Here is a 142,681-nt window from a genome sequence, read left to right as displayed (position 1 = left end):
CCTTCTTGCTTTCTCTCCCCTTCTTCCCCACCTGCCCCTCTTCCCTCCCCTCCAGCGGTGGCCCCAGCCCCAACCTCTTCTTGCACACAAACGTTTTTTCTGGATGCCCTGCCTAGGCGCACCGATAGCCTGACCGGCCGCGGCTACCTCTGCCAGCCCCTCAAAGTGCTGCCGTCACCGTCACCTCAGCTTCAACATGGTGGACTGGATTTTCCTGAGAGCGTGCGTGCTCCCACAGTGCCCTGATTGGTTTAGGGCGTGGCTCCCACAGTGCCCTGATTGGTTTAGGGCGTGGCTCCCACAGTGCCCTGATTGGTTTAGGGCGTGGCTCCCACAGTGCCCTGATTGGTTTAGGGCGTGGCTCCCACAGTGCCCTGATTGGTTTAGGGCATGTTGAGGGCGGGGCTTGCCACATACGACCTAATCCTTATATAAATAGATGAATTCTATCTATCTATCTTATCTAGCTAGCTATCCAACCACTTTGAGCACTTTTGAAAAGTGGTGTATAAAATATTCCTGGTAGCAGTCAGTCATGGAGGCTTTTGCATCATTCCCAAAACCTGCACCACCTCTTTTACCCGAGGAGACAGCGGGACAAAAAGAAACCTATGAGCGCCTTGAGAAGTGAAGCATCTATCTGACACCTTTCCCCGGCTTTTGCTGTTCCCGTCCAAATGGACAGCACCCCCCCCCCTGCAATTTGTGAGTGTGGGGAGAGGGTTGGAGCAGCAAAGGAAATGGCAAAACAGGTGAAAAAGCCCCCCCACACACACACACATTGACTGTATCTGGGTCAGGGAAACAGAGGGCAAGGCAAGGGGGGATACAAAGGAAGAACATTGTCAGAATTATAATGTTAGCTCAGGATTTCCGTCTTGGCTTATTCCAGAGATGAATAATGAACAATAGTTTCTTCAGAGAGCTGAAGCCAGGATCATAGGAAGCTGCCTTCTACCGAGTCTGACCATTGGTCCATCTAGCTCAGTCCTGTCTACACTGTGGGTGTGCACAAAACCGGTTGGCCCAGTTCGGTACGAGCCTGAACTTGACTCGGACCGGACCGTGCCAGCTCGGCTTTGCACCCCCTCGAACCCCTTTGGTTCGGTTCGGGGGGTTTTGTAAAAAAAAATTAATACAGATTTAAAGCAACTTATTCCCTCTGGTGGGTGCAGCCACAGGGGTGTGTATCATCTCCGGATGTTCTGCCTCGCCTGCCAGCCTCCGTTATTGCCAGAAATCGTCCGGTTCAGGCAGTCTTTGGCCCGTTTCAGGCCTGCGCTTCGTCGTGGCTGACACAGACTTGCTCTCTGATCAGCAAAGAGTTTGAGCAGAGACTCAATCTCGACTGGGGCAGAAGCCTTGCCCCTTCCCCCAGAGCTGCCAGCTAGCGAGTCTTGTTACCAGAGCTATAATTTAAATAATTTTTTTAAAGTTTGAAGACTAGTCTTAGCACGTATGGCCAGTGAAACATTTGTGGATCACCAAGCTTTGCTTCCTGTTTTTATGCTGGAAAGCAGCAGTCTGCCACTTGCACATCTCCTAAAATAGCAGATGCATTCCGATCATGTGCGTATTATGCTACACAGATGGCGAATCATGTCTCCGGGATGAAATTACAGCATTTCCCCAGATTGCACAGTGCGATGACACAGCGTCCTCTGGAACGGCAAGGCTGTGTTCACTAATCTCTGGCCCAAGGTCATCCTATTGTCTTAATGGCTGCATGAGGACTTGAACTCGGGACCACCCGGCCAAAGGCTAGCTGCTTAGCCACTGCTACACCACATGGACTGGCTGATTTCAGTTGGGTCTTCAAGACCTGACCATACTGAGGTGTATAAAATTATGCATAGAGTAGAGAGAATGGACAGAGAGAACCCCCCCCCCCACAAGCATTAGAACCAAGGGTCAGCCCTTGAAACGTGACCGGGAAATTTTATGTAGGACCAACAAAAGGAAGAACTTTTTCACACAGTGCATAATTAATCTGTGGAACTCCCTACTACTGGATGTGGTGATGGCCACCAACTTGGATGGCTTTAAAAGGGGCTTTGACAAATTCATGGAGGATAGGTCTATCAATGGCTACTAGTCTGGTGGCTATAGGCCATCGCCAGCCTCAGAGATGAGATCCTTCCGAATACCAGTTGCAGGGGAGCAAAAACAGGAGAGGGGGAATGCCCTTAGCTCTTGCCTGTGGGCTTCCCAGAGGCACCTGGTGGGCCACTGTGGGAAACAGGATGCTGGACTAGAGAGGCCTTCGGCCTGATCCAGCAGGGCTGTTCTTACGGTTTTTATTCCCATATTGGTTGCGCTAGGGTACTGAGTTTTTAAAAATGAATTTTAAGACACGTATCCCCCATGTCTTGCCAAGGTGGCTTAAAACCAAAATCAAACAATAAAATATAAAGTAAATACAGTACACCAGAAAAATGTCTTTATTGCATTTATATCCCACTCTTCTTCCAAGGAGCCCAGAGCGTTATTGTTATGTTTTTCCTCACAACCACCCTGTGAGGTAGGTTAGGCTGAGAGATACATGACTGGCCCGGAGTCACCCAGTGAGTTTCATGGCTGAATGGGGATTTGAACTCGGGTCTCCCTAGTTCAACACTCTAACCACTACACCACACTGACTCAAATGGCCCACAGAATCCAGGAAAAACCACTGCCCAAAGCAGCCGCCTTACCTTCTGAGAAAGGGCATTCTGGAAATATCTGGGAGATTCGAGAATCTTTGTGCCACTGCCCAAAAGACTCTGCTTCTGCTGGATGCCTACTGAGGTTTAGACAACAAAGTCAGATGCCGCAGATCCTCAGAAGATGGTTGGATTTGGAGGGAATATATTAGAGAAGGGATGGGAGGAGTGCCGGTCTTGCAGTAGCAAGCATGAATTGCCTTCTTTGCTGAGCAGGGTCTGCCCTAGTTTGCACTTGAATGGGAGGCCACATGTGAGCACTGTAAGATATTCCCCTTTGGAGATGCAAAGTTGCATGCAGAAGGTTCCACATTTCCTCCCTGGCATCTCCAGATAGGGCTGTGAGAGACTCCTGCCTGAAACCTGGGAGAAGCCGCTGCCAGTCTGTGTAGCAGGGGCGTAACTATCATAGGGCAAGGGGAGACAGTTGTCTGGGGGCCCACTGCCTTGGGGGGCTCCCCAGAGGCAAGTCACATGACTGACTCTCCCAGCCACGCACTCGCCTGGGCTTCCTTCAGTTGTATTCATCTCCCGAAACTGATGTGAGTGTTAAGACCTGGAGCATGTCTTTCTCTAGTACCATTGAATGACTTGCATCGTCCACAGTTTACAAAACCTTTAAAAAAATAATTTAGGATGATGTTCTGTTGTGGCATTGTGTGTGTGTGTGTGTGTGTGTATACGCTTTTTGTTACCACTATTCAGCCTCATTTAAGATTTCTTTGCTTCATGAGCTGACCTTCAGTGGGGGTGGGGGGGCAGCATTTTAAAATCTCGTCTCTGGGCCCACTCCAATCTTGCTAAACCCCTGCTGTGTAGACAGTACTAAGCTAGATGGGCCAATGATCTGACTCGGTATAAGACAGCTTCCTCTGTTCCACTGTTTGGGTGTGTTTTTCCTCCCCTCACACCCGCCGTTAATTCTTCCGCCCTCCCTATGCAAGACCCAGTGAATCTCTTTTTGCTCCTTTGCTGCTTGACGTTTCTCGTAATCGGCACCCTGGAATGTCTTCCCGGTGTTACGTGCAAATTTGGAACGTATCAGATGGTCCAGTTTGAGCCAGCTGTGGCCAAAACACGAGTTAATTTCATTAAATTAGATGCAGAATGTTCTTACGGAGACCACTTCCAGATCTTCGGTCCTCTTGGCTGTATGCGTTTCCTGGATTACGTCTGCAGCTGGGTTTTGTGTGGTTAGAAGCTGGGGCGTGAGTGTGTGAAGAGTGGATGGAGAGGGTTGTGTCATGGCTTTGGTATGGTGAAACAATAAACTAGATTCATTTGTTCGGAAGGGACGGATAAGACAACCAGACGTAGACAACTCTGTCTGGCACACAGAGAGGTTTGTGGACACCTCCGATGACTATGCAATGTGCTGATTCTCAGTGTATACCAGTCAGTCTTGCTCTCAGGTGGAGCTCTTCCTCACCTGTTAGGAGCTGGGTTCAATCAGACCTCTGTCTAGCCATGGTCCAATATGAGAGAAGCCTTGGTGGATCAGGCCCAAGGCCCATCTAGTCCAGCATCCTGTTTCACACAGTGCCCCACTAGATGATGATGATGATGATGATTTACATTTTAAATCCCGCTCTTCCTCCAAGGAGCCCAGAGCAGTGTACTACATATTTTAGTTTCTCCTCACAACAATCCTGTGAAGTAGGCTAAGCTGAGAGAGAAGGGACTGGCCCAGAGTCACCCAGCTACTATCATGGCTGAATGGGGATTTGAACTCAGGTCTCCCCGGTCCTAGTCCAGCACTCTAACCACTACACCACGCTCGCTCTAACCACTACACCATGCAGTTGCATCTGAGAAGCCCCCTGGCAGGAGCTGAGGGCCTGCTGTTGCTCCCCTGCAATTGGTATTGAGAGGCATCCTGCCTCTGAGACTGGAGGTGGCCTATAGCCCTCAGACTAGTAGCCTTTGATAGACTGTCCTCCATGAATTTATCTAAACCCTTCTTAAAGTCATGCAGGCTGTTGGCTGTCACCATATCTTGTGGCAGAGAATTCCATAGCTGCACCTCTGTTTAGTTGCTGGGCTCTCCAGTGCTTCACCCCTCTTGGTTGGCAACCAGATTCTTCTGTCCCATCAGCAACCTTGACCCAAGGTTTTCTTTATCTTTTCTTGAACGGATCTGGTGCAGGATCAGGGCCTTTCAAAACAGGGGGTTACATCCTTGCAGAACGAGAGTCAAGCTGAGGCCGTTTGCCACAGGAAGCAGATCCTAGAACAAATCAATCCAGTATTTTCACTCGAGGCACAAATGACCAGGCTCAAACTATCCTACTTTGGACACATTATACGAAGACCCAGCTCCCTTGAGAAGTCCATCATGCTGGAAAAAGTTGAAGGAAAGAGAAGAAGAGGACGACCAGCAGCAAGGTGGATGGACTCGATGACAACAGCAATGAATGCCCCACCGAGAGACCTGAAAGGCCAAGTTGAAGACAGATCATCCTGGAGAGAATCTATCTAGGTGGTCACTAAGAGTCGACACCGACTTGATGGCACTTAATCAATCAAAGGGTAGATAACTGTCAAAGTACTATTACATGGGTGTCGGAAGCTCACCGGTAGATAAAAGTTCAACCACCCACACCACCATAGGGTCAATCCACCCACACCACTGGAAATTGGCGAGCTCACTGCCAGTATCGATTCTCCCCAGTCAGTGCTTCATTGCAGCCTGGCTGGGAGCTCCTTCCTGCCTCGTGAGGAAGCGCTGACTGGGGAGAATCGATACTGGCAGAATCGATGCTGACAGAATCGATGCTGGAACGAAGCGCTGACTGGGAGAAGTGATACCGGCAGAATCGGTTTTGGAACCAAGTGCTGACTAGGGAGAATCGAGAGCGAGGCTGAGCGGCCCCATTCCCGATACTGGCCATGTCTGACGTTGCCACAAGGGCATGGCCACTGAGAGGGGATTCTCAGCCTTTTTCTTGATGCTTCCCAGGCAGTGCTTCCGGCACTGACTGGCTGGGGATTTCTTTCTCTGACTTACAGGGAGCGAGGCAGTGAAGGAAGCCCCCAGCTAGCCAGCACCAGAACGGAGCATCAAATGGACAGGAAAGGGGCACACCTCATGCTCCCAGCTGACTGTTTTGTTTGCCAGCTTGATGCAGAAGGGGGCAAGGGATGCCCCAGGGGAGGAACAAGGGAGTGCCTTGGCAGCATCCCCGACCTTGGCAGCCTAGGGACACTTGTCCTCCCTTGCTCCATTGTCGCTATGCCCAGGATAGAAAACTCCAGCCCAGTTCTCAGAAGTTCTCCGGTCCAGGGTTTCCTACAGCTGGCGGCCTTAATATCACGAAGCAGGAAGTGAGGTCATGGGCCACACTCTCACGGCCTTGCAGTGGGTTCCGCCATTTTGTTTTGGCCCATCCCTTGTGCAGTTTGCACGCACCTCACCCACCACCCCCCAGGCTCGGAGGCTGCTCTCCCAGCTATTTTGGGACGGCTTGCCTCTCAAGGATGCTGAAAGGTGCTTCCTGTTCTAGGAGGTCAGCTTTTCAAACAGCTGTTCCCAAGTCTTGGTGGTTGCGGGTGTGTGTGTGTTTGCTTTTCCCGTCTCAGTTAGTCTTACCGCTCAAGTTATCCGGTGGGAGTTGGTAGTTATAATTGGAATATCACAATATCCTTTCCTCCCTTCCCCATTGGGGTCTAAGCTCCATCAGGTGCACACCTTCCATCTTTTTACTCTTTGCTTTCCCCCCTGTATGTTGGTGTCCTAGCCGCAGTGGATTGCATAGGAGAAGCTGTTTCTGCGCTCCTTAAATCACGCCACAACACGGTTGCTGGGCACTGCCTGTGCTCTTAAGTACTGTTTTCATTGTGCCTTTCATTATGGTTGTACACGGCTCTTCTGAGCCTCAAAGCAGCATATAAATTTTAATATAGATAAAATTCTTATACTAAAGACAGTAAATTTACTTTGGACAGAAATATTGCCTGCCACCGTTCAATGTTTCCAAGGCAGCCCTCTGAATTTTTTACTCCTCCATAAATTTCACTGCTTGGTGTTAATCTGAAATCTCTGGAGCTCAGGGTGTTACTGTTGGAATGAGATCTTGCTTTGGGTATCAGAGGGGTCTTTCAAAGGTTCCAGGGGGTGCAAAGCCGGCTTTGGGTCACAGAAAAGCAGGGTAGGGTAGAGGCAAAGGCTGCTTTAATTTATTAATAGGGACTGCAGCCGACACATCTGCTGCTTAATCTGGATTCTTTGGGGCATTGTGCTCACAGTGATGAAAAATAGCAAGTTTCTAGCCGTCATTGATTTGATCTCCCCCCACCCACCACCACCACACAGACCTGGATTATGTACTGTTGTAACAGCTAATTGACACATGGGAGATCCCAGAGCAAATGCTGTGCTTGCTGCATTCGTCCACCTTGTAAACCCATTTCCGTAAGGGCTTACAGACTGTGCACACTGAAAATAGGTGCTGGAAGGATGCAAGGAGAGGGGAGCTGGTCTTGTGGTAGCAAGCATGAATTGTCCTCTTTGCTAAGCAGGGCCCACCCTGGCTTGCATTTGAATGGGTGACTACATGTGAGCACTGTAAGATATTCCCCTTAGGGGACAGGGCTGTAGCTCAGTGGAAGAGCATCAAAATGCTTACATGCAGATGGTTCCAGGGTCAGTCCCTGGCAGAATCTTTGGGTAGGGCTGGGAGAGACCCCGCCTGAAACTTTGAAGAGCTGCTACCAGTCAGTGTAGACAATGCTTAGATAGATGGACCAATAGTTTGGCTTGGCATAAGGCAGCTTCCTGTGTTCCTAAGGCAAGGAAGCAGATAACCATCAGCAGGAGCTTTAGTGTCTTATGCAAATTTGGCCACTTTGCTGCTTACCCCAACTTCTAGATCATTTATGAACAAGTTAAAGAGCACTGGTCCCAGTACAGATCCCTGGGGAACCCCCTCCTCACTTCCCTGTGTTGTGAAAACTGTCCATTTATTCCTACCCTCTCTTTCCTGTCCTTCAACCAGTTACCAATCCACACATGAACCTGTCCCCTTATCTCATGACTGCTACATTTTCTCAAGAGCCTTTGGTGGGGAACTTTGTCAAAAGCTTTTTGGAAGTCCAAGTATACTGTGTCAACCAGATCACCTTTATCGACATGCCTGTGGACACTCCAAAAGGTTTCAACTCCAAAAGGCTAGTGAGGCAAGACTTGCCTTTGCAGAAGCCATGCTGGTTCTCCTTCAGCAAGGCATGTTCTTCTATATGTTTCACAATGTTGTCCTTAAGTATGCTTTCCATCAATTTACCAGGCACAGAAATTAAGCTAACCGACCTGTTGTTCCCCAGATCCCCGCTGGATCCCTTTTTAAAAATGTGAGTTCCTTCCTAGTGCTTTGGCACAGAGCCTGACTGTAGGGGCAAGTTACATAATTTTGCTAGGAGATCAGCAATTTCACATTTGAGTTCCTTCATCTTGGGTAGATGCCATCTGGCCCTGGCAATTGGTTAAGTCTTAGCTTTTCAAGACAGTCTAGAGCAGGGATTCTCAGTGTTGGGTCCCCAGATGTTATTGGACTTCAACTCCCATAATCTCCAGCCCCAGTGACCTTTGGTTGGGGATTACGGGAGTTGAAGTCCAATAACATCTGGGGACCCAACGTTGAGAATCCCTGGTTTAGAGCATCCTCTCTCATCACCGCACATTGGCCCGGTTCTTCAGCCTCCAAGCCCGAGAAGCTCAGTTCTGGAGTAGGTATATGGTCAGCACAGGCAACATGCTTTGACACGGGAGACTGCAAATCTCTCTTGGCACTAACAACTGTTACAGGTAGAGGCAGATCCAGCCACGGATCAGGTCAGTAGCCTCTTCTGTCCTGGGGGTGGGGGGCTCCAAATGATCAGAGCCCTGCCCCTTTCCTGCTGCTGCCCTGCCGATATTGGTCATCCTCACTGTTGGGGGTGAATGGAGTGTGAGCCGCCGAGCAGAACAGGTCTCCTCCCCCGCCCCCGGTGGCAGCAGTGGCAGCTGGTCGGCCTGTTGGCGGGCGTGCCTGCATAGTGAATATCGAGCTTCACATGCCTGTGACATCATGGGCATGTGACGCTCCTCACATCGCAAGAAGCACCAGGAGAGAAGAACCATGCAGAAGGTTCCGAGTTCCCTCCCTGGCAGCATCTCCCAGATAGGGCTGAGAAAGGCTCCTGCCTGCAACCTTGGAGAAGCCGCTGCCAGTCTGTGTGGACAGTACTGCGCTAGATGGACCAATGGCCTGACTCAGTATATGGCAGCTTCCTATGTTCCTAAGGAAATTTCTATATCAGGCGGCATAGAAATACAATAAATAAGGTCCAATGCTTCTTGAATGCTAAAAGTGCACAAATGAGTCTCCCTTTAAGACACTCCAAGCTCCCCACGTCCCTTATTATAGAAGTTTTGATCTGGCAACCCTCCTGGGGGCGAATAAGCACAGCTGGTCAGGTCTCAGCCAGGCCCAGGTGCTGTGTAGAAGATCATAATAATGAGGAGGATAAAAAACCCCGTGTGTTTGGTTTCCAGATAGGAACTCCCTGACTATACATAATGAAATGCAGTTTTTCCTCCCAGAGGAGAAGATTGACTTCAGCTTTCCTGGTTGCGTTTCCTTCCATAACTTGACATCTCCGTTCGCAGGTCCCTGGCCTTGCAAGCTGTATTGTTCCTTCTCTCAGAGGGTTAGGATTGCGAGAGAAACCTGTCCAGCTCTTGTTGAAGGCTTAGGCAAAGTTAATGGCTGTGATGCTGGGACCATGCTGTGCAAAAATGAGGGGGTAGAATCCTGAGGTGGTGGAAGTGCTTGCAGATGGTGAATTGCATTTTTAAATACTGGTCATTTTTGGCACGTGCGGTGCCAGGGTTGGAGTGTTGGGCTAGGACTGGGGAGACCCGAGTTCAAATCCTCATTCAGCCATGAAACTCCCTGAGTGACTCTGGGCCAGTCACGTATCTCTCTGTCTAACCTACCTCACAGGGTTGTTGTGAGGATAAACATAACCATATACACTGCTCTGAGCTCCTTGGAGGAAGAGCAGGATTTAAATGTAAACATAAATAAAATGTGTTTTTAAAAAATATAGCTCCTTGCAAGAAGAAAATGAGCATGTTGGGGAGACAGGGACAACTCCAGCGTGGTATAGGGGCTAGAGTGCAGGACTAGGACCCGGGAGACCCGAGTTCAAATCCCCATTCAGCCATGAGACTAGCTGGGTGACTCTGGGCCAGTCACTTCTCTCTCAGCCTAACCTACTTCACAGAGTTGTTGTGAGAAGAAACCTAAGTATGTAGTACACTCTCTGGGCTCCTTGGAGGAAGAGCGGGATATAAAATGTAAAAAAACACCAAAAAACGCTAGAACAACTAATTTCGGGGAGCAAAGGGCTGGCAAAAAACGTTATGGGTGGGGCAAGGATTTTCCTATTCATTGAATATTTGTAGAGGTAAGGTAATGAATGGTGCTAGTTTTTTTTAGCTTGTTACTGGAGCTTGCTTGACATTTTCAAATGTATTCAGAAGATACGCCAGATTCTTAGAAAATACTGCCTTCTCAGATTAGGCGAAATCTCCTAGCCTGCTTTCCAGGCTAGTTTTTTCTTCCTAACTACCACATGGCAGGAAAGACTGGGGTGGGGAGATAGGTGAGTACCAAGTCAGCTGAAATCTGGGAGATGACCCTGCACCCATGGTCTCAGACAGCCCAGTTCCTGGCCTGGAAGGAAGTGAAAGGGTTAGCCTGGCTCCTGGGAGGCTGGCGGCGTCTCCTGGCTCCTGGGAGGCTGGCGGCGTCTCCTGGCTCCTGGGAGGCTGGCGGCGTCTCCTGGCTCCTGGGAGGCTGGCGGCGTCTCCTGGCTACCTGGCTGCACTGGCTTCTGCTGCTTGTTCTGGCGTAGAGGAGTGAGTGAATGAGGCTTCTTCAAACAGGGGTATTTAAAACAATTGATTCAAGCTATAGGACCATAATATAACTGTTATTATCTGACACTTTGGCGGATGGGGGAGTGAAAGGGGAAGCAGGAAATATTTTTGAGGGAGGGTCTGCGACCCTTTGCCACCCCTTGGAGTCATCGCAGGGAGGAGGGAGCACATTTCTCCCTGGTGTGCTAGATTTTTGTGTGTGTGTGTGCGCGCGCGCAACGTAGAGAAGCATTCCAAAATTGCAGCTGCCACCTGCAATCTGGAATGGTCCTAAGGCATACTGAAGGTACATCAGTTCAGCAACGCTGCTGAAGCCAAACAGGTTTGGACTGGTTCCTGCTTGGATGAGAGGTTTCCTGGAACCCAGGGTGTGCTGTCATAGAAGAAGGGTAACCAGATATAAATAAATAAGTTGACCACTTCATGCTGCTGTTTATGTAGACGTCTTCGTTCCAGTTGGATTTTGGCCAGTACCACGTTATGATTATTTACATCAAGAGTCCTCAACATTGGATCCCCAGATGGTGTTGGACTACAACACCCATCATCTGGGGATGATGGGAGTTGTAGTCCAGCACCATTTGGGGACTCAAGGCTGGGAACCCTGCAGTGTATATAACGCCACTTGATAGGCCTGATGTTGTACAAAGAATTAGGAAACCATGCTGCTGTCTGATCCCAGAATGTTTACATCTGGCTACTTTTATCTTTGATCATTGCAGCCTCTGCATTTCTTACTTGCATCTTTGCGGATAAGGACCTGCAGAATGAGTCCTTTTAATCTCCCGCAACCAGGAGTCTAGCCCGAGACAAATGGTAACCCCCGGATCCCCTCCATCTGTGGAACTTCAGGACACCTTATTTATTTATCTGTTGTGCATATTTATGACTTTATTTTATTTTATTTTATTTTATTTTATTTATTTAGATAGATGGATGGATAGATAGATAGATAGATAGATATCCCATGGTTCTTCCAAGGCGCCTAGAGAGGCTCCTTGGTTTTATTTTTATTTATTATATTTATTCGATTTATATACTGCCCTTCCAAAAATGGCTCAGGGTGGTTTACAACAGAATAAAAACAATTAAAACCAGTTGACAATTAAAAACTATAAAAACAGAATAAAACCAGTTAAACATCCAAACAGTTGCAAACCCTGGAAAACCAGGGCAAACATTTAAAACAATTTAAAACAGTGTACAACAATGTAAAAACCCTGGAAGGCCAGGCCAAACAGATTGGTTTTAAGGGCTCTCCTGAAAGACAATAATGAACTCAGATTACGGATTTCTGCCAGGAGTTTATTCCACAGCCCAGGTGCAGCTACAGAGAAGGCCTGCCTCTGAGTCGCCACCAGATGTGCTGGTGGTAACTGGAGACGGACCTCCTCAGTTGACCTTAATGTGTGGTGGGGATCATACAGAAGAAGGTAAGATAAGAGAGCTTTGTTGAAAAGTTATGTTTACAACAACAAAAAATATTTATATACCGCTTTTCAACAAAGGTTTCCAACGTGGTTTGCACAGAGAAATAATACATACATCAATAAATGTTTATCCTAATAAACATTATCTTTATGTTTATCACATGGTTCTGTTTATCCTCACAACAACCCTGTGGGGGAGGTTAGGCTGAGAGATATGTGACTAGACCAGAGTCACTCAGTTTCATGGCTGAATGGGGATTTGAACTCGGGTCTCCGCAGTCCTAGTCCAACGCCTGTGTGGTGTAGTGGTTAGAGTGCTGGACTAGGACCAGGGAGACCCGAGTTCAAATCCCCATTCAGCCATGAGACTTGCTGGGTGACTCTGGGCCAGTCACTTCCCTCTCAGCCTAACCTACTTCACAGGGTTGTTGTGAAAAGAAACTCAAGTATGTAGTACACCGCTCTGGGTTTCTTGGAGGAAGAGGAGGATATACAATGTAAATAATAATAATAATAATAATAATAATAATAATAATAATAAATAAATCACACTGGCTTTCTTTTTGTGCCCTCGGTATGCATGATTTATCCCTGTCCCACAAGACAACAAAACTGTGCTATGTGCAGATCTGTACAAATCTGTTTTATCTTATAGAAGCGCTTTAACTTGAAGAATAACTGAATTGCCCGGTGCCCCAGATGGTTGTAGGGCTACGTGCCCTTCCATTCAGTCCTGACCTCGCCATCTTTGAAATGCCTAGCTTAATAATAATAAATAATAATAAGCTTTATTTGTTCGCCACCCCATAACAAGTTGTTCTCTGGGCTGCACGCAGCACATTAAAACACAAAATAAAAACAAACTCATTAAATCATAACAGACCAGAACCGGTCGGCAGAGGGTCTCTTACCCCTGGGCTTCCGGGCCAATGTCCAGGGCCCACACAGCTCCGGGGGCCCCCCAAATCCTCTTTAATATGTCCCGGGTGGTGTGGTCCCCCAGCTGAGCATGATGATGCTTAATTTCCAGGGGGCTGAGGGAGATCCAACGGCCGCTAGGTCCAGGCTCCAAAATTACCTAGATGCACCTCTGCCCGTCTGGATGGGTGGAGAATACAAAATACCATACAAAGCCATTTAAAAACTCTCTTTTCAAATCGGGTTTTTTAAAAAAATAAAATTTTAAAAGCTTCCGGAGAATTCTTCTGCACGGGCCCGTGTTCTTGTGCAAATCCCCATTTGTGTCTGTTGGACCTGCTTCCATGGAAACTTCCTGGCAAAGATGTTCTCCTTCGTTCTAAGGTTGCCATCAGAGACATTTTGCGTTGCAAGGCACTTTGCCAAACCCCTCAGTATGCTGCTTCAGTGTTCATCATTGTAAGACCCAGGGGTAACCCCACATCCACCCTAAGTATGGCTGCCTGGGAGGAGAGCTGGTCTTGGGGTAGCAAGCATGACTTCTCCCCTTAGCTAAGCAGGGTCTGCCCTGGTTGCATATGAATGGGAGACTAGAAGTGTGAGCACTGTCAGAGATTCCCCTCAGCCGATGGAGCCACTCTGGGAAGAGCATCAGAAGGTTCCAAGTTCCCTCCCTGGCAGCATCTCCAAAATAGGGCTGAGTGAGATTCTTGCCTGCAACCTTGGAGAAGCCGCTGCCAGTCTGGGTAGACAATACTGAGCGAGATGGACCAATGGTCTGACTCAGTATATGGCAGCTTCCTATGTTCCTGTTCTCACCATACAGGGCTGCATTTTGCCCATCACAGTTCAGGGGCTGCTTTCAAGGAAACTGAGCCCTCTTGAGCCCCAATGCCATCTTGGAAGGCATGCATAGGGTGCTGAGAAACATGACCCTTCCTAGCAATTTCCCCACAGAGCTCTTGCGAGAGGGCTCCGTCTCTCTTGGGGAGGAGAGCTGGTCTTGTAGCAGCAAGCATGACTTGTCCTCTTAGCTAAGCAGGGTCTGCCCTGGTTGCATATGAATGGGAGACTTGATGTGTGAGCACTGGACGATATTCCTCTCAAGGGATGGAGCCGCTCTGGGAAGAGTCTCTAGGTTCAAAGTTCTCTCCCTGGCTTCTCCAAGATAGGGCTGAGAGAGATTCCTGCCTGCAGCCTTGGAGAAGCCGCTGCCAGTCTGTGTAGACAGTAGTGAGCTATATGGACCAATGGTCTGACTCAGGATATGGCAGTTTCCTATGTGCCTCTTCATGGGCCCTCCCAGCACTGAGAAATGTGTGGAGGTCAGCACACTGGGAAATGGCTCTCACACTTAAGCTCAACCCCCCCACCCCCCCGCTTGAAAAATAGTGGAGAATATTGCTGCTTGATAAACGAGAAGTGCAAAATGAATTTTCATACGAGGGGAGGGTCCGTTTCTGAAGCAGCCTGGGCTCTCTTGCAACTGTTGCAGGATCCTGTCTCATTGCCATCTCTCCCGCTCCTCACACATTAACATACATAAATGAGCGTTTTGCGAATGTCAGTCTTTTATGCTGCTGGAGTCCGGGGAGAGAGTTTAAAAGGGAGGAGACGGAATGTAAACAGAATGGAATTCTGAAGCAAAACCATTGCTATGACAGGATTGAACCGCTTGGGCTTCTCCTCTGAAAAGTGTTTCTTTTCATCCCCCTAATAAGTCTATTACTTGCAGCGGTGCCTGTTGGAGGCCCTTTTCACGCAGAGCCGAAGGCCCGAGCATGCTTTGCATTTCGGGGCTTTGTCTGGGCATCGGGAGAAACCAAAGTTATTTCTGCTTTAAAATAACAGGCGCAAAGGAACAGCTAAGCTCTTTTTGATTCAGAGTCCCATACATTATTTTACGGGACAAAGTTTGTGTTGGCTACATCACAAGGGCATTCACAGGCCCCGGAGAGAAGGAATTTAGGTAAGAATGAAGGCCGAGATTGTACCGTAGCATAAAGCCTTCTTTTCCGAAGGCCATTAAGGAATGCCAAAGTGTGAGCCCTTCTGAATAGTGACCTTAAAAAATTAGCAAGGCTAATTTCGGTAACTCAAGCTGACGAGTTTACAAATCTAACTCGGGACAACGTTCCCATAATTACAATCTCAATGTCTGCTTCGGTTAAGGTGAGCCTTCTTTTTAAAAAAGAAGATATTAAAGGAGTTGGATGTACTCTAATGCAACAGCTCAACTACCTACCTAAAAAAAAAAAGATTAGTGCACTTAAGGTCAGCTGTATAAAAAATCTAGCCGGTAACTCCTGTTCTGTTGCATGGTGCGTAGGTGTTGGAAACGCCAGACACAAAGACCTTTGCCGCGTTAAAACATTCTGATTGCTGACTGATTTATTTAAATTCAGGCACACGCACAGGTCTTGAATGCCCTCCAAATTCTTAGGTTGCAGTGTTTGGATGTGTTCGAAATGGTGTTTCTTTGCAAACACCTTGTGCTGATGTATTTCCCGGGGAGTTTGAACTGTTAAAAATTGAAGTTCCATTCCGGTTCAAGTAGATTTGTCTTTTTTAGGTTCAGGCAAACAACAAACAAGTACTTCGTTTTGTCGATTTCAAAGTAGTTTTAAACAAGTAGACCGAACTGGTTTAGATGCATTTCTTGCGGAATAAAATCACACTTTTTTCTTTCCTTACAATGGCTCTCTATCAAGTGAATGTAGCAATAGCTGTTAAGCTTGGGAATAGACATTTATATATATTATTTTTAATGGTTTGTTTTTGAATCTTTTGCAGAGCTTTATGGGTCTTCCAATGACCACTGGCTAGAATGCCAGAACATAAGAACAGCCCTGCTGGATCAGGCCCAAGAAGGCCCATCCAGTCCAGCATCCTGTTTCCCACAGTGGCCCACCAGATGCCTCTGGGAAGCCCACAGGCAAGAAATGAAGGCATGACTTCTCTCCTGCTGTTGCTCCCCTGCAACTGATATTTGCAGGTATCCCGCCTCTGCAGCTGGAGATGGCCCTATAGCCACCAGACTAGTAGCCACTGATAGACCTGTCCTCCATGAATTTGTCGAAGCCCCTTTTAAAGCCATCCGAGCTGGTGGCCATCACCACACCCCATGGCAGAGAATTCCATTGATTAGACCCAGTCCTTTGAGGAGGCTGGAATGGGCATCCACAGTGGGGGCTTCAGGGTTAAGCACAGGGGCAGGCCGGTCCGTTCACGAAGCAAGGTTGGGCAGTTGCTTCTGGAGACAAGAGGACTGGAGCTTCATTAGGACAGCAAGATGACCCTTTCCCACCCCACTGGAGCAGGAAAAGCAGAAAGTTCCAAGTTCCCTCCCTGGCAGCATCTCCAAGGTAGGGTTGAGAGAGATTCCTGCCTGCAACCTTGGAGAAGCCGCTGCCAGTCTGGGATGACAATGCTGAGCTAGATGGATCAAAGGTCTGACTCAGTATATGGCAGCTGCCTATGTCGCCCTGCCACCTTCCCTCCTCCCTGCCCCACAGAGCCGCATCCACAGCTTGCAAGGGTGGGTTTTAAAAGGGGTCTGACCCCCACCAGGGTGGTAAGGCAGCATTGGGTGGCTTGCCTCAGGCACCACAGGATCTCCCCCCCCACACACACACCCCTGCCTGGTGCTGGGTTCTGAGCAGCAGCCTTAGGGTGCCTTGCACAGATTTTGCCCTGCTTTAAAGCATTTGGCTAGCTTCAGATTCTTCTCCGTTTTCCAGATAATTGCTGGTGGTGGGCTGCATTACCTGCGGAACGGAAATAGGAACACAGGAAGCTGCCTTATACTGAGTCCAGCCATTGGTCCACCTAGCTCAGTATTGTCGACACAGGCTGGCAGCAGCTCTCCAAGGTTTCAGCCAGGAGTCTCTCTCAGCCCTACCTGGAGATGCTGCCAGGGATTGAAGCGGAGACCTTTAAAGTTGTGCTGTCTTGCCCTCAGGGGAACATCTTACATCAAACAGTGCTCACAAGTTGTCTCCCATCCAAATGCAAACCAGGGTGGACCTTGCTTAGCAAAGGGGACAATTCATGCTTGCTTCTACAAGACCAGCATTCCCCGGGCTACGCGTGGACAGTGGCACTTGTCTGTAGAGTTGTTCACGCTTGCAAAGACAGGAGTGCTGTCTGCAGAGTCGGCAGAAGGTAGGCCGTGAAGGGGGAGGGGGTGCTGTTGAGCTTGCTTCTGTGCAATTCAGACAGACTAAGACGGCTTGTTTTCAAAGTCGAAAGCGAGGAGGCTGGTTTCGAACTCTTCTGAAACTCTGTGGAGATTGACCGGACTTGTTCCCCGCGTTGGTATGCATGGGGTTGGAGCCTGACCAGGTGTGTTTACTGAGAAGGGAGCCCTCCTATGTCCAGTGTGACATTTATTCCTGGGTGAACTTGCATGTGATTGCAGCCCAAATCTACCAATTGCTGTCACTGGACAAGGTGAAATAAAGGTAAAGTGTGCTGTCGTGTTGGTGTCGACTCCTGGCGACCACAGAGCCCTGTGGTTGTGTTTCCCGTAGTCTGGGAAACATACCAGTGGGGATTCGAACTGGCAACCTCAGCCTGGCTAATCAAGTCATTTCCCTGCTGCACCATTAGGTGACTCACGGTGATATAAGACCGGGGAGACATGAGTTCAAATCCCCATTCGGCCATGAAACTCAAACATGATAAAACAATTGAAATTAAAAAACCATTAACACCAGATTACAATATTAGAACGAAAACTAGACATCATTAAAACCCAGACTAAAAAGATGGGTCTTTAAGGCTCTCCTGAAACCTTCCATGGAAGATAATCCTCTTATATACACGGGGATATATCCCCTAAGGCAGGGCTTCTTAACCTTGGGCCCCCAGATGTTGTTGGACAACAACTCCCATCATCCCCAGACATGGCCTTTGTGGCTGAGGATGATGGGAGTTGTAGTCTAACAACATCTGGGGGCCCAAGGTTAAGAAGCCCTGCCTTAGGGGATATATCCCCGTGGATATAAGAGGATTATCTTCTATGGAAGGTTTCATCCCCTAAGGTATTCCCCTTAGGGGATGGGGCTACTCTGGGAAGAGCATCTTCCTGCTTGCATGCAGAAGGTTCCAAGTTCTCTCCCTGGCAGCATCTCCAAGACAGGGCTAAGAGAGATTCCTGCCTGCAACCTTGGAGAAGCCGCTGCCAGTTTGTGTAGACAATACTGAGCTAGATGGACCAATCATCTGACTCAGTATAAAGCAGCTTCCTATGTTCCTAAGACCTGAGAGTAAAAGGAGGGCACCTCATATTTGGAATTTCTGCCTCCACGTAACAGAGGTGTAGAGCAAGGTCTTGTTGGAAATCCCGAAGCAGGAGGGTAAAATATAGTGAGTTGGTGCATCTCTGCTCAATGCTCTGTACAGCTCTTTGCTTTCCGACTCCAGGACTGAAGGGAATCGGAGCAGATGTGAGACCTCTCCTGAGTTGGGCGAGTGGTTGGCTGTCTTTCAATGGAAGCTTGCCCGTCTTTTGTGGTGTGTGCCAGGATCTAGCAGAAAATACCCTTGTTTGGTTGGATTTGCATCATTAGCAAACACTGTACATCACATGCAGCTTGGGATGGCCTGATAAACAGACAGACACACTGAAATGTGATTGACACAAGAGCCTGCCAATCAGTGCACCTTCAAGCACAGTATGAAATTTAAAGGGGAGGGTACATAGCTCAATGTAGCCACCTAATGGCACAGCGCAGAAATGACTTGATTAGTAAGACAGGTTGCTGGTTCGAATCCCCGCTGGTGTGTTCCCCAGACTATGGGAAACACCTATATCGGGCAGCAGCGATCTAGGAAGATGCTGAAAGGCATCATCTCATACTGTGTGGGAGGAGGCAATGGTAAACCCCTCCTGTATTCTACCAAAGACAAACCACAGGGCTCTGTGGGCACCAGGAGTCAAAATCGACTTGACAGCACACTTTACCTTTACTTGGGACCTTGTGGTGCTGCTGCCAATTAGAGTAGACAGTACTAGGGTAGAGGAACATAGGAAGCTGCCATATACTGAGTCAGACCCTTGGTCCATCTAGCTCAGTATTGTCTACACAGACTGGCAGCGGCTTCTCCAAAGTTGCATGCAAGCAAGATTCTCTTTCAGCCCTATCTTGGCGATGCCAGGGAGGGAACTTGGAACCTTCTGCATGCAAGTAGGCAGGTGCTCTTCCGAGATTGGCCCCATTCCCTAAGGGGGAATATCTTCCAGTGCTCACACATGGAGTCTCCCATTCAAATCCAAACCAGGGTGGACCCTGCTTAGCAAAGGGGACAATTCATGTGTGCTGCCACAAGACCAGCTCTCCACCCAACACACCATACGCTAGGGAACACCCCTTTTGGTTCTGGATTCTGAAGGTTTTCGGCTAGAGCTTGGGAGGGCTGGCTGTCCGGGAGGTTGGAGCCGTGGGCTGGACTAGATGACCTCGAGTTCCCCTTTCTGAGTCTTCAGTTCTGCCGCTGCCTTTAATTTGCTCCGCCTGAGAGCAGCTCTGGTTTCTTGACCAAAGCCTCTCCAAGAGAGGTGGACCCATGGCTGAAGATGCCACATCAGCCAAAGCTCGCTCTTTGGAGCGTGCATGGCAAGAGAACGGGCCCACGAATGCAAGAAAGGCCAGGTACAGAGAGGGCGCTTTTTTTTTTTTTTGGACCAGCACGGCCTTCTTCCTCGTGGCTGTTTCTTCTCGGCTGTGCTCAGCAGCGAGGAGCGAGTCAGCAAAGCAGGGAGCACAGCCAGTTCCTGCAGAAGGGAATGAAAGCATCTGTTGTGCAGTTTGCCTTCCAAAATGTTTTCTGAAGGCTGGCCCAGCGAGGTGCTCCTTTTGCCACAATGTTCCAGCGCCGCGGAGGGTGGGAAGTGGAGGGTCTTCGACGGGGCATGATGTAATTGGAGGAGAACATCTTGTCCCCCAGGGGCGGGGGGGGGATTGGAGAGGGGGAGAAAGGCAGCCAGGAGCTGAATAGCATTGCCTCTGAGAAATCAATAGTGGAGAACCTGGTTCTAGTTTTTTGCGGGGAGAGGCGTTGGAGGGTGTGTGAAGAAGCCTTATGAAATGATGCCTGGTGCGGAATTAGTAGAAAGAGAGATGCTCTTCGTTCCAGGATGCTAGGATTTGGGGGTCACCTGATGAAACAGGAGATTCAGGACAGATGGAAAAAGAAATGGACCTCTTCCTGCAATGCAGAATTAATTAGGAATTCACTGCCTGGATGGCTGTTAGCTGGCTTTAGAATGGAGATCGGACAAATGCATCGAAGAGGAGGGAGCTGTCAGCCAGGAGAGTTTAATTGGAGCCTCCATATTCAAGGGCAGTGTATCTTTGAATACCAGTTGCAGAGGAGCAACAGCAGGGGGGAATTGTTGCCTTTGTGCTTTAAATTGTGAGCCGTTTGGGGACAGGGATCATTCATTAATTCATTCTCTTTTTCTTTCTTTCCTCTCTGTAAACCGCTTTGGAAACATTGGTTGAAAAGCGGTATATAAATATTTGTTGTTGTTCGTGCCACCTTTGTCAGCTTAGCAGAGGCGTCTGGTTGGTCTCTGTAGGAAGCAGGATGCTGGACTAGATGGAACCCCTTTCATCTGACCCAGAAGGGCACTGTTTACGGTTTTTCTACAGCCCAAAGGGTTCGTGGTGAATGGCTGGGCTTTGCAGATCAAGCCAATGTTGTAGGTTGTGGTGTCGTTGTTTTTAAATTGCATGATTTGTTTTCTTCCATCATCACCTGACTCCAGGAGGGGATGCTTTTATTTTATTCATTTGCTTGCTTATTCGGTTTTTAGACCGCCGTTCATAAGACTTCTCAAGGTGGTGTGCAAAAGTTAAAATGCAGTATAATTCCACAAGAATCACATTTGAAACCTATCAGTTACACCATAACTTTGCAGTTATGTAAAGTTGAGTAAGCGACGCAGTTTGGCATCATTGTCAAATGATGCTGGTGTTTGGCAGGCAGGCAGGTATAGATGAAGCCGCTTGGCCTGTTATAGGGTCTGATGGAACTTGATTGGCCCTTGGTTCCCACCTGATCGCTGCTGAGTTGGTGGTTGCAATGCCGTTCTCTGAACATCCACAGCGGTGGCGCTGAAGAGCACAGCCATCTTACGATTGCTGGTTCTGCCAGTTCGAAGGTGGGAAGATGACTATAAGGGGCTGGGGAGGGTCCACTTATCCCTCCCACTGCTTCCCCCCCGCCAGCATTTCATTGTAAACCGGTCCAGCGTACCCCACTGCTTCCCCGTCCCCTCATTGGACCGTAGGTAAGCAGACGTAGCCGGCGTGCATGTGCACGTGCCCAACATGCGCACATGTTCCAGGTACTTCTGCTGGTCTGGTGGTAGCAAGCATGACTTGTCCCCATAGCTAAGCAGGGTCTGCCCTGGTTGCATATGAATGGGAGACTTGATGTGTGAGCACCGCAAGATATTCCCCTCAGGGGGTGGAGCTGCTCTGGGAAGAGCAAAATGTCCCAAGTTCCCTCCCTGGCAGCATCTCCAGATAGGGCTGAGAGAGATTCCTGCCTGCAGCCTTGGAGAAGCCACTGCCAGTCAGTGAAGACAATACTGAGCGAGACGGACCGATGGTCTGACTCAGTATATGGCAGTTTCCTATGTTCCTATGCTTACTTCCGGTCCGATGGGGGGGACGGGACGTGGCAGGGAGGTACGCTGCCGCCCTGCCGGACTGGTTCACAATGGAGCGCCGGTAGGGGGGAAGCAGCAGGCGGGGTAAGTGTCCCCCCCCGCCTCTGAACTTCCCTGCGCCTGTTCTGTGCACATCCCTACTACAGACTTCCTTCAGGCTCCGAGGGGGCGTCCCCCTGAACGCCAGGTGCTGTGAATCACCAAGGGGAGGGCCACAGCCCGCCTCCCCCCACTTGTGGATTTCCCAGGTCTACTTGGTTGGCCACTGCAGGAGGCTGGACTGGGTGGCCCCTTGGCCTGATCCCGCACCTTCTTAACCCTCGAAAAGGCTGCCACCTTTTTACTGGTCGAACCGGCCCTGCTCTTGTGCCTTTTAATGTTCCGGAAGTCTCGGCGACCCCCTTTTTGGGGGGTGGAAACCCTCTCCCCCACTGCGGGTGAGAAGAGGACTGTGTCGCTTTCTCACCCTCAGCAGCTTTTCCAGAGAGCAACGCCCCTTAAATGGGAGTGGGGAGAGGCACGACCGCAGAATCCTGCCGATGCTCTCCCCAGTGCCTAGGTGCTCGGTTCTAATGTGACTTGACATGCAGGATAATTGCAGCTGGCACATGGCGGCTTTGCTGAGCCTTGGGCTGCGCCCTTCGCCAGCCCATTAGGCGGGGAAGGCGGAGGCTCTGGGGCTCCTCCGGTGCCAAAAGCTCGGGATGACAAACGAGCTCCCCGTAAGAATAAAGGCCACCTTGTTGACAAGGGGTGGCCACGTGACGGATGAAGTGTGCAGAAGGAGCCTTGTATATAGACAGCCAACTTTAGGAGGGCCATACCTCTATTAGAAGCAAACGAAATGTCACAAAACAGTGAGCAAGTTTTCGAATCCAACAGGACTCTTGAGTGGCAAAGGGTACCCCCATGGTGGATGAATTGTGCAGGAGGAGGCTCTTAATAAGATATAGACAGCTGACCTCAGGAGGGGAATACTGTATCTTTATTAGAACCAACTGAAACAGGGAGTAGGTTTTTGAGTACAGCAGAACTCTTCGTCAAGCTGGGTAGCAATCGAAACAACAAGGGCAGGGGGAGGAAGCCCCCAAATCTGCCATTTTGGAGGGCATGTTTTCTGCAAGTGGAGAGCAGGAAATGTTGTGTCGACTTGGAGTGCAATCTGTGCACATAGGGAGCTGCCATATACTGAGTCAGACTATCGGTCCATCTAGCTCAGTATTGTCTACACAGGCTGGCAACTGCTTCTCCAAGGCTGCAGGCAGGAATCTCTCTCAGTCCTATCTTGGAGATGCTGCCAGGGAGGGAACTTGGAAACTCGATGCTCTTCCCAGAGGGGCTCCATCCCCTGAGGGGAATATCCTACAGTGCTCACACATGTAGTCTCCCATTCAGATGCAAACCAGGGTGGACCCTGCTTAGCTAAGGGGACATGTCACGCTTGCTACCACAAGCCCAGCTCTCCTCTCAATTTTCATTGCCTTTCTCCTTGCCCCTAATTCCATTCTCTCTCACCCCACTCCATTGTGAACATAGGAACCCGTTTGGATCAGATCAAAGGCCCATCTAGGCCAGCATCCTCCTCCTCCTCCTCCTCACAATTGCCAGCCAGATGCCTCCGGCCCACTGAGGTGTGATGGCAAGGGCTCTTCCCTCTCTGTTATTTCTCAGCCATTTGTTTTCAGGGTATAGTTCCTCTGAACATGGAGGCTCCATCTAACCTTCATGACTAGTTGCAATTTGCCAGACCTGCTTCACCTCCGTGAACTGGTCCAATCACTTCTTGAGAATGGTGCTGGCCACCGTGCCCATTAACTGGCGGGCATACTCGCCTTGCTCTTCCACCTACCCCTGTTGAGGAACACTCAACCACTGGTCTCATGACCGTCCCCACCACCAAAGAAGAGAAGCTGCTTCTAGTAATCTTGGTCTTACTCCGTGCCCATGGCACAGTTTCAGGGCAGCAAGGTGGTCTCGGAAGAGGATCATAGGCAGCTGCCATACCGAGCTGGACCATTTCACTCAGTATTGTCTACACTGACCGGCAGCGACTTCTTCAAGGTTTCAGATGGCCGTCTCTCCCAGCCCTTCCAGGAGATGCTGCCAGGTTGTGAACCTGGGATCTTCTGCTTGCACAGCTGATGCTCGACCACTGAGCGACAGCCCCATTGCCTAAACATAGGATGCCACCTTTTACTGAGTCAGACCATTGCTCCATCGCGCTCTGACTGGTAGCGTCACTCATCATCGACACTGACTGGCCGCGTCACTCCAAGGTTTCAGGCGGGAGTCTCTCCCAGCCCTTCTGTGTGCAAAGCAAGTGCTCCCCCACTGAGCCCCATTCTCCATCCTGCAGGCGGCGCTCAGTGGAACCTTGTGGCCGACTGCTGGACTCCGCTTGGCAGCTCAGACGCCTGGCAACGCGAGGACCTTTTTTGGTTCTGGAACCTTCGACGAGACTTCCAGAAGTGAAGGCGGGCCAGTTGGGCGACGGCTCGTACCTGTGACATTTGCGCCGAGATGAGAGGCATCATTTGCATTGCGCTTCCACAGCGGAATGTCGCCTGCCCGCCCGCCGGTTGACAGGGAAAGCATATTTGAGGCTTTACAGCTGTTGGGCTGGCGACATTCCTCCGGCAAGTTGAAGCAAGACCAGAAGATCTTTCCTGTTTGAAGTGCTACCAGCAACAGCGGCAAAAATCAAGGCGGGAGCTTAGCACTGGAAGGGAACCTTTACAATCAGATACTCACAGGGGGAGTGGTTTGGGATCTCTCTTCTCACCCCCCCACCCCCAGTGTTTTCACAAGGAAAATGCGGCAATATCCTAAATCTTGGTCCATTGGGTAGAGCGGGTCTGTGTGTGGAATCCTAAAAGCCGCATTGCAGGTGGGGAAGACGGGACCGTGTGTTAAAGGTCAAGTGTGCCGTCGAGTCGGTGTAGACTCCCGGCGACCACAGTCGGTTCCCGACTGGCGGGGAGGGGGAGGGGCTCCTGATGTTGCAGAACTACAACTCCCATCAGCCCCAGCGACATCCAGAGGCCCTATGCTGGGAACCACTGGCCTGTGTTTTTAAAGACTCTAATACAGGCCTGCTCAACTTAGCCCCCCCCCCAGCTGCTTTTGGACTACAACTTCCATCATCCCCAGCCACAGCGGCCAATAGCCAGGGATTATGGGAATTGTAGGCCAACGTCGACAGGAGGGCTGAAGTTGAGCAGCCCTGCTCTAATATGATGATCCGGCACCTATGAAGGTAGAAGCAGCAGAGAGCCCGGGAAGGCTTGGAGCTCCCTCCACGGCTGTGCTTCCTTGCTGGAAGAGCTCATGGAGAAGGGGCTTGTGGTAGAAGCATGGATTGTCCCCTTTGCTCAGCAGGGTCCACCCTGGTTTGTATTTGAATGGGAGACTCCATGCGTGAGCACTGTAAGATAGTCTCCATAGAGGATGGGGCTGCTCTGGGAAGAGCATCTGCCTGCTTGAATGCAAAAGGTTGCAAGTTCCCTCCCTGCTGTCTCCCAAGATAGGGCTGAGAGAGACTCCTGCCTGCAATATTGGAGAAGCCGCTGCCAGTCTGTGCAGACAATACTGAGCTAGACGGACCGATGGTCTGACTCCGAATATGGCAGCTTCCTATGTTCCTAGGCTGATGAGATTCGGGGCTCTGAGCAATTCATTGGGGGCCCCATGGGCCATCCCCTAATGACACCCCTGCCCTAATGCCTGGTTCCTAGTTATTATAATCCTCCTCCAACTCCAGGTTTCCCAATTGTGGATTTGAGTATGAACGACCCCGATCCCCCTAACCACGTTTCCAGTGCTTTCCAATGGCTTCCCAACCGTGAATTCGCCAACTGCAAGATTTTCCAGGAACGTAACCCTTGCGGTTGGCGAGGGACGACTGTCCTGTTGTTGTTGTTGTGTGCCGTTTCTTTAAATGTAAAAGGAAGCCGTTCTTCAGGTCTGCCTCCCAAGCGAACATGCAAACCATGCAAACCGGAGACTCTTAACTCCCCTCCCTCTCTGGAATGCCTCTTGTTTGCAACGCAAGGGGGGATCCCGGACGTCTCAGTGCCAGCAGAACTAATCATTGACTATTATTGTCAACGGGTTATCTAATCTGCAGCACAAAGGACAAGGCTGAGTGTAAGGGAAGTGGGGATGGAGGACGTCATGAGCACAGATTGCGGAAAATCCCCCCTGGATGTGACTGGCCTGATTCAACACTGAAGCAGATTTTGGGATGTTGCCTGGAAGGGGGGAAAGGGCGGCGGGGGGGGGAAGCGTTTGGCGAGACCAAAAACGTCTAATTGGAAACTGGCTTTGCAGGAGGGAAGGAAGTCTTCATTTTGCTCAGGACGCTGCGACCCCCGTGACGCTAGTGGTGGTCCGTGGGTCCCGTTGCGAATTCTGCCTCTTCCATGCACGCTCGTGAATTTTTGCGCGTGTCCATGTAAATGTGGCCCTCCTCGAAGGCGGCCTGTTTTGTGGTTCTTTTATTGGGACGGATGGAGAAAAGAGAGTTTTTCAGTGTTAGTAAAGTATTCAGATTCTTCTCTCTCTTTCCACCCGGCCTTTGGCTTCCCCGCATCCCAGATTTTTCCTTGAAGGAGTGCTGAGGAGGACCTCTGAAGCATAACGCTTTTAAAACCTGCCTTGGAGGCTGCCGCTCTCATCCGCCACTAACAAGAATTTGGTTGACGAGATAACAGAGTCAGGGCCTTCTTTGTGGTGGCCCTTGATCGCATGGCTTCCCTTCCAGTGTTCCCTGTAGCAGGGATTCCCACATGTTGTTAACAACTCCCATCATCCCCAGCCCAAAGGCCGTTGCAACTGGGGATGATGGGGACTAGAGTAAATGAAATCTGGGAATCCCTGTTAACAGAGAAGACGGTTGTGTGTCACTAAAAGTGGGTATAAATAAATGCATACATAGAAAAAATCACACCCATCAGATGGCGTGGTGTGTCTCCTGGAGCTGTGGGCCACTGTACAGAGAGCAGCAAGTGAGCGCCGGGGGGGGGGGGGGACGGTGGGGAGAGGGCGGGTGAGCGAGCGGCGGGGGGGGGCAAGGAGGGGGTGGCTGACACTGAAGGTCGTCACCATTTGTGATGTGCTTTCTCTAGGAAAACTTACCTGGTGCCAGCCTTGCTGTTGTTATTATTTTTGCTTACACAGTCAGACAGGTGTTATTGACTGGTTTGTTTTATCCAGACATCGAGTCCTTCCCCAGGACCTGGGATGCCCGGATTTTATTGTCAATGTTGTTGCTGTTATTATTATAGATATTGTCGCAGAATATAGGCTGTTCCCAGTAAAGCTGCTTTTTGTAATTGGCTGACAGTGATTTCTGTGGCCCCCTATGGTGTTGAGGTGCTCTTCAAGGTCTTTTGGAACTGCACCCAGGGCGCCAATTACCACTGGGATTATTTTGGTCTTTTTCTACCACGGCCTTTCAATTTCAATTTGTAGATCTTTGTATTTTGTTGTTTTTTCTATTTCTTTTTTTTCTATTCTGCTATCCCCGGTATTGCTATGTCGATTATTTTGACTTGTTTTTCTTCTCGACTACAGTTATATCTGGTGTATTGTGTGGCAGATGTTTGTCTGTTTGTATTCAGAAGTCCCATAATATTTTTGCATCTTCATTTTCGACAACTTTTTCAATGTTATGGCTACAGGTAGCTTGTATGTTTTTGCAGATGTTCCAGTGTATCATCCCTGCTACCTTGTCATGCCTTTGTATGTAGTCAGTCTGTGCAATCTTTTTACAACAGGTGATTAGGTGGTCCACGGTTTCATCTGCTTCTTTACAAAGGCGGCACTTGCTGTTTGTTGTTGACTTTTCTACTTTTGCTCTTATTGCATTTGTTCTTAGTGCCTGTTCTTGTGCAGCCAGTTTTAAACCCTTTGTTTCTTTCTTCAAGTTGCCATTCTTAAGCCATTGCCAGGTCTTGGTGATGTTTGATGATGATGATGATTCATTCGATTTCTATACCGCCCTTCCAAAAATGGCTCAGGGCGGTTTACACAGAGAAATAATAAATAAATAAGATGGTTCCCTGTCCCCAAAGGGCTCACAATCTAAAAAGAAACATAAGATAGACACCAGCAACAGTCACTGGAAGTACTGTGCTGGGGGTGGATAGGGCCAGTTACTCTCCCCCTGCTAAATAAAGAGAATCACCACGGTAAAAGGTGCCTCTTTGCCAAGTTAGCAGGGGTGCCAAGGGTGCAAAGCAGTGTTCCTAGTGACAGGGATTCCCAGATGTTGTTGACTACAACTCCCATCACCCGCAGCTGCAGTTGCCTTTGGATGGAGATTTTTTTTTTATTTGTCTGAATCTTTTAGGGGTTTTTAAAAGGCCTCTGCCTTTTATGCGGCGGTATTTGACTGCTGGGCCAGTTTTCAGAATAAACAGTGGGGTTGCTGTTGAACGTATTTATGTATGAAAAGGCGGATTACCAAAGGGAAGACCAGAAGACACGATCCAAACAATATAAAATGAGATGTGAATTTTATATATTTTACCAAAAAAAGGAACACAAATTTTACCATGACGTTGTTGCTGATTTTGACCATCATAAGCCTCTCTGAAAGTCCTCAAATAATTATCATTAATAAAATAAATGGTCTGTTAAGGATGTTCAAATTGTATGTTTGGCTAGCTCGGAGCTGGAATGCAAGAGAAAATCATAAAATGCAGCAGCAGCACTTCCAGGGGGGTGTCAAATGAGACACAATTGCTTGTGGTTCCCAAGAGCTCCGGTCCCCCCCACCCATCTCTCATCCCGCCCAAGAACTACGCTGCCTGCAGATTGGACATTCATCAGGTAGAACTCCATGGGTAGCTGGGCAGATCTACCTGATGAATGACCAGCCTGCAGGCAGCGTGGAGGAGAGAGAGAGGAACCAGAGGGAGCTGAACCTCGCTTGACGCCCGCTCTGGCTAGTTAGGACAAGCCACTGCTGATAAAATGACTGTTTAAAGCAAAACTGCAAAGACTCTCTGTTGTCTTGGAAGGAATCTTACGATCTAAACATGTTGCCTGCAGGAGCGTGGAATTCCTTGCAGTGCGTCTAGTTCATTAGTGGGAAGGAAGAATTTGCAGTGGGATGATGGCTGATATAGGAAAAACTGCCCCATGAGACCAGTGCCAGGGAAAAGGTGATATGCTTTCCATGTGTACAGTGCTTTTGAGTGCTTCAGTTTATTTACTGAAATATTTATATTTTGCCTTTGCGTCCCAAAAGGGGCCTGAGGGTGGCTTGCAGTTGCTTTGCTTGAGAAGCCCACAAGCAAAGCACCAGTGTGAGTGTTGTCCACCCCCCACCCCACCCCCAGTTGCTTATCCTAAGCACCTGGCATTTAAAGGTATACTTCCTCTGTAGATGGGGGTTCTATTTAGCGACTGATAGACCTCTGTGAATGTGTTGAATTCCCTTTTAACCCCATCGGAGCTAGTGGCCATCAACTACATCATGTGGCAGTGAGTTCCACTCCCTAATCAAGTCACTTCTTTTTAACAAATTTCTTCCAGAGCTAGCGTATGATCTGGACACAGACGACATTCCTTCGAACAATCAACTTTTGAACCAGCAGAGCGAAGAGGCTTCAGCAATTCACAACCTTGGGTCGGACAATATGACGCCAAGCCGTGTTCTCCTGGCTGCTGTCCTAATAGCATCGTTTCTTCTGTCGGTTGAGTGACTTTTTACAAAACTGGACCCTCATCCATAGAAAAACTTGAATCTGTGACCTTTTTGTTGTGTGAGGATTCCTCCACAAGCTCTCTTCTTCTTCTTCTTCCTGAGGCATGTGGAATGAGTGAAGTTCAAATAAGTTCTTTAACAAACAAAACAATGAAACAATAAAAATCCAAAAGAGAGGCACTCGTTTTAGATCTAGCAAAATACGATACAGCTCTTTTTATCTGGAATATATTTTTTAAATTATCCAAGGGTATAATGTCCAATTTGCATCCCTAAGATGGAGACAGAAATTTTTCCACGGCTGTTGAAAACAACAAAACTTCATTTCATCTCGAGTTAATTGGCATGGGCAAAAAGTCATTTAAAGCTGATGAAACTTCACCAACTCCCTTTTCTTTTTATATACAGTCAGTCACCAAACTGATTTTGGGACTATTTACCACTCATCTGGGAAGTCTGCAGTGGGAATTTGAAACAGCCGTTCCAAATTTTTAAAGGACGGGATGGAGCTCAGTACATGCAGAATGTCCCCGTTTCATCCCTGGCAGCATCTCCAGGTAGGGCTGGGAAAGGCCCCTGTCTGAAACCCTGGAGATCCACTGCCGGTCAGAGCTGACAATTTTGAGTGAGATGAACTCAGCATAAGGCAGCTTCCTAGGGGGGTGGGTCTGTGTCTCAGTGGAATTTGCTTTGCATGTAGAAGGTCCCAAATTCAATCCCTACATGCAGGGCTGGGGAAGACCCCTGTCTGAAACCCTGGGGTATCGCTGCCAGTCAGTGTAGGAATTACTGAGTGAGCTGGACCAATGGTCTGACTCAGCATGAGGCAGCTTCCTGTGTAAAGTGGGCAGTGGTGATCCTGGTGAATAAATACACCATTCTGGGGACCGGAATGGCACTGTGTCACCAATATGTAGCAAAACCCACGTCGTCGTAAGCACCTGGCATGAACAACTGTCAACTAAAGACTGGCTCATGGTTGGTGATTGAGGTGCGTATGTAAAACTTGGGGGAACAATACAGCCCGTTAAAACAGTCTTGGAATTTCACAAGACCTACATTCTCTGGAACAGGGCAGTCGGGAAGTGAGGAGACCAGTGGTGTGTCTAACCTTGCACAGGTGACATGCGGAACGGCAGGAAGATGGGTGGACCTTTCTGGACGTTTGAATCAGCATCAAGAAGATACACCAGATCCTTTCCAGATCATAAGAAGAGCAAGCATGTTGCTTTTAATAAAATTTGTAATAAGCTATTAAATTGTGTAATGGTAGTAATTTTTCTTTCGGTCGCTGACCAACAAATACAGAAAAGAAAAATACATAACATTCCTAAAACATTAAACATATTAGGGGGGAACCGGCTCATTATTTAACTATCCTCAATAGATAGTGACACTTAATTGTTCTTAATTAAGAACATACTTAATGGGAGCCAGTGTGGTGTCGTGGTTAGAGTGCTGGACTAGGACCGGGGAGACCCGAGTTCAAATCCCCATTCAGCCATGAGACTTGCTGGGTGACTCTGGGCCAGTCACTTCTCTCTCAGCCTAGCCTACTTCACAGGGTTGTTGTGAAAGAGAAACTCAAGTATGTAGTACACCGCTCTGGGCTCCTTGGAGGAAAAGCGGGATCTAAATGTAAATAAATAGATAGATAAATAGATAGATAGTTCGGGTACATAACATGGTCTTGCGGATTCTGCTAGCAATTAGGCAAAACTTGGCAACTGCCTAAGAGACCTTATCATCATGATCCGATAAAATATAACATATGTCGCAATCATCAGAGCAGCCCGGAAAGTTTAATAAATTTTTTGTAGTTTTCTGTTGACTTCGTATTGGGAGTCTGTGGCCACAACGATCCCAGTGGTTGTTAAGAGGGTGTTTGTTGGTAGAGCTTTCTTTTCCCCCTCACTCTCTTGTTTGTGTTCAAAGAGAAGAAATGAGCAACTTGCATTCACAGTGTAATACAAGCCACAGTTTCCCTTCATGTCCTGGTACAGGAAACTGTGGTTTGCATGACCCAGTTTAACAAGCCAGGCAGTGACGGCCTTTTCATGAGGCAAGGTGAGGTGGTTACCTCAAGTGGCAGATTATTAGGGCACCAGCTTTTTGTAACACAAACGGCCTGTGCAAACAACCATATTGTGATATGGTATGTGCTGGGAAAGGGAATTAAAAATCTCTCGAATCCTATGATAATCCACATCTGCTTACTTTTAAAATATACTTATTTTTGGTTAGAGTTTACTGTAGAATGTGGTAGAGGGAGGGAGTGTTGTGGGGGAGTGTTGTGTTGTGGGTAGCCAGGACCCTGCTAACTGAGCAAAGAGGCACCTTTTCAAAGTGGTGATTCTCTTCTATTTAGCACGGGGAGAGCAACTGGTCCTCTCCAACCCCAGCACAGCATCCCTCCAGTGGCTGCTGGTGGTGTTTACTTTATGTTTCTTTTTTTTAAGGTTTTGAGCCCTTTGCGGACAGGGAACCAACTAAGGTTTTTTTATAAGTTATTTCTTTGGGGACTTTTATGTTGAAAAGTGCTGAATAAGTAATTAATAAATAGTACTACTAAAATAAATAAAATGGTCCAGTATCCCCTGAGGCGTGTGGGTTTCCCGAACTGCTAAGGCAGTTTTTTAACTTTCATTTTTGTTTAATTGTGGGTTATTTTCAAATTTTAGATTAAGGCGTGGGTGCTGCCATGTTGTTTTGCAGAGAGCTGGTCTTGTGAGAGCTAGCATGAATTGTCTCTTTTGCTAAGCAGGGTCTGTCCTGGTTCACTTTTGAATGGGAGACTACATGTGTGATCGCTGTGAGATATTCCCCTTAGGGGATGGGGCCGCTCTGGGAAGAGCTCCTGTTTGCTTGCCTGCAGAAGATTCCAAGTTCTCTCCCTGGCAGCAGCTCCAAGATAGGGCTGAGAGAGATTCCAAATAGATTCCAAATCTATTTCTCCATGTTGGCATCATCGGGAGAGGGCATAATCTCCCTAAATGCCTGTCTGGAGGCGGTAATGGGCTGGATGAGGGATAACAAACTGAAACTGAATCCAGATAAGACGGAGGTACTCATTGTGCGGTGTTGGAACTTGAGAGACGATTTTGATCTGCCTGTTCTGGATGGGGTCACACTTCCCTAGAAGGAACAGGTATGCAGTCTAGGGGTGCTTCTGGATCCAAGTCTCTCTCTGGCGTCCCAGGTTGAGGCAGTGGCCAGAAGTGTCTTCTATCAGCTTCGGCTGATATGCCAGCTGTGCCCGTTTCTTGAGATAGACGACCTCAAAACAGTGGTACATCTGCTGGCAACCTCCAGACTGGATTACTGCAATGCGCTCTATATGGGGCTGCCCTTGTACGTCGTCCGGAAACTACAGTTGGTCCAGAATGCAGCAGCCAGGCTGGTCTCTGGGTCATCTAGGAGAGACCATATCACTCCCGTATTGAAGGAGTTACACTGGCTGCTGATATGTTTCCGGGCAAAATACAAGGTGCTGGTCATAACCTATACAGCCCTAAACAGCTTGGGTGTCTTCTTCGTCATGAACCCCACCGCCCATTGAGATCATCAGGAGAGGTCAGTCTGCATTTGTAGCTTGTCTTGTGGCTACTCAGGGACGGGGCCTTCTCTGTTGCTGCCCCAAGGCTTTGGAACGCGCTCTCTAGTGAAATAAGAGCCTCCCCATCTCTGACATTTTTTAAAAAGTCCTTAAAGACACATCTGTTCAACCAGGCTTTTAACTGATATTGTTTTAATTGTTTTAATGTTGTTTTTAGAACATCGTTTTTTAAAATTGTTTTTAAATTGCTGTGTTTTAAGTTTTGTTTTGTTTTGAACTAACGTTTTAGCTTTGTTTTTATCTGGTTGGAAACCGCCCAGAGACGGAAGTTTTGGGTGGTATAAAAATAATAAATAAATAAATTCCTGCCTGCAGCCTTAGAGAAACCACTGCCAGTCTGGGTAGACAATACTGAGCTAGATGGACCAATGGTCTGACTCTGTAGAAAGCAGCTTCTCCCCTTAAAAACAGAGGTTAAATGCAGGTTATACCTGTATTTACCCCCAAGCGACAGCACTCTGAATTTAAGACACCCCACCCACCCCCAAATACTAACATCAAAGAACCTGGTAAAATAAGAACAGGTAAACACAGTATGGCATCGGCCACATAAACCCACCCTACTATCTGATCTATAGTTTCTCAACCCCGGGCCCCAGAAGATGCTGGACTACAACTCCCATCATCCCCTGGCACAGTGACCCCTGGTCCTAGTGGCAAGGGGTGATGGGAGCTGTAGTCCAACAGCATCTGGCGCCCACGACTTAAGCTGTGAATGTTGAAAAGGATGTCTGGAAACCCTGGTAACTGAATTCCCATTTGTGAGTGAGACACCTCTCTGTCGGCTGAGCTCATCATCCCACAGGGCCTGGCACAGGCTGAGCACCCTGCAATTTATAACACAAAGATGTATTTAGTTCTGAGCAGCTCCACCCACGGCCGCGATAAGGAGCTGGAGGGTGAGAGCGTGGAAGATTATGCTACTTTGGGGGCTTGTTGTCTTTAACTAGCAATAACAGGGTGTGGACAGTTTTCTCCCTGGAGAGAGATTGCTGGAATGTTGCAGAAACAAAACTTCTCTGTCTGACTCTGTGTGTGTGTGTGTGTGTGTGTGTGTGTGTGTGTGTGTGTGTTGTGTGTGTGTGTGTGTGTGTGTGGCTGGGATGTGTCCCTGAAAGAGAGAAATAAAACACTCCAGGAGAGATTTAAAGAGGATGCGTTTTAAAACAAGCTGCCCAAGAAACTTGCATCAATGCTGCTGGAATTGTCGGGATTTGTGTGTGTGTGTGTGTGTATACACACACACACACACACACACACACACACACACACATTTGGTCTTCACAAAACTGCGACATTCTACTTGTATAAATCGAGTTTTGACGTACAGAACTGCAGCTGTTTCTCGGCTGAATCCCCCTGCGTCTTTTTGCTCCTTCCTATTGGATGGTAGTTTTGTCCTCTGCAAGCCAAGCCAAGATCCACCAACACACTGGGGCTGATGTTTTTACAGCCCCGGAATGCATGGCTGAATGTGCTACTAAGCATGTGCAGTGCGTATTGCGCTCACTATTGTGTAACCACGGCTCATGCAAATAAGATCTGAAATAAGGGGGTTGGGCTTTGGGGCAGTGGATACGGCTTGCAGGTGCGCTTGGACCAAAATGTAGCAATAGGACTACCCTTCTTCAGAGAGAAGCGGGGCCCTGTCTTGAATTTTCACCTTATTAAAACAATTCAAGCCACTAGACCTCTTTACTTACAGAGAGATGGAAAATATCCAGACCAGGAAAACTCCCACTTTCAATTTTTCGGCCAATGAGTGCAAACACTCTGAACCTATTACTGAGCACTTGGGCATTCACATATATTATTTAGGTGGGGATGATGGGAGTTGTAGTCCAACAGCATCTGGGGACGCAGTTTGAGAACCCCTGCGCCTTGTGACTTCAGATATATGAGGCCATACATCTGAAGCAGTGTTCCCTCTACTAGGGATTTCCAGACATTGTGGACTACAACTTCCATAATTCCCAGGCAAAAGTCATTGCAGGTGGGGATTCTGGGAATTGTAGTCAACAACATCTGGGAATCCTTGTTAGAGCGAACGCTGATCAGAAGTATTTAGAGCAGGACTACATGATGCTGGCCCTCATGCAGATGTTGGACTACAGCTCCCATCATGCCTGAATACTGGCCATTGTGGCTGGGGATGATGGGGATTGTAGTCCAACAACAGCTGGTGGGCCATGGTTGTGCAGCCTTGATTTAGAGTGTTGTTGTGTTACACTTGGTTTTTCCCATGTGTCAATTCCTGCTGTGGGTTTCCTTCGGTTTCTCACGTCACAAGATTTCTAGCTGCACACCAGGCTTGACTCCAGGGGAGCCAGAGAGTGGTCCATATTTATTACGTCTGCATCCCACTCATTCTCCAAGGGGACGGTAGCCAAGGTTTCCTCTTCTTTGTCCTCACAACAACCCTGCAGGGTAGGTTAGACTGAGAGAGGCTCAGGATTTGAACCCAGGACTCCCTAGACCAATGGTTCCCAACCAGTGTTCCTCCAGATGTTGAGGGACTACAATTCCCATCATTCCCAGCTACATTTTATTGTGGCAGGGGGTGATGGGAGTTGTGGTTCAACAACATCTGGAGGAACCCTGGTTAGGAACCACTGCCCTAGACCCACTGGCATCTCTCTTGCCACCTGACGGCTCATGACTACCCATGCAGCTGTGCTCCCCAGGCACTTTGGTTTACTTCCGAGGAAGCTTGCTTCCGATTGCCGTTGAAAAGCATCCCGGCCAAATGAGAGGACAGTGGGTGTTGCTGAGCCGTGAAGGACAGTTGGCCTCAGAGCAGCTCCGTTGTCCGACGAACGTGCTCCAGCCAGGGCTGGAAATAAGCATGTTGTCCTCCTGGTCCCAGCAGAGAAACATCTGTCAGCCTCCAAGCGGCAAACCTTCTTGTCTGTTGTTGCCTCTGACGCAAACCCCTGAAGGTTGGTTTCTTGACGTGACCCCCCCTTCTGCCTTCTGTCTTTTCCACTGCTCTGGCAGCGCAGACTGGGCTGTGTTGTTGCACTGGATGTAATGCCGACCAATGACAAGGGGATCTTTATGTAAGGCCATAAATACGGCATTACATAAATTTGTGGATTGCCACAAAAAGCCATGGCACACTTTCAGAGTGACTTGCAGAGGCAATAAAGACAGGTCCCTGCCCCACGCAGTTTACAATTTACCTTTCAGCGGCAGGGAAGGCTGAACTCATCGCTCCGTGTCGGCTGGGCTTCAGAATGTCTGCCTGCATAGGCCACTTTCTCTGCTTTTGGAAGTTAAATTGCATCCTCTGGATCCCTCTGCTCTATGACAGGGGGTGGGCAAACATAGCCCTCCAGCTGTTGTTGAACTACAACTCCCATCATCCCCAGCCAGAGTGGCCAGTATTCAAGAATGATGGGAGTTGTAGTCCAACATCTGCAGGAGGGCTGGCATTGTCCTGCTCTTCAGAGCACCTGATGTGTGTGTGTGCATGCATGCATCTACGCCCGCCCTTTAAGCGATCCCCCCCACCGTCGAACCTTTCAGACGGCAGGGGTTCGAACTGGTTCGGAGGTCCGTAAAAGGGCCTCCAAACCAGTTTGTACACATCCCTAACCTTCAGGCCTGCAGCGGCCATGTTACAGGAGGATTTCGTACTCACGGGTCCAGCACTCGCGGTTTCGTATGTATATGGTCAGGTAATTAGTACCCGACCTCGGTATAAGTGAAGAAAACTAAAAGTGTGTGTGTTTGGAGGGGGTTAACCTGCATTTCTGCGGGTCGGGGGTGGTTGGAAATGACCTCCAAGGTCATTTTGCCATTTTGGTTTTGGAAGCCATTTTATGGCTTGTTTACCCCCAAAAATGAGGCAAAACCAGCTATTCTTGGCCTATTTTTGGTACAGTGGAATGCTCAGCAGCATAGTAGGGCACTTTGGGGGGGGTCCTTTGGGGCTGATTGGAGGGGAGCTATTTTTGGCCAATTTTCTGCAATTTGGGGCAGTCCAGATCCCTAATCCCCACGATCACCACAGCCCTAATGTTCCACCATCTATGGATTTGCTATCCATGCCCGCCCCCTCCGGTGCCACTTTAGCAAGGGTGGTATCTAAATTGAATGAATAAACAAACAAATTATTATTATTTTAAAATGTTATTGACATTGTCAGAGGAATGGAAAGGAAAATGGGCAGGAATGTCCTCCAAATTTTATTCTCAGGGAGAGAGGACAAGAATTTGTTCATTGTTCCCCTGACCCTTTTCTCTGTGTAAAAATGACTGCAATTTCACCCCAATTGTTTGCGGGGTAGAGATAAAGAAGGAGTGATAATGCACAGAAAGCTGTAAGTGGTTTGTTTCCCAACTCTAGGTGTAGGGTCAACTTTGCCAAAAATAACTCAGCCCCCGAGATGGTCCCGCTGGCCAAAATTTGTGGGCCTCGCTGGGCTACAAGATCAATCCAGGCTTTTTTCTTCTTCCTGGGCAGTATCTAGCCCAAGTGTGCCCAGCCTTGGGACTCCAGATGTTGTTGGCTACAACTCTTATCACTCCCTGGCACGTCCAGCCATTGTGACATGGGATCATGGGTATCATAGTCCAACATCAGCTGGGAAACCAAGATCAGGCATTCCTGCTCTAGCCTACAGTGGCCACCCATGAGATCATCCTTTCAAGATAAGTAACTGCAGGATCTGTATGGCCTCCAGGAATCTGAGGGTGCTCTTTGCTTCTCTCCCAGCCTTAACTGGACACATATTTGGGGGGAGAGAGGGAGGTGGGGAGAATCCATGGCATGGGTTTTGTTGACATTTTCCCACCATTATCTGGATAATTACCACCGACACTCTTCAAGGAGAAGCCAAACGTTTAGACAGTATAGATTTTGGAACTCATCATTTTGGATTAAAGATTCTTCCCCAGAAATGCCAAAGTTTTGGCAACCACACAGGGGGAAAAATTTTGCAATGTGTGCATGAAGATCTGTATACTTTCAGTGTCCGACTAGATTAAATGTCCACTATGTTGCCAAGCGGGGGAAATAAACACGTAAGGAACACAAGCCAGAGGGGCTGTTTAATTACACATGTTAAGGAGAGTGAATTGTGTACATTCCATCCGAAAAGGGGGATTAACTGCCATGACCTTTCCCTTGGTGCAAAATGAGGTTATTGTGTATATTTGCAAGCAACTCAGCACTCCGCAACCCCAGCCAGAGATATCTGCGGCCCTGAATGTTTAGGGTCGGAGAAGGCCTGCTTGGCCCCAAACCTTCTGAGTGACACCATAAAATATCTTCATCTGGATTGCATCTTTAAACAAATTCCAGACGTTCCTGTATTAATTTGGGCTTTTGGGTGCAGGCATTCCAGTGGGAAACATATAGAGGGGAAAGTCTGAGTCGCAGATGAAGAAACACAGAACTGAAGAATCGGCCACTGCAGAGAAAAAGAGAGACGACTGGCTTTTAAGTGGCTTGCATCCCCAGCTTCATATTTTAGGGAAATGGGTGTTTTGATGTTGAGTTTGCCGAGCACATCACGGTGGCTTGGTGCTGATAGTTCCCTGTCCCACTAACTGTCCAACTCTATGACCCATGCACTCACTTGTGCAAAATTGGACAATAACATGCATTTAGTTTATTAATTTATACCATGCCATCCTGGAGGTGCACTCAAGATAGAGTTCAGATAAAGAGACAGTGCATTAATATCAACAGACAGCATTAATGAACATGCATGCCCATTAGGAGAAGAGCAGGTCTTGTGGTAACACGCATGAATTTTCCCCTTTGCTAAGCAGAGTCCACCCTGGTTGCATTTGAATGGGAGACTACATGTGTGAACACTGTAATCCCTTAGGGCAGAGTTTCTCAACGTTGTGGCCCCAGATGTTATTGGACTTCAACTCCCATCATCCCCAATCAAAAGCCATTGGGGCTGGAGATTATGGGAGTTGAAGTCCAATAGCATCTGGGGACACAACATTGAGAATCCCTGCCTTAGGAATGGGGCTGCTCTGGGGAGAGTCCTCTTCCGCTCTGGAAGATTTCTGGAAGATTCCTGGAAGATTTCTTCTTTCTGGAAGATTTCTGCATGGTGTATCCGGCAAGATTTCTGGGAGATTTCTTTCTTCCAGAAAGAAATTCTGGAAGTTTTCTGGAAGATTCCTCTTCTGCTTCCGGAAGAGAGATTCCTGCCTGCAACCTTGGAGAAGCCGCTGCCAGTCTGTAGACAATACTGATCTAGATGGACCAGTGGTCTCACTCAGTAGAAGTCAGCTTCCTATGTTCCTAGGGTAGAACAAAACAAATTTCAGCAAGTCTCCTCTTTAGGAACGTAGAAACATAGGAAGCTGCCATATACTGAGTCAGACCCTTGGTCCATCTAGCTCAGTATCGTCTTCACAGAATAGCAGCGGCTTCTCCAAGGTTGCAGGCAGGAATCTCTCTCAGCCCTGTCTTGGAGATGCTGCCAGGGAGGGAACTTGGAACCTTCTGCTCTTCCCAGTGCGGCTTCATCCCGAGGGGAATATCTTGCAGTGCTCACACATCAAGTCTCCCATTCATATGCAACCAGGATAGACCCTGCTTAGCTATGGGGACAAGTCATGCTTGCTACCACAAGACCAGCTCTCCTCATCCTGATCTAAAAGGCCAGAAAGATGTTCTTGCCCTTCTTGAGATAAGCCCTGCCAGATTAGACCAAAGGACCGTCTAGGCCAACATCTTGCTTCCTATAGTGGCCAACCCCATGCCTCTGGGAAGGCCACACAAAAAAACTCAAGACAATAGCTTCCGCCTGAGGTTGCTCTCTTAACAGCTGGTAGTTACAGGTGGACCGCATCTGTATATGAAAGCGCCATGTAGGCATCATGACTCATTGCTGCTGCTATTAGACCTCTCCTCTTCCGTGAATTTGCCAAATCCCCTTTTAAGCCTCTAGGTTGCTGCACTGTCTTTGTGTGGAACTTTCAGGTTCAGAAGCAGTATAGCTTTAAATACCAGTTGCAGTGAAAAGGGCTGTTGCCGCTTCTGGGCTTCTTAGGTGAATCTGATTGGTCTCGGTAGAAGCAGGATGCTGGACTAAAAAGACGTTTGGTCGATCCAGCAAGGGACTTCTCATATCCTTAAGTGGACTGAGCTGTGACTTCAACTTTCTGCCCAGTTAGCCCATAAACCAGCCCCACAGATTTTGGAGATTGGTGCCATCAGGGGACAAATGATCATAGTGATTTTTGGCAAAGTGTAACCCCCTAGAAATGGCAAATAGGTGCATTGTTTCACTAACAGCTCTCTCTGTAACTTTGCTAACTGAGCAAAGAGACACCTTTTAAAGTGGTGATTCTCTTATCTTTAGCAGGGGGAGAGCGACAGGCCCTCTCCAACCCCAGCACAACATCCCTCCAGTGGCTGCTGGTGGTATCTGCCTTATGTTTCTTTTTAGATTGTGAGCCCTTTGAGGACAGGGGGCCATCTTATTTCTGTATTATTTATTTTCTCTATGTAAACTGCTTTGTGAACATTGGCTGAAGAGCAGTATATCCATATCCATAGTAGTAGTAACAGTAACTCCTTCTTTATTGCTATCCTCAAATGATGAGGGTACAATTGCAGTCATTTTTGCACCGAGGAAAGGGTCAGGGTAACAATGAACAAATGGTTGCACTCGCTCCCCTAGAGTAAAATTTGGAGGACATTCCTGCTCATTTTCATTCCCATTCCTCTGATGACATTAAAAAACGTTATCGTCATTCTTGTGTTTTTAAAAAGCCACAGCAAATTTGCCCACTATAGGCCTGATGGTCAGGACAATAAACACATGATAAGTGCTTTCAGCACTGAAAATCTCAGTGCTTTTCAGCACTGAAAGCTGGAAATCTCACAGTGCTATCACCTGTTTCCCATCTGTAGCAGGACAGGTAAATGTAAAGTGTGCCGTCAAGTCGATTTCGACTCCTCGTGCCCACAGAGCCCTGTGGTTTTCTTTGGTAGAATACAGGAAGGGTTGACCATTGCCTCCTCCTGTGCAGTATGAGATGATGATGCCTTTTAGCATCTTCCTATATAGCTGTTGCCCGATAGAGGTATTTCTGGGAAACGTACCAGTGGGGATTCGAACTGGCAACCTTCTGCTTGTTAGTCAAGCATTTCCCCGCTGTGCCACTGCAGGATAGACCTTGTCAAAAATCACAATGAGCAGCCCTCTGCCCAGATGGTACCGACAACCCAGCATGGTGTAGTGGCTAGAGTGCCGGACTAGGACCGGGGAGACCCAAGTTCAAATCTCCATTCAGCCACGAGACTTGCTGGGTGACTCTGGGCCAGTCACTTCTCTCTCAGCCTAGCCTACTTCACAGGGTTGTTGTGAAAGAGAAACTCAAGTATGTCGTACACCGCTCTGGGCTCCTTGGAGGAAGAGCGGGATATAAAATGTAAAAATGATAATAATAATAACCCCAGGGGCTCATGGACTCTGTAGGCATCACGCAGGACGTTCTGCAGAGGAAGCCCTAATCCTTTGTGATGGACGTTAGGCTACGTAGGAGCCAGACCCGGCAGAACCTGTGACTGGGCGCTCTGCCCACCTCTGGGCTGGATAGCAGTCCATTGTCTCTCTCTCACAGGTGGACGTGCTCCGGCAGCATGACAAAGAGGACTGGGAAAAGAAGCTCTGCGGGGCAGGAGCCTCACCTGCCCGCTTTGTACTCCCAGCTTTGTTTCCAACCTGGTTTCTTCAGAGCCGCTCTCCTGGAAGGTCGGTGCACGAGTCGATCCCTTCTCTTGCTGCAGCTCAGATTGCTGCCCTGAGCCCATTTATGAATGGAGCGGGTTAGGGTGACCGAGGCAGCAGGCTTTTCAGAATCCGGGCCTTGCCAGGCCGCAGACGGTCTGCCCCCGGCTTGCCTTGTGGGGCTCTTTTAACTCGTTTAGATGACGTATTCCAGACCTGAAGCAACGGCTCTCCATCTCATTCCTTGGGGGTTGGGGTTAGGGTGACCCTGGGGGCAGACAAGGGCTATGCCCATCCTCGGGTGACTTGCTCCTTCCCTTCAGTTGCTTGATTTAGGACCCAGTTGAAGAAGCCACCTAATGGCGCAGCGGAGGATTGACTTGACTAGCAAGCCAGAGGTTGCTGGTTCGAATCCCCGCTGGTATGTTTCCCAGACTATGGGAAACACTTGTATCAGGCAGCGGCGATCTAGGAAGATGCTGAAAGGCATCATCTCATACTGCGTGGGAGGAGGCAATGGTAAACTTCTCCTGTATGCTCCCAAAGACAACCACAGGGCTCTGTGGTCGCCGGGAGTCAACACCGACTTGACGGCACACTTTACTTTAGGCAGGCTTAGGGAGGAGAGCTGGTCTGAGAGAGGAGAGTTGGTCTGGCGGTAGCAAGCATGAATTGTCCCCTTTGCTAAGCAAGGTCCACCCTGGTTTGCTTTTGAATGGGAGACTACTTGTGTGAGCATTGTAAGCTATTCCCCTCAGGGCGTGGGGCCTCTCTGCGGAGAGCATCTGCCTGCTTACCACATCCTGTGGCTGAGAATTCCATAGGTTAATTATGCGCTCTGTGAAAAAGTACTTCCTCTTGTCTGTCCTAAATTTATTTCTTTCTTTCTTTCTTTCTTTCTTTCTTTCTTTCTTTCTTTCTTTCTTTCTTTCTTTCTTTCTTTCTCTCTCTCTCCCCCTCCCTCCCTCCCTTCCTTCTTAGGCTTATGTACCGCATTTCATTAAAACACGGTTAAGGCAGTTTAAAAAACATTTTTAAAAATACAAAACAATTAAAACTGTTAAAACAGTAAACTAAATTAAATACAAATCTAATTAACAGGTTTAAAAAAAAAAAACCCCACCCACCCACACACAATAAAACCATGGAACACAACACCGAGCAGTTTAAGTTTATTGTCAATAGTGTGTTCCATTGGTTTTAGATTACTTTCAGCTCAACTAGAACATAATTAAAACATAAAGCCAATTATCATTCAATGATCAGTTGGTTTCGTTCTCAACCTTGGGTGCCCAGATGAAGTTGGTCTACAACTCCAAAGGCCACTGTGGCAGGGGGTGATGGGAGTTGTAGTCCAACAATATCCCGTGGTTGGGGACCTTGCCCTAAACAACCCCCTCCCTTTAAGGGCTGGAGACCTTCCCGAATTATAGTTTCTGTTCACGCCCTGAGCAACACACTTTGCTGTATCCTTCAGCCATTTCCCTCTTTGGCGTTCCTCAAATCACAACTGCACCGATCCGCTTGAAACGGTGTCACTGTGCCATGGCCCCTTGTTGCTTTTGCCTTTTCAGGGGATGGCCAAGCGTGCACGGTCTCCCCACCCCTCTTGTCTTCTCTGAACATCGTCCCTTTGATCTGTGCCTGGGTGAGGTGGATGGAAATTGATCTTACCCTTCGTGGAAAAATAGATCAAAGCGTCAGCCTGGCGTCCACATGCTTGAAAACTGGCACTTCCTAGCAAGGATGGCGGGTGCGGGGGGGAGGGGAGGGCCTGTTGGAGTGTGCCAACATGATTCTGGCATCCGTGTGCGTAAGTGATGATTGCCTGGAAGGGCTCCAGAGGCCACTGGTCTTCCCAGCCGGGTTCCTAAGATTACCATCCCAGCAGCTGCAGGCAGAGTGAGAAAAGACCACCCTACATCTCCTCCTGCAACCGGGGCCCTCTGATCACCCCCCCCCTTGTGAGGGCACCCACAGCCTGGAAAAGGATTTCCCCTTATGCACGGCACATTTCAGGGCCACACGGGACGGGCGTGCGGACGTGTCGGGAGCCCAAGGCCCCGGCGTGGAGGCTGAATCACACCGATTTGCAGGAGGACGCTTTTCTGGTTCCCACAGACCCGCAACCGCCGTGGGACCTTGCAGGCGGTTTAGGATGGTAAGGTGATACCAGCCACTGGACCGACTTCTGTTGGCGGAAAAGAATGCCGGCCGCAGCGGCTTTCTGTGTGGCTCCAAAGCTTCCGTAATCTTCCGACGACAAAAGTTGGCCCTGTAAATGATATCGCCTTACCGACACCGCACCGCCTGGCATTCGTGAACCCACCCGCCCCCCCTTAGCTCCCGTCCTCTCTACCGGCCTTCGGATCCTAAAAGATACCCTGTGTACATTAGATTTGCCTTCTGATCTGTAAGCTTTCTGTTCTTAAGTCAACCGTTTGCCCGCTCTTGAAAGCCAGATCTAGGAGGACAGCAAAGAAAGAGAGAATTGGAGTTCTTATTCAGATTCCCCCCCCCTGCATTTCTAAAACAATGGCCCAGTTCTGTGCGGTATGGTCAGCACAGGGGAGCAGGGCAAGCCAGTTTACTAGGCATACCTAGGTGGTTGCCTAGGGCACCAGTTCTTGGGGTGGTGGTGTGCATAAACAGTGCTAGAAGATAGCATTGCCAGTTCTTCTCATTCTCCCCTTTTTGTGTCACACCCTTGGAGTACTGCACAGTGGTGTAAGAAAGTAAGATGTCATCCTGCCCCCCTCTCCCCAAAGGGCCTCTACATTCTACATCCCAAGATCTCAGCGGAGGAAATGCCAACAATCAAACTTTGCCTAGGGCACCAACAATCTAAGGCACCAAACCAGAGGCGTAACTAAGGAAAACGGTGCCCGGGGCAAGCACTGAAATGGCGCCCCCCGCCGCCCCCCTAACATACTACATTATACTTAGGTTTTTCATCACAAGCGCCCGCCGCCGCCAAGCCAGGCCACTGACTGGCCGCCAGGCGCCAGCAAAGCAATGGGGGGGGGGCGCAGGCAGCACGGAAGGGACCGCTCGTGGGGAAGGGGGCACCGACATGCTCCCTTGACTGCTGCAGCGCTGCTGCACTGAGCAGGAAACATTTGTATTAACAAATTTTTTTTTTTAAAAAATTAAAAATTGGTCATGGCGGCGCCCCCCACGTGACCAGAAAAGATGGCGCCCGGGGCACGTGCCCCCCCTGCCCCCCTATAGTTACGCCTCTGCACCAAACCTTGCCTAGGGCACCAAAAATCCTAGGGCTGGCCCTGCAGGGGAGGAGAGCTGATCTTGCAGTAGTGGGCATGAATGGTCCCCTTTGCTAAGCAGGCTCTGCCCTGGTTTCCATTTGGATGGGTGGCTACATGTGAGTGCTGTCTGCTGAAAGACATTCCCCTTCGTGGATGGGGCTGCAGCTCAGTGGAAGAGCATTGGCATGCTTGCATGCAGAAGGTCCCAGGTTCAATCCCTGGCAGCATCTCCAGGTAGGGCTGGGAAAGATCCCTGCTGGAATCCTTGGAGAGCCATTGCCAGTCAAGGTAAACAATACTGAGCTAGATGGACCAGTGGTCTGACTCAGTAGAAGGCAGCTTCATATGTTCCTAGCAGTAACACAGCAACATAACATTCAATGCAAAGGTTTCCGTAGACTTGACCTGTCTTTTCCAGACAGGGCCACATCTTGAGAAGCTGGTAAAAGTATTCTTGGCCATCAGTGCCCCTTGGGCATCTATGGATAAGTGCCAGATCCAGGAGTGCTTCTGGACTGTGGACCACTGAGGACTCCTAGTTCAAGCTACAGCCCTATCCCCGAAGGGGAATATTTTATGGTAGAGATGGTACTCACATGTAGTCACTCATCCAAATGCAAACCAGAATGGACCCTGCTTAGCAAAGGTGGGAATTCATGCTCGCTAACGCAAGACCAGCTCTCCTCCTCAAACTAATGTCTAACTATTTCAAAAAACAACACACACACCCCAGCTGCCACGTGAGTTATCGTTACCAAGATTCTTGCTGCATTTTTCGAACTGCAACCACCATCATTGGTACCATCACAACAATCTTGGAATCTGGAGGAGGAGGAGGAGAGAGAAGGAATTCCTGGTGATCAAAAAGCTCCCTGGGTGGCAGGAGAAAATGCCAACCTCATGATATCCCTATAACAACACTGGTGGCCTGCCCAGAATCAACTTGATGTATTGGGCAGATTGCACACCAGGAGATGTGGCCACCCAGAAGCAGGGTGAGCCTGGAAGCAGCTGCTCTGTGTAGCATATTCCTCGAACAGGATGGGAGCCTGGAAGCAGAGGGAGCCTGGAAGCAGCTGCTCTGTGTGGCATAATCCTCGAACAAGATGGGAGCCCGGAAGCAGGAGGAGCCCGGAAGCAGCTGCTCTGTGTGGCATAATCCTCGAACAAGATGAGAGCCCAGAAGCAGGGGGAGCCCAGAAGCAGCTGCTATGTGTGGCATAACCCTCGAACAAAATGGCCCAAACTGTGTCGGAAATGGCCACAGGGAGGGGAGCCATACATTTCTGGTCATGGGGTGGCAGAAGTGGGTGCTCCTGGGATCCCATCTTGTCCAGAACAGCCTAACCAGATCAGAATGAAGGCTCATCTAGTCCTTTCTTGCAAGGGTGAACTTGTCTGGATTCATCTAGCTCAGAGGTTCTCAACCTTGGGTTCTCAGATGTTGGTCTATGACTCCCATCATAACCGACACCTTTCTGGCTGGGGATGCTGGGAGTTATAGGCCAACACCAACTGGCGACCAAGGGTGAGAATGTCTAGTCTAGAGCAGGGTTGAAGGAAAGGAAAGATTGTGCCATCGAGTTGGTGGTGACCACAGAGCCATGTGGTTTTCTTGGTAGAATATAGGAGGGGTTTACCATTGCCTCCTCCCGCACAGTATGAGATGATGCCTTTCAGCACCTTCCTAGATCGCTGCTGCCCGATATAGGAGTTTCCCATATTCTTGGTTGGATTCGAACCAACAGCCTCCTGCTCTCTAGGCAGGTTGCTTCCCCGCTTCGCCATTAGGTGGCTAGAGCAGGCTTGAATAGCAGGTCAGTCCAGACTCTACTGATAGATTTGGGGGGTATTTTCCTATAGTTCAGCCGTAAGGAAGCTTTATGCAGAGCTGCTGGCTAGTTTGAGAGTCCCAATCCCTGAGCTAGTGACACAAATGTACTTAGGAACAGAGGAAGCTGCCATAGACTGAGTCAGACCCTTGGTCCATCTAGCGCAGTATTGTCTTCACAGACTGGCAGCGGTTTGCCAAGGTTTCAGGCAGGGGTCTTTCCCAGCCCTACCTGGAGATGCTGCCAGGGATGGAACCTCAGACTGTCTGCACGCCAAGTTCTACGACTGAGCTACGACCCCCATCCCCTAAGGGGAATATCTTTCAGCAGACAGTGCCCTGCTCACATATACCTACTTTCTGATTCCTGTCCTTCAGCCAGCACCTCAGGTGGAGGGGGACAGGGTGCCACACAGCCCCCACACTAGAGCTTCCTCAAAGGCCCCATAACCTCCTTGGGCTTGAGAGTCAGAGCTCTTCTCAAGTTCTTATACTTGGCTTCCCAAGGGATATAAAGTTCCCAGAGGACAGGCCTCCCCGCGACTGTTAGTCCTGATGGCGAAAGAGAACCTCCATGTTCTGAGGCAGCATACCCGGGAAAGCCAGGTGATGGGAACAAAGCATGGAAGGAGGGCGGTCGCCTTCCTGCCCCGCTTGGGGGCTTCCTGGAGGCGTCTGATTGGCTACTGTGCATAGGAGGATGCTGGCCTAGATGCATCATTTTGGGCGGACCCTGTGGTGCTCCTCTTATGTTCACCTGCTGCTAAGCAACCAAGGGTAAGACACAGTGTCCCCCCCACTTAAAAAAAAATATTGCAGGCTTTCTGGAATCACCAGGAGCCATTCCTGGAAATGGGCATTTTGCCCCTGCATTCCGGTTTCTCCCTACCCTTAATTCAGCGGCCGGCCTGCCTCCCAAACCACCCCCTTTGTGTCTTTCAGGTTTCTGGTAATCCTGTATCTCTCATGGGTTTAGCCGGCCACAAATAGCCAAGGGGGCTGTCCGCTTCTTTCTCCCTCCCTCCCTCCCCTCTCTTGTCTTCAGCCCCCTTGGCCCCCCGCCCTTTTTCTCTCCTCTCTTTGGAATGAAAAATGTAGGGCTTCCCTGCTGCGCTGCCTTCAAAATTCACATTGTCCCTCCAAAGAAAAGCTGAGCTGGTGGAACTATGAGAACGCGAGGCTCTCTCGCCGATTTGGCAGGAACAGATGCTAAGAAGGCTCCTTCTTTCTCTCTGAAGGGCCTGGCAGCCTTAACTTCATGAGAACTTGCAGCTCGGTTTGTCCCCACAGACAGAGGCGCGCACAAAACTGCCAGTGGAGCTTGGGCTGGTGCTTTTCAGGGAAATCTGCGGAACAATGGCTCTTCCACCAGGACCCACTCCCTCCCCAAAGAAAGAAAGAAAGAAAGAAAGAAAGAAAGAAAGAAAGAAAGAAAGAAAGAAAGAAAGAACAAATCTCCAAAATTTTGTCCATGCATGTTTCTCGCTGCAGACTTAAATTGATTTAACTGAGGGGTGGGTGGGTGTGTTTTCATCTGCAGAAAAAGCGGGAAAGATTAGCACCAGGCAGCTTGGGAAAGAGAGCTGCAGAGATGGTGGGGTGGTGTAACGAAAGAAGAGAGAATGCACCAAATTACATCCATTCTTAGAGGGGTCAGTTCCAGAGATGGTCCTGAAGGTGCTCAAGGGTGGCATTAGGAACATAGGAAGCTGCCATTTACTGAGTCAGACCATTGGTCTATCTAGCGCAGTATTGTCTGCACAGACTGGCTGCGGCTTCTCCAAGGTTGCAGGCAGGAATCTCTCTCAGCCCTCTCTTGGAGATGCTGCCAGGGAGGGAACTTGGAACCTAGTTGCTCTTCCCAGGACGGTTCCATCCCCTGAGGGGAATATTATTAATTATTATTATACATTTATACCCCGCTCTTCCTCCAAGGAGTCCAGAGCGGTGTACTACATACTTGAGTTTCTCTTTCACAACATCCCTGTGAAGTAGGTTAGGATGAGAGAGAAGTGACTGGCCCAGAGTCACCCAGCTAGTATCATGGCTGAATGGGGATTTGAACTCGGGTCTCCCCGGTCCTAGTCCAGCACTCTAACCACTACACAACGCTGGCTCTCCATCTTACATCCAATATCTTACAGTGCTCACACTTCTAGTTTCCCATTCATATGCAACTAGGGCAGACCCTGCTTAGCTAAAGGGACAAGTCATGCTTGCTACCACAAGACCAGCTCTCCTCTCCTGTATTTATTTTTACATGAGTATCCTGCTCTTCCTCCAAGGAGTCCAGAGTGGTGCACATGGTGATGGTTATACTCACAACAAGCCTGTGAGGTAGGTTAGGCTGATCCAGAGTCCAGAGTCACTTAGTGAGTTTCATGGCTGAACAGGGATTTGAACTTGGATCTCTCTGGTCCTAGTCCAGCACTTAACCACCATAATATGTTGGCTCTCATCTGCAAACAGAAGGGTGTTTGCAGGTGTCCAGAAGTGCAGTTTTTGTGTGTGTAAGGTTGCCAAGTCGCCAGGGGAAAAAATCCCTGGCTTGCTCCTGTGCCTTGAACACCAGGCTTGATCTGCAGTATTAACAACTAAACATGGTTTTTCTCTCCATCTTGCAGAAAGTTACTTCCTGTAGATCAGACCAGAGTTAAGGGACCCATTACAAAGGGTTGGTTTTTCCAGAATACACACACATCTATATCATGATGTTACAACATGAGGGCAACCAAAGAAGGCAGAGGCCAAAATGTTGTGCACATTATATTTCTATTTGTTAATCAACAATAAATTTCAACAAGTCTTTTTGATTAACAGCATCCTTCTTGGATCCAGAAAATACTTGTACGGAGTTCTCTTTGCAGCTTAAAACATTTGCACCTAGGGCACCGATTACCACTGGGATTATTTTGGTCTTTTTCTGCCACAGCCTTTCAATTTCAGTTAGTAGATCTTTGTATTTTGTGATTTTTTCTATTTCTTTTTCTCCTATTCTGCTATCCCCTGGTATTGCTATAACGATTATTTTAACTTGTTTTTCTTTCTTCTTGACTACAGTTATATCTGGTGTAATGTGTGGCAGATGTTTGTCTGTTTGTAGTCGGAAGGCCCATAGTATTTTTGCATCTTCATTTTCTACAGCTTTTTCAATTTTATGCGCCCACCAATTTTTGGCTACAGGTAGCTTGTATGTTTTTGCAGATGTTCCAGTGTATCATCCCTACTACCTTGTCATGCCTTTGTAGTCAGTCTGTGCGATCTTTTTACAACAGCTGATTAGGTGGTCCACGGTTTCATCTGCTTCTTTACAAAGGCGGCACTTGCTGTTTGTGGTTGATTTTGTTGTTGTTGTTGCCCAGTGAGGCACTACCTTGGCGTGGTTGTGGGGCTTGCAGGCTCTGAGGAAGGTGAGAGCTATGCCAGAGGTCCAACCATACTGGACAGGTCTCACCAGAGGAGCCAGACGAAGAGTGCCTCTCCCATCAACAATATGGTGAGACGTAACTTTAATAAATCTATACCGGATCGGTCGTCGCCCGGGTCAACAAGGACCGCGCCAGGTGCTGGAGTCCCTGGACATCTGGTGGCAAGTGGGCTACAGGACTCAGGATCTTCAGTTGAGCAACCAGGGCTGGAGACTGTAAGGTTACTGGAAGAAACGTCGCTTAACCGGAAAAAATATATGAAAAATGCCAACAAGGAAATAATAATAATAATTATAATATATATATATATATATATATATATATATATATATATATATATATTATTATTATTATTATTATTATTATTATTATTATCATTATCATTATTATTTTACAGTTTATAAAGAGCCCCTGGTGGCGCAGTGGTAAAACTGCCGCCCTGTAACCAGAAGGTTACAAGTTCGATCCTGACCAGGGGCTCAAGGTTGACTCAGCCTTCCATCCTTCCGAGGTCGGTAAAATGAGTACCCAGAATGTTGGGGGCAATATGCTAAAAATCATTGTAAACTGCTTAGAGAGCTCCGGCTATAGAGCGGTATATAAATGTAAGTGCTATTGCTATATCCCGCTCTTCCTCCAAGAAGCCCAGAGCGGTGTACTACATACTTAAGTTTCTCATCACAACAACCCTGTGAAGTAGGCTAGGCTTAGAGAGAAGTGACTGGCCCAGAGTCACCCAGCAAGTCTCATGGCTGAATGGGGATTTGAACTCGGGTCTCCCCGGTCCTCGTCCAGCACTCTAACCACTACACCACGCTGGCTTCTTTTTTGCGGGGCAAATGAATCCCTTTCAATAGGACTGATTTTATTCATTTATGTATTTATTTACCATATTTCTATACTGCCTAATATGTACACCTCTAGGCGGTGTACAACATTTAAAATATTTAAAAGTTACAAATTAAAATGACAATAAAACAATAAAATAGATATTAAAACATGTTTTAAAATGATTGAAATTCATTCTAATTAAAAGCCTGCGAAAACAGGAGACTCTCGAGGTTTTCCCTGAAAAGTCTTGAGGTTCTTAGGCCAGGAGTTCCCTACTTTGGGTCCCCAGATGTTTTTGGATGAGAACCTACATCATCCCTTGCCACCATAGCCTTGTGGCAGGGGCTGATGGGAGTTGTAGTCCAACACCTGGGGACGTAAAGCTGGGCAGCCCTGTTGTATGTGGACATTTACAAGCAGTACCATACATATGCTAAGGCCACAATTTTGTGACACTTACTTGGGAGTAAGTCTAAATACGTGAAATAAAAGGTATATTGTTCTGACTCCTATGTATCTTCTGGGGTCCTGCAGCCTGGTTCCTGCTAACTGAGCAAAGAGGCACCTTTTAAAGTCATGACTCTCTTACATTTAGCAGGGGGAGAGCAACTGGCCCTATCCAACCCCAGCACAGTACCTCCAGTGGCTGGTGGTGGTGTCTACTTTATGTGTTTGTGTTTTTAACGATCGTGAACCATCTAATTTATTTGTTACTGTTTTCTCTAAATAAACCGCTTTGGGAACTTTGTTACAAAGCGGTATATAAATATTTGTTTGTTTGATGCCAGTTTCATTTCCGTCAGCTTTCCCACATAAGAAATTAAGTCATAACTTTAGTGGATCGGCCCACAGGCCATCTAATCCAGCGGCTGCAAAGAGACAAGACAACTATCCTCTGCTGTTGCTTATTTCCCTAAACTGGCACTCAGATATACTGTGTCTGGACATGGAGGGTCCTTTTGCAATCATGGCTAACAGCTGCTAATAAAGTTGTGTGTGGCCAAAGTCCTTACATGACGTATTTGATCCCTGAAAAAGCTTCGGAGCTTGTGTTCTGTGTCTGAATCCTTGCACTAAAAAATGGTTCTGGAACAAGTAAGTCACAGTTGGCTGGATAGAACCCATTCCCTTTCCGCAACCCACCACAATACCCAGGTCGGCTTGAGAAACCTGTTCTGCCCAATCCTAATTGTGAGACGCCTCCTGAGAGCAGATCAGTTTACTTGGTTAATTCTACAGGGTGCATTGTATGTGTGTGTGTGTGTGGGTGGGTGGAATTGGTGTCATTTGGATGACACAAAGAACAGCCTTTTGCTTCCTTCAGAATCTGGCATGGGGTTAAATAAAATATCTGGGTTCTGGTCCCTCCTTCGCAAGCTCTCCCTCTGCCCTGTGGGACAGAGGTAACACACGGAACTGTGTGTCCCTTGATTGTGAAAAGCCTGAAACTTAAAAAGAGGGAGAGTGAGAGAGAAAAGGAAAAGAAAGGATCTTGTTTGCTGAGAAGGTCACTGACAGGGCACAGTAGATGTCTCGACTGTACAGCCTGCTCAAGTCAGCCGGATGAATAGAGGATTTTATCCACTGATCCAATCGGGATCCTTTCAGCCTTTCACACATATTCTGTTTCACAAACCAAGGGGGAGAGCCCAGGGACCTGCAAGACAAAATGAACTCGTTTTGTGCCAGTGTGCGTTCCGCACAAAGAAAAATACGAGCACAACTGCTTTCTAGTGCGACTAGTAACTGTTCTACCAGAAAGAAGTCAGCCCTAAAAGCGGAGAGTTTTAATTTGCCTTTTGGGCTGACTCGCTCCCCCCCTTCTGCACCAGGAGAATTGCCTCCCTCCTGCCACCTTATGGGGCGAGTCAGCCCAGAAAGGAGGAGTCTGAACTTCATAATGCAGTGAAAGAATAGTTGTGTGGTTTTGCTCCCCCAAAATGAAGGGTAGTATGTTATGGCACAAATGTAATTAATGCAAGGTGCTGTGGCACAAGAGTGGGAAACACTGTCCTAGTAGAGACAAAAGCAAAAATATTAAGAGTTTCTATAGCTTTGGACCCTCTCAGGTTCCATTGTAAGCTCTGAGGCTTACATTCAGAGTTGCCTTCTATTCAGGCAAATATGGTCATGTTCTAGGCCAGAACCTCTCAAGCTTGGGTCCCCAGCTGTTGTTGGACTACATGTGACAAAGGCCATTGCCACTAGGGATGATGGGAGCTGTAGTCCAACAGCTGGAGACCCAGGTTTGAGTAGTCCTGGCTTAGAACATGACCATATTTACCTGAATAGAAGGTGACTCTGAATGTAAGATGTTGACTTAAAAGATAGTTATACCTGTATTTACCCCAAAGAAAGAAGACCCTGAATCTAAGATGGCCTCCCCACATTTAACAGGAATGAACTGGGGGCAGGGGGAACCTCATCTTAGATTCAGTTGGCATTTGAATGGGAGACTACAGGAGTGAGTACTGTAAGATATTCGCCTCAGGGGATGGAGCCGCTCTGGGAAGAGCATCTAGGTCCCAAGTCCCCTCCCTGGCTGGCAGCATCTCCAGGATAGGGCTGAGAGAGACTCCTGCCTGCAGCCTTGGAGAAGCCGCTGCCAGTCTGTGCAGACAATACTGAGCTAGAAAGACCAATGGTCTGACTCAGTATATGGCAGCTTCCTATGTGCCTAAGGCCCAAAGGTATTGTGGTATCTGTGGCGAGGCACCGAATGCTGCCCTGCCCCACACCCCTGGTGGGGGGCCAGCCGCCTTTCGAAAAAGTCCCTTCGAGCTTTGAAAGTGGCACAGGGGCAGAGAGAAGAGAAGGTGGCCAGCAGCCTCCTCTTTTCTCCTCATGCATCTGGTAAGCTTTGCTGGGAGCACGAGCAGCGTCACTGCAAACTCAGACGTGCAGGCGCTCTCCCTGGCAGCCCCCATGGCCCCACCCACCCCAACAGCCACGCCCCATGGCCACACCCACCCCATGACCACACCCCATGGCCACACCCACCCCAGTGGACACACATCCCACTTAGAGAGACACAATACTTATGTGTGTGTGTGTGTGTGTGTGTGTGTGTGTGTGTGTGTTTCCTGTTACAAGAAGTCAAGGATAGCTGCCAAATTCTAAAGCGCTCAAACCAACCAACTCTTTATTACAGTCCATGACCAGCACACATTGCATTAAACCACCCACTCCACAATAAAGCAATCTATATCAGTCTAAAAGGGATGCAAAAGATTATTCGCCTTATAAACAAAATGATTCCCTGCGTGATCTGTACATTTCCTTATTATTTACCAGAGGGCACGATAAGCAGTGAGGACCCAAGTACCTTCACTTTTAAACTTTGGTTTGATTTTCTGAAAAGATTTTGAACAATCCTTTTGGGGACCGGATTATTCATTCTAAAGAAGGCTGTACGCTGTACTGAGCCTTTCGGGAAGAGCGGGATATAAATGTACCCAACCGACCCACCATTCATGTGGTGATGCACTTAGAAGAGCAGTTTGGATTGTCACCCACCAAGAGCGGAGGATACTCCTATCAGAAGACAGGAAGAAGGGCAATAAAATCCATTGTTGTCCGCTATTCAGTTATGTAACCGACAGTTGGAACAGCAAGAGCAGCAGATGATTTCCATTTAGAAAGCCGAGGGCTCTGTGTCCTTGCTGAGATCCTGGAGGGGGGAAAGTACTGGGATGGCATCTCTGCTGCATCACACCACTGAGAACAAACTTGCAATGGCCAGCTTGTTCCCGAAAAACTGCTCCAACGGCAGCAGCGAGGGGTGCTGCTGCAGGCGCCCCAATAGTCTGCCACCTGAGGGGTCTGCCTCACCTTGCCTCATGAAAGGGCCGGCCCTTTCCTCTCTGGGTCGCAGTCTGAGAACAACAACAACAACAATTTACATACTGCTTTTCAACAAAAGTTTCCGAAGAGAAATAATAAATAAAATGGATCGCTGTCCCCAAAGGGTTCACAATCTAAAAAGAAACCCAAGATAGACACCAGCAACAGTCACTGGAAGTACTGTGCTGGGGGTGGATAGGGCCAGTTACTCTCCCCCTGCTAAATAAAGAGAATCACCTAGTTAGCAGAGGGTAGAGGACCCACTTGAAAACAACTTCCCAAATGGTTTCAACCAGGGATTCTCAACATTGGGTCTCCTGATGTTACTGGACATCAACCCCCATAACCCCCAGCCCTAGGGGCCTTTGGTTGGGGATTATTGGAATTGAAGTCCAATAGCATCTGGGGACCCAGAGTGAGAATCCCTGGTTTAAACATTTTCGGTTATAATACCTGGCAACATCTGACTGCTTTCCACTGAGCTCTATATTGCTTTCCATCTGACGACTGCCAGTGAACGAGCGATTTTTGCCTAATGGCCCTTGGTTCAAGAAGTGTCTTTCGTGCCCGATCCATTAGTCTGGCTTGTGAACACCTAATTTTATTTGCATTTTAATTATTCTTGATTGCATCTGGAGCCTCTTTCCCAACTTTGCACAATCTGCATGATTTATCCTTGTAGCATAAGGCATCGGATATATACGCCTGAATTTATTTGTGCCATATGAAAAGACACAAAGATGCATTGCTTTCTTCTTATCTTAGGGAAACTAGGGATGAGCACAGATCAAATGTTTCGATTCAAATTGAATTTCCTTTCAGTAATTCGTTTTGAAAATTTGTTTCAAATTCAAATCTAAAAATTTGTTTTGAATTTGAATTGAATCAATCCGAGCCTGTTTTGGCACCTTTAAAAACCTGAGTAGTTTTTAAAAGGGGCCCAATGGCCCTTGAATCGAATCTGAAGATTCATTCTGAATTCAAATCAAATCAATTCGAGCCTGATTTGGCACCTTTTAAAACCAATTGGGGGGCCTGAATAGGTTTTTCACGGTGCTAAATGGCCCTTGAATCGAATTCAAATCCCAATTTCGATTCGACTCTAATTGCCCTTTTGAGGGGTGATTGGATTCAGATTCGAATCACTCAAATCACCCAGATTCGATTCAAATTTGAATCGATTTTCAATCCCTAATGGAAACTTTTAAATGTTAGGAATGACTGAAATGCCTGCTTACTTGACAGTCACCTGGGTCACCTGCCCCTGCAGAGAAATACAATGTGGCAGGAGTTCTCAAACCTGGGTCCCCAGTTGCTGTTGGATGACAACTCCCATCATCCTTTGGTCATTGTGGCGGGGGATGATGGGAGTTGTGGTCCAACAACTTCCCAAGTTTGCCATATGAGGCTGTATGAAACCCTGCCATATGAGGCCGTAGCTCAGTGGCTGAGCACCTGAGGTGCGTGTATAAGGTCCCAGGTTCAACTCCTGCAAGCATCTCCAGGTAGGGCTGGGAAAGACCTTGGAGAACCACTGCCAGCTCGTGTAGACCAGAGGTAGACACCTCTCCAGCTGTTGCTGAAGTCGAGCTCCCATCACCCACAACTCCAACTGTGTATATGGCAGCTTCCTATGGAATGATCTGAGACATGGCCAGGCCCCCTTTTCCTCCTCCGCTCTTAGAGCCTTAACTTAGGACTAAGTGATCAAGGAAGTATGACAGGACACTTTGTTCCTGGAGAAGAATAGTTTTGGGCCAGACGAAGTCTCAGAAAGCTGGATAGAATCCAGGGAAACTACTTTTCAGGAGAGGAGAGCTGGTCTTGTGGTAGCAAGCATGACTTGTCCCCTTAAGCTAAGCAGGGTCTGCCCTGGTTGCATATGAAAGGGAGACTACATGTGTGAGCACTGGAAGATATTCCCCTCAGGGGATGGAGCTGCTTTGGGAAGAGCAGAAGGTTCCAAATTCCCTCCCTGGCAGCTTCTCCAAGATAGGGCTGAGAGAGACTCCTGCCTTTAACCTTGGAGAAGCCGCTGCCAGTCTGTGAAGACAATACTGAGCTAGATAGACCAATGGTCTGACTCAGTATATGGCAGCTTCCTGTGTTCCCTGGATAACAGGGACCTCTTCATTCATTCATTCTCCCTTTCCTTCTCCAGTGATACAATATTCCTCTCTGCTTTATGGGGGTTAGATGAGGAGATGACAAGTGCATAAGGTCACCCACGGAGTGGGGACTTGAACCCAGGTCTTTTTGGTCTAAAGAGCACCAGGGGTCTTTTGCATTTCAGCCTCCTCTATTTAGCCCTTCCTTCCCACACCACCAGCCTTGATAAAGTCACAAATCTGATTACTTATGTAAACAAACAGATCAAACAACAGTGTAATGCCTGTTAGCAGAAATGTATTAGAAAGCATCCGAGTCAGATTTTGAGTCAACACCACTAAAATCTCCAGATCGCCCTAAAAATCAAGAGCGGATAAAGTCAGGATGTGAAACTGGATTCCTGAAATACAGCTTTGCATCTGTAACCTCACCTTGGTCGGTTTCTGATCTTTATTGCTGGCTCTGGGTTTTTTATGTTATGTATAAACCGCTGCAAGATGCGTCTTTGGCATATTGCTTTCAAACGTATTTAAAAACAAACAAACAAATGTTTGAAAACATTACTTTAATTATTTAGAAACATACTGGAATTTGTTGTCTTGATTCCCGTGGAAGCGGCGAACTGAGCAAAGAGACACCTTTTAAAGTGGGGATTCTCTTCTATTTATTATTTATTTGTTTGAGTTCTATACCGCCCTTCCAAAAATGGCTCAGGGCGGCTTACATTAAAACAAACTAAAATCAATTAACTATTAAAATCAAGCACTGTAAAAACAACATAAAACCATTATTAAAACAAAAGTTTGTAAAACCCTGAAAAACCAGGCCAAACCTTTACAGTTTAAAAACAGTTTAAAACCCTGGAAGGCCAGGCCAAACAGGTAGGTCTTAAGGGCTCCCCTAAAAGCCAATAAAGAGTTCAAATTACGGATTTCTGCAGGGAGTGCTTTCTACAGCCCAGGAGCAGCTACAGAGAAGGCCCGCCTCTGAGTCGCCACCAGACGTGATGGCGGTAACTGAAGACGGACTTCCTCAGATGACCTTAACGTGTGGCAGGGATTGTGCAGAAGAAGGCACTCTCTAAGATAACTTGGACCTAAGCCTTTCAGGGCTTTAAAGGTAATAACCAGCACTTTGTATTTTGCCTGGAAACATCTTTTTTTTTTGGTATTTTGCCCAGAAACATATTATTTATTTAGCAGGGGGAGAGCAACTGGCCCTCTCCATCCCCAGCACAGCATTCCTCCAGTGGCTGTTGCTGGTATCTGCCATATGTTTCTTTTAGATTGTGAGCCCTTTGGGGACAGGGGACCATTTTATTTATGCATTTTTCTTTGTAAACGGCTTTGTGAACTTTGGTTGAAGAGTGGTATAACAGATATTCGTAGCAGTAGGTCCCTGAAAGAAATGCAGGGTTTCGGTGCAGTTTACTCCTGGGAACAAGTCCCATTTACAGGAACATCTGCATTTATATATTCTTCCTCTCTGCCTCCCCCTCTCTCCCCTCCCCTGCGGCCAAGTTTTAACTGGAAGGTCTTTGCAGCAGATACCTGTCCTCGTGGACTGAAATAAATACTTATTCTCAATCCCCTGTCCCCACCTCCGCCGGATTTTAGCTTGCAGGCTCCTCGGGGCAGAGGGCTGCCAGTCTTCTTCTACCTGTCCAGCGCCATGCGCATTCCCAGGAGAGCAGCACCCGGACGCACTGCAGCTCGTGCGCTGCCGATCTGTTCCCGGACAGGGAACGGGCCACCTCCTCGAGCACAGGGCGGGCGCCAGAGTCGCGAGGAGCCTGTTGCAAGCAAAGCCCGGCCGCTCGGCTTTCCCTCCCTGCCTCTGCCCTCAGGCCCGCCGTGATTGGAAGCCTCTGGGCGGCAAGGCGCGCGTGTTGCGCGTCTTGGAGAGGAGGGCGCCGCCGCCCACCCCCTAGCGGGGAAGGGGGCCAGCCCATCTCCCCGCCCACCCCCCAGCGGGGCTCGCCTGCCTGCCTGCCGGTTTCCCAGCGCGGAGGGGGAGAGGGAGAGCCAGCCAGCCAGCCAGCCAGCGCGCTTGGAGAGGCGAAGGCGGACCCCGGCTCCGCTCCGCCCAGCCCAGCCGGGCTCCTGGTTTTCCTGGGGGCTGCCGTGCCGAGGCTTGTCCCGGCCGCCGCGGCGTGATCGAGCCCGTCTCCCGGCCCGGCCAAGTTTGCCCGGAGAGCGCACCGCGCGGGCCCGGCTGGGTGGGAGCGCAGCAGCCACTGCAGCAGCGGGAGCCCCGCTCCGGGCCGGCCGCGGCGGGGAGCCTCCAGGCGGGAGCCCCCGATCCCCGCCGGGCCCTCCCTCCCAGCAGCGGGCCGCGTGGCCGGGGGCGCCCCAGACGCAGAGCCCCCCGCGCGCCCGTGGCCGCCTCTCCAAGCATGCCGTGCCTCTGCCGGCCGCCGCCGCCGGGCCCCCCGGCCGCCCAGGGGCGCCTGCTGCTCCTGCTGCTGCCGCTGCTCCTGCTGCCTGCCGCCGCTTCCTCCTCCTCCTCCTCGGCCGAGCCCCGCTCGCGAAGTTGCTCCGAAGTCAAGAGGCTCTACATGGCCAAAGGATTCAGCCAGAACGAGGCGCCCAGCCACGAAATCAACGGTGAGGCGCGCTGGGGGAGAGGGAGTGGAGGAGGTGGGGGGGGGCGGCGGCCAGGGGGCGGTGGGGGGAGTGGGGGGGGAGAGAGAGAACCCACTTTGTCATTTGCTCCGGATTTCGTTCCTCTCTTGGGCCACTTGCAGGGGCGAGCAGGGCTGGGCTCTCTGCGCCAGCCTTTGCTCGGCACACTTTTTTGGGGGGGGGGGTCGGGTCTGTTTCTGCAAAGTTTTGCCAAGAGCTGCGGCCGGCGGCTGCGGGCTTGTGCGTGCCGGAGACGAGCTCTAGCGGCAGGACAAGCTTCGCTTCTCCCTCCCTCCCTTCCTCTCCCTCCTGCTCCTGTTCTTCCTCCTCCCGCCGCGCTGGAAAACTTGCGAGCTCTCTTGTCTGTCTGTTTGGACTGTTGGCAGAGAAGGCCTCGGCCGGCCGGGAAAGAAAGACCCGCCGATCCTCAACACACACACACACACACACACTGACACTCCCTCCCTGACTCCTCTGCAAACTTGGGACCGGGTGTGATGGTTGCTTCTGGCTTGTCCGAAGGCGCCGTGTGCCCCACACCGCCTCTTTTGCCTTGCCTGCTCGCCTTTGCAAACTTCCTTGGGTCGAAAAGCGGCATATCGCTATTTTAAATCATCATATCGACCAGAATAATTCTGGGAAGGAAGGTCTCCTCTCTTGTCCCTTGGTCCCCCCCTCCCGTCCGGCTGCACCCCAAGAAAGAATTGGAGAATGGAATTTTTAAGCCAAATATGCAACCTCTGTCCTCTCCTCTCCTCTCTTCTCCTCTCCAGATCTCTTTCTTCAGAAGTTCTCTAATTCTTTGCTTGCATAAGGTGGGGGAGAAGAGGGAAAAATATCTGCTGAACAAACGGGAAGAAATCCTCAAAGGCTCCATCCCACTTCTCTCCTCTCCCTCTGTAATGCCCACATCTTAATTCAGCATCCAGATGGGCAGAAAACCTGCCTGCCCTTTTCAGGTTAAAAACAGCCCTGCAGAAGGGTGTGTTTTTTCTTCCCCCAAGATCTCCCAGCAGCTTGTGGGTTGCAAATTGTGGAGGCACCCCCCCTCCCCTCGCCTCTACTAAATGAATTCAGGCAAACTGCAGAGGAATTTGCTGATGGAATCTGCAACAATTGATGCCTCTTCAGCCATGTGGCTTCTCCCCCCCCCCCACCGCCAATCGGGGTGGAGTTTCCAGCCGGGGAGCTGAACTCTAGATTGGTGGGAAAAGCAGCTGAGTAGGGACGCAAAAATATGTGGGGTCAGGATTTATCTTTCCTTGGGAGTAGGGGGCAGGGTGAACTTCCAGACTGGGCCCCGTGCGTATTTTGATTTTTTTTCCAGGATTTTGGAAAGTGGCAAAGAGCTTGGGGTCTTTGCAGTAGCGTTGGGAGGCGAGTTGTAAATGGGAACCCCAAGTTTACAGTGGGGTGGTTGCTTCTTGGTCCCGTGAAAATCTGGCGGAGCGAAAGGTGCCCATTCATCCGACGCCCCCCTTGGGTGGGTGCTTTCTCTTTAATTAAAGTAATTAACGTGTGCCTTGTGTGTGTTCCCACACTGTGAGAGCTGTTCTAACCTTGAGCTGGGAGGGAAATTGTATGATTTGCCCTTGAGTGGTCCTCTCTTCGGCCATTCTTTTTCGATGGCAGCATCTGAACTGGTGGATGAGTTTTGGAGGGCTTTCTGCCGGCTGCTTCTTCCTGGGGAAAGGGGAAACTCTGTCCACAGGAAGTGCTTGGCCTTTTGCTGGTCTCCATTTGGGATCTTGGGTTTATAAATAGTTGTCTTGGCTTCTGTCACCCACCCTCTTGCCCTTCGGGAAGGAGACACGTTGATTTCCCTAACACTTCTTACCAAAGAGAATCAAGGCCAGGAGAGGATTTTCTTGCAGATACACTTGGGCCGAGCATTGGGTTCGAATCCCTACTTCGCCATGCACTTGCTGGCTGCGTTGGGTCAGTCTCTGCCTCTCACCTGTGGCTGCCCAGGGTCTGTTTTACAGGGCTGTTGTGTGAGTTAAAACAAAGATTGTAAAGTGCTTTGCAGACTCCTAATGATGTAGGAAGCTGCCTTATGCTGAGTCAGACCCTTGGGCCATTTAACTCAGTATGTCTACACTGACTGGCAGCATCTCTCTGAGGTTTCAGGCAGAAGTCTGTCCTGGCTCTACCTGAAGATGCAGCCAGGGATTGAACCTGAGATCGTCTGCGTGTGAAGCATATGCGATTTTACTGAGCTGTGGCCCCATCCTCTAAGGCAAGGCTGCTCAACTTTGGCCCTCCTGCAGATGTTTGCCTACAACTGTCATAATCCCTGGCTATTGGCCACTGTGGCTGGGGATTATGGGAGTTGTAGTCCAAAAACAGCTGAGAGGGTAAGTTGAGCAGGCCTGCTCTAAGGGGACAGCAGACAGCACTTGAATGAAGTCACCCATCCAAATGCAAACCAGGGTAAACCCTGCTTAGCAAAGGGGGCAATTCATGCTTGCTGCTGCAAGACCGGCTCTCCACTCAGTCCTGCAGGTGTTGGACTACAATTTGTATCATCCCTGACTGTTGGCCACTGCGTTGGGGGAATTCTGGGAGCTGTAGTCCAGAAAACAGCTGGAGGGTTGAATTTTGGCAGCCCTGATGTACTGTAGCAAGCCGGAGGTTGCTGGTTTGAATCCCCGCTGGTATGTTTCCCAGACTGTGGAAAACTCCTATATTGAGCAGCAGCGATATAGGAAGATGCTGAAAGGCATCATCTCACACTGCGCGGGAGGAGCCAATGGTCAACCCTTCCTGTATTCTACCAAAGACAACCACAGGGCTCTGTGGGCACCAGGAGTTGACACCGACTCGATGACACACTTTAATCACATTTAGTATTTCTGTAGCTCTTTATTCCCCTCTTGGAAGTTAAGAGGACCAACCCCCAAGATATAAATGGTTCCACTGAACCCATTTGCAGTCCTGTCCATGTTTACTTGGAGGTAAGTCCTACTGATCTTGTGTGCGTAGGATCAGAGCCTTGATGTGCTACACTGAACTTAGTGGTGCTTACTCCCTAGTAAGTGTGCTTGGGATTGCGGCTTCAGTGAACCTGTGGCAGAACAGGGACTTCTAAAACGATTAATTAATCAAATGTTCAGGGCAACATACGAAGTTTTCTCTTTCTCTCCTTCCTCACAACAACCCTGTGAGGTGGGTTATCTTGAGAGACGGATCCCTAGGGTGCTTCCTGGCTGAGTGGGGTTTCGAACTCGGGTCTCCTCATTTCCCCCAGCTCAGTTTCTTGATACTGGTTCTTGGCACTTGTGGCTAATAGTGCTAGAGAAGGAGACATCTTTGCTGTTTCTAGAATTCCAAGTGCATAGAGCAAGCATTAAAATCAAGAGACCATGCAGTGGAGACCCAAAATTGCTGACTCTGGGGGCTGATTTGGGGCGCACAGACTTGGCAAACAGATTAGCCCATTCCGCATGTGATGAAGCTGGCTTCTAGTTAGTTGTGCTTCTCTCCTGCCCTTCCTCTGAAGAGCTCAGGTGGGCATGCAAGGTTATCGCCTCCACTTATCTTCGCAACAACCCTGTGAGGTAGGACAGACTGAGATGGCCAGAGGTCACTCCATGAGCTTCATGACTGGGTAGGGATTTGAATTTGGGTCTCCCCTTTTTCAATCTAACTACTTCTCCGAGTTGACTTTGCTCTCTGCTGAGTCCAGCATTGGTTCACATAGCCTAGACTTGTCTGCTCTGACAGGCAGTGCCTCTCCAAGGCCTCAGGCAGATGTCCTGAGATGTCCTGGTTTCCTTGGGGCTGGAGATATCAGGAACTTAACTGGGGACCAGTGTTCCCTCTTAACAGGGATTCCCAGATGTGGTTGACTACAACTCCCAGAATCCCCACACAAAAGCCATTGTAGCTGGGGATTCTGGGAGTTGTAGTCGACAACATCTGGGAATCCCTGTTAGGAGGGACCCTCTGGGTACGAATCCTATGCTCTACCACTAGACAGTCTATTAATGTCTACACCAGTAGCGCCTGTCCTAACAAGCCAGGGGGGCGCCAAAGGAGCCTGCAGGCTGGCCATTCATCAGGTAGAGCTGCGCGGTTAACCTGGTCCTCATATCTCAAAAAGGATATTGTAGAACTGGAAAGGTTGCAGAAGAGGGCCACCCGGATGATCAGGGGCCTAGAGTAGCTTTCTTAAGAGGCAAGGCTACAACATAGGAACATAGGAAACTGCCATATACTGAGTCAGACCATTGGTCTATCTAGCTCAGTATTGTCTTCACAGACTGGCAGCAGCTTCTCCAAGGTTGCGGGCAGGAATCTTTCTCAGCCTGATCTTGGAAAAGCCAGGGAGGGAACTTGGGACCTTCTGCTCTTCCCAAAGCAGCTCCACCCCCTGAGGGGAATCTCTTGCAGTGCTCACACATCAAGTCTCCCATTCAGATGCAACCAGGGCAGACCCTGCTTAGCTATGGGGACAAGTCATGCTTGCTACCACAAGACCAGCTCTCCTCTCCTGGGGCTTTTTAGATCAGAAAAAAGGTGACTGCAGGGAGACATGATAGATGTAGAGAGACATTTCTCTCTCTCTTGCACTACACTAGAACAAGGGGTCACCCCATGAAACTGAGTGCCTGGACATTTAGGACGGACAAAAATGGAAGTACTTTTTCACACAGTGCATCGTTGATCTATGTCATTCTTGGCCAAAGGGCCACCAGCTTTAAAAGGGACTTAGACAAAGTCATGAAGAACAGTTCTGTCAGTGACTACTAGTCTTGATGGCTGTGGGCCACCTCTAGGCTCTGAAGACCAGTTGCAGGGGAGTCACAGCAGGAGAGAGGGCATGCCTATATCTCTTGCTTGTGGGCTTCCCAGAGGCATTGGGTGGCCGCTGTAGGAAAGAGGATGCTGGCCCAGATGATGGGCCTTGGGCCTGATCCAGCAGGGCCGTCCTTCTGTTCTAGGCACCCGGAGTGTTTTTGGGGAGCAGAGAGGAGCAAATCCTGTCTTGAGAATCCAGACGTTTTTCTTCTTTCTGGCGGGGCGGGGTTGTGTGCTTCAGCTTTCGGGCTCTGTCTGTCTCTCCTGCGGCTGCTGCTTTTATTTTCCCTTCTGAATGACCTATGGACTGCATTCTCCCCAGGAACAAAGGAAGTGCCTTTTTAGCTAGAGCATGCCAGAGACCACCAAGGCCTCACGCCCCGGCCGGCCGCGCTGTCTCCCCCCCCCCCACCCCCGGCTCAACAATAACAAAAATGCATGACAGAAGAACTAAAAAATGTGGAGGGTTCGAGGCATTCATCGCAGTCTCGGGCACTGTCACAACACAAACAGCTCCTCGGCAAATACCTTTCCACGCGAGACTGGTGTAGGAACCAGCAGGGCGGGGCGGAGGGTGTGGAATCTACCCTCCGGGGAGGCACCGATTACCTTCTTCCCTGCCAGGACCCCAAACGTGATTTGGGTTGTGTCGGAGTGGCAAGAAGTCGCGGCTGTCTAGAAACGGTGGCTGGCGATCAGGAGTCTCTCCCAGCCTCCCTGGGGGTGCTGCCAGGGGTGAACCCGGGCCATTCTGCACGCAAGCCAATACTGAGCTGTGGCCTCATCCCCTAAGGATAATATCGTATAGCAGGCAGCGTTCGCGTGGAGTTGCCCATCCAAATGTGAACCAGGGCAGACTCTGCTTAGCAAAAGGGGGCAATTCAAATCCAGCTTCGACCCACCCTGGGAGGTTGTCTCAGGTGGGCCTTTTCAGAGTTCCGGGCCCAGGGCAGGTACGTGGGGCTCCGGCTTGTAGGAGGGCCCTTCTCTGTTGCAACCCTGCCTCATGAGATTGATAATGTCACCTCCCTTCTGTCCTTTAAGAAGCTTTTGGAAACTTGTTTATTTTGCCAGGCTTTTAGTTGTGTGTGTGTCTTCCCCTTTTTTCTTGTTTTCGTTGTTGTTTTAGTTTATGTAAACCGCCTCGAGTCTTTGGAGGTCAGGCGGTCAATACATTTGCTAAATAATAATAATAAAAAATTCTACTGTGGTCTGCAACTGACAGATTGGGCCAGAAGTCCATATCATCTGGCATCCAACCTGATGCCTTCAAGGAGCCCACGAAGCAGGGCAAAAAGGTGGCAGCCGGTCCTGTACAGTTCCCACCAACTACCATTCAGGTATACTGCCTTTGAACAGGGAGGTTCCACCTAGCCGTTATGACTAAGAGCCATTGATAGACTTCACTGTTCTCTGCAGCTTGGTCACCCTAAGCTAGTGGCTGTCGTCACATCCTATGGCAACCAGATCCATAAGCGAACTAGGCATCAGGGGAAAGTCCTTCACACATCGATGGGGATATCGCTAAGTGGTGGAGCATCTCCTTTGATTGCAGAAGGCTCCAGTTTCAATCCCTGGCAGCATCTCCAGGAAGGCCTGGGGAAGGCTCCTGCCTGAAAGCTTGGAGAAGCTGCTGCCAGTCAGTGCAGACGGTACTGAGCTAGATGGACCAAGGGTCTGACTCAGTAAATGGCAGCTTCCTATGTTCCTATCTGCCTTTGGCCATTGTAGCCGAGAATGATGGGAACTGGAGTCCAACAGCAACCGGAGACCCAAATTTGAGCACCCCTGGCGTAAGCGGAAAGGCAGTTCGGGCGGGCTAGGCAAGGGGTTTATAAAACTAGGCATGGTGTAGAGTGGCTAGAGAAGGGCTGTTTGACTTCGGCCTTCCTGCAGATGTTGGCCTACAACTCCCATAATCCCTGGCTATTGGCCACAGTGGCTGGGGATGATGGGAGTTGTAGTCCAAAAACAGCTGGTGGGGGGGCATTCTTGTCCCTCTCTCCGAATTCTAGAACTCCTCCCGTAAACCCCCGCCCCCCCACCCCGACTTGAAACTAATTGGCCAGACAAAGCCAAGTTCTTCACCCAATGGCCTTTTAAAGCCATCTAGCGCAGATGGCTTTAAAAGTGGCTCAGGAAAATATGGCGATTAGCCTTGATGAACTTCCATCTTCAGAGGCAGTCTACCTCCGAATACCAGTGGCTGGGAAGCAACCGCAGTGGCAAAGGCTGCTGCCTTCATGTCCTGCTTGTGGGCTTTCAGGAAGCATCTGGTTGCTTGACCGTGGAGAACGACCTAGATGCACCTTTGGCCTGATCCAGCAGGTCCTCTTCTTATGTTCTGGGTTGCACTGGGATCTTTGCACTCAAAAGTATGGGTCCCACTTCTGAGCTATGGCCCATCCCAGCTGTTGCTGCCTTGCAGCTGATATTCAGAGCCAGACTGCTCCTGAACATGGAAGTTCATCATGCTAATAGCTCCGATGGACCTGTCCTGTGCTGTGAATTTGCCTAAGCCCCCTTTTAAAGCCTCCAACCCATTAGTTCCCCCTCTCCCTACTTTTTCCAAGCCCTGCATTATTGCCTAGTTGTGTTTCCAGCGGTGCTGCTTGGGATTTGTACAGATCCACCGTTCTTGACTCTTGCTTCCACGTCTACTGAGAGTGGCCATTCTTGCCGCTTTCTTTAGCACACCCGCTGTTTGGTTGCTGGACATGCAAATAGGTCTGACTCCTTGTTTTATTAACCTTAACTGCCTTTCGGAGGGGCTTGTATAGGGCCGGCCAATGTAAAGCTTGGACTCTTTCCTGAAAGGAAATGAAACCAGCACTGGGGAATGCTGCACCCAGCAAATCAGGGCTTAATTCAGAAATGCCTTTGATCGTTGTTCTGCGGAGAGCAGAGCTAATGGCCCCAGCCAATCTTGAACTGGCATTGCTGGCATTTCAGCAGAGGTATACCTGTCGTGTTGTGAGGTTGGACTGCCGTTTTAAGCAGCCGATTTGGGGGGGAGCCAGTTTATCTGCCCAGCAGATGTAAGTGGTAAAGCTCTTCCTGGACAGTACCATTTTGGGATGGGGGACGTTGCACATTTGATTGCTACCCTGGTAGGGGGAAATACCCTCTATAGAAAAAAAATAGTGCCTCGGGCAGTCCAACCCCTTCACCCCGACAATGCTGATTTAACTAACATGCAAGGTGTTTTTGGTAGATGGAGGAGCATCTCCCATATTGAGGTGGGACAGTCCAAGCCCAGCTTAACCGGTCGCCCAGGAACCCAGCTCATATCATGCGACGTGTGCCTCCGATAGAGGCTATCGGAATTCATCAACTATACTTAGTGTGGCTGAATTCTGTGCCACAGCCTGCAAAGTTAGGCAAAAGTTGGTTCAAGATCTTATTTATAACTGCATTTTTAAGGATGGTAGCATTTTTATTTCGTTTACAAGATCCTGGTGATTAGTACTTGGTGCAATGGTTCCCAACCTGGGTTCTGCCAAATGTAGCTGAACCACAGCTCTGCAATACATTGTAGCAGGGGATGATGGGAGTTGTAGTTCAGCCACATCTGGAGGAAGCCAGGTTGGGAACCACTGAAGAGTAGTGTGTCTGTCTCTCTCTCTGTCTGTCTGTCTGTCTAGTCTTAACCTTGTTGACCTATTAATTTTGTTGTGGATGGCTATCTACTTCTGGCCAAGAACTGTAATAAAGTAATCAGCATCAAAAACGGCTTTCAACAGAGATGGATCATGTAGTCCAGTTCTAGGGTTGGCCCAAAATATTGTGAGATATCAGATGCTACCTTGCCCCGGGTGATTGATTGATTGATTGCTGTCAAATCGGTGTTGACTCTTGGTGACCACATAGATAGATTCTCTCCAGGATGATCTGTCTTCGACTTGGCCTTTCAGGTCTCTCGGTGGTGCATTCATTGCTGTCGACATCGAGTCCATCCACCTTGCTGTTGGTCGTCCTCTTCTTCTCTTTCCTTCAACTTTTACAAGCATTATGGACTTCTCAAGGGAGCTGGGTCTTCACATAATGTATCTGAAGTATGAGCCTGGTCATTTGTGCCTTGAATGAAAATTCTGGATTGATTTGTTCTATGATCCATTTGTTTGTTTTCCTGGCTGTCCATGGTATCCTCAAAAGTCTTCTCCAGCACCCAAGTTCAAAAGCGTCAATACTTTCCCTATCTTGCTTCTTCGAAGCCCAGCTTTCGCATCCATAGAGTATCATGGGAGAAACCATTGTCCGGACGATTCTAATCTTTGTAGGTATAGACACGTCACGGCATCTAAATATCCTTTCCAAGGCCTTCATTGCAACCCTACCAAGTGCTAGTCTGCGGCGTATTTCTTGACTGCTGGATCCTTGACTGTTGATGGTCAATCCTAAAAGGCAGAAGCTATCCACCACTTCAGTGTCTTCATTATCAGTTCTGAGGCTGGTTGCTGTCCCCGTCGTCATTAGTTTAGTCTTCTTTACATTTAGTCATAAATGTACCCCCGGTACCCCCTTCCAAAACAGATCCTTGCAATCGTTGAAAGTGGCCCAGGATCTTGGGGAGGATGTCAGCTTAGCAGGTTAGCAACCTTGTCTTCCCTCCTTGGGCGTCTTGCAAACCTTGCCAGGAGTTTGGGGAGAGGCGCTCCATCCCTGCCCAGCCTGCAAGGGTCAGGTCCCGTGTTCCCTGTAATGTGGAATCCCAGATGTTGTTGACTACAACTCCCAGCATCCCCGGCCGAAGACGGTTGCAGCTGAGGATGCTGGGAGAGTTGTAATCAACAGCTGGGATTCTCTGTTGCAGGGAACGCGGGCTGCGTCTGCCCTCAAGGGCTGCTCCGTTGGCCTGGCTTCCCCTTTTGAAAGGACCGCCTCTGCTCGGTACTGTCAACACATGCCACACCTTGACTGAGGGCTGCGACAGGCTATGGTGAGATGCTCCAATTCAGGCACGCCCAGGCAAGAGTGGTGGGCGAGAGAGGCGGTTCTTCTTAAGATGCAACAGGGTTGGGGTGGGTGCCTGACTGACGGAAACACTTACCCCCCATAGCAGGGTGTTCCCCCCTACCAGGGTAGCCGTCAAATGTGCAATGTCCCCATCCCAAAATGGTGCTGTCCAGGAGGAGCTGTACCACTTAATTCGCTGAGCAGAAAAACTGGTTGTCCCCCCGCCCCCCCATCAACAGTTCAAAATGAGACGGGCAAAACAGAGGCCGAAGATGCAGTTGAGGCCGTGCCCTATGGACATAAGAACGTAAGAACAGCCCGGCTGGATGAGGCCCAAGGAGGCCCATCTAGTCCAGCATCCTGATTCGCACAGTGGCCCACCAGATGCCCCTGAGAAGCCCACAGGCAAGAGGTGTAGGCATGCCCTCTTTCCTGCTGTTGCTCCCCTGCAGCTGGTATTTAGAGGCATCTTGCCTCTGGGTCTGGAGTCGGTCTATAGCCATCAGGACTCGTAGCCACTGATAGACCTGTCCTCCATGAATTTGTCTAAGCCCCCTTTAAATCCATCCAGGCTGGTGTCTATCACCACATCCCATGGCAGAGAATTCCATAGATTAATGATGTGAAAACAATGGTGTGAAAAAGTGCATAATGTAGAAGATCTGAGGTTCAAATGTCCCAGTAGGACTGAGGAAAAACCTCCGTATGACCTGGGAGAGCTGCTGCTGATCAGAGTAGATGATGCTGAGCTGGACGGCCCAAGGGTCTGACTCAGTATAAGGCAGCATCCTATGTCCCTACCTCGGGAATGGGGCCATAGCTTAGTGGTAAAGCATCTGCTTGGCATGCAGAAGGCTCAAGATTAAATCCTGGTGTCTCCAGGTAGGGCTGAGAAAGAATCCTGCCTTGGATAGCCGCTGCCAGTCAGAGTAGACAGTACTGAGCTGGACTGACCAGTGGTCTGACTCCGTATGTGGCAGCTGCCTCCAGTAGAGCTTGCGCGCAGGTATGCAAAGGGTTGCTGCCGTAGACGGAGAGGATCTTATTTGTGCTTCTCTGCATCCCTGTTCCAAGAATAGGGTTTTCTTCGGCTGCAGCTGAAATGTTGAGTCTCCGCAATCTGCCGTGTTAAGCGTGTGGTTAGCCATTATTGCTTCGCAAGGGCCCTGTGTGAGTGGGAAGACCGTTTTCCTTGGCAGGCCCTTCACAGCAAGCCCTGTTTTGCATGCCAGAATAAGCGGTTATTACATTCCGCATCACTTATAGCCCACGTTATTCTCTATTGTTCAAACGGCCTCAATTATCAGATGCTTCCTGCAAGACGCGGCGGGTATCTTTCTTGCTTCCCCCTTCCCCCACCCCGCCACGCATTTTGGAAGACCTGTGTCCTCTGCCTCGTCTGCGTGGGGGTCATGTGTACTGAGTGCCTGCCAGATGTGTGCCTTGGTTTGGGCGTTGACACTGGCATTCTTTGCTCCAGGTAAGGGTGTCCAATCCAAAGCAGGGCGTGGATTGTACTCTTTTTGGGAGCCCACATGGGCACAAGGTCCTTTAGAAAGGAGCGACCCATGAAATGGAAAGCCGGGAAATTTAGGACCACAGGAAGTGAGTTCCAAAGCTTCTGGGCAGCAGTAGAGAAGGCCCCGTCCCTGAATCGCCACTACACGAGCCAGTGGCAACTGCAGACGGACCTCTCCTAATCTCAGTGGGCAGTGGGGTTCATGACGAAGAAGACGTTCTCTTAAATATCCAGGGCCCAAGCCATTTAGGGCTTTATAGGTTATAACCAGCACCTTGTCTTTTGCCCGGAAACTTATCGGCAGCCAGTGTAGCTCTTTCAATACAAGAGTAATATGGTCTCTCCGAGATGACCCAGAGACCAACCTGGCTGCCGCATTCTGGACCAACTGCAGTTTCTGGACTACATACAAAAGCAGCCCCACATAGAGCACCAGCATATGTACAGGTTACTGTACAAATGTACCACAATCCATTTAGGGCATCAGGAAAGCTTGTATAATTTTTTTTTTTGGGAAGAAAAAGGTTAATGCAAACTTCATACCTATGAATGGGGAATTTGCACGGGAAATTTTTCCAGAAAACCCATGTCTCTGCTGTTTAAATCTTCTGTAATTTTGACTTGCGCCAATTATGCCCTGTGTTATAAACAAAATTTGAATCTGCAAGATTAACGCAGAAACTTTTCCTGTGAACTTGAACTGTTTTATTTCTCTGAGTTCTCCCACCATCTAAAATAGTTGAGCCTGTTTGTGAGTTGGCATTCCTGGGCTTTAAAGTTCAAGCCAGAATGCAATTTTTGTCAAAAGCATGAGACTCTCATTTGATTTTTCTGTTTGACCAATTGTCCAAAAATGTGGTAGTGGGGGGACTTGTTGTTGTTATTTTATTTTTATTTTTTGCTAGAAAGCTTCTCCACCTGCCCTCCTAGGTAACTTTACTCCGGAAGATTAACTCTCATGTAGTCATTTCTGTGTGTGAGAGAGACAGAGAGCGCACTTTGTTAAGAGGGATTAAACATGATCACAGTGGAAGGAAACCATTTGATTAATGGAAAATAGACCTTTCCCCATTCCCCTAGAGTTTAGACTTTCAGGTTCTTCTAAGCACTTGATATGTCTTCACTGCAACCTTAATAAAAAACAAAACAAAACTGTGTTATGATTGTAGGGGAGGCAGAGGAATTTTAAGCCTCATGCAAAGCCATCAAAAACAAAAGAAAAGAAAAGGTTGTGTTTTAGTAAACACACTTTGACCACAGCCACAGTAATTCCAATCAAAAAGCCTTCGGTTTAAGGTGAGAGTTGAGCTGCTTTACATTTTCACTTGTACTCTAAAAAGAATGGAAATTGCAAGTTAGTGTGCCCATCTTAACTTCCGTGCCGTATAAGCTGTAAAGACTTTGTGCTGTCTGGTATATGATGATGTTTCATGCACCCACCTTGATCAGAGATGCATCAAGAGGAAATTCATCAGAGGCACCTCTAGGAAGTGATTAGGGAAACTGCACCAGTTAAAATACTGCCTGGATGCATCCCTCCCCAGCCCAATGTCCAGCTGAAAGACCAAGGCAAAATGTGTGTGCATGGAGCCTTGTTTCTAAAGCCATCATCATATACCAGTATCTTGTATCTTGAAGATGAGCACAGATTACCAGTAGTGCATATAAAAGTTTATGCTTAATTAATGTGCAAGAGGGTAATAAGTGCTTTGACATTCTGGGGTGTGTGTTTGGGAGAGCCCCCTGCTCCAAATAGCATCCTATGGTCCGTCCACGGCCAACATCTTTCCGAGGAGAGCTGGTCTTGTGGTAGCAAGCATGACTTGTCCCCTTAGCTAAGCAGGGTCCACCCTGGTTACATATGAATGGGAGACTAGAAGTGTGAACACTGTTAGATATTCCCCTTAGGAGATGGAGCCACTCTGGGAAGAGCAGAAGGTTCCAAGTTCCCTCCCTGGCAGCATCTCCAAGACAGGGCAGAGAGAGATTCCTGCCTGCAACCTTGGAGAAGCCGCTGCCAGTCTGTGAAGACAATACTGAGCTAGATAGACCAATGGTCTGACTCAGTATATGGCAGCTTCCTATGTTCCTAGAGATGAAGATATCAGACTCTCTAAACTGTGGCCCCGGTATTGAACTCAGATATCAAGTGTTTTCTATATGAAAGAGTTTTTCTTTTCTTTTCTGTAAGGAGTATTCTGTCCAGCGAGCCCGCAGGGTACAGTCTGTTACAGCCCAGGCAAATGCTTCCCACTTCAGTAAGAAGTTACACCATATAATGCATTTCTCTGAAAAAGCTGTGAAGCATCTCTTTCTGAGTCTCTTGACTCATAAGCAGGTAGTGCATTTACATCAGCTGCCAAAGACTAGATAATTGCTGAGTAATTTGTTGGTTGGGCTTTTGCTGAGTCAGTGAAGAAAATAGTGCTTGCTCTGCATACTGTGTCCTCGGCTTGGGGCAAATGAATTATGTTTCAGGGGTTTTGTGTGTGTGTGTATGTGTGTGTATTGTGGGGTTTAAAGAGTATGCAACCAGATTTCACACACCTGTTACTTGCCTCCGGGCAAAATCTTTGATCCTTGCAGTAATGGCATTGCTTCACGTGCTCTGTTTCTCATAGAGTTAATGAGATGAAGCTTGTAGAACAGTTGGCACGTTAGCAGTACTATATAAATGGTTAACAATAAAAGGCACTTACCAAGATATCAATTTCCTTCGAGGATCTGTTTCCTTCAGAGTAACGCTTGATTGATTTTTAACTGTATTGGTATTCCGCTTCTCTGGAGCGGCAGCGTCCTGGCAGAGGTGAATTTTGGATGGTGGCAACCGTGCCTTTTTTTTCTACACTGGTAGCAAAACTTTCCCATTGATTTTTTTTTTTAAAAAGTTGGGTGGGAATCCAAGCAAAAAATTATCGGTGTAAGCAAAAAGAATAACTGTGTGTTTAAGAACATAAGAAGGGGCCTTCTGCACCAGACGAACGGTTCCTCTAGTCCATCATCCTGTGTTTTTTTCATAGTGACCAATAAGGTGAGTTCAGGAAGCCCACCAATGAGGCGTGAAAACATTAGCCTTCTCCTATGTTGCTTCCCAGCAGCTGGTATGCAGATGTAGGCTGATGCCCATTCAGAAACTTCTCCACCTCCTCCATGAATGTGTCTACTCTTTTAGAGACATCTAAGCCAGTAATCGTCACCACATCCTGTGGCAGTGAGTTCCATAAGTTGTCCATGCATTTGATTTTAGAAAGCAGCCTCAAACAAGAACCTGTTTGAGTAGACGTTTCTCTTTGCCCAGCTAACTTGCCCTTGTGCTTGTCTTCAATCTTTTAACATGGCTGTAAGTTCAAACCTTTTTCCGGGGAAGTTGGAAAAGAGAGAAAGGAAAATGCGATTTGCTTTTTCCGGGGAAGTTGGGACGAGAGAAAGGAAAATGTGATTTAAGTAGCTTGAAAGGGGGTGTGGGGTGTGTGGGAGAGACTAAAGTGGGATGACTTCATGTAACTTTGCATTTTTGTCTCCTATGATGAATTGTGTGATGCTGACTCTTATAACATTTAGTTTAGCTTAGCAAGCAAGTGGAAGTCTCCATGAAAAAGACCCCCCCCTTTTTTTTTTAATAAGCTGGAAGTCTGGAAAATGTAACTCTTAAGTCTGCATGTCCCGAAGCGGTGAATCTTGTGACAGTTAATGTATGCGTGTGCAAACGGTTTTAAATATATGGAAACAGCTGGATTAATTATTACAAAGTAGGCCTTGAGTAGTGGTGTGGGTGTTCCTGTAATTGCTGGTGCCAGGTGGCCGAAGCGTAGTTTCCCACACTTCTGTTTTGGAGCCTCAACGCTTCCTTCCAACCCTCCAGCTGCAATCGAGACCAGGTAGGCCTTCACCCTTTGTGCCTCTTAGGGTCCCTTTCAGGCTCTCCAGTGTCGGAAAGGCCCAAGTCCGGCCTTGTATTTATACCCGCCCTGTCCAATCCGGAAGCTTTGTACGCGCTGCCAATCACAGGGGCTGATATTGCACACGCCTACCCCTCCTTGTGATTGGGAGGCAGTGTGAAGTCTCTGGATTGGTCAGGCCTGGTATAAATACAAGTGCCTGTCTTGTTTGGTTCATGGCAGCTCTCTTGACTAGCTTGCAGCCTCCACCCGAGATTCACGTTCCCAGCAGTAAATAGGAGGATGCAGAAGCGCTTGTGCGTCCGTGCGTGTGTGTGTGTGTGGCACACACATATGTCTTTGTCCATACATACAGTTCTCCTTGTCATTCCCTCCTTGGACCATGGCATTTCCATTGCCTGAACGTCTTTTTGTGTGTGTGTTTGTGTAAGAGAGCCCCCAGTGGGTTAAAAATCTGATCTTGTTAATGGCAGCTTCACGTGTGAAACTTTTCCTTCTAGAGCTACAACCTGATCCAAATTCCAAGCCATGGAAGGCCGAACAAAAATAGATTCTTTTGGTTCTAGTTAGCTGCCTTTCTTTCTTTCTTTCTTTCTTTCTTTCTTTCTTTCTTTCTTTCTTTCTTTCTTTCTTATCATTTAATATACTGTGCACTCCAAAGACTCCGGGCAGTGTACAATGACATGTAAATACGGTAACATTAAAAATTACAATCAAAAATTACAATCAAAAATTGCAAACTAAAATAGATAATGGAAAGGAAATAGAGTAAACTACAGGGCAAATGCCTGGCAGAAAAGAAAGGTCTTCCGTAAGGATATAAAGACCAGTAAAGAAGGAGCTAGATGAATCTGAAGGGGAAGAGAAGCCCATGGAGTGTGGATATACACCAGAGGTTCTCAACTTTGCTTCTACAGGTCCCATCATCCATAACCACAATGGTCATTATGGCTGAAGATGATGGGAGTTGTAATCCAAGGACCCAAGTTCGGTAACCTCTGAGCTACACAACAGGGTCGTTTGGGTTGCGTTTTCCTAGGGTCAGTGTGTGAATCCACCTGTGATTACCATGGAGCCATTTTGTAATCTTTCTGGTGGGGTGTGTATGTGTGCACAGAAGCATCGGCTGCCCTCTACAAAAGCAAAGTGGGCCTTCTCCCACTTTCTCCATGCAACCCCTCACTCTCCCCTCGAACTGTTTTGTGAATGCATTCCTGGCGTTGCAGCAGAGAGATTGCCGAATAGTTTCAGAGCACATACTTTATTTCCATTACTAAAAGCGGGGAAGCCAAAGACACTTCAACAGCCCTGGGGATAATGAGAGAGCTGACAGACTGGAATGCAGATTTATCAAGGGGGGGTAAAACCTGGCAAGCGTCCACCTCCTCCTTCTCCTCGAAAATGGGCCCTTCATGCACTCTGGCTTGCTGAGTGGGACCAGCACTTTCAAGCCTCCTGGTTTGGTGTGAAATACAGCATTCGATTAGAAACAGAAATGTAAGCTCAGATAAGTTTAAGTGATTGTACTTCAGGTTAGCACAATATTCAAGGCAAGCCGCTCAGCATCCCAGTCCAGAAAAATAAACGTTGTTTTGTAAAGATCAAGCCTGTGCACCAAATGCCTGTGGCGGAGACGTCCGCAATGTGAAGTTGGATTTTATAGTGCTCTAAGCCAGTAGTAACCAACTGTTTTAAAATAGAACTGTTATGGAACCAAGTTGGCATTCTTTGAGGCTGATCATCCTTGATTACTGAATAGTGGCTTCTGTGACTTTCACTCGTTTTTTTTAACCGAAACATAATTCGGATGTTACAGTGGAAGGCAAAGGATCGCTGTATGAGTGTGTGGGTTTGGGTTGTGGAAATGAGGCAGAGTTGGGCCTGGGGCATGATCCTGGTGACTCAACTATGTCCAGACTCCAATCTCTGCTGGAGAGCTGGTAAAGTTTGGGTCCAGGATACTTAAAGAGATCCAGCATTGCTGTAGTAGTTAGAGTGTTGGGCTAGGACTGGGGGTACGAATCCCTGTTCAACTGTGAAATTCAGCGTAACCTACCTCACAGGGTTGTTGCTTTGAGGATAAATATAACCATCTTTATTTGGGCAGGATTTTCACCCACCCGCTGGTTTCTATTCTACATCTGCTGCTTTAAGCGATGTCTCATAGTTGCTGTTGAACTGCCCTTCAGGCTGTCTTCAGTGTCGTGCGTTGGTTTTCCCACTGTGTTTATGTTGGTGCTCAAGACTGCTGACAAAACTTATTTTAGTAACAAGAAAGAAGAGTCTTGAGTACGTCGGAGGCGAGTGTGTGATTCTGGTCAATGGCCCTCGATAAACAGAATGCTGTGTTGCAAAACACTGCAAAATGTCATGGACGTAAATATTGAGATGTATTCATAAGCAAGGCGTGGTTCTGCCAGGAGAAACTGACCAGGGCAAGAACACTGGCGGGATAAGAACTGGGCGACAGTGTGTACAAAAATGGCTGGTAGCCTGGAGAAGATGGAGATCGAAGAACCTTAGATGGCCCCTGCTGGATTAGAGCAAACGTTCGTCCAGGTAGACATCTCCAGGTAGTGCTACTGAGAAAGCGCCTTCTCAACTTGGAATCTTGGAGATCTGCAACCAGTCAGTGTAGACAAGACTGAGCCAGAAGGCCCAATGGTCATCTGATTCAGTAGACAGTCATCTCTCACCAACTGCGAGGGTTCCGTTCCAGGAGAACCTCATGGCTGGCAAATTCGTGGTTGGAGAGCCGTTGGAATCAATGGCAAACAGTGTTAGTGGAATCGCGGTCACCAAAGGACTGCAAAATACAGTTAAAAATGGGGGGGGGGAAATCCCTCTGAATCGCCATTTGTCAGTAGGAGGAGTGAAGGGGAACCCTGGAAATCACTCCAGAACCCCCAGAAATTGCAAAAAACCCTCCACCCCAGATTTTTTAAAAAAAGCTTGCCAAACTGCAGATACGCGGGGAGATACGTTGGCGTATCAGATACGTTGGCGAGGCCTGCCACGATATCCCAGGCGCAGATACTTAACACCGCAGTTGGAGAAGATGTACATCATCCTCATATAGTTGAGGTGGGGCCATAACTCTGTATCGGAGCATCTGCTCTGCCAGAAGGTGGTCCCAGGCCATCCCAGACAGCCTCTCCAGGCAGGATTGGGAAAGACCCCTGCCGTAAACCTTGGAGAGTCAGTGTAGGGTAGGGGTGGGCGTACCTGGCCCTCCAGATGTGGTTGAACTGCAGCTCCTGTGACCCCCAGTCACAATTTAAGTTGCAGTTCAACAACATCTGGAGGAGCAAATCTGCCCATCCGAGCTGTAGGCAATACTGAGCTAGATGGACCAAGGGTCTGATTCTGTATACAGTAGAACTTCGACATCGGCGGCTCCAGCACCTGTGGATTCGCGTATCTGGGGCTGGGTAATAGACACCCGACCTCCGTATACGTGGGTTAAAAGGGGGTTTAAAAGGGTTAAATCTGCATATCTGTAGGTCGGGGGTGGCCGCAAATGCCCTTGAGGTAATTCCTGGCTGCCATTTTGTGACGAGGAGCCATTTTGTGGCTCACTTCGATTTTTAAAAGGCATCTCCCCCTACCCCAACCCCCCAATTTGTCCAGGAAAAAATGGGACTTTGGGCCTTGTGGGGGTATTGCTTGACTGCAGAAGGTCTGTGGCGCATGGTGGGGCCCTTTATCTTGGCATTTGGGGGGCTTTTATGCCATTTGGTCCCCCCCCAGGCACTGGGAACCTAACCCCCCCCCCCGATTGCCATAGCCCCAGTGTCTCGGCATCCGCGGTCTTGGCATCCGCGGTACTTGCTCAGAACGGAACCCCCGAGAATACTGAGGTCCTCCTACATGTCCTTTTCCTGCCAGCAAACCTTTGCAGCCAGGATCGGTTTCCTTGGTAGACTCATGGAGAAGAAACCCATTGAGGTTTGCAGCCATTATCCAGAGCAGGGCTACGCAACGATAGCTCTCCAGCTGGCTTTGGACTACAACTCCCATCACCCCCACCAGAGTGGCCAAGAAGAATTATGGGAGTTGTAGTCCGACTGCGGCAGGAGGGCCAAAGTTCTGCGGCCCTGATTTAGAGCCACTTCAGACATCTCTCTTCAGGGATGGAAGCCTGCTAAGAGCTGACTTCTTCTTTGCAGGCCTCTCTTGCTCATTTTAAGGAACTCTGTGGGAATTTCCATTTGCTCAGTGTGCAGGATGGATCCTGTCGCTTGCATGCCCGCCAGCCTCCTGAGCGCTGCTCCATCTCTGCCTTGAATGGCATCCTCACAAAAGGGCTTCTGTGCGGCAAAAGCCAATGCTGTCCTGCTGGGTGGTTCTCCACTGTCTGTTGGGTGGGAGTTGGTGGAGATAAACCCAGGACTCGAAGTGCTTCCAGGGACTGACCTTCCCGCTGCCTCGCCAGCGCGAGACTGTGGGATGGAGTGTCGCTTCTGCAGCTCACGACGTCCTCCCTCAATATCGGGCTGCTTTAGAGGGCCGGATGCTCTTGAAGGGGGAGTTTGGGGATGTGTCGTGCTCCGCATCGGATGCATCAGAGTGGCAGGCATCGAGTGGGAGGCGGCGAGGCTTGGTTAAGCAAGTCTGCGAGGAAAGGGGTGGCTTCCAGCCTAGAATAAAATAACACGCTTTTAAAAATTCAAGCAGGGGAATTGGCTAGGCATAAGTAAGGATTTAAGGCAATGGTTTACCAACCAGGATTCCTCCAGATATTACCGATACGAGGAGTATTTATATACCGCTTTTCAACCAAAGTTCCCCAAGCGGTTTGCATACAGAATTTCATTAATTAATTAAATGGCTGCCTGTCCCCCAAAGGGCTCACAGTCTTAAAAAAAGACACATAAGAAAGACACCGGCAGCAGCCACGGGAGGGATGCTGTGCTGAGGATGGAGAGGGCCAGTTGCTCTCCCCCTGCTCAATAAAGAGAACCGCCACTTTAAAAAGGTGCCTCTTGGCTCAGTTAGCAGGCGTTGCTGAACTACAACTCCCAGCATCCCAGCTACAATTCATTATGGCTGGGGATGCTGGGAGTTGTGGTTCGGCACCAACTCAACGGCACCCTTTAACACGCTGACAGTATTGTGAGTGCGATCGCATATTTTTCATCTCTTGAGTCCTATATTGCTGCTGCCCGATATAGGGGTTTCCCATAGTCTGGGAAACATACCAGCGGGGAATCGAACCGGCAACCTCTGGCTTGCTAGTCAAGTCATTTCCCCGCTGTGCCATTAGGTGGCTGCTATCATCCTTTTATTGTCTCGACCATCAGACCTGCAGTGGCCAAATTTGCAATGGTGCTTTAAAAGCTTTGAAAAGTTTTAAAACATGCAAAAACTACTCTAAGATTGTCATTGATGTTTTCCAAAGAAAGGAAATTACAATGGGCAGGAACATGGAGATGATAACCCATGCCTTCAGTTGCGTCCAGAATCAACTAGGTAACCAGAAGAGATTGTGTAGTGTGGTCCTTGCAAGAAACACTTTCCCCTCTTAACCATGGTTGAAGGTAGTGGGCAGCCATCATAATTAACCATGGTTAATTGTCTCCAGGGTTATATCACAATCAGTGTTCCCTGTAACAGGGATTCCCAGATATTGTTGACTACAACTCCCATAATCCCTAGCCAAAGACCATTGCAGCTGGGAATTATGGGAGTTGTAGTCAACAACATCTGGGAATCTCTATTACGGGGAACAGTGATCACAACTAACATTTGGAAACAGGATTTGATCTGGGTTGGGAAACCTTGGTTAAGAGCACACCTGGCTACAGTTAACCACGGTAAACTTTGTTGCCAGCGTATCCTTTAAATGATTTTGAGATGAGAGAGGGTTTGCTCTGACGAGGAAGGGCATGGTGATCACAACTAACATTTAGAAACAGGATTTGATCCTGGTTGGAAAACCTTGGTTAAGAACACCCCTGGCTACTGTTAACCATGGTTAACTTCAGTGCCAGCATATCTGGTAAATGCTTTTGAGATGGGAGAGGGTTTGCTCTGATGAGGAAGGGCATGGTGATCACAACTAACATTTAGAAACAGGATTTGATCCTGGTTGGAAAACCTTGGTTAAGAACACCCCTGGCTACTGTTAACCATGGTTAACTTCAGTGCCAGCATATCCGGTAAATGCTTTTGAGATGGGAGAGGGTTTGCTCTGATGAGGAAGGGCATGGTGATCACAACTAAGATTTAGAAACAGGATTTGATCCTGGTTGGGAAACCTTGGTTAAGAACACCCCTGGCTACTGTTAACCATGGTTAACTTCAGTGCCAGCATATCCGTTGAAGGTTTTTGAGAGGGGGGGTTTGCTCTGATGAAGTAGAGGATGGTGCTCCAGCCCACTCCTGGTTGTGGCAAAGAGATCCCCGGAGTTATTTCTATGCTGGTTCTGAGAAGGGACATGAGCCGAGCAAGAGTGTGTGGCATCTTGCATGTAAGAGAGGCTCGTTGTCTAGCTGGCTAATTCAGGGGCTGACGTCTCAGTTGCTTTGAAATGAACGACAGAGCTCTTGGCCGGCTCTGCTTCTGCCATCATTCTGCCCTCCCCTCTTTTGGTCACGCCTGTTCAGTTGCTCCGTTCCTCGCTGCCCCCCCCCGTCCCTTTCCACTCGGTTTGAATAAACTTGGCTGTGCTTTTCAGCAGCAAGGCTTTAGGTGAGGGCCAGTGGGAATACGTTGACGGGCCTGGCTCGAGGAATGAAGGGTTTTTCCCAACAGAGGTTATATTATGCGACGGCTTGTTCCGTACAGTAAGCAATTTGTGTGCGAGTTGGATGGCTTTTGGAGCTGATGTGCGGAAACATCGGTTGGGGCAGCTGGCGAGGTAGCGAGTGGCCGGGTTTGAGCACAAACGGCCATTTCAGTACAACCCTTCTGAAGGATGATCTGGCTTCTGTCGATGGGAGGTAGCAAATTAAATGAGAGAGCAAAAGTGTCGGGCAAGAGGCATTACAGGCAGGGCTGTGTACGTGCGCATGCCCTGATCCTACGGGAGCTCTTAATATTGGATGCAAAACCCAGGAGTCTGAGAATCTTTGCTTTCAGTTTTTAAAAAAACCCAAGCAAGTTTCTGTCCCTCATGAAGGCACAGGTGTGCTTGAAAGCGCATAGGCCAGAGGTTCTCAAACTTAAGCCCACAGATGTCGATGGACTACAGTGCCCATCATCTCCTGCCACAGGGGCCTTGTGGGTGATGGACGTTGTTGTCCAACAACACCTGCCAACCCCTGGTTTGAGAACCCCTGGCGTAAGCAATGCCTGCCACAAGGCTGACTCGGGAAGATCTGTTTGGTGTCCCGCGTAGCTCCTCCCGCATGACTGGCAAACGAGAATCGGTGATGCACAAAGGGAAAAATTGCAAAGGAAATGATGCAGGAAAGAGCAACAACGTAAGCATGGTCAGTATATGCTGGTTGCAGAATTCGGCGTTCTTCAGCCCGGAATTTCCATCTGCTGGATGCAGAGGTATGCGTTTTGAAGCACAGGGGCACACCCAGCACTGACTCCGGATTCTCTTGCCACAATGGAGTCTTTGCTATCTTTTGATCTGGCCTTTGGAATGTTGTTGCAGAAGGCTTGCGGGCACCTGTGAGTTGGCATCTGTCACATAGTCTGTGACTGACGCAGGCACCCCTCCCCTACACACACACTTTCCCCTCGCTTCAGTTGCCTGAGTGTGCTATTTTGTGAACGTTTGTGTGTTCCTACTTTTTGTTTCAAGTATTTCTTTAACACTCAGACAGGTCCATTTTAGAATAAAACAGCAAAGCCTTGTAGCTACTTGGAGCAGCTGCCAAACTCGGCTCTGAAGCCATGGTTTGAAGCTGGTTTGCAGACCATGGTGTAGGCCAGGCCTGCTCAACGTAGGCCCCTCCAGCTGATTTTGGACTACAACTCCCATAGTCCCCAGCCACAGTGACCAATAGCCAGGGATTATGGGAGATGTAGGCCAACATTTGCAAGAGGGCCGAAGTTGAGTAACCCTGCTGGAGGCAACCCATGGTTTGGCATTACATCTGAAGTAAAAAGTTTTGATTTGGGATGTTGTGCCCTCCTTGGAAGTCGCTGTTGATATATATATAGCATCTGGGAATTCACAGAGAAGGCAAGGGGAGAGGGAAACCACAAGCCTATCCATTTGGAACATAAACCATGGTTTGCAGTCTAAACTACAGTTAGCATGAACCATGGTTTGCCAGTTGTCTGGAGCATAACCATGGATTGCCACCTAAACTACAGTTAGCACAGGCCATGGTTTACTTGTCTGTCTGGAGCACAAACCATGGTTTGCTGTTGCCTTTGAGCTAACCCTCGGTTGACCTGTGGCTGATTCACACAACCCAACAAGCTATGGTCTATTGCCAACCTGAGGATCTCCAGCTGCTCTTGGACTACAACTCCCATCACCCCCAGCTGCAGTGTATTAGCCTTCGGGCCGCATCCTGCTGAGTCGTCCTGGGGAAACTGCTGAAAGCTGTTCAGCTCCTACAAAAGAGGAGACCAGTTCATCTCCTTGCAGCAAGAGGGGCAGAAACTGGCTGATTCAGGGACCGCCACTCTTTATATGTGGCCTTTCACATGCTCCTGGGCTGAGGCTGATCGCTAATTGAATCGTGAGTTGTTGGAGAAAACTTGCATTTGTCCACATTCAAAGTGCAGCCGGCAAACTTTGCAGCAGCTCAGGACGGCTTGTTGAGGGAGCGGATAGGAATGTGGTGTCTGCACAGACAAGGGTGTCTGTTGTGCCTTTTAACTCTTTGCCACCCAGAACAGTCCGAAACTGGGGAAAGTGGGGGAAGGCGGAAGAGGGAGGGAAGGGCACATACGCAGATATTAGCAACCAGAGACGGAAGAGAGAGCCTCAACAGAGGAGGTCTGTGTTTGGGGACGTCTGCCGTCTGCTCTCCTGCTTGGAGGCCTGGGAAGGAGCCAGTGTAGCTCTGAAGATAAGCATCCAGGGGACAGAGAGTCACCCTTGTTCTCCCCCCAACTCTGTAGAAGGGATCTTTGGAAGGTCTTCTAGTCTGACACCCACACACCCCTCCCATTCAGTGCAGGAATCTTTTGCAGCATTTTGGACACTGGCCGCCCAGCTTCTGTTTGAGGACCCAAGAGGCTGTTTGGGACCCATTCCATGGCCAAGTGGCTGCATCAGATGTTTGCAAGTGGTGCCTGATCATAGTTTCTTTGGGCCTAGTATATGGGAGCCACTGCACCTAATGGCGCAGTGGGGAAATGTCTTGATTATCAAGCCAGAGGTTGCCGGTTCGAATCCCTGCTGGTATGTTTCCCAGACACCTATATCGGGCAGCAGCGATATAGGAGGATGCTGAAAGGTATCATCTCAGACTGCATGGGAGGTGGCAATGGTGAACCCCTCCTGTCTTCTACCAAAGACAACCACGGGGTTCTGTGGCCGCCCGGAGACAAAACCCGCTCAACAGCACACTTTACTTTCAATGTTCATATGTTTCTTGACTAGATAAGAACTAGATATTCTGTGTTGGTTCCTTTTTTGAGTCTCCGAGCAGTTTTCCTGTTTATTCCAGGGACAAAGCTAGTACAGTGGTCCCTCGACTTACAAACTACTCGACATAAGTATTTTTCGAGTTACAAACGGCAGTTTTAGATCCGGTTTTAGATGCGGTTTTTTCGACTTACAAATTTTTAGATGGGGTTTCCTCGACTTACAAATTTTTAGATGGGGTTTCCTCGACTTACAAATTTTACATGCGGTTTCCTTGACTTGCCTGCCTGTTTACTGCCTGTTTATTCTTGAAAAGAAATGTTCCTGTGCAGTTTGCAAGCCTTACTGGGGGTCTGGGTCTTTTTTCTAGGCTCCGGAACGCATTAATCCGTTCCCAATGCATTCCTATGGGAAACCGCTTTTCGACTTACGAATTTTTCGACTTACAAATGTGCATTCGGAACGGATTAATTTCGTAAGTAGAGGGACCACTGTAATTCACCTTTTACCACCCATGGCTCTTAGCAATGCCAGATGCTGGCATGTTTTTATGACGAAGACTAAGAAGGTCGTGGGATTCTAGCTGTTTAGTTCTTGGTCCGTCTCTGTCTGTCTGTCTGTCTGTCTGTCTCTCTCTCTCTCTCTCTCCACCTTCCTCCTCTTAACGTAGTGCTCAGTTTGCTTTTCGCTAAAGGAAGTGTCCAGTCCAGAAATGCGTCTTCTCTAAAATTTCCACATTTACGCTCTCAGTTCCCACAGTTCCGCTTAAAAAGGATCCTTGCTTGCAGGTGAATTAGCAACCATTAACTCGATTAGCTCAAGTTGATGGTGTGTATACGTGGCATTTGAGACAGATTTTTGAAGGCCAAGGTGTGTGTAAGAGTGAACCTTCAGCCGGATAGTTACCCCCTGCTAACTAAGAAATAGTAGACACCAGTAACAGCCACTGGAGGGATGCTGTGCTTGGGATGGATAGAGCCAGTTGCTCCCCCCCTGCTACAAACAAGGGAATTGCGACTTTAGGAGGTGCATCTTGTCTGCTTATAATGTGCTTGCTTTCAATATTTTTAGTCAGGTCTGTATTTTTATATTTTACCTTAAAATTTTAATTGTGTAATTTTTATAGTTTTGTGTTAACATTTGTGCGAACTGCCTTGAGATTGTTTTAATGAAAGGTGCTATAAAAATGTCGCAATAAATATGCTCAAAGAGACACCTCCTAAGGTGGCGATTCTCTTGTATGTAGCAATAGGAGAGCAACTGGCCCTCTCCATCCCCAGCACAGCATCTCTCCAGTGGCTGTTGCTGTTTATCTTAAGTCTCTTTTTAGGTTGTGAGCCCTTTGGGGACAGGGGACCAGCTTATTTTGTATTATTTTCCTATGTAAACAGCTTTGAGAATTTTGGTTGAAGCACAGCATATATAAATATTCTCTGTAGTCGTTAATACGATCAAATTGACTCCGAAAAGGGAGGAAGAAATGTTGAATTTCATTCTTCCAACACATCACAATCCGGGTATTCCTCAACCTGTATGAAATCAATTCCCTTGTGATCTTACAAGCCCTCCCAGTTGGAGGGTTTTTTTGGTGTGTGTGTGTGTGTGTGTGTGTGTGTGTGTGTGTGTGTGTGTGAACTGCAGTGTGTATTTGGAGAAGTTTGTCATTCTTACCCCGAATGGTACTGAATGCAAAACTGAAACTGACCAGTGTTTTTTCATGGACACAAATGAAGCATCATTGTTGACTCCATTGTTTTTGCTAGTGGCTTATTCCTGTACTGCCAAAGGGAAATCATGATGGGTTGCATTTTGTTTTTCTTTACCGCTGATGTCATGATCAATGCCACTCCCAAGACTTTAAAAAATAATAATTCCTGCAACCGTCTTGGGGTATATTTGACCCCAGCACTGGATTAGTCGAGTACTTTCTGCAGTGGGAAGTCTTGTTGTTGCAAGCCGGTGACTTTGCATTGTTTTTCATAGCTGGGCATGCAAGTATAGATGAGGGCACCTAAGTTGCACCCTCTGCTGTGAAATCTGGGGGCATTCTCATTCATCCGGATGCTTTGATCTGATGCAACAGGACTGCCCTTCTGGGTTGGATTCGGATCTAGGTTCAACTGTGTGTTTAATCTTTGGAGTTCCCTAGATGACCTTGGGCTCTTGGTCTAAGCTTCCTTACAGGTGCTTTCTGATGATGGCTCCCCCCATGCCCTAAACCTTGGGTCTCCAGCAATGTTCCCAGTAAGAGAAATTCCTGGATGTTGACGACTACGACTCCCATGACTCCCAGCTGCAATGGCCTTTCACTAGGGATTATGGGAGATGTAGTCAACAACGTCTTGGGATCCCTGTTAGAGGGAACACTGGTCTTCAGATGTTGTTGGGCTCCCAACAGCCCTGCTACAGAGGCCTTTGGGCCATTTTGGCAGGGGATGATGGAAGTTGTAGTCCAGCATCATCTGGGGACCAAGGTCAGGATTGTCTGCCCTAAGCTAATCGAGGGAAGGACAAGGATACAAATGGGGTAGACAGTCCCTGTTCCAGCTTCATTATCCCAGTATTGCTCTTGCTTTTGGAGATGACGCACGGACATCCTGCAAAGGAGAGGAGAGCTGGTCTTGTGGTAGCAAGCATGACTTGTCCCCTTAGCTAAGCAGGGTCCACCCTGGTTGCATATGAATGGGAGATTTAATTTGTGAGCCCTGGAAGATATTCTCCTCGGGATGAAGCTGCTCTGGGAAGAGCAGAGGTTCCAAGTTCCCTCCCTGGCTGCAGCTCTATGATAGGGCTTAGAGAGACTCCTGTAACTGGCATCCTCCGTGCAGCATGAGCATGCATGTGGCCGGCATGCATGTGCTGACCATGCAAATGGCCAGTGCGCATGTGCACTGGCTGCGTGCATGCTAACGATGCGCAGCGTGCTGGTTACATCGTCACACCCCCATGTGGGCTTTTGGAGAGTGGGCGTTGCAGGGGGCAAGCATTTAAGGAGCATCTTACCCACCCTTCCCCACCTCTTCGACCCGGCTTGAACGGCAGTGCTCGATCCGGTTCGGCACCCCTTAGAGAGGCACCGAATCGGCTCGTGCACATCCCGAATCCCAGACCCCTTTAAACAAACGCTCGCCTCCTTCTCTTTGGTAGTGTAAGTGGAGGAAGGTCTTGGATCCTTGCGGCGTCTGAAGCTCAGATTCAGTTTCATTTGAGTGTTAATATGCTTGGTTTTTTTAGAAAACTGCTAACACATCTTTGCAAAAGCCCCTCTACATTTAAATACATCTTGTGCCTCTATCCCTGGGTAGTTCCTCTGCGTGGATGCATAGGAAAGGCCAGGGCTGCCCCTGCGGCTTGTCATACCTAATAAAGTCTGCTTAGATCTTAATTTTTCTACTTCGCTTCACAAGGTAATTGAAACTTCCTCCCCCACACCCCACAAGCTTCCTCCCCCTCTCCCCCCCCCAGCAACAAGTCCATCTCACAGCGGTCAGTGAGTTTATGGAATGTCGCCGAGAAACGCAGCCGTAGCTGACAGGAATAGTTCTTGCCCACCAAATGTTCAGTCAAGGCTTCTGCGGCGAAGTCTTGGGGGTGGGAGATAATTGACAGGTCTGTAAGCAGTTCCCCGAAGCGGCAAAAAAGTCCCGAGACGAAATTCAGCAGACAGGAGGGGGTTCGTGAAGACGGCTGAGCCTGGGAACAAAAGCGTGTGGAAGCACGGAGGAGTCCCGGTACCTGTAAACGTACAACAGTTCAAGTCGAGGTGAAGGAAACCACATCTGGCCGGCTTCTTGCATGCATCGTCCCGGTGACCTGCGAGAACAGGCCAAGAATGCCTGTTTTTAGAAAGCCGGAGCGCTGAGTGTGGATTTTGTTGACGCTAAGTCAACCTCACAGCTGACCGAGGGCATACCGAAATCAAAAAGTCTGCCCTGAAATTAACATCCTGGAAGCGGACACTTCTAATTAGCAGACAAAACAGCCATTGTTTCCCCGAAGCTGGAACAAGGCGATTTTCTGCTTATATGTAAATCCGACTGCTAAGGGCCTTTTGTGTTTGCGAGCAGATTTTAATCTCCTTACCGCCCCAAAGTCATGTATCAAGTTAATTTTTCCTCCTCTAGAGGGACAGAACAGAACACATTAAGTTGAGAAAAGGTAAAGCCGGCATTAAACATAAAAGTAAATGGGGTGGATTACTTGGTTTGTGGAAAGATGATTGAATGAAGTGATTATTTTAAAAGGATACCTGGGGTGGGGTAGGGTGGGAGATAATTGCAGGCTTACCAGGTCAAACATCTGTTGGAGATAAATGAATGGAAAGCATGATCAGGCCTGCTCAACTTTGCCCCCCCCCCGGCTGTTTTTTGACTACAGCTCCTATAATCCCCAGCCACAGTGGCCAATAGCCAGGGATTATGGGAGCTGTAGGCCAACATCTGCAGGAGGGCCGAAGTTGAGCAGCCCTGGAATGATTAAGGCTGGGACGGAGAAGCCTAGAGAAGGATAAGCCATGCTGAGGAGGGATAATCAGCCTGGCTTCTGCAAAGGGATGTATATTTTTCAGGAATTGAAAGATGAGCATCGAGTTATCTGATGAAGAGTTCAGCAGCCAAGCAGGCCCAGAGATGTGGCTTGGAAGGCAATGGGAGTGCTAGAGAGTGGGGCCCACACAATTCAGATTATCGGTGTATATCGCATCGAAAGCAGGTGCAGATAAAACCAACCAACATGACAAAAGCAGCAACTTCCTACGTCCCCGTGTTCTACATTTTGTGGTGGCACCTTCCTTAAGCCACTAGCCAGTCTGTCTGTCCTGCAATCCCCCTCCCACCGCTTCCCCCAATTCTTACCCCTTTTTATAGCTGATAACACAAATCGAACCGACAAAAGCAGCCAAGCCACAGGCGACGAGGCATATTGAGCACCTTGTATATGTGATGCTTTGAGGATATTAAGCTGGCCTTGTGATGGTGAGCATGATTTGTCCTCGTTCGCGAGCGTGATTCCTCCTCTTTGCTAAGCAGGGGTTTGCCTTGGTTTGCATTTGGATGGGTGAATACATGTGAGAGCTGTAAGATATTCCCCTTAGGGAATGGGGCTGTAGTTCAGTGGAACAGCATCTGCAGGCTTGCAGGCAGAAGGTCCCCGGTTCAATCCCTGGCAGCATCTCCAGGTAGGGCTGGGAGAGAGACTCCTGCCTGAAACCTTCAAGAAGCTGCTGCCAGTCAGTGTAGGCAATACTTAGCTAAATGGACCAATGATCTGACTCAGTATAGGGCAGCTTCTTATGTTCCTAAAGACCCCAGAGTGCCAAATGCCCTCCTTTGTGCCATGTTTGGATGAGGAGGAGGGTGCACCTGAGGAGGAATGTTTGCTGCCCGGAGGTTTTTTGGCTGCTTCTGCCTGGGTTGATCCTGGTGATTGAGCGCTTAATGAATATCTTCTGTCCATTTTTGGACATAGTGGTGCAGGAGCATAAGAAATTGCCTTATACCAGGTCAGACCCTCAGTCCATCTAGCTCAGTATTGTCTACACGGACTGGCAGCGACTCTCCCCGGTTTTGCGTGGGGGTCTCTCCCAGCCCTACCTGGAGGTACTGCCAGGGTTTGAACCTGGAACTTTCTCCATGCCAAGAGGTGATCTGCATGCCTGGGGGGCGGGGGGAGCATTAAGTTTCTGCATGCCAACCTGTGATCTTCCACATGCTGCTGAATTCCAAGTCCAACCAGCCACAGTTTATTGCTTTCTGCTCTAAGTGGGATATCTGACGGTGCAGTCTCCCATCCAAATGCAAACTGAGGCGGATTGACAGCAGCTTCTCCAAGGTTACAGGCAGGAATCTCTCTCAGCCCTGTCTTGGAGATGCTGCCAGGGAGGGAACAGAGGCGTAACTATAGGGGGGGCAGGGGGGGCATGTGCCCCGGGCGCCATCTTTTCTGGTCACGTGGGGGGCGCCACCATGACCAATTTTTTTAAAAAAATTTTTTAATTTTTTGTTAATACAAATGTTTCCTGCTCAGTGCAGCAGCGCTGCAGCAGTCATGGGAGCGCATTGGTGCCCCCTTCCCCACGAGCGATCCCTTCCGCGCCACCTGTGCCCCCCCATTGCTTTGCTGGCACCTGGAGGCCAGTCAGTGGCCTGGCTTGGTGGCGGCAGCGGGCGCTTGTGAGGAAAAACCTAAGTATAATGTAGTATGTTGGGGGGGCGGCGGGGGGGGCGCAGGGGGGCACCATTTCAGTGCTTGCCCCGGGCGCCGTTTTCCCTAGTTACGCCTCTGGGAGGGAACCTGGAACTAGATGCTCTTCCCAGAGCAGCCACATCCCCAACAGGGAATATCTTACAGTGCTGACATGTAGTCTCTCATCCAAATGTAAACCGAGGAAGACCCTGTTTAGCACAGGGGACAATTCCTGCTTGCGACTGCAAGTCTGGCGTTAAAACATTTTGGCTGGATTCGGGAGGGGAGAGCTGATCTTGTGGTAGCAAGCATGACTTGTCTCCTTAGCTAAGCAGGGTTGCATTGGGTTGTTGCAACCCTGGTTGCATTTGAATGGGAGACTTGATGTGCAAGCACTGTAAGATATGCCCTTTAAGGGATGGAGCTGCTCTGGGAAGAGCAGAAGGTTCCAAGTTCCCTCCCTGGCAGCATCTCCAAGTTAGGGCTGAGAGAGAGACTCCTGCCTGCAACCTTGGAGAAGCCGCTGCCAGTCTGTGTAGACAATACTGAGCTAGATACACCAATGGTCTGACTCAGTATATGTCAACCTCCTATGCTCCTGTGTTTGTCAAACACTGGCATTCAGCTTCTCTGTTTCAATCCACAGGGACAGCTGTTGAGCAAAGAAGGAGAGTATTTCTGCGCCCTCCCCAGCCCTGGTTTTCAAACACGGCCACCTTTCACGTTTTGCCCTGGCGTTCTGATTAAGTAATGATCTGCTAATATAAATTGGTCTGTCGGAGGGGTAACTTTGCAAAATGGGAAGGCACGGATGGGAACCGGAGGTCAGGAGCCTACAGGCAAAGTCAGGTCATAACCTTTCACGAAGGAGACAGCCGGAACTGGGATTTGTGTCTCTCTCTTTTAAAAAAAATTAAAAATGGGCAGTTGATTGCTTGAAGGAATGTGGTAGCAGGAATCAAAGGAAACGTACAGAGCTAACGAGGATTAAGCCTCATTATTTGCCCTGGTTCTGGAGAAGAGGAAGGATGCTGGTCAAAAATGATGCTGTACGGTGCGGGTGAATTCAAAATTAACTCTCCTCCCCACTTGCATTCAGAGCTATGTGTGGAATGTGGTGTTTCAGAGCATGGCTATTTTTGAAGGGGGTGGATGTGTGGGGAAAAGACCCAGTTCCTGCTTATGGCGAAAAAGCTTCTGAAACCACAAGTCAGTGAATGCGTTCTGCTAGGTTGGTATGTTGCTCATCAGGACTTTTTTCACTCGTCAGCCATCATTTTTCACTCATCACAGACTAGTAGACTAGTGGATTTCTGTAGCCCTGGTCATCAGATTAAGAAAGCTTCCTACCTTAATTTGGGAATTTGGTATGCTCCCAATTTTTGATCACGAGTTGGAGAAAAGCAAGGTAGGAGATGGGGAGGTTTATTGTCTGTCAAGCCCCAGCTGGTTGATACGAGCATGCCCTAGCTGGATTCCATCCCCAGCTTCTGAACCAGGCAAGCAAGGAAATTGTCCCTCCTCGTTGGGAGTTGACAGACCCAGTTCCCTGCCTTCTATCTTGTTTTTAACCAATGCATCATTGGAAATTGGAAGTGCATCCAACTCCCAAATTAGGATTTACTAATGATGGTTGTGTGAACTCTTCTGTTGTCTGACTTCATACGGCAGCTTTACGTATTCCTATATCTTCCGATCCACCCCAGACCTTGGGGATGGGCTGAGCCATGGCTAAATACATTCTTAGTGCTGTATGGTGATCTAATAAAAGGTTGGTTTGGGGGTGGTTGGGTTTTTTTGGTTTTTTGGGGTTGCAGTCTGTTCATTTTGATGAGAAAATTTCCAACAGACTCCCGCCAGCAGCTATTTAAGTCATTCATGTGCCGGCTGCATTTATAAGACTGGACCCATGGGTTGTAAAATGAGTATTTGCAGAGGGGAATTTGGGCATGAATGAATGGGGAAAGCAAGGTTTCTCTTTTGGGTTTTTTGTTTTTCTTTTAAAAATCTAGAACAGCATTAAGTTTCCTAATGTGCGTTTTGGCTGCAGCGTCCAGAGGGGCATAAATCTCTCTTGTTCTTCTTTCAGTGTCTGGTGTTCTCTCTGCAGTAAATCCAAAGGCCCTGAGCTGTCAACAAGCAAAATGAAAAAGAGAGGAGGGGGGTGGAATTTGAGATCCAGACAGTCTTTGGTTGTGTAGGGTATTTTAAGTACATGTCACCGAAATAATTAGAATTTCTTGTTTTGGGGCAGGCAGCGAGGTTGTGGGAGGGACTGGGGTATGCTTTTGGCAGGGCGAGAAACCAGCAGCTGAGCTTACACGCGCAGCAAAAGGTGTCGCTCGAAATAGTTTCCCCTCCTGCTAGGTCTGGGCGGAACCCCTCCAAAGGCTGGTTTTTTGGCTGCTTGGCAAACGTGCAAGAATTTGGTTCAGCATTATGGGCCGCGGCACTATGCGCCGGGTGGAATTTTTATTACAAAAGCTGCCCAAATAAATTCTTGACTAAATTTGAACATGTGTTTGGCACAGTGCTGCCTTCGCTTTTTTTGCGCTGCTGTCCGTTCCGAGCGGTGTTGCGTTGGGCGGGGACGCCTTGACTCAGGCCTTCCGCTGGGTTCCAGGATGGTCAAATCAAGAAGTCAAATTGAGGGGTCAAGCTAGCATTCAGAGCTGAAGGAACAGCTTCCAGAGCCAGGAAGAAGCACCATTGATCAGCTAACATTGGAACGTAGGAAGCGGCCATATACCGAGTCAGACCCTTGGTCCATCTCACTCAGTCTTGTCTACACAGACTGGCAGCGGCTTCTCCAGGGTTTCAGGCAGGACTCTCTCACAGCCCTAACCTGTAGAGGAAGGTGGGTTAGCTTTTCCTGTTGGAAGAACCAGTGGCGAACCTAGTGGGCGGAGCTGCTCCCAGAGTTAGAAATCTGTGCTGTCTTTTTGGCCACTGTGGATGGGGATGATGAGAGTTGTAGTGCGACAGTATCTCGGGGCCGAAGGTAGAGAATCGCTGTGTGATGAAATGGTGTAGGACTACTTTTATGCAAATGAGCTTAGTACTCTTTGGAGGGATCTTCTAAAATCTGAACAATTTGCACAGGGTTTAAAATTCAGTTTCTAGCATTGGCCAACACCTTACAAGCAGAAGGCTGAACACAGAGTTACTTCAGGAACACAGGAAGCGGCTATATACTGAGTCAGACCATTGGTCTATCTAGCTCAGTATTGTCTACACAGACTGGCGACGGCTTCTCCAAGGTTGCAGGCAGGAGTCTCTGTGATGAAATGTGCAAGACTTACTGATAAGCAATTGGCTTAGGACTCTTTGGAGTTGTCAGTCGTAAGAGATAGAGAGTGACAGAAGTTGGAAGCGATGTTCAGTGGAGTGGGGATTTGAGGCTGGAATAGGAATGGTCTCCAAGAGGAGTTGTTCTGCGACTAAATGGATAAGACAATCTAAAAAGATAAAGGACTGTGTTATTAGGACCATTTGTAATCCAGACTGGGTTGTGAAGTACAGTTCTGAGAGGGAACTGGGTTCAAAGGTGAAAAGCCTTATATTTTGTGTGTAAAGCAACTGAGTGCTGCGAGAAGTTCAAATCATCCACTTTGTAACTGAGCAAGATTCCAGCCCTACTAATCAGCAGTGAAACAAACCTCAGATAACATATGTAAATAAATAATTCTTCTTGTTTTGGATTAAAGTACATCTGACTGAGCGATTTCTGTAACAAACTAGGGGTGTGCATGGAACCGGCTGGTCCGGTTCGAGTCCAAACTGAGCCCGCACCGGGCCCGTTCAGTCCGGCACCCCCTCAAACCCCTCCCCGGTCTGGTCTGCACCCCCCCCCGCATGATTTTTAAAAAATTCTTGATGCGGTGGCCATTTTGGAGGCCTCCATGCCTGCACAATGGGCCTCTGCGTGGCCGAGTGGGAAAGGCCGAATAGCGGATTTCTCCAATAAGAGGAGGTGGTTGTGGGGGAAGGAGAACCTCCATGGACCCCTGGACCCCCCCGCCCCTGGCCACTTTGAACAACTCCCACAGATGGGGTAAGTGTTAAAAAAATAATAATTAAAAAAACAACTCACGAACCCCCAGGGTGGGTGGGTTTCGGTTCAATGCCGAACAGTCGAACCGAACCCGTTCGACGTCGAACCTGTTTGCACATCCCCGTAACAAACCTGCCTCCTCACCAGTGGTCCTTCTTTTTTTTTTTTCTCCCCATTTCTGTGCCGCATGAGTTTTGTTCTGGGTAGCAGTATCAAGGCAGTGTGTGCACACCTGCGTTCAGTATGGGACCTTCCTGATTCAACCTGAGCGGGATCTTAAATGAACTGAGTGGACATCCAAAAACTTGTGAGCGCACGCACATGTGCACACCTTAGACGGAACAGTGCTCCTCCTGCCTGCAAAGCCAAGGTAAAGTCACCGAGGCATCATCATATACTGTAGAAGGTGGCAACGGAAATATAAGTACACTTATACAAGTGACATCCAAGGTGGAAAACAACTAAAAATGAACTACACACATCCCAGACTTGGACCAAATACCACACCCTGTTGTCAAATATCCTCAAAGCATCACCAATGTGTTTGTTCTTAACGCTGCAGCTTGTGGGCATGTGTATACAGAGTGCTCAACTTCCCTTGCAGTTTGTGGCTTGATGCTTTTGTCATTTTGACTTGTGCCGTTGGCTCCTGGTTCCGATGAGGCACGCTGATAGTCTGGATTGGGTTGGCCGCACCCCTCTCACACACGATAGCCTTCCAAGCCTTGGGGCCTGCTTGGCTGCTGAACTCTCGTATCGGATAATTTTATGTTCATTTTTCAAATGGTGAAAGATATACAGCCCTTTGCAGAAGCCAGGCTGATTATCCTTCCTTCGCAAGGCTTGTCCTTCTCTAGGCTTCTCCATGCCAGCCTTACTCATGCTTTCCACCACTCATTTACCTCTGACACGTTCAAGCTAGCAGGCTGACACTTTCCGCCCACCCCACTCCAGCAACCTTTTAAAATAACGCTGAGCTCAATCATCTTTCTGCAAAAACTGAATAATTCATCCTTTGCTCTTTATTTTCAACTCCTCCTCACAGCACCCAAAGGGGAAACCAGGGAGGCTTGCCAAAAATTCTCTTGGGCAGCTGAGAGGGGGCTGGAATAGTGCTCTTTGGGGTAGCTATTTTGGATCTGATAACGGCTGCAGGCACCAGAAGGCTCATTAATAGGTTTCTGTGTGGACCCTGATTAGATCTCTGATTTAACTGTGCTCTGTGTTGTGTGGTGAAATACCCACGGCTATCTCTTGCGTGTTCCTTTGGACCTCATTATGCAAATATTCTGAGACGCTTGCCTTTTAAAGGGGGATTAGACAAAGTCATCATGGAGGGCAGGTCTATCAGTGGCTACTAGTCTGGGGGCTATAGGCCACCTCCAGCCTTAGAGGCAAGGTGCCGCTAAATACCAGTTGCAGGGGAGCAATTGCAGAAGAGCAGTGTTCCCTCTAACAGGGATTCCCAGATGCTGTTGACTACAACTCCCATACGGTGTCCTTCCTAATTTTTTCCATCTGTGTGTGGAATGAATTTTGTTCTGGGTGGCAGTATCAAGGCAGTGTTTGTGCACATCCATTTGGAGTGGGGCCTTCCTGACTCAAACTAAGCAGGATCGAAAATGAACTGAGCAATCATAAAAAAACCAAAACAAAAAAAACCACCAACGTGTGAGTGTGCGCATGTGCTCACGCCTTAGAGGGAACACTGCTCCCATAATCCCCAAGCAAAAGCCATTGCAGCTGGGGATTCTGGGTGTTGTAGTCAACAACATCTGGGGATCCCCGTTAGAGGGAGCACTGCAGGAGAGGGGGTGTGCCCTTCTCCGCTTCCTGTGAACTTCTTGGAGGCATCTGGTGGGCCACTGTGTGGAACAGGATGCTGGACTAGATGGGCCTTCTGTTCCATAAGAACTAGATAGTTCTTCTGTTCTTAACTAACACTCACTCACTCACTCACTCACTCACTGCAGTTTGCAAGCATTCCTCCTGTATCACGGAATGACCATGCACTCTCGCTTTGCTCCTTGCTAGTTTATGACCGGAAGAGCGGCTTTGTTTGCAACATATATAAATAGTGTTTCTGCCCAGAACCCCTGAAAAGTTGCATTCTAGCAGAATGAATGAGATAGTCAAATGAAGATCTCTAGTGCCACATTTTTCATGTTTACTGATTCCTTAAGTGAGTTTGGAAATCGGACACAGAGAATTCCAGTGAACGGAAACAATATAGGTTGCTTGTTGCATCATCATTCTGCGATGTGTCTATATTTGTGGTTTGTCCTGGGTATTTAATATCACTAAGTGAGTGAGGCCCAGCCAAGCAGCTCGCTCGCGCGCGCGCGCTCTCTCGCTCTCTCTCTCTCACTCTCTCTCTCACGCGCTCTCTCTCGACAACCTTTCCAGTCCATTTCATGTATTTGACAAGGTCGGGTTCCGGCCCACCGAAAGTGACACTGAAATGCAATTGTCAGACCCGTTTAAGGTGCTATGGGACTCTCGCTTCTCCTCCTGGTACTCCAGACTAACAGGGCTTCCTTTCTGGAAGAATGTGTTAATTAGCAGTGATAAGAGGAACCCCTAATATCCCCTGATAAGGAGACCACAAGTCTAGTGTGAAATTGGATTAGCCGGGGGCTTCTTTTTAGCACTGATTTCAGAGGAAGTCGTAAAACGATTCGAGCGGGTGTGTTGAGAGAAGAGGAAGATATTTTGAGTTGGGAATCTCAGCAAGTGCTTCCTGGAAGGAAGGAAGGATGGCTGGGATTTCAGAGCCAAGGTTATCGCCTGTGTTTCAGTTGGGACAACTGCCCTGCCTGCATTAAATCCAGTCCTGGGACTTGATCTCTCGAAAGTGTGGATTGTAGTCTCGGCCCTCTGCCCGGGCTTAGTTGAGACAGTGGCACCTCTTAACCCGGGGTTCTCCAACCTAGTTCCATAGATGATAATGGACTGCAACTCATAGGAAGCTGCCTTCTACTGAGTCAGACCATTGGTCCATCTGGCTCAGTATTGTCTACACAGACTGGTAGTGGCTTCTCCAAGGTTGCAAGCAGGAGTCTTTCTCAGCCCTTTCTGGAGATGCCAAGGAAGGAACTTGGAATCTTCTGCATACAAGCAGGCAGGTGCTCTTCCCAGAGTGGCCCGTCCCCCAAAGTGGAATATCTTGCAGTGCTCACACATGTGGTCTCCCATTCAAATGCAAACCAGGGTGGACCTTGCTTAGCAAAGGGGACAATTCATGCTTGCTTCCACAAGACCAGCTCTCCTCACATCCTCTCTGAAGGCCTCTATGGCTGGGGTTTATTGGAGTTGTAGGCCAGCAGCATCTGGGGACAAATTGGAGAGCCTCTGACCACTGTTCCCTCTACGAGGGATTCCCAGATGTTGTTGACTCCAACTCCCAGAATCCCCAGCTGCAGTTGCTTTTGTTTGGGGATTCTGGGAGTTGTAGTCAACATCTGGGTTATCCCTGTTAGAGGAAACACTGGCACCATCTATTATTATTATTATTATTACATTTATATCCCGCTCTCCCTCCAAGGAGCCCAGAGCGATGTACTACATACTTGAGTTTCTCTTTCACAACAACCCTGTGAAGTAGGCTAGGCTGAGAGAGAAGGGACTGGTCCAGAGTCACCCAGCTAGTATCATGGCTGAATGGGGATTTGAACTCTGGTCTCCCCAGTCCTAGTCCAGCACTCTAACCACTACACCACGCTGGCTCACACATCTAGAAGAGGTGTTCCCTCTTCTCACTTACACAGAAAGGAATGCCTCTTATTATGTCTGCTACAACACATACATGAACTGCCTAAACAGGGTGTCAGGAGTCTTCTTAGAAGAGGTATCCCTCTTTTCTCACACCTGAAGGAATGCCTCTTTTAATGAGGTCTGTCCTGGAGCACACAAATGTATCTTCTGAAAGCAAAGTGTGCCTCTTTTCTTCAAAACTGTTCTTTTATCTATCACATGTACACCGTTTGCCCGTGTAATCAGTTAAAGTTCATTTGATCGACAGTCTAATTAATTGTCTGTAATTAGATGGCAGCCCTGTGCCATGTTCCCTCCAGGGTTCCCTCTAAGGCGTGTGCATGTGTGTATGCTCACAAGTTTTTTTGGATGTCCACTGAGTTAAATTTTAGATCCCGCTCAGGTTGAATCAGGAAGGCCTCACTCTGAATTCCTGTGTGCCCGCACTGCCTTAATACTGCCGCCCAGAACAAAACTCATTCCGCACATAGACAGAAAAAATTAGAGATGACACTGGTTCCCTCTAGCACACACACACACACACACACACACACACGCCGTTTTGTGTGCAGAATGAGATTTGTTCTGGGTGGCAGTATCAAGGCAGTGTGTGCGCATGTGTGTTCAGAGTGGGGCCTTCCCGATTCAACCTGAGCAGGATCTAAAATGAACTGAGCGGACATTAAAAAAAACACACACACACAACCCACCTGTGAGCATGCGACTAGGACCGGGGAGACCCGAGTTCAAATCCCCATTCAGCCATGAGACTTGCTGGGTGACTCTGGGCCAGTCACTTCTCTCTCAGCCTAGCCTACTTCACAGGGTTGTTGTGAGGAGAAACCTAAGTATGTAGCACACCGCTCCGGGCTCCTTGGAGGAAGAGCGGGATATAAAATGTTAAATAAACAAACAAACAGCCTTTTTCTTGCCCAGAGAGTAGCTCCCACTTCCCCCTGTTTTTGCGCTCAAGATGCAACACTCTTAGCCTTGAGACTGTTGACCAGGATTCCGTGGACTTGTGTGTAAGTCTTTTGCCTTTCGTGTGTTTCCAGGTGATCACTTAAAAGTCTGCCCTCAAGGGTACACGTGCTGCTCCCAAGAGATGGAAGAGAAGTACGGGCAACAGAGTAAACACGACTTCCGGAACGCTGTCGTTGAGTTGAGCAATAACCTGCAAGGCGTCTTTGGCAGCCGGTACAAAAAGTTTGACGGTAAGTCCCCGAGGGATCTTGTAGTATCTTTCCAGACACCCATCTGGACAGACGGAGAGCTTTTTAATTTTTTGTTTTCGTTTTTTGCCTTTCTCTCTGACCCTCTCTTCCTCCCCGGCCTGCATTTGAGAAGCTGTGTGACTCACGGCTTGTGGTGACAGGGTTAGAATGCTGCTTGGTTTGCAATCCAGTTTAATAGGCAGATATGCTGATTACGACTCTTTCGTTGCCCGTAAGAGGCATGCGGCGGTCCTGCTAAGTTTAATTCTTCCGACGGGGGCCGTCTGCAGCAAAGCAGGGAGGCTGCAGTTTGGTTCTACAGTTCCAGGAAGCCGGATGCGTAAGGAGTCCCTCCTCTTGCTTTCTAGACGTTACCTGCTGGCTAGCAAATCGGATGAAGGTGTCCTTTTCCTAACAGCCATCTTCTGTCGAACCTGGCTGATGGTTATCTGGATTGGAGGGTCCTGCCCCATTTCTGTCATTGCTGCTGTCTGGGAAGGACAGTGGGGCTTGTGGCAGCAAGTATGGGTTGCCCTCTCTGCTAAGCAGGGTCTGCTTTGGTGTGCATTTGGATGGGAGACGCCCTGCAAGTGTTGTGAGAGATCCCCCTAAGGAGATGAGGCTGTAGTTCAGTGGAAGAGCATCTGCTTGCTGGCTTGCATGCAGAAAATCCCAGGTTCACTTCCTGGCAGCATCTCCAGGTAGGGCTGGGAGACACTCCGGCCTGCAGCCTTGGAGAAGCTGCTGCCAGTCTGTGTAGGCAATACGGAGCAAGAGGGACCAAAGGCTTGACTCGGTGTAAGGCAACTCCATCTATATGTCAGATTTGGGAATGGGGCAGTAGGTCAGTGACTGCCATTCAGTGTAGAGAGTACCGAGCTAGATAGGTCTAATGGTCCATTGGTAAAAGTCAATAGGCCATTGGTAAAAGTCAGTGTCCTAGGTCCCTATGCCTCAGTTTCCCACCTTATTGTCAGGGCCAGGCAGCAGAGGGTTGAGGTTGGCACTTCCAGTGGGTTGGTACTCCCCCTGACCCAGGTGGGAGTGCCTCTTCTAAGATGGCGTCTGCTGCAACATATTCATGCATCTAAAACCAGCGCCATAAAAGAGGCATTCCCCCCCTTCCCACTCACACAGGAGGGAATGCCTCTTCTAAGATGGCGTCTGCTGCAGAGGGTTGAGGGTCGGTACTATATAGAGCCCCTGGTGGCGCAGTGGTAAAACTGCCGCCCTGTAACCAGAAGGTTACAAGTTCGATCCTGACCAGGGGCTCAAGGTTGACTCAGCCTTCCATCCTTCCGAGGTCGGTAAAATGAGTACCCAGAATGTTGGGGGCAATATGCTAAATCATTGTAAACCGCTTAGAGAGCTCCGGCTATAGAGCGGTATATAAATGTAAGTGCTATTGCTGTTGCTAAGTGCTATATCGGGCAGCAGCGATCTAGGAAGGTGCTGCAAGGCATCATTTCAGACTGCGTGGGAGGAGGCAATGGGCAACCCCTCCTGTATTCTAGCAAAGACAACCACAGGGCTCTGTGGGCATCAGGAGTCGGAATTGACCCGACGGCACACTTCACCTTTTCCTGTACTCCCAGAGGGTTGGTACTTCCACAGGTGTAGGGGAGACCTCTAGCCAAGCCTCTGGAGCATGTGTTGGGTCTAGTCTCACTGATGTTGATGGTGGTGTTGAGGGGCGGCCGGGGGTGGGTGGGGTGGGGAGGAAGGGGACTGTCACCAATCCCTGCCCTTGTCTAATTAGGAAGGGCAGAGGATTTGCTCGGCCGGCTGCCTCTCTCAACCTTGACATTTGCTTGCCCTTTGACATTTTCGCTCCACAAACAGAAATGGGTGTGGGGCTCAACCCCTCGTAACAGTTGCTGTAATAAAACAGGAGTGGCGCAAGGCGGGGGGTCACGGTCGTGTCCTTCAGAGAAGGAATGCGAGCCCGAGAGCTGGTTGGGATTCCTTTGCAGTTGGGCCCCCGGGCTCGGAAGCGCGGTGGCCTTGCGGCCTTCGCGTTGTCCTGGCTACTGAATGGCTCCGGAGGCTTCCTTTATGTTCTTGGTTTTGGAGGGGTGGGGGGACGGGACTTGACCACAGGAAATGCCAAACCTGGAATCTTCCTGAATGACCGGAGAACGGCAGCGGACAGTTTCTGATGGATGGCCCAGCAGCTGGGGTCTAGCGGCCGCATTCTGTGGTTGCCAGGAAGTCTTTTCTGGGTCTTTAAAAAGTTGGACTGTGTCTGTAGGTATGTATAAATATGCTTCAGTTCTTTAAGTTGAAGTATAGTTGTAAGTACACACACCCCTCTCTCCAGTTACATAAATATCTCGTGACTTCGGCAGTCCAAACCGGGTCTGCCATGGACCAAGTTTTAAAACACCGTATCCACCCAAATAGAAAATGACTCTGAATTTAAGACGACCCACCCTTTAAAAATACAGGTTAAATACAGATTGTACCTGTAATTTCCCTAAAGGGTAGAGGACTCTGAATTTAAGATGACCCCCCCAGTTTCTTTCATCAGAAAATGGGGGGAGGGTGTCCTAGTCTTGAATTCAGGTTAAATACATTACCTCCAAAGATTTTCAGCCCCTTAAAAACAGTTAGGCTGGGGTTAATGTTAGCTGGCTAGAGTGCTGGACTAGGACCGGGGAGACCCGGGTTCAAATCCCCATTCAGCCATGAGACTTGCTGGGTGACTCTAGGTCACTCACTTCTCTCTCAGCCTAACCTACTTTACAGGGTTGTTGTGAGGAGAAACTGAAGTATGTAGTACACCGCTCTGGGCTCCTTGGAGGAAGAGCGGGATATCAAATGTAAAAATAATAATTAAAGATATATGAATAATGTTAGGCTGTTTGGGGCTAATGTTAGGCTGTCTGGGAGATGTATATCTCCCCCCCCCCCACCGCCCGTTAAATTGTTGCTTTGGTCCTTGGAGAGTTCGTTTGTAGTGCTGGGGTTGCCAGTTCGAATCCTGAAGAAACTGCTGAGGGGTAGAGGGGAGCAAGAGAAACATTGCTTCTGAGCCTAGCTTGTATGACTTTATCCCTTTTTATAAAATGGAGACAGAGTGTGAGAGAGTTGAATGAAAACCTTGCAGAGACTCTGGAGCGGAAAGAAACTGAGCAAGCAGATCCCACCTCCTGCTGGTTACCGGGATGTTGTAATTCTGTGGTCCAGGTGGAGATGGGGAGGCTCGGCTTAGAATTCGCAGGTGCTGGCAAATCCTTTTTGGATTCCCTTTCAAGCTTGGGGAATTTGCCGAGAAATGGGTACGCTGGGAGCTGAAGGCCAATCAGCTCCTCTGAGAAAGCTGATATTGCTTCATGGCGATTCGGGCTGTGTTGGACTCGTATCTTTTCATGGTGTTGGGGGAGATCAGCTTTATTTCCGTCTGTGTGCCGGTTACTAAAGTTTCATGGACATGTGTTTCTTTAACGTAGGTCTTGTGGGGGCCAGGAAGGAGAGGAACCCCTGAAATCACTCTTTGTGATAGTAAAACTGGCTCTCTTTGCAGTGAACCTGGGAATCCCTTTGCTGAAAACAGAAGTGGATTGCAACTGAACTTGCCAGTCCTCTGGGGGAAAAAAAATACTGGGACAGATGGAGGGGGAGAACAAAATATTGCATGAATGTGAGGGTTCCATCCTCGGGTCTCTAGATCAGTGGTTCTCTGATCTAGAGATCAGTGTAGTTGGGGATGTTGGGAGTTGGGGTTCAGCAACATCTGGAGGAACCCTGGTTGGGAACCACTGATCTAGATGTCATTGCCTGCAATTAAATGTAATTTAATTGTAAATGTAAATGTTAAAAAAAAATAGGTCCAAAGGCTGGGGATGATGGGAGTTGTAGTCCAACAGCATCCAGGGACTCATGGTTGGGAACCTTTTGGTTCAGATTTAGAGGAGAGGGTGCATGAAATACCTTCCTGGAACCTTAGCGTAATTTCACTTCTACTGTTGCTTTTTGCAAACTTCTCCCAAAGATTTCCGGAAGCTAGAGTATGTATTCCTATTGCCTCGTTTTCTTCCCTTGCACAATGTGTCAGCTTTCCCCATTGGGTACTGTCCACCTCAAGGCAAGCGGATGAAAGGTGGGGAGTTATTTATTTATTTGACACATTTGTATACCGCCCAAAACTTGCGTCTCTGGGCAGTTTACAATAAAATAATACAAATTATAACCAAACTAAAAAAGGTTAAAACATTACAATTTAAAACAATGTTAAAAACTATTAAATCAGTATCCAATTAAAAGCCTGGGGGTACAAATGTGCCTATAGGGTCTTGAATTGACAATGCAGCCCCCTGCAAAGAGCTGTGAAGTTAGTGCTTCCAGTTCAACTCAGCCGGAGGAAAAACCCTTCTTGTTTTTCAACCGGAGAAGAGCAAGCACCTTAGCCTTGCTCTTGGGGTAGCAAGCATGAGTTGTCCCCTTTGCTAAGCAGGGTCTGCCCTGCTTTGCATTTGGATGGGCGACATCTGAGCAATGTAAGACATTCCCCTTAGGGGATGGGGCCACTCTGGGAAGAGCACCTTGCCTTGTGCTTGCATGCAGAAAGTTCCAAGTTCCCTCCCTGGCATCTCCGAGATGGGGCTGAGAGAGACTGTGACGTTTGGTCTGAGTCAGGGATGTGTGTCGTTTATTTTCAGTTGCTTTCCACCTTGGGTGTCACTTTGGCTGGTATAAGTGTGCTTATATTTCTGCTGCCACCAATTACAGTATACGATGAGGCCTTGGTAACTCTCTTGGTATCCTGACCCTGATAACATGGCTTTGCAGCCATGAGGAGGTGGGTGTGTTACAGAAATTGCTCTGTCAGATGTACTTTAAACCAAACCAAAACAAGAAGAATATTTATTTAAATACAAGAAGAATATTTATTTAAATACAGGAAGAATATTTATTTAAATATGTTATCTGAGGCTTGTTAGTTTCACTGCTGATTAGTAGGGCTGGAATCTTGCTCGGTTACAAAGTGGATGATTTGAACTTCTCACGGCAAAATATAAGGCTTTTCACCTTTGAACCTCGTTCCCTCTCAGAACTGTACTCCATACTTCACAACCCAGTCTTGATTACAGACGGTCCTAATAAGCCAGTCCTTTATTTTTTAAGACTGTCTCATCCGCGGCGGGGACATGACTAGCAAGCCAGAGGTTGCCGGTTCGAATCCCCGCTGGTATGTTTCCCAGACTATGGGAAACACCTGTATCGGGCAGCAGCAATACTGGAAGATGCTGAAAGGCATGATCTCATACTGTGTGGGAGGAAGCAATGGTCAACCCCTCCTGAATTCTACTAAAAATAACCACAGGGCTCTGTGGTTGCCAGGAGTCGACACAGACTTGGCGGCAGACTTTACTTTGTCCGTTGAGTCTTTGAACAACTCCTCTTTGAGATCGTTCTTACCCAGCCCCAAATCCACACTCCCACTGAACTTCACGTCCAACTTCTGTCACTCTCTAACTGCCTCTCATGATTTGCAGCTCCAAAGAGTTCTAAGCCAACGGCATATCAGTAGCCTTGCACATTTCCTCACAGAGACTCCTGCCTGCAATCCTGGAGAAGCCGCTGCCAGTCTGTGTAGACAATACCTAACCAGATGGACCAATGTTCTGACTCCATATACAGCAATTTCCCATGTTCCCGAAGTAACTCTGTGTTCAGCCTTCTGCTGCTAAGATGTTGGCCAACTGAATTTTAAACCCTGTGCAAATTGCTCAGATTTTGCAAGGGCCCCCTTTCCCCCAATGCATCTCCATACCTGATCTCCTGCATGTCAAATAAACAAAGCCTTTAATCTCTGGCCGATGCCGACAGGGTTTGACAGCAGGTGAGGTGTGCCTCTGATCCCCACCCCATAGATTTAATGGGCTGCTGTGTACAAACTCCTCTCTGTTCCCATTTTCCTCTTGGCAGAAATAGGATTACAAACCTGTATTGCAGTGATGTATTATGTATATTGCACCATTCGTGAGCACAGCACTTTAGAAAGTACAAGAGAATAGATCCCTGCCCTGAGGGGTTTCCAATTTATAATTCAACACAGCGGAAGCTGTAGAAGCAGTGGACAGACGGGGAGAATGTTCATTTTTATTTTAGTGGCATGTATTTAGACCTACTTATCTAATGATGCAGCGGGAAATGACTTGAACATAAGAACAGCCCTGCTGGATCAGGCCCAAGGCCCATCTAGTCCAGCATCCTATTTTGCTCAGTGGCCCACCAGATGCCGCTGGAAGCCACAGGCAGGAGTTGAGGGCATGCTCTCTCTCCTGCTGTTACTCCCCTGCAACTGGTACTCAGAGGAGGAGCAGGCAGAGGTGGCAACCCGGCTGGGGAAAGCTCAGCAATCTTCCCAGCCGGGGGCAACAGTGGCGGGCGCAGCAGAGACTGCGCGCCTGCCAGAATCTTCTGCGCAGGGGGCTGGGATTTAGAGAGAACACTGGCTGTAACTCAGTGATAGAGCATCTGCTTGCATGCAGAAGGTCCCAGCTTCAGTTCCTGGCTGGCAGCATCTCCAAGTAGGACTGGGAGAGATGCCTGCCAGTCAGTGTAGACAATCCTGACCTGCATGGACCAATGGTGTGACTCGGTTTAAATCGCTGTCCTGTATAGGATGGCTATAGAGAGTGGAAATAGCCATTCTGCCCTCTTCCTGCTACCCTAGTAGCTGAGAATAGCTGTCTGCTCAGTCACTTTCCTCCCAGGACTGAAGCTGCACACAAAAGAAATATATTTATGCGGGACAGACCGTTGTAAGACCCACCAGCAACAGGAAAGTTCCCAGACCCTCCCAAGAGCCTTTTTCACATGAAGACCTCTAACCCCCCTTCGCTTGCCCCATGTGACCTCTTCAAGTATTTCTCCTCTCCCGCCTCCCCCCGAGCTCTGCCTTTTGACTCCGTCCAGGGCTTTTCTCTCTTCCAAAGCTCCCACCCAAGTCCAGGGTGTAGCATCCTCGGCTTAAGTTTCTCCGAGCCTTGTGAACCAACTCACTTCCTCTGCTCCTAAGTGCTAACACATGTTCCCCAGACCCAGCCGCTCCAAAGCTTTCGGAGGACGGCTCCATTTTCTCCTCCCCACTGTGTTGCGTTGGGTAAACACACGGCCACGTTGCACGCATCATTTCTGCAGCTTGGTGATGGCAGGGCGGGTTGCAAATCCATACCTTAAATTGGAGGCGAGGTTAGAATCTGGAATTGCTGTCAATCAGGGATTCCCTACCCTTAAAAAAACAACAACAGGTGTGCCCCTTCTGTAACAAATTTTCAACTCGGGTACCCCATTGAGATTTTTAATGTGCATGTATACATTTTTAGTGTGCATGTATACTCTGTGTGTTGGTGTGCACGCTCGCTCGTTCACTCACTCTTTACAGTTAGCAAGAAAGGCTGCTACAATCACTGGCTCACATCCACATGAAGTTAATCATAAGCAGGGCTGGTCCGTCCACTAAGCAAACTAGGTGGTAGACTAGGGCACCAGTTGGGGAGGGGTGCCCATGGCATGGGTCATGTGTCACCCAGTGAGCCAAAACCAGAGCCTGCCCACCCACTAAGCAGCCGCCTGGGGTGGCAACCTGTGGGATGCACCGTTGCACCCCACCCCCTTGCCCACACAGGCACCCCACCCCACGGCTGGGCATGGACACCTCCCGTCTGAGCAGGTGGGCAACCAAGCGGGCATTCCTCATCCCTGTTGCCTGCCTGGCCACCCATTTGCTCTCCTCACCGCCTTAGGGAGGAGAGCTGGTCTTGTGGTAGCAAGCATGAATTGTCCCCTTTGCTAAGCAGGGTATGCCCTGGTTCACATTTGGATGGGAAACTACATGTGTGAGTACTGTAAGATCTTCCCCTTTGGGGATGGGGCTGCTCTGAGAAGAGCATCTGCATGCAGAAGGTTCCACGCTCCCTCCCTGGCATCTCCAGATAGGGCTGGGAGAGATTGGAGCCTGCAACCTTGGAGAAGCCACTGCCAGTCTGTGTAGACGATACTGAGCTAGACGGACCAAGGGTTTGACTCAGTATAAAGCAGCTTCCTATGTTCCTGCTGCTGCTGGCTGCTTCTAGGAAGCTAGCCTGCGGTGGTGCATTTATAATCACGTTGCCATGTGGCACAGCAGGACCGTTGGCCTGCTCGCTCGCTTGGGCAAGGGGGGCTGCCCGCCCACCAACTCAGATGACGGGAGATGCCCGCCCGTGGGGGTGCTGCCTGGCCAGTCATCCTTGGGCCGGCACTGCTCATAGGCAATCTTATTAAAATTAATAGGAGAAATTTACCGTATTTTATGGACTATAAGACTCACTTTTCCCCTCGAAAAATATCCGCCAAAATTCAGGTGCGCCTTATATGTTTTAACAGTTTAATATGTTAAAACTCTGAAAAATTGGATTAAAATTAAGGTGCGTCTTATAGTCCGTAGCGTCTTATAGTCTGTAAAATACGGTACTTGTCCTATTATAATTTCTGTGGGAGTACTCAGTGCTAATTTTCTGAAGCCTGTCAGTCAGGGCTGAGGGGAGGGGCATGCTGAGCTTCAGCACATGGCCAGCCAATCGGGAGCAGAGGAGGAGGGTCTTTGTTCTCCTCCCTCCCCTTCTGCAACGGAGGCATGGCTAAGGACAGAGGGGCTTCAAGCTGGTGATGCTTGAAAGGGAAACGAATCGCACAGCAGCCTCATGGGGGAGGCAAGTGGGCTCTGAGTATCCCCTGGGAAGCCCCTCAAGTACCTCTAAGGGGTTCTAGTACCCCCTGCTGTAGATGATTTGCTAAGAGCCCTCCTGGCTAATTGATCTTGGAGCAATCTTGTCTGGTTCTGAAGGATTCTAGCAGACATTGAGATTTTGCAATGCTTGCCCAGGGCAACTTGTAAAGAATATTTGGCTAAATATAGATGTACCTAGAAAGAAATGTGGGTGTTCTTGCTTTATTTTGTTCCTCCCCCCCCTTTTTTTTTTGCACAAATGCCTGCAGGATTATATCCTTAAATGTTTGGCACTTAATATTTTAAAAGCATTTTCCCTTCAGGGTGGGGAAGGTGGTTTCATAACTGATTCCAGGGCCAACCTATCAGCACTGTGCACAGCCCAGCGTTGAGAAGAGCGGGAGATAGGTTTGAGAATGTGCATCTTCGTGATTGACACAAGGTTTGGCCAATCAGCACTGTGTGCAGCGTTGAGAAGCAGGGAGGGAGCTGTTTGAGTGCGAAGTGTCTTTCTGATTGACACATAGGCCAGCGAATCAGTGCTCTGTACAGCTCTGCTTTGGGAATGGGGTAATTTTCATAGTTGACGCCAGGGCTGGCCAACGGATGTGGCACAGATCTGGCTACTTCTTAACCCAGAAAGACAAGTTTCTCTTGAGCCCCATCTGGGCATGAAAATCACACACAGGCTTTGACAGGTTTTCTTTGAATTTAGGAGCCAGACCAAGGTACACTGGACAAAATTACTTAGTGATGGACGTTGTGGAGCAGGACGTTAAATGTGTTTCTGTTAATCCCCTTTAGAAGTAAAACAGAAGTAGAGCTTCCTGGGACAAATATATATTGTATTAAATCACTCTACCTCTGAGCATCCTAGTCTAGGTGCCACAGTTAAATTTCTAGGCACCATGGCTCCTTGGCGCCTGGGATTTGTCAAGCCCCGATCATATAGATCCATAGAGTTTCCATAGTGGGCGTGCTGCTGACATCTTATACATACTGAACAATTGCAGTCGTTTGCCAATGCAGTGAAATGCAACCTGTTTTCATCGCTGTGCACAACCATGAGGGCTAGTAGCTTGCTTGCCTTTTGAAACAAAACGGCTCAGATTGTTACCTGTGCCGAAGACATTCAGTTCCGCTAAAACGAATTGATTTCAAGATTGTGGCTGGGGGTGATGGGAGTTGTAGTCCAACAACAGCTGGAGAGCTAAGGTTGCTGACCTTTGCTGTGGGCCTTAATATTCGGGGGGTACAATCTACAACCCACTGATTGTGCTTCTAAGCCATGGCTACTTAGTTTCGGCCCTCCCGCAGATGTTGGCCTGCAGTTTCCATAATCCCTGGCTAGTGGCCACTGTGGCTGGGGATGATGGGAGTTGTAGTCCAAAAATAGCTGGGGGGCCAAAGTTGAGCAGGCCTGTTCTAAGCCTAATCTAAGGGTTTGCAAGGGCTGCATCCTCTGCTTTGGGAGGGCAGATATCGCCGCCGCCCCGCCCCCCCGGTGTGTTCATGGTCTTGTGAGTTTGCGGACATTGTGCTGCACTGTTCATGTGCTAGAACGTCAAGCAGCGTGACTTGGTTCTTCTACTGTGAATTATGACACGTTGCGCAGTCTATAAATAGCTGTGATATCGAAGGAAGTCCACCTTTCTTTAAGTGGCAGCAGGGAAGGCTGGCTCCTGGAAACTGTTTGTGTATGACGGGGGGGGGAATCCCCCCCCCTTACAGGAAGCCCGTCAAAGCGATAATTTAATGAGCCCCGATTTGCTGGCCTTGCATCTGTAAAACACACCCCTTTATAATGCCATAAAACAAGAAAGTAATCTCTAAGCCTACACCTTTTGTTTGAGAACAATTCAGACGCCCAAGACAAATGAAAGGTGTTAATTCATTTTGCCCTTCAAACTGTCAAGATAGCAGGCGGGCCTCCCCCTATTTCTCTCCCCCCCCCCACCCCAAGGTCAGAGGGGTTATTCCTGGGCCACTCCGCGACTCATTAATCAGCAAGTAACTGGCTTCCGCAAGAGGGAGAATTAATATCTAACTTAGAAAACAGTTGCAAACTCTCACCTTTTCCTTTCCTTTTTTTAAAAAAGCAAGAGCATTGCAGTATTGTTGGGGAAAACGGAAACTCCCCGTGCCTCACCCATTTGCCCCTGCAAACTCGAACTCATTTTTAGCAAGATGGGTGTCAGATTTGTTTAGGAAATTCACTGTCTGATGCATTTCCTGAACGAATAAATTTGACACCCTGTCTTGTTCCCAGGACAGCACACATGTGATCAAAATGAAGAAAGAAATACCGTTCAATTCGATACGAAGGTAAAAGATTGATCTAGGAGAAAACAGCCCCGTGGTCACTGAAAACAGTGGAATGATAAAAATGTTGGTGGAAATTGGCAATGCAGAGCGATGGAAGGGCCTGGACAAAGAAAAACAAAACTGTCTTCATCTGGCACTGAAAAGGTTGCCATTGGAAACACTTGACTCTTGGTTCTTTTGAGGTAGAGGCCAACACCCGTTCCGTCAGATTCAAAACACTTTTTTAGTCAATGGAGAGTCAATCTTTAGTGGAGGAGAGCTGGTCTTGCGGTAGCAAGTATGACTTGTCCCCTTATCTAAGCAGGGTCCACCCTGGTTGCATATGAATGGGAGACTACATGTGTGAGCCCTGTAAGATATTCCCCTTAGCAGATGGAGCTGCTCTGGGAAGAGCAGAAGGTTCCAAGTTCCCTTCCTGGCAGCATCTCCAAGATAGGGCTGAGAGAGATTCCTGCCTGCAACCTTGGAGAAGCCACTGCCAGCCTGTGTAGACAGTACTGAGCTAGATGGACCAAGAGTCTGACTCAGTATATGGCAGCTTCCTATGTTCCTAATATGCCTTATAAAGGAGAGCTGGTCTGGTGGTAGCAAGCATGACTTGTCCCCTTAGCTAAGCAGGGTCTGCCCTGGTTGCATAGGAAAGGGAGACTAGAAGTGTGAGCACTTCCCCTCAGGAGATGGAGCCGCTCTGGGAAGAGCAGAAGGTTCCAAGTTCCCTCCCCGGCATCTCGAAGATAAGGCTGAGAGAGATTCCTGCCTGTAACCTTGGAGAAGCCGCTGACAGTCTGTGAGGACAATACTGAGCTAGATAGACCAAGGGTCTGACTCAGAACATGGCAGCTTCCTATCTTCCCTCTAGACTAGATTGCCTGTTTTGCCTCTCGGGGCATTTATCAATACAGATGCTATTAGTGGAGTTAATAAGGTTTTGTGCATGACTTGGGACAACATCTGTGGTCTCAGACCACCTTCTAGATTTTGCAGATAGAGGCATTGAACAGTGCACTTCAAAACCGACTCAGCTCAAAATATCTCTGGGGATGCTTCTGTTGAAAGGTCTGGGGTGAGGGGTGAAAAAGGGTGCAGAAAGACTGAGCTTTCCGAATGATGCAGTGAATTAGAAATTAGTACTTTACACACCACCCAACTAAATCTCTCTTAACAGCGGTTCCCAACCCCGGGGGGCGGGGGAGGAGCTCCAGGTGTTACTGAACTACAACTTCCATCAGCCACAATAAATTATAGCTGGGGCTGATGGTAGTTGTCATTCAGCAACCTCTGGAGGAACCCAGGCTTGGGAACCACTGCTCTGTAGTACATCCTGGGGTTCTCCACCTTGGGTCTCCAGAGGTCATTGGACTACAACTCCCATAAGCCCCAGCCACAAGGGCCAATGGGTGTTGAAGCCCAGGCACCTCTGGGGACCCAAGGTTGAGAATCTCTGGTATATATCGACCGGGGGGGGGGGGGCATGTTTACAGACAGGAAATGCCAGTCATGGGAATGAACATAGAAGTTTGTTCAACAGAGAATCCGTTTGCAGGGAGGAGACCTCAGATGTCTTTTCTAGGGTTTGTTCTTTTACTGCTTCCCAAGCGGTTTCATATTTTACTTCTGTGTCAGCTTTCCCTGGCCATGTTAATAAGGAACACGCTAAGAATGCGTTTAAATGGTGTGGGTGGTTTTTAAAAAATTATTATTATTACTTTCTTTCCCCCACCCCCCTCGGAAAATGTTCTGAGTTAGACTTTGTTTGTATTGGAGCACTTTGAAGGCTTGAAAAACTTGAACTCCAATATCATGCATACATTTTAACAAGGTTTAAATTCAAACCGGGCCAAGGACCTCTTTTTTTTTTTTTAATTTCTAGCAACTTTTGAGTCTAAACACTGCCTCCTTTGAGGATTCCAGCACAGAGGCGTGTTTTTATTTTATTTTTTCTTTAAAAAATTATTTATTGAACATGAGTCACGAGAAGGCGCAGAACAGAGTCCCAGATATCCAGTGCGTCCCTGTGAAATAACATTGGGTCCTCCCCTTGAGGAATTTCATATAAACGTGGAGTTGGTAGGACCACGCCTTGCACATACCAATGCTATCATCCTTCATTCTCCACTCCCCAATTTTTCACGATATTAAATCATGAAATAATTACTCTCCGGGTGGATGGGAGTGGGTAATTTTGCAAATAACCTCTGGGACGCATCATGCTTTTGTGTCACAGACATCTGCCTCATATCACACACATGCGGTTATTACAGTGCTGGTCTTATGATGGTATTAGCGTTGCATGTTCAGCTTTCTATGGGTCCCTTGTCGGCCCCTCCCCAAAACAAACCCTGCCGTGTGTTCCGACCACATTGCTGGAGCCCACCTCGAGGCCTCCTGCCTTTCATCTCCTTGGTTTGGGGTTGCCTGTGACATTTCCTGGCATGGGGAGAGCTGATCTGGTGGGAGCGAGCATGGATTGTCCCTCTTGCTAAGCAGGGTCTGCCTGGGTTTGCCTCTGAATGGGAGACTACTTTTGCAAGTGCTGTAAAAATATACCCCTTAGGGAAAGCGAGCCATGCAGAGGGATCAGGAGAACTCTGTGTGTGTGTGTGTGTGTGTGTGTGTGTGTGTGTGTGTGTGTGTGTTGCCACCATCACAGCAGTGCATCACTTCACCATCACTCCTGCTGCAGGACAGGGCTGCGAAGGTGGCAAGAAAGAGTTTTTAAATATTAGTTTTAAATAATTTTAATACTGGGCTTTAAATGTTTTTAATCTTTTAATTTATTATTTCATTTTATTTTATTTAACCTATTTTTATACCGCCCCCAACTTACGTCTCTGGGCGGTTCACAACCAGATAAAAACAAAGATTAAAGGGTTAAAATGATTTAAGTGATTTTAATTGTAAACCGCCCAGAGACGCAGGTTTTGGGTAGTATAGAAATATTTCAAATAAATAAAAAAATAAATAGATGGACCAATGGTCCAACTCGCTATATGGCAGCTTCCTATGTTAATGAATTGTAATTCAATGTATTTTAATTTAGTTAATCGTATTAACTAATTAATATGAAGTGCTAATTTAATCGTCAGCACCCTGAAAATGGACCTTTCCCCCCATGTCCCACACACCAAGTCATGGTTGGTTTTGGTCCGCCAAGGGATTTGGGTTGTGCACCCCTGAGCTACAGCAATCCCTTGTGGGAGTACCACAGAGTGTCCATAGGAAGCTGCCATATACTGAGTCAGACTATTGGTCCATCTAGTTCAGTATTGTCTACCCAGACTGGCAGCAGCTTCTCCAAGGTTGCAGGCAGGAATCTCTCTCAGCCCTATCGTGGAGATGCTGCCAGGGAGGGAACTTGGAACCTTCTGCTCTTCCCAGAGCGGCTCCATCCCCTAAGAGGGATAGCTTACAGTGCTCACACGTGTAGTCTCCCATTCAAATGCAAACCAGGGTGGACTCTGCTTAGCAAAGGGGACAGTTCATGCTTGCTACCACAAGGCCAGCTTTCCATTTGGGGTTTCTTTGCTCTACCTTTCATAAAAGAGGCACCTTTTTAAAGTGGCAATTCTCTTTATTGAGCAGGGAGGAAGCAACTGGCCCTATCCATCCCCAGCACAGCATCCCTCCAGTGGCTGTTGCTGGTGTCTATCTCATGTTTCTTTTTTTAGATTGTGAGCCCTTTGGGGACAGGGAGCCCTTTCTTTCTTTCTTTCTTTCTTTCTTTCTTTCTTTCTTTCTTTCTTTCTTTCTTTCTTTCTTTCTTTCTATGTAAACTGCTTTGGGAACTTTGTTGAAAGCGATGTATAAATATTTGCCCTATTTGTATAACAGCATCAGACTAACGTAAGCAAAGAAACGATTAAAAATGCAGCAAGATGCCGTTGAATAGCTGCTGCTGATTCTAAGTCCTAAAACAGGCTGGCAGCAAAAGAGACCCGTGATCCCCAATGCATTGAGCAACGGGTCGTAACGTTGGTCTTCCCCTTTCCCTCCAGAATTCTTCAGAGAGCTTCTGGAGAACGCCGAGAAATCCTTGAACGACATGTTTGTTAGGACTTACGGCCTCCTCTACATGCAGAACTCGGAGATGTTCAAGGACCTCTTTGTGGAGCTGAAGCGCTACTACGCCGGCGGGAACGTCAACCTGGAAGAGATGCTGAATGACTTTTGGGCCCGCCTGCTGGAGCGCATGTTCCGCCTGGTCAACCCCCAGTACCACTTCTCGGACGAGTACCTGGAGTGCGTCAGCAAGTACACGGAGCAGCTCAAGCCCTTCGGGGACGTGCCGCGCAAGCTCAAGCTGCAGGTGACGCGGGCCTTCGTGGCGGCTCGCACTTTCGCCCAGGGCCTGGCCGTGGCCAGAGACGTCGTCGCCAAAGTCTCCGCGGTAGGTTTGAGCCTGGGGGGTTTCCTCGCTCAAGGGTGGGGAAATTTATTGTAACTACAACTCCCATCACCCCCTGACACGTTATGGCTCTTCAGCTGCTGCAGAACTACAACTCCCATCACAATTTATTGTTGCTGTGGGTGATGGGAGTTGTAGTTCTGCAGCAGCTGAAGAGCCATTAACGTGTCGGGGGGGTGATGGGAGTTGTAGTTACACGCAGCTCAAGAGCCATAAACTGTGGCTGGGGGTGATGGGAGCTGTAGTTCAAATGCAGCTGAAGAGCCGTAACTTGTGGCTGTGGGTGATGGGAGTTGTAGTTACATGCAGCTGAAGAGCCATAACTTGTGGCTGGGGGTGATGGGAGTTGTAGTTACATGCAGCTGAAGAGCAATAACTTGTGGCTGGGGGTGATGGGAGTTGTAGTTCAACAGCTGGAGAGCTAAGGTTGCCTTGTCCCTGTTCTAGCCGCGTCTCTCGGGAGAGTTCTTTGGTTCATAGAGTATTTGGGGTGGGAGACGCCGTGTGGCCCAGGAACCAGACTCTGTAACTATATGTCCAGCTTTAGGCATGCCCACTTTTGATGTTGCTGTATAAAGAGTCAGGCCATTGGTCTGTCTAGCCCAGATTGTGTATTCCAGGGCTACACAACTTTGGTCCTCTTGGACTACAACTCCCATCATCCCTGGCCACTGTGGGGATGATGGGAGTTGTAGTCCAGCAGCAGCAAGAAGGCTGAAGTTGGGCAGCCCTGGTCTACTCTGACTGTTAGTGGCACTCTAGGGTCTGACTGGGGCATAGGGAGATCTTTCCCATCACCCTGCTTCCTGTTACATAAGAACAGCCCTGCGGGATCAGGCCCAAGGAAGCCCATCTAGTCCAGCATCCTGTTTCCCATAGTGGCCCACCAGATGCCTCTGAGAAGCCCACAGGCAGGAGGTGAGGGCATGCCCTCTCTCCTGATATTGCTCCCCTGCAACTGGTATTTAGAGGCATCTGAGGCTATACGTGTCCCATAGCCCTCAGACTAGTAGCCATTGATAGACCTGCCCTCCATGGATTTATCTAAACCCCTCTTAAAGCCACCCACCACATCTTGTGGCAGAGAATTCCATAGGTTGATTATGCATTGTGTGAAAAAGTACTTCCTCTTGTCGGTCCTAACTCTCCCGACCTTCAGTTTCATGGGATTGACCCCTGGTTCTTGTGTTGTGAGAGAGGGAGAAAAAATGATCTTGATCCACTCTCTTGAGTCCATGCATAATTCATTACGCCGGGGCTTGAACCTGGAACCTTCTGCGTGCCTTCCCGGAAGTTACCACGGTTAGCTCAAACTGGAATTTGCAGACCCGCTTCCAACCAGCCTCTATTTCGAAAGTAACCAGCATTAATGTATGCTTCTTTGTTTGTTTAAAATATTTATATCCGGCCCCTCCAGGACCACAGTACTCAGGGCAGCTCACAACAGTAAAACGATACCAGCAATATAAAATTTAAAACGGTAAAACAGAGTGTAGAATAAAACCAGTTTGCTTTGGGAGAATATCTCCAGATTTTCTTGGTATTTTCTTTCCCCAGCAGATTTTCTTTGTCCAGATGCCTGCCACAACTGAAGCCCAATCCAGATATTATGCTGGACGCGTGTACAGATATCTGTACACTTGTGCATGTGTTTGTGTGAATGACTGTAGCTGTGTTCATTTTAAAAGTGAACCTGGATACAGGCCCTTCAAATGCAGGGTGCAGATAGGAGTTGGACACTGTACCTGTGTTCAGCATAACATGTGAATCACTGTGCCTGTGTCCAGATCTGTACCTTTCTACTCTCGTATGAGTGTCGAACGTAACGTGTGAATGGGCCTTCAGAAACCCCGCTCATGTGTACCTGGCAGGTGGGTGCGAGACATCCCACAGAGAAGAGGAGGCCTGCCTGAGGAACTCCAACTGTTGCTGGACTTCAACTCCCATCTTTGCCGCTGGGGGTGATGGGTCTTGTAGTCCAGCAACAGTGCCAAAGAGCCTTTGTTTGGCCACCCCTGCAGCAGACCCTTCCCTGATGGTCTAAGAGCCCTGGCCGAATCGGAAGTCGCATCGCTCTGGGTTACAAAGATGTACCCGTCTTCCGTGGTCCGGAAAGGTGACCTTGAAATACGCTGCTCGACTGCAGTGCAAGTTTCACAGCGTTATCAATCAGCACTTGTTAAACAAACTCCAGTTGTGATCAATCTCCAGCTCCACTCAGCTGATAGGCGACTCAGTTATTTGGTTCCCTCTTGGAGCAGGGCACATGTGCTTGGAAAGTGTTGAGTAAAAATAAATAAATCCACAACTTTCCCGCCCTCTGACTCTGCCCTTCCTGCATCAGATGCCAGGAACTCTTTCCCCAAAAATACCACCCTGATGCTCTTATCAAATCCTGCCTCCTTCAGGTAGCTTTTGGCATAGCTCTTAGTTCCTACGTCCCACTTCTACCAAGCCTAAGTATATGCAACTGAATTAAGCAGCCAATTCCCCCTTGTTACCCTGGTCTCTGTCACTCTCCCCTGTGTCTAATTCCTGATTGCAGTCTTCTTGGGGCAGAACCCCCATTCGCACATTACGTTGATCTCTCGCATGAGTGTGCCGTGTACATTGCTACAGATCTGTCCACAGGTACAGTGATTCACAGGTTCTGCTGGACGCAGGTACAGAAGTACACTTCCTATCTGTACCATGCACATGAGGGGCCTGTACCCAGGTTCACTCTTGACACTAAATCACAGGTACAGCCATTCACACAAACACATGTACGAGGGTACAGATCTGTACCCTCGTACAGCATAATGTCCAAACAAGAACAGCATCCGAGATTTTAAAAACAAACAAAAGAAAGAAACAAAAATTAAAGGGCAAATGCCTGGCGGTAAAGAAATTTCTTTAATAAGGTTTTAAAGGCTGCAAGGGAGGAGGCAGACCGAATCAGATGGGGCGGGGGGGAGAATTCCAAAGTGAAGGGGCAACAACAGAGAAAGCCCTTCCCCAGGCCACAGTACTATGGACCTCCCTGAGACCAGGGACCGAAAGAAGATTGCTGAACTACTGCTGGGAGGAGAGCTGGTCTTGTGGTAGCTAGAATGAATCAGCCCCTTTGCTAAGCAGTGCCTGCCCTGGTTTGCTTTTGAATGTGAGGCTGCATGTGTGAGCACGGTAAGATATTCCCTGTGGAGGATTGGGGAAGAACGTCTGGGAAGAGCATCGGCCTGCTTGCATGCAGAAGGTCCCAAGTTCCCTCCCTGGCGGCATCTCCAGATAGGGCTGAGAGAGAGATTCCTGCCTTCAACTTTGGGGAAGCCGCTGCCAGTCCGTGTAGACAATACTGAGCTAGATGGACCCAGGGTCTGACACCGTATAAGGTTGCTTCATGTGCTGCTTGTGGGTTTACAGAAGCATGTGGCTGGCAACTGTAGGAAATAGGATTCTGGACTAGATGGTATGATTCAGCAGGGCTTTTATATTGCTAGCCGTAGTGGTTGGGGATAGAGCCTCCATGTGAAGGGGCAGTCTACCCCAGGATACCTGTTGTCAAGGGAATGAAATTCTCTCGTGCCTCCAGCCCTGTATAATGAGTTTATAGAAGATCTGAGTTGGTGGAATCCTAGGTTCCTAGGATTTCCCTGTATGAGCAAACTGAATCAATCCCACGCAATTAGGTGCTTGCGAGGGAAAATAGGTCCATGTCTGTGCTTCTCTCCCAGAGGGTGGGCCAGTGGATATATCATCCAAACAGAATTGCTGTGGGAACCCATGTGAAAGAGCAGAAACCAAGACTGGATTGCCAGTTAGATGCCAACGCTCTCACTGCATGCCATACCTCCAAGCATACTTTGCCTGCCAGAGACCGGGCGTTCTGTCTTTTTGTAGTCAAATGCCCTTTGGAATAGTTGGGCTATCTGGGAGAGCTGGTCTTGGGGTAGCAAGCATGCATTGTCCCCTTTGCTAAGCAGGGTCCACTCTGGTTTGCATTTGAATGGGAGATGACATGTGGGAGCACTGTAAGATATTCTCCTTTGGGGATGGGTCTGCTCTGGGAAGAGTATCTCAGGTTCCAAGGTCCCTCCTTGGCAGCATCTCCAAGGTAGGGCAGAGAGAGATTCCTGCCTGTAACCTTGGAGAAGCCGCTGCCAGTCTGTGTAGACAATACTGAGCTAGATGGACCAGTGGTCTGACTCAGTATAAGGCAGCTTCCTGTATTCCCAAAAGGTGCAGGCAGAAGGAATTAAATCTTCGCAAAACCACTGCAGATGCAAGCTGAATGCAATCTGGTGTCTTCCATCCTGCCTGTCCTAGAGTCAGTGTGAATCTTTAGCTAATATCCGTCCTTTTTCTCTTCTCCCCCCCCCCTTTTTGGTGTGGTAATTTCTAGTCTATGGGAACTTTTTCTTCCCCCTCTCCCTTCTCCCCACCTTATTTCCCCTTAGAAATGGCAAAAGGCGGGGTGGGGATTTGGGCTATCGTTGAACCCTTGACAGACGTTAAAATCAACGGGTTTAAATTGCTGCCAAACGTGGACATTTCCTGCCCGAACCTCGAGGGCATTTTATTAAAGGGGAGGGGAGAAGTGGGGGGGGGGGGCGAAATATGTAAGCCAGATCCCAGAGTGACTCAGGGAGGATTGGAACTTGATCTTTTGCAATTCATAGGCTTCAGAAATTTCTCTCTAATGAAGAACATATGGCCAAGTGAGGTGTCCTTTAAAATTAGGGCTGAGCCGAACTCTGTGCAGGAAGGGAGGGGCAGATATTTTGGGATTGCCGAAAAGATATACCCCTTTCCCCGATTGATCCGCGGTGGCTTCAAAAGGGGTCAGAAGTGTTAAGGAGAGCTGGCCTGGTGGTAGCAAGCATGCGTTGTCTGCTTTGCTAAGCAGGGTCTGCCTTGGCTTTCATTTGGATGGGCGACTGCTTGTGAGCGCTGTAAGATATTCCCCATTCGTGGATGGGCCTGTAGCTCCGCCGAAGAGCATCCTTGCATGCAGAAGGTCCCATCTTCACTCCCTGGTAGCATTTCCAGGTAGGACTGGGAGAAACTCCTGGCTGAAACTCTGGAGAGCTGCTGCCACTCTGTGTAGATGATACTGAGCTAGATGGACCTATGGTCTGATTTGGGATAAGGCAGCTACTTATGTTCCTAACATTGCCTCTGATTGGTTGTACAGGAGAGCCTCATTAGATGTGGATTCTATATCTGCGGTTTTGCATAGTCACAGGTATCCAATTGATACCTGACCAGGAGAGCGGGTCTTGTGGTAGCAAGCATGACTTGTCCCCTTAGCTAAGCAGGGTCTGCCCTGGTTGCGTATGAATGGGAGACTAGAAGTGTGAGCACTGGAAGATATTCCCTTTAGGGGATGAGGCCGCTCTGGGAAGAGCAGAAGGTTCCAAGTTCCCTCCCTGGAAGCATCTCCAAGATAGGGTTGAGACTGAGAGAAGTCAATTAACCAATCATCTTTATTCGGTCAACTGACCAGCAAATAGGGCTGAGAGAGATTCTTGCCTGCAACCTTGGAGAAGCCGCTGCCAGTCTGTGAAGACAATTCTGAGCTAGATGGACCAATGGTCTGACTCAGTATATGGCAGCTTCCTAGGTTCCTATTATCTGTGGATTCAAAGGGGTTAAAACTCATGTATCCGTGTTTCCTAGAGGGCTGAAAGTGACCACCGAATTGATTTCCGGCCACCATTTTGTCTGTGGGAGCTATTTTGTAGCTAATTTCGGCCAAAATAAATTGGGGGGGGGGTTTCCATAGTTTCGGGGACCATTTGGGACATTGCTGGATGCCAAGAGACCCATGGAGCGTGGTAGGGCTGTTTCGAATTTGGCCCGTTTTGGTGTTTCGTGGGTGTTCTGGTGTAGCTTTTTCTGAGTCTGGGAACTTAAGCCCTGCATACACATAGACTCAATGACTCATTATCCACGGTTTCGTTATCCGTGGTAATATGGAACCCCCGTGGGTAATGGAACCCCCATGGATAATGAAGTCCACCTGAATAACATCCCAATCGATTGGTTGTATAACATCTATAACATCATGATGGAGTCCGGAAACCAGAGCTGTCCAGGGGTTGTTGTTGGTTTTTTTAAAATCAAGTTTCTAGTCCTTATGAACGAAAGCATTGGCTTGAAAATGCAAAGGGGTTTATTGTGAGACCTTCAGAGCCAAAGACATGTTTAGGAGGATTTCCAGCCAACAGCGGAAAGATGCCACATGCCCAGCAGACAAAGTCTGCAAAAAAAGTCTGAGCTGTTCCTACAAACGCTGGCGTCGGTGCTCATCTGTTAGCGGCTCTTAATCCCTGCGTATGACACAGGGAATAGACATGGGTGCGTCTTGTAATTCACATAAAGACGTCACTGAATGATGGATTTACTCCTTTGGCACAGAAGGTTCCAAAAGTAAATAAGATGAAAGGCGGGCGGTGTGGTCCGCACCGTTTGTTCCAGGGTTACACTTTGTTATTACAAGACTTCTAGGCGGCTCCTCCCCTCCCTTAAGAGAGTCCTCGAGGCGGTTGATTTAAAAACAATCCACACTGGAAAACCGATTCTCGGAATACAAACAGAAAGGAAGGGGAGAAAAGCAGATGGGGAGGGGGGACATTCCAGAGGAAGCCAAGAAATTCAAAGGTGCAGCAGGACAAAAAGGTTGGCAATGGCAGATGGGGAAAAAGAAGGGCTGTGTTGGTCTCCAGAGGCAGGGAGTTCCACATTCTAGGCACAGCCACAGAGAAAACCCGCTCCTGTGTTGCCACTAAGCCTGCTTCAGAGGGTGGTGGGACACGCAGAAGGGTCTCTCCCACTGCTGTCTGGAGACAGTCAGGATTGCGCAGCGAGAAGATGGTCTTTTAGGTGTCATGGTTGGAGAAGGGCTGTCGCTCGGTGGCAGAGCATCTGCTTTGCATGCAGAAGGTCCCAGGTTCCGTCCCTGGCAGCATCTCCAAGTAGGGCTGGGAAAGACTCCTGCCTGAATCCTTGGAGAGCTGCTGCCGGTCAGTGTAGACCGACGGCGAAGGTGTCTCGGTAGAACGGGCAGGCTGAGGTCCTTCGGGGAGAGGCTAGGACCAGAGGGTGCCTGGCTGGAGAAGGAACTCGGGTACCTTAACCCCCTTCCCAGCATACTTGGGCGGCCTCAAGGAGAAAGAGGCAGAGGCAAGGCACAGCCCCGAAGGGTCTCGACCTCCAGAAGAGCTGATGGTTCTCATCCCTGGTCTGAGGAGGTCATGGGAATATCCGCAGCCCTGGGTGTAAGGAGGGTGTTGGGTGCTGGTGGCTATTGGTGTTTCCATCTCCAGACTAACGTGCGTGTCTCTGGCTTTCTGCCCTGCCCCATCCCTCCTCCTCCAAGGTGAACCCCACGCCGCAGGAAGTCCGAGCTCTGCTGAAGATGATGTACTGTCCATACTGCCGAGGGTTAGTAGCCGTCCTGCCGTGCTACAATTATTGCTTCAACGTCATGAGGGGTTGTCTGGCCAATCAAGGGGAGCTGGACGCCGAGTGGAACAGCTTCATAGGTGAGTGCCGCGTGGGAAACACAAGCCGCACCCCTCGGCTGCGCCGCATTTCCTCTTTATTTCCCGGCCTGTGTTGGCCATCGCCGGTGCTTTTGAAGCAGCTTACAAGAGAAGACAGTCTGGAGAGGAGAGCTGGTCTTGTGAGGAGAGGAGAGCTGGTCTGGTGGTAGCAAGCATGACTTGTCCCCATAGCTAAGCAGGGTCTGCCCTGGTTGCATCTGAATGGGAGACTTGATGTGTGAGCACCGGAAGATATTCCCCTCAGGGGATGAAGCCGCTCTGGGAAGAGCAGAAGGTTCCAAGTTCCCTCCCTGGCAGCATCTCCAAGATAGGGCTGAGAGAGATGCCTGCCTGCAACCTTGGAGAAGCCACTGCCAGTTTGTGTAGACAATACTGAGCTAGATGGACCAAGGGTCTGACTCAGTATGCGGTAGCTTCCTATGTACCCTAGTGCCGATTGTGTTAAATGCCCGCTTGTTTCCGCCTCCCGTTCCCTTGCTGCAGGAGCAGCAACCAAGGCGATGGAGTGGGTCTGAAGGTGGAAGAGAGGTCTTTTTCTGGCTCGGATTAAGATCCAAGCCAGAGAAGGACTTCTGGGCCTGCAACACTCGCCATGTTCAAGGCAAGCATTACGAGCTGCGTGGTTTGTGTTTCTGAGCCTGTGGATGTTGGCACATTGTCACTTGTCTCTAGCCACGCACCTGATCATCTCTGGTGAACAGGAATCGCCTCCAGGCAACCAAAGGGGGAAAAATGTTTCTAAAAGGCACAAGCGTTAGGCCTTTCTCACTCCTAGTGGGGATATCTCCTGTGCTACAAATGGCTTTCAGGTTATCCTGATGGATGAGTTTGTAAGTTGTGAATATAGTGGGTGAGCTTTCTATGGGCTAGTTTCTTTCCCGGGTTGCTCTAGCCTCCAAATGATTTTTGGGACGTTACCACTGTACCGTTGGCCTTTGGCTATTGTGGCTGGGGATGATGGGAGTTGTAGTCCAACTGTGTCTTGTTGTAGGGACTGGCCTTGGGCTCTTCTCAGCACCGAGGCTGAGAAACAGAATGTCATAAGAGAGGATGTGAACACACTGCCTTGATTCATCCAAGGCTGTAACTAGAAGAGTTCACAGCTGAAAGAGCTACAGCAGAAAAGGATGTGGTGTGTGTGTGTGTCTGTACAGAGGAGAAGGCAGCATGCCAAAGGCGTAAAAGGACAATCTGCTAATTGTAGAAGGCCATGCAGAGCTCGTAATGGCTGGGGAGGGAAACCCTCTTATGGGATGAGTGTGGAGTAGCATTCACACGAAGTGAGAAGACTGCTTTCCTTCCGAAATTGGGATGTGGGGCCCACATATTCTTGTATCAGCAGGCTGTGACCACTGCTGGTCACTCGTGCTTAATTTATATAAAGCACTCGTAGGCGAGATCCGTCATTTACTGAGCAAAGTGCGTAGATCACACACACTGACAGGAAAGTTCAAGCCTTTTAAGTATGATAGAGTTTTTGCAAAAGGGGAAGTAAAAGAAGGGTTTGCAAATGGGAGGATTTCAACTGCAAGCATTGATTTTATTGAATCTTGTGTATGGGGAATTTGAATCATGCATTGAAAGCTGAGAAAGATCTGCTTCTCTTAGGCATGATGTCGTTTTTGAATTATTGACTGAGTGTTAAAAAACCTGTTCAGAACAATAACAAAATCTGCTGTGGTGGCAGGATCGTGTATGCAAAATGTGGGATCTGTAGGCAGTAGGGAAGTACGATTGTGTTTCACACCACAAACAGCTCTTCAAAATGTATAATATATTTATTTGCCTTTACTTACTGCAGAATTTTGAGCTTGCCTTTTTCTTTCCACAATGGAAGAAGTCAAGGTGACTTGTGCAGCTGGTGTGACCCCCACATAGAGCACTTAGTGGGGAATTCTCCCAGCCTTCGAAAGGTGAAAATGAGGATAGAGATTAGCAACTTGTCTGGAGGGCAGACAGGGCTTGTTTCTGTCCTTTCAGTCCTCTTGCTTCCTATTCCCAGAATTCTGTGAGGTTAGAATTCTGGGTTTTGGAGTCTGCAACAAAAGCACCAGATTCTGTAACCGGTAAAAATGATGCAAATATCCTGATGTCTGATTATTATTCTGCTTCTGCTGTCCTGGGGCAAAGGCAGGGAACTTAAATGTAAGGATTCTTGCAAGGGAAGGCATGCCAGTGGTCAGTCTGGAAGGGCCAGAGGGCAGATGCCTAGTCAAAATCAGGCAAATGGCCAGGTTCCAAAAGATGGCGCTCCTGCACAAAGGATGGCACAGGAGTCTGTGTGACTTCTCTTTCTGACAAGTTGTTCAGCCTGAAGAGCGAAGCCTGAAGCAACAGTTGCGTGTCTTATTATTGAATAACCTAAGCAACTGAAGCAAAAAGCAGCTGATAATATGACATACAAAAGGAGGAGAGGAGGAGAAAGCTGGCCTTGCGGTAGCAAGCATGACTTGTCCCCTTTGCTAAGCAGGGTGTTCCCTGGTTTGCAGTTGAATGGGAGACCTGTAAGATATTCCGTTTAAGGGATGGAACTGCTCTGGTTGCTTGCATGCAACCTGCTTGCATGCAGAAGATTCCAAGTTCCCTCCCTGGCAGCATCTCCAAGATAGGGCTGAGAGAGATTCCTGTCTGCAACCGTGGAGAAGCCGCTGTCAGTCAGTGTAGACAATATTGAACTAGAATTCAGGCCTCAACTTAGGCCCCCCAGCTGTTTTTGGGCTACAGCTCCCATAATCCCCAGACATAGTAGCCAATAGCCAGGGATTATGGGAGTTGTAGGCCAATATCTGCAGGAGGGCAGAAGTTGAGCAGGCCTGAACTAGATGGACCAATGGTCTGACTTAGTATAAGGCAGCTTCCTGTGTTCCTATGAGATATATAAGGTCATTCAGGCCCTGATTGATTCCCTAGATCTCCTGGCACTGCTGAACTGCAGTACCCCTCTCTGGCCATTATATGAGTGGTGCTGTAGAGCAGCAAAGATTGAGCCAGTAACTCCCTCTGCCAGGAATGTCTTCAGCTGCTCTCATCAACATTGTTCCAGATGGACCAATGAAGTTCTCGTAATTTCACGAAGGGGGTGTTAGATGGGCATTTCATAGCCTTCTTAGGGAGGCTGTTCCATAGTTCCAGTGCTACCACCAAGAAGGCCCTGCTCTAGGCAATCGCCAGATAGATGGGACCGCAGCTCAGTGGTAGAGCATCTGCTTTGCATGCAGAAGGTCCCACATTCAGTCGCTGGTAGCATCTCCAGGTAGGGCTGGGAAAGCCTCCTGCCTGAAACCTCACAGAAGTCGCTGCCCGTCAATGTAGACAACACTGAGTTATATGCACTTGGTAGAAGGCAGTTTGCTATGTTCCTTAGGTTTCCGAAGCCAGGTTTTAATGGTTGGTAGGGGAAGGGACCTAATGGTGCAGCGGGGAAGTAACTTGCCAAGGGAGCAAGAGGTTGCTGGTTCGAATCCCTGCTGGTATGTTTCCCAGACTATGAGAAACACCTATATTGGGCAGCAACGATCTAGGAAAATGCTGAAAGGCATCATCTCATACTGCGTGGGAGGAGGCAATGGGAAACCCTGTATTCTACCAGAGACAACCACAGGGCTCTGTAGGCGCCAGGAGTCGACACCATCTCGACGGCACAACTTTCCCCTCTAGGGGAAGGGAAGGTACACATCATCCAAGATGTTCTCCTGCAGTAAACAAGCAGGTGATCGTGGTTCCAAATGTGTTCCAGGTCACCGTGACCTGTGCCCGGGGGCACATTGACTTCCCCCACCCACTCATCTTCTCCGTTGTGTCATGCCTCCATGAAATGTGTTGGTGTCTTGTACTACGGCCAACCTTAACCAATGTCAAATGCTGCCGCCAGGGGATTTCCCGTTTGCCACGATTAGTTGACAGAAGCACCGGCCTGATCTTAGCGGGTGGTAGGAGCGGCTGGCTGTTGCTTCGCAGCAGCTCCGACGCCTCCCTTTTCCTCCGTCCAAATCGTTGCTTTTTTGGAAAGCAGAACACCCGGCTTAATTGCCTTTTCGGTGGGTGGGTGTTGCCATTCCTGCAATAAAGTCTGTTTCTTCCTGGCACTCCTTGATCGGCGTCTGAAGCCTTTCCAGCAGGAGATACTCTCCAAGACCCATGGTGGTTTTGCGTATCTGTTTATGCCTGGCTCCAGGGTTCTGTATTTCTCTCTCTCTTTGCCCTGCAAAGGAAGCCCACATTCTTTAGCAGTGCTGTGTGTGCGCCCATGGCTGCATGGCTCACAAAAGCCCCGATCCCTGCAGCGTTCCCGAGGACTTGGGCATGGCCTGCCAAATTCTGAGATTTCGCCAAAAGGCCCGATAAGCGGGAGGAAAAGTGGTATGTTGTTTTAGTCTTCTGAGGCCAATGGAAATAGTTGTTGATTTTAAACATTTTTTTTTCCTTTTAATTTTTAAAAGAGCAACCAGGGAAGAAGCTAACCTTTCTCTGTGTTTGGTCTGTTTGTGGTGATCGTTCCAAGATATCAAGGAAAACATCTTGGGAAACTAAGACACTTCCTTCTGGCTCTTGGTAGCAACTGGGGGGAAAGCAGGAAAATTCCAGGAATTTTTGTTTGTCCCTCCCCCCCCCACATTTCCATGTTTTTGGTGGGGGCGGGGACGCACCAAGAAAAAATGTGGTGGGGGGAACCCCGCCCATATTTCCTGCACTTTCATGAGTCTTTCCCAAGTCCTTCATATCCCAAGTAATAGCAGCTTTCAGAGCTCTTGGAAGCTTTCCAGAGCAGCTCTGAATGTCCGTTGGAGTCATGTTCCACTTGCCTGCTGAACGCTTCCATTTTGTTGGGATGTCAAAAGCATTTGTCCCCCTGCGGTGGTCGCCAGGAGTCGACACCGACTCGACGGCACCACCTTTCCTTCCCTCCGCCCCCTATAACAGGCCATGCATGTGGAGGGCAGTGGTCATCGTGCAGGCGGATGAAAGCTGAGTGTGCGAGAAGCCAGTCGTAGTGCTGGGTGGGTCCTGGGTGGGAGAAGGAGAGGCCTCTTTGCAGCCAGGCCTGGCTAGTTGGGGCTGTGGATTGGTGTGGGGCTCAGGGAGTACTTTCCAGGGGCGTAGCGTCTATTGGGCAAGCAGGGACAAATGTCCCTGGGCCCAGTGAGTCAGGGGGGCCCCAAGTAGACCATGCTGCCCGTGCCCCACCGCCGCTTCTTATCTTGGCCTCTGGCATGGGGTGGGGTGATTGGGACAGGCGATGGGGGTAGGCCTCTCCTCTCTGGCTGAACTGTCTTCCTCCACAGTTCTATTATTATTATTATTATTATTATTATTTTATTTTACATTTATATCCTGCTCTTCTTCCAAGGAGCCCAGAGCGGTGTACTACATACTTGAGTTACTCTTTCACAACAACCCTGTGAGGTAGGTTAGGCTGAGAGAGAAGTGACTGGCCCAGAGTCACCCAGCTAGTTTCATGGCTGAATGGGGATTTGAACTCAGGTCTCTCCAGTCCTAGTCCAGCACTCTTAACCACTACACCACGTTGGCTCTTATTATGGACGCCGCATGCTTGTGACATGTGACGGGCATGCAACATCCCTAGTTGCACTGCTCAGGTGCACAGTTCAGCGAGAGAGGAGACGCCCATGGGTGGTACATGTGAGCACTGTAAGATATTCCCCTTAGGGGAGGGGGCTGTCGCTCTATGGTAGAGCATCTACTTGCATGCAGAAGGTCGCAGATTCCCTCCCTGGCAACATCTCCAGGTAGGGCTGAGAGAGACTCCTGCCTGAAACCTTGGAGGGCTGCTGCCAGTCAGTGTAGACAATACTGAGCTGGATAGACTAGTAGTCTGACTCTGTTAAGGCAGCATCCTATGTCCATGTGACTGCTTCCAAATTGTCTGGCAGACAGCCTGTCTGGTCACCAGCCCCGGAGAACTTACTCGCGTTCGGATGCCTGTTTTCCTTAAGATTTCAAAGGCAGTCTCTGTCAAGATGAGTTTAGAATTCTCAAGAACTCACCAATGATCGGAGTCAAGTAGCTGAGAGTGTGTGTGTGTGCTGATCTTTTCCAAACAAACCAAGCAGGAAGACCTGAAACACAGTATGAGTAAACAATGAGAGGAAGGCAGATGGGTTTGTTTTATTTCAGATGATTTGCTCTGATTGCAAAATTTCAGGGAAGGGTGCACTTTGAAGAGTCTGGAATCTTTCCCCCCCAGGGCTTAGAATACCAGAAAGAGTGGGGTGTGTAGAAGAATAGGAGTGGAAGGAGCAGAAAGATGGGCACTTATTTTATTTATTTAACATATTTTTATACCGCCCAAAGCTTATTTTTTTTCTGGGCGGTTTACAACAAAATAAAAACAGAAAGTAAAACGTTAGTTAAAACAAAAAATTTAACACATTACAACAATTTAATTTTTTAAAACAATATTTTAAAACAGCATTAAAACCATAGTAATTATAAATGTAGTAATAATAATAATAACAGTTATATCTGGTGCATTGTGTGGCAGATGTTTGTCTGTTTGTTATGGAACTTCCGACTACAAACAGACAAACATCTGCCACACAATACACCAGATATCACTGTAGTCAAGAAGAAAGAAAAACAAGTCAAAATAATCGACATAGCAATACCAGGGGATAGCAGAATAGAAGAAAAAGAAATAGGCTGTGGCAGAAGAATACCAAAATAATCCCAGTGGTAACTGGCACCCTAGGTGCAATTCCAAAACAACTTGAAGAGCACCTCAACACCATAGGGGCCACAGAAATCACCATCAGCCAATTACAAAAAGCAACTTTACTGGGAACAGCGTATATTCTGCGGCGATATCTATAATAACAGCAACAACACTGATAATAAAATTCAGCCATCCCAGGTCCTTGGGAAGGACTCGATATCTGGATAAAACAAACTAGTCAATAACACCTGTCTGACTGTGTAAATAATTAAATAAATAATAATAATTTTTAAAAAGCCTGGGTGAACAGATGCGTCTTTAAAGACTTTTAAAAAGCTGTCAGCTTTTCGCTAGGGAGTGCATTCCAAAGCCTCAGGGCAGCTGCGGAGAAGGCCCATCGGTCATGGTTTCCAGAATCAGCAGGTCTCTGAGTACCTTTGTGACATCAGTAACCGCCTTCTGCCCATACCTATTTGCATGATTACAAAACCCTGGCCGTAACTGCATATGGCTACAGCAGGCGGCAAGTAGAAGTGATGGGCATAGAACGAGGAGGCATGAAGGAGGCCAGCCCCCAAAGGTCTGGGAGGAAGTGGGTGGTTTTTGCTGACTGTGATTGGGGATGGTGGGAGAACGGCTTGCACGGAGCAATACAGAGGAGAAGAAAATCCTCAGGAAGTTTTAGTCACGATCGTAAGTTGCCTTTAGGCCTGTGTGTTAAAATCTTCAACTCCAGCAGAAACGTAGCGCACCGGAGGCTGGTGTCAGGCAATACTCGCTCTTTCCAATGGAAGGGGAGAGCCTTTCACCAGAATCGGAGGCTGTGAATGGGGCACTGCGTGTGAAGGTGCATGGGGCCACCTGGGAACCTCCTCCCAGCACTTTCCCATGGGGTAGCTTTTCCTTTTGGAAGGCTGAGTAAATTGGGATGGAGGGTGCAGAGGCAACAGGCTGGAGAAGAACACCTCTTTTGCAGGACAGAAGTGACTGTATGTGACCCTAACCAACCTGCGATTCTCCTCGCTGTTCTTGGACTACAGCTCCCATCACCCCTGGCAAATGTGGCAAGGGATGATGGGAGCTGTAGTCCAAGAACAGCTGGGAGAGTCCCAGTATAAAGACTGCAGAGGGTGCAAGTTCGCCTGTTTGGGACAACAGACTCCATTCCTCTTTTCCTTAATCTGTGTTGCTGATGGCCACAGTGAGAGCAGGGGCAGTGAGGTGGGAATCTGAATCGTGGAGTTGATTTAAAACCAAAACAAGGCAATGTTTGTTCTCAGCATGGGCGCATCTGCAGTGCCTCACACGCCAGTCCCAACCCCTGAAAGCTCCTCTCTTGTGTTCTGTCTTAGACTCCATGCTGCAGGTGGCGGAGAGACTGGAGGGACCTTTCAACATTGAATCGGTCATGGACCCCATTGATGTGAAGATCTCGGACGCCATCATGAACATGCAGGAGAACAGCATGCAAGTGTCTCAAAAGGTATGACTAGGGCATGTTGGTTACCTAAGTGGCGCAGCAGGGAAATGCTTGACTAACAAGCAGAAGCAGATGAAAATCCAGGTCTTGAAGAAATCCCAGGCGCTCAGTTGCTGGGGCACCTAATAGTTTCTGCTGGTATTTGGGATCCACTTTTGGAAGAAGGAACTGACCACGTGTGGATGGGACATGAAAGAGAGCAATAAGATTGATTCCACTGTCGCGTCCTTTGACACTTTGCTCTTCCACCAGTAGCTGGAAGTGGAATTTGTGATTCCACAGATGTCGCGCCATATTAGCCACTAATGGCCAACCCCAGGGCCAAGAGCCTTTTACATTTACTTCTAAGTAAATCGCATTCAGCAATGGTCCCCTGCAACTTTAATTGGAAGCTTCCTTCTTGCAGCTTCTGTCCTCGTAACCATTTCCTCTTCAGTGCAGCCTGAAGACGAATGCATTTTATTTATTTATTTAGCTAGCTAGCAAGCTAACATCGCCACTTAATTGCCCTCCCTTAAACTAGCCAGCTTTTGTTCCCAGGGAGAGTAGAGCTTTCTTTTGTTCTTTAGTTTTTTCCTTTCATAGCGAAATAGCACTGCTTTGATGTAAAAGAAAAGATGAGCACATCCCCTGCTTAACTGAGCAAAGAGGCACTTTTAAAAGTGGTGATTCTCTTTATTTAGCAGGGGAAGAGCAACTGGCCCTATCCATCCCTCCAGTAGCTGTTGCTGGTGTTTATCTTATGTTTCTTTTTTTCTTTTTTCCCCTCCCCCCTCCCTCCCTCTCCCCCCCTTCTCTCTCTCTCTCTCTCTCTCTCTCTCTCTCTCTCTCTCTCACACACACACACACACACACACACACACACACACACACACACACACACTCTCTCTCTCTCTCTCTCTCTCTCTCTCTCTCTCTCACACACACACACACACACACACACACACACACACACACACACACACACACCATCTATCTATTTATCTACCTACCTACCTGTAAACTGCTTTGGGTACTCTTGTTGAAAAGCGGTATATAAATATTTGTCTTAGGATGAAAGGAAAAGAGTAATTATGACACACACACACCCGGAACAGATTAAGGGAATATATCAACAATTCCTAGCTTGGCTGAGCAGGAAGCAATAAAAGGGGCAAAAGCTACAAGGAGGAAGCTTTTAATTAAAGGTGCATTCACTATTGAAGGAGTCGTCAGTGTTCCAAAATACATTTTACTTTCACCAATCAGATCTGAAAAACATGAGAGCAGTGAATGCCATTTAGACTCTCTGTACAACGTGGGCAAAAGCTGGCAGTTAAGAGCAAAAGGCTATGTGGCCGTAACCAAAGAGAACTTCCTGTTCTCATGTTTTCATTGGGCTTGCTTGACCTGGAGGGGTGGCTGAGAATGAATATTGATGATAAATCTGGAGCCGTGGATAACCACTGTTCCGGTAACACGGATCCCCCTTAGGGTGTGCAGTTGGGACTTGGTAGCAACGGGGAGGTGGGACAGAAACTAGGTTCTGAAGCCGCCGTGTCCTCTTGGCCTAGGTTTTCCAAGGATGCGGCCAGCCCAAGATGTTGGTACAAAGCCGAGCGTCCCGCTCAGTCTCGGAAGGTAGCTTCAGTGCACGTTTCAGACCCTACAACCCAGAGGAGCGGCCGACAACAGCAGCTGGCACAAGTTTGGATAGGCTGGTGAGTGTGCAGAGAGTCGTTGTGTGGTCTGTTTGGGCCAGAATGCTAAGCAGTGTCTGTCGATCCTGGTCTGGTGGCAGCAAGCATGACTTGTCCCTGTTGCGAAGCAGGGTCCACCCTGGTTGCATTTGAATGGGAGACTAGAAGTGTGAGCACCGCAAGATATTCCCCTCAGGGGATGATGGAGCCGCTCTGGGAAGAGCATCTGCCTGCTTGCATGCAGAAGGTTCCACGTTCCCTCCTGGGCATCTCCAAGACAGGGCTGAGGGAGATTCCTACCTGCAGCCTTGGGGAAGCCGCTGCCAGTCTGTGTAGATATTTATTTATTTTATTACAGTTCTATACCGCCCCATCCGAAAGGCTCTGGGCAGTACACAATAAGTAAAAAACAAAGGCCAAATCATTTGAAACCAATGTAAAAACCAATTTAAAGCAATTCAGAATCGTTTAAAATCAATTGAAATACTTTAAAAAATAATCTAAAGGCGTTGGAAGGCCAGGCCAAACACGAAAGTCTTTAGGGTTCAGGTTTCTGGCTCTCATAATACTGAGCTAGATGGAAACACTAGTCTCTGACTCAGTATATGGCAGCTTTCTATGTTCCTATGTGTATGATTGCGGGTGGGGTGGGATTTGCTTTGAAGTGCATTTGAATCCATGAGGGCCAGAAACCTGATTTAAAGTCAGAACGGAGTTGCACCGTTGCCTGTAGTACGGTGTCCACCTGAATACACAGCTCTGCCTTGCCCTTTATGTCACCCCCTGTCATGTGGCTGCCTCATTTAAGGACACAAGACCTACCATGTTGGATCATGGCAGGATCCATTGAGTCCATCCACAGCTGACAGGACGCCTCGTGAAGTTCAGGGCAGATCAGCTTGTAGCCATTGTGGCGGGGGGATGATGGGAGTTGTAGTCCAGCGGCGTCTGGGGACCCCCGCTTTAAGACCCCTGGTTTGCAGCGTGTTCTCCTTAACAACAGGTGACGGACGTGAAGGAAAAGCTGAAGCAGGCGAAGAAGTTTTGGTCTTCTCTGCCCGGCAACATCTGCAACAGCGAGAAAATGGCCGCCAACAGCATCAGCGAAGAGGAATGCTGGAACGGGCGAAACAAGAGCAGGTTGGGGCAGATTCTGGCTGCACTTGCGTCCTCTCGGTTGGTTCTCTCGGGAGGGGTCTGGTTTCAGCCAGTCCAACATCTGGACACCTGCTGCTCTTACGGGGTCATGGAAACGGCTTGCATTGGCTTCTCCCGGCCTCTGGACCGTGGCACCTTTCCGGCCATTGGCAGTCTCAGGCAGGAGCCAACTCTTCTTCAAAAGCTGTTAAGCCAGCCTTTCCCGAAGTGCTCCTTGCAGCAGCCAGAGCTCCCTGTAACGGGGATCCCCAGGTGTTGCTGACTACAACTCCCATCATCCCCAGCTGTAGCGGCCCTTGTCAGTGGATGATGGGAGTTGTAGTTAACATCTGGGGATCCCTGTAACAGGGAATGCCACACACAGTTGTAGTTTACACCCCTTCTCTCCAAGCTGTCTGCCTCCTTTGGGTTGGTGATGCGTGCGGGGATTTGTTGGAATGTCCAACAAATCTGGCGCTGTGGGGCATTTCCTTTTCTCGGCGATCTGGGTTGGCAGTTTTGGTACTGGAATGGGTTAATGCAGAGTTTCTTAAAACAGGGTCTCCAGAAAGTTGTTGGACAATAATTCCCGTCATCCCCTGCTGTGGATGATGGGAGTTGCAGTCCAGCCACAGGTGAGGAGAGCTGTTCTTGTGGTAGCAAGCATTATTGTCCCCTTTGCTAAGTAGGATCCACCCTGGTTTGCATTTGAATTGGAGATTTCGAGTGAGAACTGAGAGATATTCCCCTTAGGGGATGGGGCCGCTCTGGGAAGAGCACCTGCAAAGGTCTCAAGTTCCTCCTTGGTATCTCCAGGTACGGCTGAGAGAGACTCTCGCCTGTAAACCTGGAGAAGCCGTTGCCAGTCTGTGTAGACTTGGCCTGCTCAACCTTGCCGCCCCCCCCAGCTGTTTTTGGACTACCACTCCCATAATCCCCAGCCACAGTGGCCAGTAGCCAGGGACTGTGGGAGTTGTAGGCCAACATCTGCAGGAGGGCTGAAATTGAGCAGCCCTGGTGTACAGAATACTGAGCTAGATGGACCAATGATCTGACTCAGTATTAGTGGTATACATGAAATGTGTTTGCATTTTGTTCCAAGCTCGGAGCAGAAATGTGTGAAACGCGAGCTAGTGGTTCCAACAGAATGACCCTGTTACCTCTGAACGGTCCGATCCCATTCTGGCCGCCATTTTGGATTCAGAACAGAGTTGGGACGTTCCACCTCAGAATGGGGGTCATTCCATTCGGAGCTTGGAAACCCCCACCCCCTTTTAGGAGTGTTCTGTTCTGAGCTCGGCACACTCGAAACGGCCCGTTTCGTGGTGGAATGTTCTGACCTTGGAATGTTCTGCACACCCCTACTCAGTATATGGCAACTTTCTGTGTTCCTGTGTTCCTATCTAGAGACCCAATTTTAAGAACCCATGAGTTAATGGAGGGGGGCAGATAGCAATAGCACTTACATTTATATAGCCGGAGCTCTATAGCCGGATGTTTGGGAAATCTTTTGTTAGGGTGAAGATTAGTTTCTTCAGGCTCAGATCCAAATGGGCATGGCTATAATTGAACGTCGGGGAAGGAACAAATGTCCCTGGGCCCCTGCGGGAGTGCGCTGAGTTACATATTGTAGTAAGAATATGTCTTTTAAATGACAAAAACGGGGTTAAGCTTGCATGTCCGTTGGTCAGAGATGGCCAGAAATTACCTCAGAGGCCGTGTCTGGTCTCCATTTTGAGTGTGGGAGTCATTTTTATGGCTCTTAAAAAAAGAATTAAAAGCGGGAGGGGAAACATGATTTTCAGCTGAATTTTGGCAACTTGTTAACTTGGGGTAGGGGGCATCCTTGGATCCTGCAGATCATGGTAGGACACCTTATTTGGTCTGTTTTCACATTTTGGGGGTGATTTTTGGCAGCTTTTTAATAGTCCGGGAAACCCCCCCACATTGAGTTTAATACTCTGTTATCCACAGTTTTGTTAAATAGAGTTTAATACTCTGTTATCCGCACCCTCCCCAGAATGGAACCCCCGCAGATAACGGGGTTCTCCTGTATACCATTTGTCAAGAGATGTTCTCCAAGCGGTTTACATAGGAAAAATCAGTTTAAAAGAATTGAAGATGGTTCCCTGTCCCCAGAGGGCTCACGGTTTTAAAAGAAACCCAAGTAGACACCATTCACAGCCACAGGAGGGATGCTGTGCTGGGGATGGAGAGGGCCAGTTGCTCTCCCCCTGCTCAATATTGGAGAATCACCACTTCGGAAGGTGCCTCTTAGCTCAGTTAGCAGGGGGTCACCTATGCTTAATGAAACTGATGGTGGTGTTTTCTCCCCCCCGTCCTCTCGCCAGGTACGTCTTTGCAGTGACAGCGAATGGCCTGGCCAATCAGGCGAACAATCCAGAAGTGGAGGTTGACACTTCGAAACCGGACATCGTGATTCGCCAGCAGATCGTCGCCCTCCGCGTGATGACCAACAGGCTGAAGAATGCATATAGTGGGAATGATGTGGACTTCATTGATATAAGTATGTGTGACCCTAGCCCTTTTCAGACTTTATATTTTCTATGGGTGTACGTATGTCTGTAGGCAGGTACATGTTTTTGTGTGAATGGATGTGCCCGCGCTCATTTTAACAGCAAGACCCCGAAACGCAGGATACAGATAAGAAATGGACCCGCATTCCACAGGTGTGAATAACTGTACTTGTGTATACCGAACACAGGTTGCGTATGGGAGTAGAGCTGGTCTTGCGGCAGCAGGCGTGAATTGTCCCCTTTGCTAAGCAGGGTCTCCCTGGTTTGCATTTGAATGGGAGACCACATGTGAGCACTTAGAGATATTCCCCTTGTCTGTCTGTTATATTATAATGTCCTTATACAAAACTATGGTGCAGCCACACTTGGAGTACTGTGTACAATTCTGGTTACCACATCTAAAGGAGGACATTGTAGAACTGGAAAAGGTGCAGAAGAGGGCAACCCAGATGATCAGGGGCCTAGAGCACCTTTCTTATGAGGCAGGGCTACAACACCTGGGGCTTTTTACTTTAGAAAAAAGACAACTGTGGGGAGACATGGTAGAGGTCTATAAAATCATGCATGGTGTGGAGAAAGTGGATAGAGAGAAATTTTTCTCCCTCTCACACAACACTGGAACCAGGGGTCATCCCATGAAACGGATTGCCAGGAAATTTAGGACCAACAAACGGAAGTACTTGCCCACACATTTAGTAACACTTGCCTGCAGAAGGTTCCAAGTTCCTTTCCTGGCATCTCCAGATAGGGCTGAGAGAGACTCCTGCCTGCAAACTTGGAGAAGCAGCTGCCATTCTGTGTAGACAGTACTGAGCTAGACTGACCAATGGTCTGACTCAGTAGAATGCAGCACTCTATGTTCCTAGGAATGTTCAACCTAATGTGTGAATAGGGCTTCCATCTTCCCAAGAGATGGTTTTGTGTATTTGCACATTTCTAGCGTGCCCGACATCTGCATCTCTGAGCAGTTTATATAATATGTACCAAAATTTTAAAATGCAGCCAAACAACAATTAAAACAGTAACATAATTTAAACAGTTTAAACCAGGTGTTCTCCCACTTGCGTTTTCAGATGTTGGACTGGGAGGTGTAGCCCAACATCCGGGGGTCCAAGTTTGAGAAACCCTAGTTTAAAAGATTAACAATGCCAAACTTTAAAAATGTTGAACTAAAAGCCAGATCATTTCATTTATATTTATTTATTTAGCATTTTTGTTTACCACCCCAAACTCATGTCTCTTCAAAACTTTGTTTAGAATAATAAAACATAGATTAAAAACAAAGTTGAAACTTTAAACAGGTACAGGGCTGGTTGATGACGCCAGGGGTTTAGACCAGGGGTTAAAGGCCATTGTGGCTGGGGATGGAGAACTGGTCTTGTGGTAGCAAGCATGACTTGTCCCTTTAGCTAAGCAGGGTCCACCCTGGTTGCATATGGATGGGAGACTAGGAGTGTGAGCACTGTAAGAGATTCCCCTCAGGGAATGGAGCCACTCTGGAAAGAGCAGAAAGTTGCAAGTTCCCTCCTTGGCTCCTCCAAGATAGGGCTGAGAGAGAGTCCTGTTTGCAACCTTGGCGAAGCTACTGCCAGTCTGTGAAGACAATACTGAGCTAGGTAGACCAATGGTCTGACTCAGTATATGGCAGCTTATGTTCCTGTGATGGGAGTTGTAATCTGACATATAAGGGCCCAGGGTTGGAAATCACTGGTATAGACTGCAGCCTTTTTAGCTCCTTTAACAAGTTGTCTGTGCTTTCTTGTAGGCGACGAAAGCAGCGGAGAAGGCAGCGGGAGCGGCTGTGAGATGCAACAGTGTTCTCCCGAATTTGTATCCAACGTCACGGAAATAACACGGGATTCCAAGAAAATGGAACAAGACTCTGCTGCCGTTCGCATGGGCCTTTCTGAAGCTGCCCTTCTCCTTAGCATCTTCTTGTTCCTGGCAGGGCAAAGACAATGGAGATAACTGTGCAGCATCTTTTCTTTTCTTTTTTTTTTTAGAGTTGGAGAGGGGGGAACGGGGGGAAAGACATTGGGGGGATAAATTAGTTACAAGGCACCTAATTTCACTTTTATACCATCTAGTGACTTTGGGGGCAGATGGGTTGTTTGTAAGTTAATGGACTTACAGTGTACAGTTTTTATCAAGTTGCCACTGGTTTTGATGAGTTTTTTCCTATTCTCTCTCAATTTTTGGGAAGGGGAGGGAGAAAATAAACAGGGTTTTGGACCAGTTAGTCTGACCTGTTGACTGAGAAACCACAATAAACGTGGTTGACAAAGTGTATATACAGGCTTGTAGTTAGCTGTGCTTCTGTCTTGTTTTGTTTTTCCCCTTTTTATCCAGTTCTCTTCCTTGTGTGTGGTTCCTTCTTAAATTTTATTTTCTCTTCTTTCACCAGAAATCAACCAGAGTCCTATCTAGGCATGTATCAAGGATGCCTTTCTGAAATTTGAAATTTGTACAGGTTTCTTTCTTTCTTTTTAATTTATCATCTCTCACGGGCAGGGAAAGACACTGTCCAGCAAGCAACAGACGCCTCTTTTATGTCGTGAAGTTCCCACGTGTATCCATTACGCTAGATGCCTTATCGAAGAGAGAAGCCATGGCTAATCTTTTGGGGGGTTTCCAATCTTTAGATCAGAATGTGACGGGATTAGCCTCAATGCACCTGGTTCCCTGTTGCAGAAAGGATTAATCATCTCGTTCTTTCCCTTTCTCCGAGCAAATTATGCCGCTGCATATATGGGATTTTTGGTTAGATTAGAAGAGATTGCTTGCAGTTCTAGCAACCGGTTTCTTTTGGTGGCCCATGTAGTGGACATTTGATAGTAAACTGATTGATGGATCTTTGACGTGGGCCCATGAACACAGCGTCCGTTGTGTTAGTTCAGTATAACTGGAGTTTTAGAGGGACATCAGTTTCCCGTTCCTGTCTGCAAGCTCTTCTCCATGGAATACTCTGTACTAGATAGTCTGCAAATATCCCGTTGTGTGTTACATCGAGTTTCAGAAATGGTGAGAACAGGAGAGGCTGGCCCAACATAGGGAATGTGGCAGTTCCCACTTCTTTCTACTACTACTACTATGAATATTTATATACCGCTCGTCAACCAAAGTTCTCAAAGCGGTTTACATAGAAAAATAAGTAATAAATACATAAAATGGCTCCTTGTCCGCAAAGGGCTCACAATCTAAAAAAGAAACATAAGATAGACACCAGCAACAGCCACTGGAGGGATGCTGTGCTGGGGATGGATAGGGCCAGTTGCTCTCTCCCTGCTACAGATAAGAGAACCACCACTTTAAAAGTTGTTTCTTTGCTCAGTTAGCAGGGGATGTTTCTGCCTCCAGAGCCCTATTTGGCTGTTGTGCTGTACGAGCATACAGATGTTTGTACACTCAGTTCAAACTTTATCTTGGTCTATGACCAGCAAAGTCAGTACATTTGTCCATGTGTCTGTGTGAATGACGATACCGGCGTTCATATTAAAAGTGAACATGGATACCAGGCCCCTCAGATGCATGGTACACATAGGAAGTATACTGCTGTACCTGCATTCGGCATAACATGTGAATGACCGTACCTGAGTACAGATCCGTACCTGTGTACAATGTAGACTCGTACGAATTGAACCTCATGTGTGAATGGGCCTCAGCTAGAGCTGTGTTGAAGAATGTGGCAACTCTCAAATATACGTACGTACGTTTGTGTGTGTTAGTGTGATTTTTTTTTTTAATAAATTGAATCACTTAAAAAACAACAACAAAAAAACAAATGTTAAGTCTGCAGAAAGACTAAAAACTATTCTGGAAGGCTCTCCCAACTTTTAATCAGCCATTGGCATCTGGCTAAATACTTTTCGCTATGAAAATGATTGACAGAGGCGAAAAAGAGGGAAATGGGAGCGATGGAATAAAATCTGGCCTTGTGTGGTAAGGAAGGGGGTGTTTGTTCTCTCTTCCCCCCTATTTTAATACTGCAACATTTAATTACTTGGTAGTGCAGGGTCAGAATTTTTGTCCACACACCAAATTCCTGTAGAACTTCTATAAAGATGTAGTAGTCCTACAATAAACCGATCCCAGCAGCATAGTATTTCCAGGAGTAGCCAGTTATTTATTAAAATGCAATGTTGCTTAAACCAGGCATATTCTTACTTCGCTCTGTGGTCTCTCTTTCCTTTTCCTTTGTAGAAAATCAGTCACAAAAGCATAAAGCCTGAAATAAGGTTATAAATTTTATGCATGGGGGGGGGGATGAATTGTAAATAGCAATGTTGCTTTTGCAGAGAGTTTGGGGGCGGGGGGGGGGTTGTAGGAAATGTGGCGATGACCAAGAAACTACCTCAGTTTTGAGGAATTTCCTTTCTAGCTGGCTTTCTTCTTTTTCTTTTTGAAAAAAGTGTTATTACGTTGACTTGATAGAAACGAAACCAAGCCCCTTCAGCATTCGACCAAAGGAGTTATTCCCCAAAGACCTTGTTAGCTTGCTTTTAATTTAGAGTGTCGAACTAAGACCAGCTGTTTTTCTTTTAGCTAAGTTTCCTGACAAGGAGATTTTCAGACACGTTCTTTCCCCGCTCTCTTGCTGATGGTTTCCATGACTCCTAACAGACTAGATTGGACCATGTTTATGTGTGTGTTTTTCTGTTGTTCATTGAAAAGGGACAAAACACAAACCTTGTTTTAAATGGGGCGACTTATGAAATTTCAGTTGTGAAGTCACACACATCAGCCTTAAATGCATGCATTTCTTGAGCCTGCGTCCTAGTAAAGTCTACTTGAATAACTGGTTTTGAGATGGGTTTTCGGCTTATAACTAATGAGCTTGCCATTAAGATTAAGTCGCCAAAGAGGGGGTTGGAAGAAATTACATTTAGTAGCACTTAGAGAAGGAAATGGGATAGGAACGTAGGAAGCTGTCTTATACCGAGTCAGACCCTTGGTCCATCTAGCTCAGTGTTGTCTACACAGACTGGCAGTGACTTCTCCAAGGTTGTAGGCGGGAGTCTCTCTCAGCCCTATTTTGGAGATGCCGCCAGAAAGGGAACTTGGGATCTTCTGCATGCAAGCAGGCAGGTGCTGTTACCATCCAGGGTGGCTCCATCCGCTAAGGGGAATATCTTGCAGTGTTTACATGTCTCCCATTCAAATGCAAACCAGGGCAGACCCTGCTTAGCAAAGGGGATCGTTTATGCTTGCTACCACAAGACCAGCTGTCCTCCTTAGGGTAGAAAAAACGTGGTCTACAGAAGGATTGAAATTTCTAGATTCTTAATTTGGAGACCTTCATAAGGGGTGGCTTACACATGCGTGTTGATCAGTTAATGCTTGCCGCTGCAGGTGTGAATGAGCCGTCACGGAGACAACATCACAGAAATATCTTGAATGGCCCCATAAGACCTGGAGGCAGTACTTGTGTTTGGCTGTCAGTTGTGAAGTGTACAGATGTAAAGCAGAGAAGTGAGCTATACCAGGAACAGATAGAAGCTGCCTTCTGTTGTGGGAGACTCTTGTAGGCAACTCAGTATTGTCTACACTGACGGGCAGTTGCTCTCCAAGGTTATAGGCAGGAATCACTCCCAGCCCTACCTGGAGATGCTACCAGGGATTAAATCAGACCACCGGCATGCAAAGCAGATGCTCTGCCACAGAGCTATGCACCCCCTCCCAGGGCAATATCTTCCAGTGGTCACACATAGTCTCCCATCCAAATGCAAACCAAGGTGGACCCTGCTTAGAAAAGGGGGAAATTATGTTCACTGCTGCAAGACCAGCTCTCCTCTGTTTGGGGAACCTACTGTACATCCCTGAATGATTTGCAGTCGTCCTGTAAAGGTTTTGGACTCCCACAAGGGAGAACGCTTGGGCGGATTTTGAGTGGAAGGACTTGGAACTCAGCACTCTTGCTGGAAATAAGCTGGGCTGTGCATGTGCTTGAAGTCGCCTTGTTCCTAACTGTAACGCCCGTTCCTCTGAACCACCCTTTCCCTCCTGGCTCCACACGGCAGGCTTTGCGGAATGGTGCCTGAATCAGTGCCGGCCCTGATTCAGCCCATTGCCAGCGCCCCCCTAGCCACGCCCCCTAGGTCTGATGTCAGCCATGACCCCTGCGTCTGACACCGCGTGGCTCCGTTTTTCAAAAGCTTCGCCAGCGACAGCTTCCCGGCCTGGCCGAGAATGCGTCTCCCCGCTGCAGACGAGGCACTGTCTGGAATTTGCTCGCAAATAGGGCCTGCAGCTCCATTTGCGAGAGAAGCCACACTTCCTATGTCTGATGTCGGATGCTGGGGGTGTGGCTTGGGCACAAGGTGCGGCCCGGGTTCTTTGAACCCCTTCGCCCGATGGTGGCTCCGCCCCTGCCTGTGTGAGCCGGCCCAGAGGGTGTCCCGTGTTTGTTTTAAAAGGCTTGTAAATTCTCCTCTTATTAAAACAAAACAAGGAGAAAAAATACCCCTGCCTGCTTGGTGTACCGGATGAAAACCATGAATTTCCACTTACCGTTTTTATAACGAATGGATTGCTCATTTATTGCGCCTTGGGTTGTGTTTTGAGCCTGCTACCTCGGAGAAGCCGCTGCCAGTCTGGGTAGACAATACTAAGCTAGGTGGACCAATGGTCTGACTCAGTATATGGCAGCTTTCTATGTTGCTGTGAGTT

General features: G+C 48.5%; 2 protein-coding genes and 1 long non-coding RNA gene across 4 annotated transcripts in view; 2 read left to right on the top strand and 1 right to left on the bottom strand.

Moving 5' to 3' along the window:
• Nucleotides 1–13,269, bottom strand: part of LOC128335662 (uncharacterized) — a 59,020-nt gene extending 45,751 nt beyond the window's left edge. Inside the window, exon 1 of the long non-coding RNA XR_008311671.1 lies at nucleotides 12,965–13,269. This is a non-coding gene — a long non-coding RNA (uncharacterized LOC128335662). The remainder of the gene's footprint in view (nucleotides 1–12,964) is intronic.
• Nucleotides 1–30,627, top strand: part of GPC3 (glypican 3) — a 199,451-nt gene extending 168,824 nt beyond the window's left edge. Inside the window, exons 8-9 of one of the 2 annotated variants that reach the window (XR_008311670.1) lie at nucleotides 28,711–28,823; nucleotides 29,197–29,334. Coding sequence is in view for 1 of the 2 variants with exons in the window: in XM_053274293.1 (XP_053130268.1) it covers nucleotides 29,197–29,366 (170 nt within the window). In the remaining variant the exon portion in view is untranslated. Of the gene's footprint in view, nucleotides 1–28,710; nucleotides 28,824–29,196 lie in introns of both variants that reach the window. The other variant, XM_053274293.1, reaches the window with a different exon arrangement.
• Nucleotides 30,628–59,005: 28,378 nt separating this feature from the next.
• Nucleotides 59,006–138,304, top strand: GPC4 (glypican 4). Its single transcript, XM_053274059.1, has 9 exons — nucleotides 59,006–59,608; nucleotides 99,355–99,513; nucleotides 114,553–114,944; nucleotides 122,323–122,488; nucleotides 130,535–130,665; nucleotides 132,216–132,362; nucleotides 133,345–133,481; nucleotides 135,830–136,005; nucleotides 137,781–138,304. Exons 1-9 carry the CDS (start codon nucleotides 59,398–59,400, stop codon nucleotides 137,981–137,983), a joined length of 1,722 nt encoding a protein of 573 aa, XP_053130034.1. The 5' UTR covers nucleotides 59,006–59,397; the 3' UTR covers nucleotides 137,984–138,304.
• The last annotated feature ends 4,377 nt before the right edge of the window (nucleotides 138,305–142,681 follow it).

The sequence above is a fragment of the Hemicordylus capensis genome, chromosome 11, assembly GCF_027244095.1.
Source record: "Hemicordylus capensis ecotype Gifberg chromosome 11, rHemCap1.1.pri, whole genome shotgun sequence".
Taxonomy (NCBI): Eukaryota; Metazoa; Chordata; class Lepidosauria; order Squamata; family Cordylidae; genus Hemicordylus; species Hemicordylus capensis.
Note: the sequence above shows the minus strand (reverse complement) of the source record. Positions and strands in the feature narration are given on the sequence as shown.

Excerpts from the sequence above, each read along its gene's own strand:
- GPC4 (XM_053274059.1), top strand. The coding sequence starts at position 59,398 with ATGCCGTGCCTCTGCCGGCCGCCGCCGCCGGGCCCCCCGGCCGCCCAG. Across the intron at positions 122,489-130,534 it reads CGAGTGGAACAGCTTCATAG|ACTCCATGCTGCAGGTGGCG; the intron begins GTGAGTGCCGCG and ends GTTCTGTCTTAG. Across the intron at positions 136,006-137,780 it reads TGTGGACTTCATTGATATAA|GCGACGAAAGCAGCGGAGAA; the intron begins GTATGTGTGACC and ends GCTTTCTTGTAG.